This window comes from Lissotriton helveticus, chromosome 7, assembly GCF_964261635.1.
Source record: "Lissotriton helveticus chromosome 7, aLisHel1.1, whole genome shotgun sequence".
Lineage (NCBI taxonomy): Eukaryota > Metazoa > Chordata > Amphibia > Caudata > Salamandridae > Lissotriton > Lissotriton helveticus.
This window is the reverse complement of record NC_136068.1, coordinates 1,792,322,506-1,792,466,684: the sequence shown is the minus strand read 5'-3', so window position 1 is coordinate 1,792,466,684 and position 144,179 is coordinate 1,792,322,506. Positions and strand designations below refer to the sequence as shown.

The following is a 144,179-nucleotide window of genomic DNA, read 5'->3' as shown; positions in this document are numbered from 1 at the left end:
TGCGAGAACCGGAATACGGAGGATTGACTGGCATCCTGTAGCTGGTCTGATGCCTGGAGGCGCAGCTTCCCACTGAGGTTGGTGTGATAGTTGGTCGGAGACACTGTGGGGTCATAGAAATCGGCCCTCTGGTGCGGGAGCTGCGGCCTACTGGTGGGACAGAGGGAGGAGTCCATGGGACGCTGCGTGTCTCTTGACGATCAAGGACCCTTGTGAGTGTTGCGAAGACCTGTTGTGGGTCAAGTTAGCGGAGTGCCTCACCGGGGCTTGAGATCGGAGGCCGGCTTGGTGGAGACCGGGCAATAAACATCGGGAACCCCACTGCCCTTAGAGGGCCTAGGAAGACACGGGGGCACCTGCAATGCGTAAAGACAAGATGTTGCGTTCCTCGCAGCCAAACACTAAAACGCAATATACCACCCAGCGGCTACCCTCGCAGCGGATAACGTACCAGTCAGGCCAGGATGAGGGGGCGAAGTTTCCGGGGAGCCCTTCCGGGCGGAGCTGCTGAAGGCGATCCAGGGCTCACATTCTGCATTGGAACGGCAAATAGAAACAGTGCCTATCGATGTTAATTTGCTGCGGACAGATCTCCGTAAGGTGGCAGATAAAGTCTCCAATGCAGAGGGGAACCTAGTACAGTTGCAGGGGGAAGTGGCGTCCCTCAAAAAGACAGTCTCACAACTTACGGCCATGGCGGGAGCCCTGGAGAGGAGAGCAGAGGATGCAGAACGGAGAGCGCGCCGCAGTAACATCATGGTCCTTGGTGTCCCGGAGCGGGCGGAGGCGGGGAACGTGGAGCGCTTCCTGGAGAACTGGATTCGTACAGAACTATGCCCGAGGGGTCTATCGGAGGTCTTCGTGAATGAGCGGGCTCATAGGGCGCTGGTCCCGCCGCCTGGAGCCCCTCCGCATGCCCTCATTGCCAAAATCCTCAATTACCGGGACAGAGACTGTATCCTGAGGGCGGCGAGGGAGATGGCGAACCTCACCTTTGCGAATTACAGGGTCTCCATTTATTCGGACTACACCCAGCAGGTACAGGAGCAGCGGAAGTCCTTCTTGGGAGTCAAACAGAAACTCCGGGAGATGCACCTACAGTATATGCTGCTTTATCCGGCCAAACTCAAGGTATTGTCACAGGGGAAGGCGCATTTCTTTGATTCCCCGGAATAAGTCTGGGAGTGGTTGGAGATCAGGGGAGATGCCCTCCTGCCGGGAGAACGGGGGAGGGGGGCCCGCAGGACTTGGGTAACCAGCCCACCGAGGAGACGTGCCAGCAGACAGAGACGCCGCTCCGATACAACTGAGAGTGAGGAGAGACGCAGAGTTACAGTGGGGGACGATGGGGCCCTCCGCCTGGAACCTTCGGAGACTGGGGACTTGTCGATGACGGCGAAGCCTCCTGTGCCAGTTGAAATATTGTTCCCGGATACACTGCAGGCCACAGTGGAAGATGTAGCGCCTATCGCCTCTGCGGTCCCTGAGACAGCAGGGGACAAGAATTCTGGGTCGGCGGATCTATCTTGAAGAGTCTGAGCGGGTGCGTGTATTTGTCTGTATGATGTATGATATGCTTCCCGGCCTGGATGGGCCTCCCCTAGTGGGGAGTATGAGTGCTGCGAATACAGAGGGAAGACTTCTTCTCTCCGTGCAGAATGCGGGGGAGGGAGATGGAGGGAACGAGGTTGGGGGCTGGAGGGGATCTCGACTTGGGAAGAACGGTTTGAGCCCTGTATTAATGCTGTGATGGGGGCCTTGCTGGGAGTCGGGTGGGGGGGGGTGTTTTTCTTTTTCTTGTGCGTCTGTGAGGGTTGGCCATGGGCGAATGGGGTGGCTGTGCACGTCCTGGCACCAACGGGGAAAGGGCATATTGGCATGTTTTGTTGTTGCTGGTATATTGCTCGTGGGTGGGAGGAGGGGGGACTAATGGAAGGGGATGTTGAATGGGAATGTTTTAGGCATCATTTGTATTACATTTCGGGCACTGGAGGGACACTACACTGGGACTAGAGCGCTATGGCGAGGTAGATTGCAATAGAAATCATGTGATATAAGTTTATGAGTTGGAGCGTGAGGGGGCTAGGAACGTGCACTAAGAGGTATAGAGTCTCAATTGCATGTCTCCAGGAGACCCACCTTGTAGAGGAAGGAGCACAGAAGTTGGGAAAAAAGTGGTGAGGTCAGACATTCCATGCATCCTTCTCTACTTATGCCAGAGGTGTAAAAAGGGCAGGCAGATTAGATCGATAACCCTTCAAGGATTGCCCGGCGCTAGCCGCCTCTCACCCAACTCAAGATTACCAAACAAAGAGGCAGGCACTGGAGACTGGAAGGCAGGAAACAGGAGTTTATTCCGACGGAGCAGAACACGTCAAATCAGACAACAGGGTATCTTCTCGAGGTGCTCTAACCGCATCTCTGAGGCCTGGCCTCTTATACACAGGTTTATGGCTTTATTGCATACAGTACATCCGTGGTATTACTTTGAAGTACAGAAAGACATCCTCGGAATCCCCGGTTCAGGCCGTTCCCACACACATCTACAGTAGAAGTTCCCACCCGATCTCAGCATGTGATGGCTATCGCGCAGCTGGACATTCCGCTGGGAACAGGAATGCGGGCGATCGGTCGGATCCAGGGGTGTGAAGGCATTGAATAATACCCGCTCCTTTGATGTGGGGTGAGTTCCTACTGTAGGGGGCAATGAACTGCATCTGTAGGGCTAGGTGATGGTCTGGGAACGGATCGGACAAGGAGGAAGAGGTTATCAAAGGGAATGAGATGAAAGGAGTGTGGGGGTTCAGCACGGGATGTGACTCTAAGGCAGGGTCGCGCTGGAGGCGCGTTTTATGGCCCAGGCAGGAGAGATCGGGGGGTGTCAGAGCGCGGGGGATGCTTGCGAGGCCAGAGAGTGAGGGGGAGAGACGTGCTGGTTATCGGCAGTGGGCAGAGAGGTCATGGCATTCAAAATGGCTGCTGCTTACGCGCACGTACGGATCTGAAAAGAGACAAGATGGCGCCGATAATGTTTATGCCACAATCTAGATTTTAACTGTCCTCCCTTTTCAACATATCTAGCCAGCTTGTCAATTTACGTCTATCCCCATTATATTTCGTATTTTAATGTCATACAAAGCTTTCATGCGTTCAGCTTCAAAGTCCAGAGTCTTATGGCAGATACAGTTAGCAAAAAGCGAGCACAGGGGTGGCAGGCATTGAATACCCAGGCAGAATCCACATATTACGACAATCGGTATCAATATGATCATAAACAACTTCCACCCCCAGTTCTTTACAGCACTCCAAAACCAACTCCCAAGTGACCATTCTTCTTGTTCTTGATGAACCTCTGAGGAAAGTCTGTGGAGGTGTTCAATGGCTTTGTAGACTGAGGGCAAATTGTCTGGTATGTAGGTGCAGCAGCTGGACCCGATGATACAGCATGCTCCTCCACGGTCCGCTAGAACCACATCTAGAACAAGGCGGTTCTGAAGGGCCACCAGGCGGACCGCCTGAAGCTCAGCTGTGTTGTTTGTGAGGATCCCAGCGTAATGTTCATTGTAGTTTCAACTGCCTGGGTCAAATGTCGGATGGCATGGCTGTTCGCCATCGGACCCCAGAGCGGGACAAGTCCTTTCACTGCGTCCATGAATTGTGCTCCGGCAGAGTCGGCTTGTTCAATGTCTCTTGCTCGCTTTTGTCGGTGATGGTTTGCTGGAGCCACATAGGTCGGTGGAAGGATGAAGGCAATGTAGCAGGTACCTCCCCAGCCCTTTGGGAGCCAGGTGTATGCTTTCGTACCACAGATAAAGTACATGTTTGGAGAGGTGACAAAAGAGGGTGGATCAGTTGAGTCCAAAGTTCTGGTGATGCGGCAAGCACTGTGGCCCACCATTTGTGTCCCAAGGCCCTTGATGCATACAAGGCCCGAGACATTGACGACAGATAGGGCTACAGTCAGGGTGGCAGCTGTTCGTTTCCGAAGGTAGGAGAAGGTGGGTCTGGCTGGATTGTTGAACACCTGCATTTCAACTCGCTCTTTGGCAGGGATGTCCATGTGAACAGAGGTGTTGGATGTTAGAGGGCAAAAGGGAGCAGCATTTCTTCCTGTTTTTTTCAGCCAGACCCCATGATAAAAGCGTGACATAGTTTCGCTGGAAGTGGCGTTGTCCCTGTAACTCTCTTGCAAGAGGATCAGCCAAGCAAGGCAGGAACCATGAACAGAGAAAGGCGAAGGGATGAAGGGGATGGAATGTCCGGCGGCATGTGGTATCAACCCACAGATCCAGCAATTTGTGGCATTGGCAGCAAGGTTGTGTTGGTGCAGCAACTGTACGAAGGAGTTGTTCCAGAACTCCTTTCGTCTTTCTCAGAGTTGAGGTGAAAGAGAGACCAGGTAGTGTTCTTTCATGGTGGTAGGCTGTGCAGTTGTTAGAAATGTCTCATGAGCCGGTGCGCTCTCTTCCACGATCCAGAGGGTGGTCATGAGGAGGAGGAGGCAAAAGAGAAGGGCGATAAAGAGGGCAATAGTCTTCGAGCTGTGTACCCTGTCGGTCTTTGGGTTTCTGTAGTGGGTCTTCGGATGTCCGGTTGCTTCCATCATCTTTGTATCGGGCGCTTCCATCATTTTCAAGGGGCTCGGTAGCGGGCAGAACCACAAACTTCATTTGGCTTCTCTCCTGGCAGCCTTAGTAGTGTTAGGCCGCCGCTCTGAGAATTGTGACTTAGTCAGTGGTCTGCTTAGCTGAAGCTCCCTCCTTTCGTCGCAGGTTATACCCTTCTCTGGATGGCACAGTGGGATCGGGGAATTTTGCCAATTCAAGTGTCTCTGTTTCAGGGTAGCAGCTCAGGGATGGTCGGTCTTTGTTCAGGAGCTCTTCTTGGGTGGTCACGTCTTCGGTCGACGTCAGGGTTGGGGAGATCTTCTTACAATGGTGTGCGTGCAGCCAGTTCCGTTTCCCCTCCACTCGAAGAGCTGTTCGGGTGGTGATCAAGACTTGCCAGGGGCCGGTCCACCGGGGTTCCAGACTCTTCCCACGCTGGAAGTTCCGGACTAATACGTAGTCGCCGGGCTGGATGTCATGCCCGGGGCCCCTGGAAGCATCGGGGATGGCCTGCAGCACCTGTTGATGGATAATAGACAGTGTTTTGGTCAAATTGTACAAATAGTCAGACATAAGGACGTCCGGGACGTCGTGAATGGATGTCGGTTTTGGTGCAGACCAGATGCTCATGGGTCGGCCGAAAACGACCTCGTAAGGGGTCAAGTGGTGTTTGGTGGGGGTGGAACGCATTGACAGCAATGCCAGTGGAAGGGCGTCTGGCCATTTCAGCCCTGTGGTAGCCACTATCTTTGCTAGTTTGAGCTTTAGTGTGGCATTATGTCACTCAACCAGTCCAGCAGATTGGGGGTGGAAGACTGCATGGAATTTCTGTCGTACCCCCAACCCCTTCAGGATAAGTTGGATAACCTCGGCTACAAAGTGGGGGCCATTGTCGCTCCACAAAATTCGACAAAGGCCGTAGCGAGGGAAGAATTCTTTCAGTAGTACTTTGGCAGTGGCAATGGCAGTGTTGTCACGAGTCGGGTAGGCTTCCACCCACTTACTAAATGCGCACACAACAACAAGCACGTACTTCAATCCTTGGCATCTTTCTAACTGGATTTAGTCCATCTGTAGGACCTCAAATGGATGGTTGGGGACCCCAAACCCTCCCCGGGGTACGACAGTTCCTTTCCCAGGGTTGTGTTGCAGACAGACTAGGCATTGTTGGACTAGACGTTTGGCTGAGTCTGTGATTTTGTCGTTGTGCCAAACTCTGGAGACAAGTCCGGCCATAGGAGCCGATCCTATGTGTGCAGGGGAGTGAGCCATGGTCAGGATAGGGATCAAGTATGAGTTGGGTAACAACCATTTGTTCGTGTCTTTTCTCCGCCAGCAGCCTTCATCGTCTTTCAGCCCCACCCGTGCCCATTCAGTCAATTCGTGTGGTGCGCTGGCCATCTGGATGTCCCTAATGGTCTCCCTAGCGTCTTTCCATTTTTCTGTTTGTGACCTGGTCACGTATATGTGTGTCGTTGTCCTATTCCCAGGTGTCATCCGGGCGGTGATGTCAGCCAGTGCATTCCCCTGTCCAATGATATCCGTCACCTTTTTGTGTGCCTGACATTTGATTACAGCAAGTCGTTTGGGAAGGAGGACCGCTTCAGTCAGAGCGGAGACTAGATCTCCGTGTAGGATGGGTGGGCCGTGTGAGGTCAGGAATCCCCTCTCCTTCCACAGGAGCCCGAAATGATGAACCACCCCGAAGGCATACTGGCTGTCGGTGTAAATGTTTGCTGTCGTCCCTGCTGCTAGGATACATGCTCGTGTGAGGGCAATCAGTTCTGCTGCCTGTGCAGATCTTTGTGTGATGCGGGCGGTCTCAACTACAGTTCGGGCTGTGGTAACTGCATAAGCAGCTGAGGTGGTGCCATCGGTGAGTTTGATACAAGAGCCATCCACCCATAGCTCTCCGTCAGGATCTGGGAAAGCTGTGTCTCGAAGGTCAACCCTACTCCTAGTCTGCTCGTCCGTGAGGGTCACACAGTCATGCATAGGGGGTACATTGGGATCGTTCTCAGGCAGAGGCAACAAGGTGGCTGGGTTCAGCGTGGTGCATCTTTTCAGCGTGATGTGGGGTGCAAGCAGAGTTAGTTCGTACCCAGTCAGTCGTGCGCTAGTCAGATGTTGCGTCTTAGTCTGGTTCAGGAGGGTGTCAACAGCATGGGGCACTAACACCATGAGGGAATTCGAGAGTACGATCCCCTCTCTCTGTCGGATAGAGACAGCAGTAGCGGCTACGGCTCGAAGGCAGGCAGGCAAAGCTCTTGCTACAGAGTCAAGAGTGGCAGAGAAGTAGGCACATGGGCGTTGCTTGGGGCCAATGGTTTGAGTCAGGACAGACAAAGCGCATCCCTCCCTTTCGTGAGTGTAGAGAGAGAAGGGCTTTGTGTAATCGGGGGTTCCTAGGACTGGTGCAGAACAAAGGGCGTCTCGTAGTTCTTTGAAGGAAGATTGGCATTCAGGGGTCCAAGGGAGCGGGAAGGGGACATCTTTAGCCAGCAGGGAAAGTAGTGGTTTTATAATGAGGCTGAAATTTGGCAACCATTGCCGGCAGAAGGAGGTGAGGCCTATCAGGGAGCAGACTTGCTTCTGGGTTTTAGGGACAGGGGTTACTAGAATGGTCTGAATTCGATCGGGTGTAAGCTTTCTTCCGTCTTTGGACAGGAGATGGCCTAGGTAAGTGACCTGGGGTTGGCAGAATTGCAACTTCTTCTTGGAGACCTTGTGGCCATTTTCCGCGAGGAAGTGCAGGAGTTGGACGGTGGCTGTGACTGCAAGTGGAGTGGTGTCGGCCGCCAAAAGGATATCATCGACGTACTGTATCAACACCACTCCATCCGGTAACTGGACTGCGTCCAGCTGTCTCTTGAGGGCCTGGCTGTAGATGCTGGGGCTTTCAGTGAAGCCTTGGGGTGCTCTACAAAATCTATATGAGCGGGATTTTAAGGTGAAGCCGAAGAGATAGCTGCTGTCTGGGTGGATGGGGATGGAGAAGAATGCATTCTTGAGATCGATTACCGTGAAGGTGGTGGCAGTGGAAGGAATCAGAGTCAGAATGGTGGTGATGTCGGAGACTACGGGGTATTGAGGTACAACTACTTTGTTGACCTCTGGTAGGTCGATGATGAAGCGGTACGCTTTTTCATCTCCCTCACCCTGCTTCTTTATAATGGGTAGGATAGGGCTGTTGCAAACATTGCTAACTACTTCCTCTACCACCCCTGCATCTACCAGGGACTGGATGATTTTTACCAATGCCTTCTCGCCCCCGGGCGATATCCGATACTGTGGAAGCTTTGGGAGCACTGCGTCCTGTCGAACAGTTATATGCACAGGGTCTATCATCATGCGTCCTACGTCCGAGTCAGTTTTTGCCCACAGGTGCAGGGGCAGGGGGTCGAGTAGGGACAAGTCGGCATCAGTGATGGAAAACATGCGTCGTGTGGGGCAAGATCTGAGCAGTGTTGGATTGTCGTACAGAATGACTCGAACCCCGTCTTGTGAACACCTAATAGTAGCTCGGAAATGTTTCAATAAGTCAAGTCCCATAATGGCATCGGGGGTGTTGGAGGAGAGCAAAAACGTCGTGTCAGTGGTGTGATTATCCAAGTTAAAGGAGATCGGTGTGGACAAGGGATTAGTGGAGGGCGTTCCATCAAAACCTATTGATGTTATATGTGAGCCAGACAAGGGTGCCCTTGGAATCAGTCGTTTAGATAACGCACTACGTGTTGCACCAGTATCTACCAAAAATGGAGACTTCGTACCCAGGACCTTAGAGGTGACATAAGGACCTTGCTGGTCAACATAGAGCTCGACTGGATCCCTCCCTTGTCCTTGGCAGTCCTATGCGAAGTCATGGGCATTGTCGCAGTCAGTCTGTTGGCATTGGTTCTGTCGGGGACGGTCAAACGTGTTCGGTCTGCCTGGTCTGTCATTGTTGGTATAGTTTGTGTGCCCTCGTCCCTGTCCTCTATTTCTTGGCCCACCCGCTACGTCTCTCGTGTCTCTATTTTTGATTGCTTCTTGCAAAAATGGACATTGAGACTTCCAATGACCAAATCCTTTGCAAAACGCACTCTGGTTTTCATCAATGTCTGTTCGTGGAGCGTTGCGTGTGGATGTGCGGTCTCTAGGGGGTGGATTTCTAGGAGCATTCGACTGGTAGTTTCCTTTATACTGTTCCCTTCCTATAGTCACTTCTTGCAATTGAGCAATCATCACTCTTTCTTTCAAGTCCTTTTTCTTCTTCTCAGTCGCCCGGTCGTTCTCGTTCTTTTGACGTTCATAGTATTGAGCCATCTGAAGGATAGCCGCGGGCTTGGAGGCCGCCCAACTACTCTTGCTAGTCTGCAGCTTTTGTGAGACTTCTGGTGTCAGGCCTTTCACGTAGTTCTGGACAAACAGATGATGTCCTGTTGCAGTGGTCATGTCCTGGCCGCTGTAATCGGAGAACACCGTTTCAAACCGGGAGAAGTATTCTGATACATCTTCCTGGGGTTTCTGGCGGCAGGCCGTTACTATCGACCAGTCCACCTTCTTTTCTGGGACTAGGGTTTTCAGTTTCTGCACAATCTTATCTGGTAGGTCTAAAATGGCTTTCAAAGGTTTCTGTCCGGGCTCTCGCTGCTTGTCTATGTCACCGAGTTGTAACCAGGTATGTCCGAACAGCTCAAGGTGGTCGACTTTCCGGATTTGCTTCCACACATCAGCTGGCAGACATAGCCCGAAAAACAAATCGATGTCCGCTAGGGTCATAATCGTCGAACCCAAGGCCGTGCCTAATTCTGTATAGAAGGCAGTGGGGTTCTTTCGTAGATCAGGCAAGGACTTTCGGAAAGTCAGGATGTCTTGCCGATCCCATGGTTGGTAAACCCAGTTGTACACTACCCTCCCTCTCGCATCTTGGTGGTTAATATCGCCATGTGTTCCCTGTCCTCGTGGGGGAACCCAATAGGGAGCGGCCTCCTTTATGGGCATCATTGTGTCAGCTTTTTCTACTCGGGGTTCAGTCGCTACAGGAGTTGTAGTGTTAGTCTCTAGTTTCTGTTCAGTGAGGTGGCGGAAAACTTCAAGCGTACGTGTGAAGAGGTCCGTCACATCACACTCGCCTTCATCTCCAATGTCAACTTTCCTATACAGATTTGTTAGGTTTTCAGGGCCTTTGTCTTGGTATTGGTCTTCATAGGCATTAAGGGTATGGTAACAAAGGCGTACGACAAAGTGTCGTCTGTGGCTATTGGCATATGTATTGTACATATCCGTTACGTAATCCTCACTTTCCTTTCGTTCCACCAGTGTCTTTACAATCTTATCGATCCCTGCTCGTTCATTCTTGTTTAATCGATATAGTCTAGTGGAGTCTTCCTTCCTAGTTTCGGGGTCATCTGATGTCGCTGCTCGTGCTGCACTGAGTACAAGGGGCTCGGTCGGCGCAGAGGCCATGAGGACCAAGGCTCTGGCACTACTCTCGCCTGTCGTTGGGGGCTGCGAGTGCTGCGCTAAGGGTTGGGAAGGGGCATATGGAGGGGGCATGTAGATGATCGGGGGACCTAGTAGTAAATCATCGTTCGTTCGCTGTTTCGAAGGTAGCTCAGGGTAAAGCGTAGAGGGTGTCCTAACGGGACACTGGCCCGATGTTTCGGATTCTTGTTTCAGCTTGCCTTCCTCTCTTTCTTTTATTTCTTCCTTCAACTTGTTAGCGGCTAAGTGAGCTGCTTTCCGTAATTCCTTTTCTAACCTGACTTCATTTCTCTTTTTCCGCTACTCTGCTTCTTTGCGCCACATGCCGAGACTATCAAGCATAGTGGGTGTTGTCTTATTGTTACGAAGGGCTGTGTCCAGTACGTTTATTTTATCGTCATCGAAGGATCCTATCAGTGGCCACTGACTTTCCCGATCCTTTCTCGTGTATCTATGCCACAGCTTATTATAAGCCACGGCGACTAGTCCATATTTAGTAAACATGTCCTTATTAGGGGTGCCTTCCAGTGGAGCCGGATGGTTCATCTCTAATAAGCGGTCCGGGCTGAACCAACTACCAACAAATGGGGAGAAGATAGGCATGACGGGTTACAATGGGGACAAAAGTCTGCACTACCTATCCTTCACTATTTGCAAAGACTAGACAGAATATTTCTATTCTGTGCTTATTTGTAAATAGAGAATAACCCAAAGAGAACCGATTCCAAACAGTTAATGTTTGGATAAACAATCAATAAAAGAGAACCAATTCCAAGCAGTCAATGTTTGGATAAACAATCAATCAAAATCAAAATGAGGAATAAAATAGGCACGACGGGTTACAAAAGGGGGCAAAAGCCTGTGTTACCTATTCTTCACTATCTGCAAAGGGAGAATACTCCTATTCTTCCCCGTTTGTAGACAGAGAACCTCTCAGAAACAATCAAATGAGTAATACTAGTATTTTCAAACAATCAAACAATCAATTCGCACTTCGTCGTGATGCACGACCTTACCCGGACTGCATGGACAGTTTCTCGTCTTCCGCTTCCAGCGCCCGATCGTCCTCTATTTTCCGTAATTGCTGCGGCTCTCCTGATGGTTCGCAGTCAGGACCGTAGATCACTCGAGAGAGGTCTGTTCGGAACCGGTGAAGTTCGGATGATCGGCTGCCAGACGAGGGTCTATCGGGCAGGAGCTCTTCCCAATCGTTGCCGTCGTTCACACCGTCGTCAGGACCTCTCCCACTGGATCCACGTGTCGCTGATCGGCCCCACGTTTGGGACGTCAATTGTAAAAAGGGCAGGCAGATTAGATCGATAACCCTTCAAGGATTGCCCGGCGCTAGCCGCCTCTCACCCAACTCAAAATTACCAAACAAAGAGGTAGGCGCTGGAGACTGGAAGGCAGGAAACAGGAGTTTATTCCGACGGAGCAGAACACGTCAAATCAGACAACAGGGTATCTTCTCGAGGTGCTCTAACCGCATCTCTGAGGCCTGGCCTCTTAGACACAGGTTTATGGCTTTATTGCATACAGTACATCCGTGGTATTACTTTGAAGTACAAAAAGACATCCTCGGAATCTCCGGTTCAGGCCCGTTCCCACACACATCTACAGTAGAAGTTCCCACCCCGATCTCAGCATGTGATGGCTATCGCGCAGCTGGACATTCCGCTGGGAACAGGAATGCGGGCGATCGGTCGGATATAGGGGTATGAAGGCATTGATTAATCCCCGCTCCTTCGATGTGGGGTGAGTTCCTACTGTAGGGGGCAATGAACTGCATCTGTAGGGCTAGGTGATGGTCTGGGAACGGATCGGACAAGGAGGAAGAGGTTATCAAAGGGAATTAGATGAAAGGAGTGTGGGGGTTCAGCACGGGATGTGGCTCTGAGGCAGGGTCGCGCTGGAGGCGCGTTTTATGGCCCAGGCAGGAGAGATCGGGGGCTGTCAGAGCGCGTGGATGCTTGCAAGGCCAGAGAGTGAGGGGGAGAGACGCGCTGGTTATCGGCAGTGAGCAGAGAGGTCATGGCTTTCAAAATGGCTGCTGCTTACGCGCACGTACGGATATGAAAAGAGACAAGATGGCGCCGATAATGTTTATGCCACAATTTAGATTTTAACTAACCCTGGGCGTAGCACTACGCTACGCTCGCGGAGTTTGCAAAGTTTGCGCAACTTCGCACTACGCGAGCTGCACGTAGCACAGTGCGAGCATGCGTAGTGCAGCGTAGCGTAGTGCAGCGGTCATTTTTTGCTTGTTCGCGGTCCTGAACGTCATGTTCGCGACCGCGAGCAAGCAAAATTACATCCCGGCGAGATTCTCAACGCGGGGAGGTCAGGTTTCTCATTGTGAGTGGTTGCGCATGCTCGCGACCGCTCTCAATGAGAAACTACCTGTTCGCGTTGAGAAAGCTGCCGCTCGAGTAATAATCTACTCGAGCAGCAGAAAACTACAGCTCGCACTGTGCAAGATACCGTTTTCAATGCTTGCACAGTGCCGGATGCTTGTCCGCACTGTGCAATCGTTGAAAACGCATCTTGCACAGTGCGAACATGCTACTACGCAGCTCGCATAGTGCTACGTGAAGTTCGCGTAGTGCGAAGTGCACTTCGCGTATCTCCGCGTAGCACTACTTCGTGAACTACACCCAGGGTTAATTTTAACAGAGGGGTTCTGATTTGGGTGGCACCTGGGGTACCGTTCGCTATTCAGTACGTAGAGGCGGACATTCATGGTAGATACCTGCTTCTCAGGGCTAAGTTGGATGGTAGGGAAGTTGTCATATTGAACTCTTATGCACCCAATACTGATGACCAAACCTTCTTTCAGGCCTTGCAGGACGTCCTGATCCACGATTTGGGGGCTCCGGTCATTTGGTTTGGGGACTTTAATTGTGGTATCAACACAGTACTGGATAGGTCTCCCCCCCGTGAGGGCACAAAACCTCGTATGACAGTACAGCTCAGGGAGGTCATGCAAAACATAGGGGCAGTGGATATTTGGCACCTGAAGAATCCTGCACAGAAAGTGTATACCTGCTTCTCCCCCACCCACAACACGTACAGTCGTCTAGACAGAGTCTTAACATGTCCATGGATATTACCCACCAGGCTCATTTTTTATCAGACCATTCCCCAGTGGCCTGCCTGGTCCAGTGGGGGGCCCCGGTAATCCTTCCTCGGACCTGGAGGCTTCCGGTGGATATCCTCCGAGACTAGGTGGGGAAAGCACACGTGTAGACGGCCCTTGGGGACTATGTGGACCTCAATCTCTTCGGCCACCAAGTGGGAGGCCCTGAAGGCGGTAGTGAGGGGCGCTTGTATGGGACTCACCTACGGAGTCCGGAAACAGCTCCTCCAGGATCTCTGGACGGCAGAGTATACTCTCCTGCATGTTCAAAACTTGGCGGACCCTAGTGCTCCGCAGAGGGTAGAGGAACATGATATCCTTGATAGGCTCGACAAATACACCCCAGGCCAATATAGGCAACTCCTCCACAGGGAGGGCGATAAGTCGGGGTGGCGCCTGGCTTGGATCCTTCAAAGGTAGCAGACCCCTGAGCGTATCTTTGCCCTGCGGAACCTGAACGGGGACATGGTTTATTCGGAGCAGGCCATCCTTGTGGTTCTCCAATCCCACCTACAGCGAGTATACACTGTGGACCCAGATATTTCTGAGGTCTCTTGTCTCCTTTATTTACAGGGGTTGCCTCAACCGACCCTTTCGGATTCGGACCGGGAGGAATTGGATGTGGGCCTGACGTTGGCCGAGGTCCGTATGGCTCTGGCCCGCCTGTCGCGTGCCAAGTCGCCGGGGAGCGACGGGTTCCCACCGGAATTTTACCATGAATTCCGGGACACACTGGCGCCGCTCCTATTGCAAGTATTTCTCGAGACGTTCGAGAGCGGGGGTCTCCCACAGAGCATGGCTCGGGGGGAAATCTGTATGATCCTTAAACCGGGGGGTGACAAATATGACCCTTCGTCATATTGTCCGATTACCATGATAAATACGGACGTCAAAATATTGACTAAACTATTGGCCACCCGGCTAGCAGCCCACATGGAGCATTTGGTACACCAAGACCAGTGCGGATTCATTCCTGGGTAGAACACAGCCATGAACCTGGGACGCTTGATTCACATCCAGCACGAGGTACGGGGTGGGGCAGAACAGACGGTCTTGGTCTCAATAGATCTTGCCAAGACGTTTGACACGGTCGACTGGGGCTACTTGCAAGAGGTCTTCCGGGCGATGGGCTTGGGGCCCAATTTCTGCCGTTGGATTCATATCTTATATAGTTCCCCTTGCGCCAGGGTGCATTTGGGCGCCTCGAGATCGGAGGAGTGGCAGCTAGGACGAGGTACGAGACAGGGTGCCCCCTCTCGCCACTACTTTTTGCCCTAGCAATAGAGCCGTTTGCCGTAAGCATTCGGTCTGAGATGAGGCCATGGGGCATCCAGGTGGGAGACACATGCAATATTCTGTCGCTAAATGCGGATGACGCCTTGTTTTATTTGAAAGCCCCGAGGGAGGCGCTCCCACTGTTGCTACACCACCTGGACCGCTTTGGTGAGGCGTCGGGCTTGAGGCTTAATCGGAGTAAGTCCCTGATCTTCCCGCTATCAGGTCTTGACTCAGTGCCCCTTGAGGACTTGCCAGAGCTCGGGCTGCGCTGGGAATGGGACAGTTTTCGATATTTAGGCATTAATGTGGCTTCTACAGAGGCGCAATCACTGGCTCGCAATATAGACCGGGTGATCAAGTCTCTCCAGCATTCCGTGTCTTTTTGGAACACCCTATCACTATCTCTAATGGGGCGACTGGCCATCGCCAAGATGGTGATGTTGCCAAGGACACTGTATGTTCTTCAGAACACGTTGTGCCCTCTTCCGCCTAGGATTTTTCTGACCCTTAACACACTGCTTACATCCCTGCTGTGGGCGGGTCGGCGCAGCAGGGTGGCTCTCCACACGTTGTGCGATCCTTTGAGGAAGGGGGATTAGAAGCCTCGCGTTTCGACCTATATTACTATGCAGAACAGCTATTACCGGCTGCCAGGTGGTTTGCAGATGCGGATGTCTGGGAAACGCGATTATTGGCAGGGAGAGCGACGGTGCAGGAGCTTCGGATGGCGTTAATGCACGGGGGCTGCCGAAGCCGCATTACCCAACGTGGTGAGGCACACAGCGGACATATGGCAACGGTTCATAGAAAGAGTCCTACGTTCGGCGCCCTTTCATAGAGATTTACCGATCTGTATACTGGCACCTATGGTAGAAATAGAATGCCATATGTCCTTCCGTGAGTGGAGAGAAGAGGGCTGTGAGCTCCAGGCTGATCTGTACCCCTCGGAGAGCTTCCTGACGTACGAGCAGGCGGAGGAGACCTTTGGCCCTAGTGGGGGACAGTTATTACATTACCAGGGATTGCGTGCCATAATGCGCTCGGTCTGGCCTCAGTGTCCGGAGATACCTCCAATGACTCACACCTTACATATCCTCCTATCCTGCGGCAGGGGACGCAGGCTGATATCCTTGCTGTACGCAGCTATGAAGCGGGATTCCACCCCACTGGTGCCGCCGACATGGGCGGCCTGGGAGGCGGATCTGGGATCTCCAATGGACCAGGGGCAGCAGAAGCGCATTAGGACCTTGACACGGCGGGTGTCCTGTAATGTGCGCTTCAAGCTCATCCATTTTAACTTCCTCCACCGCACCTACCTCACTCTGAAGGTGTTAAACCGTTACTCGGAGGATAGAAGAGACAACTGCCCCAGATGTAGCGCGGAGGGGGCGGAATTCCTGCATCTGGCCTGGGAGTGCCCGTTAGTGGGAGGCTTCTGGGCAGGGGTTGTGGGTCATATAACTGCCACCACTGGCCTTCGGATCCAGCTAACACCCTTACATTGTCTGCTGGCATTAGTCCCTAAGCCGAGGAAACAGAGACTTTCATATAAAGTATTACAACTGATGTTAGTGCTGGCTAGGCGCAGGGTCGCTATCACATGGATGGGACAGAGGGCCCCAGAGATAGGCGCATGGCTTAAAGATGGGAGGGAATGGACCCTCGCGGAGGAAACACATATGCAGAACACCGGGAGGGATGAGAAATTGCAAGAGGACTTGCTGGCATGGCGAACCATGTGTATGACAGGGTCGGCTACGGATGGGAAAATATCACACAGCAACTCCGATGGGACCAGCGGTGAATTATTTTCAGCGCAAGAATCAGGGTTTGAGGGGGAGGGGTACCCCTGAGAGGTTGCTCATACAGTGCACGGAGCTGGACCTGGTCTGTCTCCTCCCGATGACACTTGTCATTTCCTTGTTATTTTACTGTCCCCCATGAACTTATGTATCTCAAGATGTAGACCTTGTCCGGGATGTGCCATAATGAGTCTGACGATCTGTGTACAAATGTTTTTATGATGCCTTTGGGGGGGGTCTTTCTTTTTGTACATTATAAAATTAAAAATAAAGTTAAAAAAAACTGAACATCACTTGGTTTCCTTTCCCCCTTCCAAACGGACTGTTATTGTTTTTCAAATCCCACACTTTTTTTACATAAAATCTTATTTTGAATCATACTTTCTCTATCTTGTTTTACTTCATTGTTAATGTCTTATGGACATGGATTTTGGGAGTCATCTGCTCTGCACATTATGGCTTGTTGCAATGATGGGGTTACACTTGTACATGTATCTCACACACACACATACTTCCTCACATATCTAGGCCACCACAATTGGTATATATGTGCCTATCAGGATATAATACGCAACAGAGACTTGACTTGTGAAGAGAATTACTTTTCATTTACACATAGTCACACTTGTCAAAAAGTTTTGTGGATGTGATCAATGGGAATCGTGCTTGCGACTTCGCAATTTAGGAGGTGAGGATCGCTGTGAGGGATCATGTCTGAGTAATCACCGAGGTGCAGGTGGGTGTTGTGCACATGCCTGTACAGGGTGAAGTTCATGTGTAGGATTGGATGGTGTATCTACAGTTGGTGTTTGTGCGTTGACAGGGGCTGTTTGTGCAGGTGTTGGTAGTGCCTGTTCAGGTGGTGGTGTTTGATGTACAGGTGGTGTGAGTGCCTGTTAAGGGAACGGTGGTGGGTGTGTACCCTTGCTGTGGTCCTGTGCAGTTTGTGGTACAGGTATGTGGGTGTAATGTGCTGCAGGTTGATGTGATGGCTCCCGTCCCTGCGTTGACCTTGAAGGGAGACTTTGGATCACTTTCATCATGCCCTCCATCATCTTCATGGCTCTCTTCCCTTTGGATAGATATCATGTCTCTGATATTCTTGGACATGTCTTGCCAAGATCTATCCATCCTATCCAAAACACAGGTGAGTCTGTCCCCCACCTGAGGGATTTGGCGCATGTCCTGCAGGGCCTGAGACATGTCTGATAGGGTAGCCCCTATGGAACGAATGTCCGGCCTCACATCTGCCTGCTGTTTGAAAAAGTCCTGCTCCCACTGGCCACCATGGCCATAGCAAGGCTCTCCCTGCGGGGGTAAGCCTTGGATGAGACCGCCAGGTTCAACAGCAGGGGGGAGAGTGGCAAATGGAAGCCTGTGGACAGGAGAATGGTGCCATGGGGATACCTACACCACAGTGGGGTTGGTACGTCCCTCAGATGGCGGAGAGAATGCCTGGGATACACTGTATGTGGGGGAGTGTGTAGGGGAACCACCACGTCTGTCCCGGATGTGATGGTATGATGTCTGTGTTGGGGTGTGTGTGAGCTGTAACTGATTAGCTCTATGCTGGGGACAGGCAATCTTTTATTTTGGAGGATGCTGAGGCACTTTGATGGGCGGAGGGTGTAAGGCCTTGCAAAATGTGGGTGATGGGGAACATTTCCGTCTATGGATTCGAAATCTTCATCCTCTGAGAGGATGAACAGATAGTCACCATCATCGTCCAATCCTTCATCTTCCTCAGGTACTTCCTCCTCCTCCTCTTGCGCAGTACTTGCAGCTGACATTACTTCCTGGAGGAGCAGTGGATTGTCCCCTTTGATTGCCCGTCACCCAACACTGGTGAAAGATCGATCATCACCTGGAACACAGAGGTTGCAACAGGATAAGTAATTGACCTAGTATAAGTTGTGGTGCAACACAAGGGTTGGTTCTACTGTACTTTGCATCAACAGGTGACGCACATGTGACCTGGTTTGGGTACCCCTACAAGTGACAGCGCACAACATTGCACTGAGGGGTGAAACAGAGATGTACATGCACAAGCAAACTCACCAGCTCCAGCTACAGCGTTGTTTCCCTTTGTGATCCCCCCTGATGTCAACTGCCGAACCATGCTCCTCATAGGTTTTGTTGACAAAGCTGTTCCCAATCCAGCAGCTGTAGAGGGAAGTGACACCATTCTCAATCATCTGCATTACTAATTAACAAACAGGCACATGTGACACTTATGATATTATGTAACTTTGTAAACACTAACTGCAGGTTCTATGCAGGAAGGGATTTTAATATTTGTCATGGTTTTTGTAGGAGAGTAGGGTCTGCTTTCCTATGGTTGTAGGAGAATAGGGTCTGCTCTCCCATGGTCACCCTATTTTTTGCTTTTTGCTTCACTGGTTTTCGACTTAATGTGGCTGTGGGCCTGCTAATGAGACCCACAGCCCTGCTGTTCGCTCTCTAAATTCAACACCATGTACTATAGGTACATTACCAGTTGGGATTGGGTCACCTTATGAGCCCCTGTACAGTGTACTATAGGTAGCCAGGGCATAGGTGTATCCAAGGCCTACCAGGGGCTGCAGCATCTCTTTTGCCACCCCTGGCTGGCCATCCAAACTGACACAACTGGCTGATCACTCAGCTGGGGCAAGGTTGTGTAATCGATATAGCATTCCTATGTCTAACCTTAATTCTGGACACATATACACCTATAAGCCACTCCTAAGGCAGGCCTTACCAATCCTGGAGGCAGAGTGCTTGGTTTTATGTGAGATGGTGCTCTGGCATGAGCTGAGCCTGTCTGCAGCTTTCAGAACTATGTCCTAATAGCTGTCCCAGGATATTGCCATACTATATACTCTTAAGTGCATTATGAACCTTGCGGTTAAATGCTATCTGTGGTTTGGCTTTATCAAAACATGTCGTGTAAGGTGTCATATGCTTTGGAATACTACCCCCTCTTCAGTTCTGGCGACGAGGGTAGCATTCCACCCTTCTAGAGGGAGAAGACATGTTACTTCCATTAATCCCAGTTAAAATTAACCAGAGCCTCAGCATCACAAAATGGATACTGGTGCCACAGACACAAGTCTGACCTCCTGCTGCTGGGAGTCCTTCCCACGAGGGAGGCTTGGACAATAGGTTTCCTGTCACAGGGAGGTCCTAGCACCACCCCAGACAGGAGATAGTGGATTAGGGCAGGGAGGGCTGAATGAAACGAGACACTGCCTGGGGCACACAAGGTGTCCCATGCATAGTCCAGTCCAAACCAGTGCTGGGGCACTCCAGCCGCAGCTCTGGCGAGAAACTGGACAAGAGGAAATGGGTGTAACCACCCCCTTCCTTGGTCCCACCCATAGGACGGACCTAGCAGGTAATCCAGCCCCTTGATTTGGAATAAAGGTAGGAGCTGTGTCCTTAGACTTTAGATTATCCTGACTGAAACTTTGAAACAGAACTCTGGACCCTTCGACATCCTACTCGACGTAGAAGACTGAAGAATCTCCCTTGTGGTCAAGGAGTGACCACCCTGTGCAAGCAGGCACCATCAAGCGCTCAACAGATTGCTTTGTCGTTGCTCCCGCCAGAGCTCGAACGACAGAGACAAGACCCAGACTTCCAGACATCCTACAGCCCGATCCACAGCCACAGCAAAGCTGAGACCCATGGAGGTGACGAGAGATGTGGGACCGGCCATCTTGGAAAGCCAGCAAAGTGCTTTCTGTGCAGCTCCTGAAGCACCCTCGAAGCTGTGCATTGGGGATTGAGAAGCCCCAGTCCCGAGCGTCCTTTGCACCGAAGGTCACCTCTCCACACTCACCGAGTGCAGCGTGGGGCCCTTTTGCATTTTCTTTCTCGATGCATCTGTCCAGTCACTTGCCCATTGGCTAGTGGCCTCTGTGACGACCAAATCTACAATCTACACTGCTGATCTTGTTGCTCCAGACTGGCCCTTGCTTCCCTACAAAGGAGAAGCCCCTCAGTCCTTGCTGGCCTGAGTAAGAAGCCATCCTCGATTCCAACATGGGTTGCATTTGCCAAGGCCTGTTGACTCCAATTTAAGATCCAACACCACCAACAGCGAGAGCCGTTGAAGGACAGTCTGTATCCAGCTCCTAGTTTGTCGTCAATACCTCCTGGTCCACGTGACTGCAGAGACAAGCTTCGCGACAACCACCTGATTGCGCCCGACATCGCCTGGTTCCTTCCTGGTTCCTTCCTGGTCACTGGCTAGTGACTTAGACTCTGTCCCCTCTGCTTTCAGGTACTCTTCATCCTTGATCCACCCTTGGATCCAACCGGACTCTTCTCTCCTCGTCGCCTGCAGCATCTTTTCTCCAAGGCTCCATAGAACTCCACAACGAAACCCAACGCATTTTGACACCTATGCACCCGCATCCTGTGGGTGAGGTAACGTGAGTACTGCGGTGCTCCTCTGTAGTGTTACTCTCCTAGTATCCTAGTTTCAAGTGGTTTAGTTCTAGTCCAGTAGGAAGACTCCTAACTCTTTAACTTTCTAACTTTACGCACCCATTGACTTCTATTGGTGCACGCGTGTGCATTTAGACACTGCACCCGCATCCTGTGGGCCTCCTGCCTCCTAACAGCTGTTAGTCCAGTGTAGGCCCAGCGATTCCCAAGGCCCTAGGCCTAACCATTGTTCGTGACGTGGTTATTATACCACTATTTTAGCATATGGTTTTAAGGGTCACCAGGGCCTATCCATATTGTGCAACTTATTGTATGTTATATTAAGTTACTTGTTATACGCGTGTGCTCCTGTGCTCATAAAGAGTTAAGGGGATCTATTTAGAAATAAATACATATATATTTTGAATATATAACCTGTGTGGTGTCCTTTCATTTGGTATTACAAGGTGTGCATATGGTAAAACAGCTGGCTTCACATGCCCTCTTGAGTTTAGCCTAAGACTGCTTTTGTCCATGCTACCACTAGTATAGCTGGTCTATGAGGTTGACTCTACAATCAATCACCATAAGGGTCGTTTGGACTGGTGCAAGGTGCTCACTAGAATAGTGAACATCATATACCTGGCCAACTTCTCACATTGGTGTGTAGCGGTTGGGATTTGAGCTTGCTGTTGTTTTACAAATTGTAATCTTTGAGATATCATTTGAAGATCACATTGGGTACCATAGGTACATACAACAAAGCTTAAAATACATAAGTTCTACTGAACTTAGTTGTTGTAGAAGACCAAAGGGCTTAGCACACCCTGACAACAACTCCTAGAGAGGTTCTAGTAGGTAAACACTCAGTGTAGGTAGGTGCACACACCACACCTTACTAGTCATGTCTGGCACAGGTGAACCAGCCAGTTCTCTACCTTTGGAAAGTGACCCTCCCAGGGCACCCTCCAGATATGAAATGCTCAGCTTTCGAGAAATGAGGACATTGTGTACCTCAAGGAAGTTGAAACAGGGTTCCAACCCTACCACCCAACACCTGATAGAAGTCCTAGAGGCAGTTGATCTTGAGAAGGCCTCCAAACCAGGCCCCTCAGACAACACAGGTGAAGGAGGTCCCACCACAGAAGATGACTCCTTAGCCCCAGAAGTAGATGAGGATGCAGATGAGGAAGATGATTCTGAGAAGGGAGTTGATAGCCAGTACCAGGTCAGAAGGCTTAGCCAGGCTAGCCTAAGTTTACTTGGGAATGGAGAAGGGTTGCACCTTCCCAGGCCTAATAGTAGAATTAATCCAGGCAATAGAAGGGAGAGATCTCTTTCCAGAGAGTCTCTCCTCTCTAATGCCTCAAGGGGTTCTCAGAGAGGAATGACTTCCCCTCAGAGGAGAGAACATGAGGCTAGGATGAAAGCTGTCCAACTTCAGAGAGAGAAAGAGGAAACAGCCCTGCCCAAGCTAAACTTGCTTTAGCAAGGGAGCAAAAGTTAAGTGGATTAGATTCCACTGGTGGCAGCAATATCCCCAAGGATAGAGACAGGTCCTATGATACTAGAAACCTGAGGAAGATTGTGCCCCCCTACAAAGCCAAAGATGGGGATGACATCCACAAGTGGATAACTGCTTTGGAGAGGGCCTGCATAGTACAGCAGGCCCCCCAGAGTAAGTGGGCTGCAATCTTATGGCTCTCCTTTTCAGAAAAAGGAAGAGACAAGCTCCTCACTGTTAGTCATGAGGATGCTAACAACTACCCTGTCCTGAAGAGTGCTCTGATTGATGGGTTTAGCTTAACCACTGAACAGTACAGGTTAATGTTCAGAGATACCCAAAAGGCTCAGACTCGGGACTGGACTGACTTTGTTGATTGTGCCACTAAGGCTCTGGAAGGTTGGTTACTGGGAAGTAAAGTTAAGGACTATACAGGATTGTATAATTTGATCATGAGAGAACAAATCCTTAATAATTGTCAGAACCAGTTGTTGCACCATGTAACGCCCTGATGTTCCCGGGATCGAGGACAGCCGCAACTATTTTAGGACAACAGACAACCAAAGAGCGATTTACCAATTTAATGTTCAAAGGTAAATAACACTGAATTACATATGTACACACAATACTGTAAGTATGTAGGAATGTTAATGATACCCAATCACAGCTCCTGGAAAGTTCCAACCGTCCTTCACATGAACACCAGTCCCAGTGTTCTCCCAGCGAAGGACACCGTGCTAAGGAACGGCCGACAATGCCGCTCGACTGCTGTGATGGGCTCGTTACGCCGGTCTCTGGTCCTGATATTTGGTGGGGCTCTTAAGGAATTACCCAACGAGGGAATGCCCAGCCGGGCACTCTACCTTCAGTTCGAGTAATAGCAGGGAACAGCCGCTCGACCTGCACCACTACAAGAGCCCTTCCTACTGCTTCTCAGGAACGACCAGCACGGACATGAATAGAGAGCAGCCGCTCCTCTCACTCTGTCATTAATCACTCCTGAGCGCTGAGACGCGGCAAGTACCTCCGTGGTGTGCGTCTCAGCGGTGGTTAACAATGTCTCCGGTCGGAGCTGAGAGTGCCCGTTCCTGCACTCAGTTTCTATGTGGGTTCAAGCACAGCCATGCTTCTCCGGCTACCGTATCACAGACGCGGCAACCACCTCCTCGGTGGGCGTCACTGATACTGGGTTCAAGCCGGTAACAATGTAAACCAGAGAGCGTCCGCTCTATCTGGTCTCGGCGTCCTTTGGTCTTTTTAGCTATGGACACAAGGGGGAATGGATTCCTACAACGCCGACAACAGTTCGAATATCCGACGCTGCGTCCTCTCTTCTGCCTACTTAAGTAGGCGTGTTCGTTCCGCGCTGCCTCCCGTCTAAGAATGCTGGTAGTTGTAGTTCGGCGCGGCGCCGCTCCGTGTCTCGGAACCCCCCCGTTCTCTGGCTGTCATCCGGCTGTCGCCCGAGGGTCTGGGCGATCATGACAGTACATCCTCCCTCCATCAGCCTCTCCCAGCCGGACCCGCACAGGTCGGGTGTTTCTTGTGGAACAGGGAGACCAAGCGGGGTGCGTGTATCCCCGCAGCCGGCTCCCAGGATTGCTCCTCCGGGCCATAGCCTTTCCAGGCTACCAGGTACCACAGTTTGCCCCGTCGCCATTTGGAGCCCTCGATGCCAGCTATCTCGTATTCCACCTCAGACCCAACTGAAACCGGTGCCGGGACTGTTCTTGCCCTGTTCATTGCCGGTTTGAGCAAGGAAACGTGAAAAACAGGATGTATACGCAAACTGGAAGGCAAACACACCTTCACGTTCACAGGGCTAACGCACTTGGTGACACGGTAAGGGCCAATGTACTTGGGATGAAACGAGCTGCGTTTGCGAAACCGCATGTTCCGAGTAGAAACCCAAACGTAGTCACCCATTTTGTACAGAGGCCCAGGCCTCCTCCTCTTATCAGCCACGGATTTGTACCTCTCCTTGGCAGCGTCCAAGAACTGCCTGGATAGCAACAGGGTTTTCTTGATATCAGCCACTCTCTTGGATGTTTCAGGCATTCTGTCCTCCTTGAGAGGGTGAACAAAAGGCAGGAACCTGGGGTGATGACCGTAGTTGCCGTAGAAAGGGGAAACCTTGGTAGAACTGTGCGTGGCGTTGTTATACGCTATTTCCGCGATCCATAGCAGATCCACCCACTCCTCCTTCCCTTGCTCGACGAAACAGCGCAGGTATTGCTTGAGCGACTGGTTCAGGCGTTCCGTCTGGCCATCCGTCTGTGGGTGGTAACTTGTAGACATGGCCGATTTGACGTGAAGCGCCGAACACCACGTTCTCCAGAACTGGGCGGTGAATTGTGACTCTCTGTCTGACACTATCACGTTGGGTAGGCCGTGCAACCTCACCATGTTTTTCAACAACAATGCTGCCAAAACCCCCGCAGATGGAACCTGCTTACAGGCGATGAAGTGCCCCATCTTGGTGAGGTAGTCGATCACCACCAGGATAGCCGTCATTCCTTGATCTACGGGCAGCCCTACTATGAAGTCAAGAGAAATGTTCTCCCAAGGTCTGCTTGGCGTGGGAAGAGGCTGAAGAAGCCCTTGAGGCTTTCTGTGATCGACCTTCATGGAGGCACAGGTGGAACAGTCGGCTCCCCATCCCCTCACATCCGCTCGCATGGTCGTCCACCAGAACTGTCTTCCCATGCTGGCCATCGTCTTCTCAAAACCGAGATGTCCTGCACAGGGTGATACATGGCACCAATTGAAGGCTTGTTTCCGGAGCCTGGATGTTGGTAGCAACAGACAACGCCCTCTCATCAGAATCCCATCCAGGACTTGCCATTCTCTGTGGCTACGGAGCCACCTCTCCCAAGCGAATGTACGGATCCCTCTCTGGAGTGCTTTAAGGAATGCATCCGGTTGGATAACCCCCAACATAACATCGGGGTGTATGATGGACCGTTCCACGGCTGGACTCGAGTCCTTGTCTGCTGTCTGCCGTGACAGCGCGTCCGCCTTCCGGTTTTCCGACCCAGGCCTATATGTGATGTGGAAGTTAAATCCGGAAAAGAAGAGCATCCACCTCAACTGTCTGGGCGAGAGATGTCTCGCCACCGTCATAAACTGTAGATTTCTGTGGTCCGTGTAGACCGTGACTACATGACGGTTCCCCATCAACAGGTGACGCCCTTCCGTAAAGGCGTCCTTGATCGCTAGAAGTTCTTTCTCCACGATATGATAGTTGCGCTCTGCATCATTTAACTTCCTGGACATAAAGGCCACGGGATTAAGCACTCCTGTCTCGTGATGACGTTGTGACAGTATGGCACCCAACGCAACCTCGGATGCATCCGCCTCCACCACGTAGGGTTGCTCTGGATCGGGGTGAGCCAACACCGGAGCTGTGCTGAACGCCATCTTCAGCGCCACGAATGCCCCCTGCGCCTCTTGATTCCAGACGAACTCTTGCAATTTCCGTAGCAGGTGTGTAATCGGGGCTACCAATCCTGAGAACCCATCAATGAAGCGCCTATAAAAATTGGCGAAACCGATAAAGCTCTGCACATCCTTAACCCCCTGCGGAACTGGCCATTCTTCCACTGCCCTGATCTTGCGTTCCGCCATTTCTTGCCCGTCTGGGCTCAGCATTACCCCCAGGAATTCGACAGACGTGATGTGAAAGTCACACTTGCTGAGCTTGTAGAACAACATGTTCTCTCGGAGCTTCCTGAGTACTGCCTGTACGTGTACAACGTGTTCTTCTTCCGTGTTAGAGTAGATGAGAATATCATCGATGTAAACCACCACGTATACATCAAGGACATCGCGGAATACCTCGTTGAGGAAGTACTGAAAGGCCGCAGGGGCATTGCAGAGGCCAAAAGGCATGACAAGGTATTCGAAGAGGCCAAACCGGGTCTTAAACGCCGTCTTCCACTCATCGCCATGCCTCATGCGCACCAGATGATACGCCCTTTTGAGGTCCAGCTTGGTGTAGACATGGGCTTTCTTTACCTGCTCAAGGAGAACGCTTATAAGAGGCAAAGGGTACCTGTTTTTGATGGTGATAGCGTTCAAGGCCCTAAAGTCTACACATGCCCTCAACTCCCCATTGGCCTTTGGTATGAAGAAGAGGGGTGATGCAGCAGGCGACTTGGAGGATCTGATAAACCCCAATCCCAGGAGTTTGTCGAGATACGCCCGGAGATGGACGTTTTCTCGTTCTGTTAAGGCGTATAGTCTGCCACTTGGGACGGACGCCCCTGGCACAAGGTCTATTTGGCAGTCATACAACCTGTGCGGAGGGAGCACCTCAGTCCGCACTTCATCAAAAACGTCCTCGTACTCGAGGTATGCGCCGGGGAGCGCCACCTCCTTCTCTGCCGCCGTGGCGACTGTGTGGCTTTCGCCCTGATGGCTGTGGAGTGACTCCTGTCGCCGTACGCACCGCCGAGAGCAAAGCGGTGAAGACATCCGAATGTCATGTGTTGACCAGTCGATGGAAGGGTTATGCTTTTTGAACCAGGGCAGACCAAGAATAATGCCGTACTGAGGAGCTCGGATGATGTTAAAGTCAATGCATTCTTCATGCCACTTCCCAAACCTCACGGGAATCTCTCCCGTGTGGTGTCCGATAGGCCTTGTAGCCAACCGTCTCCCGTCCACAGCATACACTTCTTCTGGTATGGCCTTCGGAATGAGCGGGATGCCTAATCTTCGGGCCTCGTTTTGGTCCATGACAATTCCTGTGGCCCCGAAATCTACCATGGCCACCACTGGAACCCACTGGTCTTGAACCCCAATGTATACTGTAATAAACAAATGTTGCTGCCCCGCTCGATCCGAACTAGACATAGAAGGGATGATTACATGACTCCAGGAGGCCCCCTCTCTTGTCCGGGAGTCCGTTAGTTTTCCGCCGGTACATCCATCACCCCCGTTACAGTTCTGTTAGACCTGTATCGACTGGTCTTGGGTTTGGCAGGGCACTCTCGGACGTAGTGCCCTTTCTTGCCGTAATACAAGCATAGTCCTTGCTTGCGTCTCGATTCTTTCTCCGTGGCTGTGAGGCTGGCCCTTATAGCTCCGATATCCATAGGTTCGGTCTTCGCAGGTGAGCTAGGTTCAGGTCCTCCAACCGTCCCGTAGGAGGTCACTGGTTTCCCTTTCCTCTTATGATCCCCTTTCCTTTCGCTCAGCCTATGGTCCAGACGCATTACCAAACTGATCAGAACCTCACAGGTTTCTGGTTGGGGGTCGATCTGTGCCACTACGTCCTTGAGCTCATCGCTCAGCCCTTGATGGAATAGCGCAGTTTGTTTGGCGAGAGGCCACTTGGTTTCGGCCACTAGTCGCCTTAACGAGTTCAGATACTGTAACAAGTCACCACTGCCTTGTTTTAACTCCAACATTTCTCTGTCCGCGGTATAGGAGTCTGCCCTCCGGTCAAAGACTTTTAGGAATTCCTCGCGGAAAGCACCCCAATCGCACAAGAGCGGGTCGTCCCTTCCCACCAGCGGGACTGCCCATTGCGCCGCGTTTCCTGCCAGGTAGGAGATTAGAAAGGCCACTCTGGCTTGGCTGGTAGGAAACGCCTTGGGCTTGCAGGACAAGTGTAGCGCTACCTGCGTGAGGAAGACATGAACGGTATCCGGATCACCGTTGTACCTCTCAGGTTTGGCAAGAGGGATAAAGACCGGCATTTCCACTACCACCACAGTTGATGCCTTCGCGGCGGTCTGTCCTGGAGCGAATGGGTCTGCCTGAAACGCCTCCATCCTGACCTTGACATCCGCTGTCTCCTGTCTAGAGGTGGCAAGTTCCACTTGTACAGCTGCGAGAACGGCCAAGACGTCGTCTATCGATGCCATTGCTGTACCCACCGACCAGGGGATAGTTATGGTTGTGTAAGGTCGGATATTTTGTAACGCCCTGATGTTCCCGGGATCGAGGACAGCCGCAACTATTTCAGGACAACAGACAACCAAAGAGTGATTTACCAATTTAACGTTCAAAGGTAAATAACACTGAGTTACATATGTACACACAATACTGTAAGTATGTAGGAATGTTAACGATACCCAATCACAGCTCCTGGAAAGGTCCAACCGTCCTTCACAAGAACACCAGTCCCAGTGTTCTCCCATCGAAGGACACCGTGCTAAGGAACGGCCGACAATGCCGCTCGACTGCTGTGATGGGCTCGTTACGCCGGTCTCTGGTCCTGATATTTGGTGGGGCTCTTAAGGAATTACCCAACGAGGGAATGCCCAGCCGGGCACTCTACCTTCTGTTCGAGTAATAGCAGGGAACAGCCGCTCGACCTGCACCACTACAAGAGCCCTTCCTACTGCTTCTCAGGAACGACCAGCACGGACATGGATAGAGACCAGCCGCTCCTCTCACTCTGTCATTAATTACTCCTGAGTGCTGAGACGCGGCAAGCACCTCCGTGGTGTGCGTCTCAGCGGTGGTTAACAATATCTCCGGTCGGAGCTGAGAGTGCCCGTTCCTGCACTCGGTTTCTATGTGGGTTCAAGCACAGCCGTGCTTCTCCGGCTACCGTATCACAGACGCGGCAACTGATGGAGCGAAATAGAGAATACTATTTTATTCCAACTCGTGAAGTCACACTTCCATAACATAAGATAATCTTATTAATGATTTGTAGTGTTTTTTTGTACTAATACAACCTAGATTAAACTCTTATACATGGGGATATTAATATATGTGCTCATAAATGTGCATTACATGTTGCATCTTTTTGTTCGTGCAAAATAATAAAATAATTTGTTGTTTTCTGTCATGTTATAACTAACTGCAGCTGAATTTAAAAGTGGCATGTGCTTATTTTGCTTTCCCTGTCTATGTGGTGTCACTCTATTCTCTATAGGTGCATAAAGAACCCTGCTGGATTAAATGAAGACTGGTAGATATAAAATGCTGCTTTATGTGTTCGCTTTTTTTGCTAGGTAACATTAGACTAATGGATGGGTTGGTTAATTATATATGTGAGATAACAATCCCAGGCATACAGTCTCAAAGAGTGGCACAATAGACAAATGGCAAACACACAACCAATTCAATATGAAAAAATATATACATGTTTAATATGATAAATCAATCAATGACACTTATAAAGCGCGCTACATACCCGTAGGGTCTCAAGGCGCTGGGGGGGGGGGAGTGCCGCTACTGCTCGAACAGCCAGGTCTTCAGCTTCTTCCTGAAGGAGAGGTGGTCTTGGGTCAGGCGCAGGTCGGTCGGGAGGGAGTTCCAGGTCTTGGCGGCCAGGTAGGAGAAGGACCTTCCTCCTGTAGTTGCTCTTCGGATGCGGGGGACGGCGGCGAGGGCGTGGTTGGCTGATCGGAGGTGGCGTTTGGGAGCGTAGAAGTTGACATATAATAAAAATCAATACATTGATCCTAATTGATAAAATAACATTGTACTAATACATATGTTGTCACAGTAAAAATGAATATATAAGGAATTGACGGTTTCCTGTCGACGCGTTTCGACATACACACTATGCCTTCATCAGGACTGTAACCATCATTATTCTGTGAGAAAAGAGGATTATAGAAATATTTTATTCCATAGTTCATTGAATCTATAGCAGAATAATTGAATTAGTAATCAGATTTGCCAAACAACATTCTATTGCCACTTATTTTGTTCATCTAGCTGATGTACTGCTTCTTAGTTTTATACATTGTCAAAAAGATACCTATGCCCAGATAATTATTCAAACGAGGAGAGACACGAATGGAGAATGCATATATATATCAATTAGATACATGTACTATCATATAAGCATTGGGTATGTATAAATCTCTTTCTTATTCGTACATATACCTAGCAATTATCCATTGATGCATGATTATTAAGAGATAAAAACTGCTTCATAAGTCAATGACCTAGGTAATTTAGTAATTACCAACCTACAAAGAAGGGCAATAAGAAAAAAAGTTTTTGCGTAGAGATTGAAGCACAAAGAATAAAGAATAAAGAAGAATAGAAGAAAAGATATTAGTCCTATGTTCAGTTATTGGACCGAGAATATTGTCCATAAAGGGTGCTCAAAACTAAGAAGGGCCCTAATATAGATAACAAATATTGTAACAAACCAAGCCCTACTCGCTATTCAATACCTTCAAACCAGATGTCCATACGTTTGGAAAAGCTTAAGATAGATTCTCTAGTTTAAAGATTACTTTTCTCAGCCCAGTACATAGATGTGTAGCACAGATAAGGGCCTCACTGCAGGGTGGATATATTGTCACAAATGATCTTACCTCATGTTAAAAAGGATTTTTCGTATGATGAACACGTAATTTGTATAGTATATATACAGAGTAGGAGAACAGAGTTCACACTATCAAAATTAGTCTCTTGGACATCTGCGGATAAAAAGGTAATAATTAAGGGCCATAACTATTGCATATTCAGATTTTGATCTTGCTTGCATTCCTTATTTTTTAAAACTAACCACGGTTCATGTCTATTACACGGGTCTAATATTTTATATACATACTAGTTGCCTTATAAATGTACAAGAAAACGATATTGTTCCCTATTAACCAATCACCTATATGTTTACACTGTTATTAAGCAAGTGTCTACCATCAGAGTTCAGGCAGCATTCTAATTTTATTAAAAAGTGGCCTCTCTTACCAATGTTTTCAAGTTGTTTTCTATTATTGTGGGGAAGCGGAAAAGCGATATCTTCAGGTTAAGGATATAATTACCCTCGACGATTTCTACAAATATAAAACGATAAGGGGTCACTATTGGGTTGGTTAATTAATTAGCAGACAAGGGGTGGAAACAGAATGAATAATATTTCTTTCATTAATTCTTTTCTTGTGTTTGTTTATATAATAGTCTTACAAATGAAGCTTAGAGATGGCTGCAGAAAAATAGTACACATTTAAAAGTGGCGCAAGAGAGGTGGCGCAAGCAAAGTGGCGCAGAAAAGTGACGCTTTCTGAAAAGAGGCCTATTGATGAAAATGGCTCAAGAGAAAATAATTCCGAGAAGGATGGAAAAAGCCTCTGAGCTTTTATTTTGAAAGGTTTTGGAATGAACTGCTAAAAAGATGATTCTGTGGAGAAATTTGCTAACGTGCCACGGGAGTTTGGGAGCGGACAAGCTCAAGGTTGAAAGGAAGAGACGTGACAGAAAATGCATTACTTGAATCATTTCGATACAAATTGTAGCAGCCTGAGGAAATGCTGCCAAGACTTCTACATGAACAATGAACTAGTGAATTTGCCCGGGCATGTGAGAAGGAGGTGTCACAGTTTACTGTGGCACGAGGTGGCTCAGCCAATGGAGAACTAGAATTTTCGTCTGCTGGAATGTGAAAAATAGTTAGCTCAGCCTAATTTAGGGTATAAGAATGGCTTCAGAGAACAGATAGTTGGCTTACGCTCGAGAAATTCTGGAGGACGTGTTATGCTGATGGACTACACACGTGAGGAAAGCAGTTTTTATTAATTACTTTATTTCTAGGTGATGAGGGTAGAGACAGAGAGATAGTTAGGATTTTGGAAATGCTTAATTTTACTTATTCCTGCTAATGAATAATAATTCTTGATTTATGCTCTTTTTATTAATTCTGAATAAACCTCTCTTTATGACATTTTCTAATGCTTGCTAAATAAAATTCCAAAACCTGAGTTTTCCTAGATGTGTTTAAATAAACTTTCTAAAATGACAAGCTGGTCTTGATTATTGTGGATAGTTTTAAACAACATATTTAGATCTTATCGCCTCATGATTCAGTCGCTCTATTGTTGATATGGGCCTAGTGTTGTAGTGTAAGTTTGGTGGTAATAGATAGTGTTATTTGTGCAAAATTTTGGTGAGAGCGCTGGATCAATTCATGGTAGCCATCGGACGGTTTATATGTTGTTTTTGACATACATGTTACATGCATGATACATATATGTTGGTAAATTCATAGGATTAAATTTTAACATATGTTGAGTTAGTCAGTTTGTTTAATGTAAGAGATTTTTTCAAGCAGTTTGGAAATTCTCAGATTAGCCATGGCTAGAGATGTGTAATGCTGTGATCAGGACGCTGATATGTAAGCAGGTTACACAAGTACATTTGTTCTACTTCTGAGGTGATATCGCCGTGTATCACCAGTGTTGTGGCCGTGCAACACATGTTAGGGCTAGGTGTGAATGTTGTATAGTGAGGATTATCTAAGAAATTTGAGCAGCATGAGTATAGGGACAATGAGCCTGCTGTAAAACTCACTGTGATAAGAGTATTAGTTATATTCAAGCTTGAGTGAGGGGTAAGATAATGCCGGTGCATGATTATCTATAAACAGGTGAGAGTCCTGTAGGGGTACATGTTTTATATCTATAAACAGGTGAGAGTCCTGTACGGATAACGTCTTTATTTTACTAACGGTGCATGATATCTATAAACAGGTGAGAGTCCTGTACGGATTTCATGTGTGTCTGAATAGGGAAACTTTCTGTGTGAAAGTGCGTGATTGTTTTGTAAGGTATGTTCAAGTTGAACTTTGAAATGTCACTTGGTTGTGCATTCTGAGGGAGATGAGTTCATATTTTACTTGTTAGAAGGGTAGAGTAAAAGGATTACTGTACTGGCAAATGCATATTCTATGGGAATAGCGTCGACTATTCCGAGAATGAGAATACTTGAATGCATGTAAAACTATCCTATTTAGAGAGAAGAGAGCAGATGAGTCCGTTTTATGTATTTACTAAATTGTACCAAAAGTAAGGTACTTAGGAAAGTTTAGGATAAAGTCTGTACCATTCTAAGACTTTTTAAGATGTTGTGCAGTGTTTAAATACACTAAAAAGCATTGCACGCTATTTAAATCAATTGAAAAGTGCCCCGATCGAAAATTGTAAAGGAGGGGCTATTTTTAAGAGTGAGAGCGTGTGAGGAGAGACTGAAACTGCAGCAGCTGCATACGTCAGAAACAGCCGCGCTCGGATTGGTTAGAGCGTCTGGTTTGTCATAGAAAAGCTGCCCCTTGATTGGCTGAAACGTCGTGAAAAGCAGCTCTGTGATTTGTTGTAGAGCGTTTTAGTGTTGCGCGTGATTGGCTGATGCGCGTCACTACTGCCTGCCGAGAAAGTATCCTCAAGTTTATTGAATATTAGAAAACAATGGAATAACTGTCTGCATGAATACCTTATTAGTACAAAATACACTCGAATATTGAAATCGATCTTCATTTTTGTTACAAATATAAATATCCTCGTTTAAAAAAAAAATATTTTTCCTTGATATAGTCGCGAAATTAATAAATAACGCGTGTAAAACATATAAATAAATTCTTCCCCATGGTTTCTTTCTTTTATACAATTGCGCTGTTGTAATTACAGTGTATTCTGAAGGGAGGGGCCGTTTGCTGAGTGAGGAGCGAAGGGGAGAGCTGCCAGCTGCAGCGGCTGCCTACGTCACAGCCGCCGCGCTCTCATTGGTTAGGGTACAACAGCATCAGATCAGGGAAGCGCCCTAATTGGTTAAAAATGCCGTCGCGTCATAATTGAGTAATGCTGTGATTAGCTGAAGTAGGATAACTCTATATTGATTCCTTTCATCACCGCGCTACTGTTATTAAAGTGAAAAGAATGTTATAGCTGATGAGCGTTAATATTATTTTGCTAAGTGACATTCAATAAATAAAAAGTTACCATTTTAAATTCTCTTCCTCGCCGCGCTATTGTATTTGGATCACAACTAATGTGTGACAAGTGCGCGAGAAAGAGAGAGATTGTCAGCTTGCCGCGCTATTGTTTAGAAGGGAAAAGATTGAAAAAAAAACGGAGTTGGGAACGAAGGAGCCGCCTTTCTATTGGCTCAGGTCCCGATTCGTCATAGAAGAGCCGCGCACCCATTGGCTGGTGACGCGCAGTGTCATAAGGGAGCCGCAACTGGATTGGTTGAGGCTCGAATGAGCTTTATAATTGGCTGATTAGAGTGAATGCTGCCTGCCGAGGAAGTGTCTTATATTTGAATATAGAAATAAGACACCGCTTTAGCCCTCTTTTCCTAGACGCTTTAAAGTTTTAATGGGAGAAGTGTATAATATCTGATGTGGTTGAGCAAGTGCACACAAAAATTTAAATTGCATAAATAAAATAAATTAAAAACAACTACGCACTGTGTTCAAATCAGATTTCCTAAAAGAGAGAAAGAACGCAGGGAACTCAGAATAGCAATAACAGTGTTTGTTAGGACGACCGCGCTCTGATTTGTTGGAGCACCGGAGTGTCAAGGTAAAGCCGTGCTCCGATTGATTGTGGCGTCTGGAGCATCGGGGCGGGCGAGCGCTCTGATTGGCTGGAAGGTCCAGCGAATGACAGTGAAGTCGCCCTGTAATTAATTGAAATATCGTCAACAGCGCTGTAATTGGCTGAGGCGAGTTACCATTTAAATTAATTATAAGAATCTTCTACATTTGTCACAGTTAATAAATTATTGTGGAAACTGTCAGCGAGCGTTATATATGTTAATAGATAAAACGCGAGAGCGAGAGAGAAGCGTGTATTTTCACTAATGCAAGCGAGCAAGTGCACGCTATGTAAAATTGAAATAATAAAATAAAATAAATAAAACAAATTGCGCGATATATTAAATTTATACTTCATAAGGAGGGGTACAGCAATTGTGAGCATCGAAGCAGCCGCATTCTAATTGGTTAAAGCTGCCGAGAGTCTTAATAAAGTAGCTCACTAATTGGCTGGAGCTGCTGAGTTATTTACTATTGTCCCTGTTTTGATTTTATTGTAAATTTGCGCTATTAATTTAAAGACAAAGATTGTCACATGTAAAGTGAATAACAAACGTTATAAATTGTATTAAAAGAAAGAAAAGCTGACTTGTATGCAGCCACTGACGAGTGTTGTGCAATAATAGAAGGGGCTGAGCGCGAGAGGAGAGAGACTGCAAAAATAGCAGTAATGTTGAAGCTGCAGCCGTAGTGAGATTGGCTAAGCTCGCGAAAGCAGCGTTCTAATTGGCTGGAGCGCCGTGCTGAAATTGGTCGAGGCATTTGCAGTTGTGCTGTGATTGGGTGAATGCGCGTTGCTGTCTACTGAATTGTTTACATTTGACCCTGTTTAAATTTCATTCCCTGCTATTGCTATATTTATCATAGTGGATGTCTTTAGTGATATGCTAATTGTGCGCTGTGTTGTGGGCTTGTTTACAGAGGAGGGGCTGATTGGAGTGTGAGAGCTCGAGGGAAAACTGCAGCAGAAGTGACTGTGATTGGCTGGGCGTTGCAAGGAAAGTGTTGTGATAGGCTAAGTGTTGTAGCAGCCGCACTGATTGGCTCAGGCATTTGTTGTGTTGATAATTATTATTTATTTCTGCCGAGTGTTTGGTTTCTTGCGCTAGTAGTGCTCAGAGCTTCGTTTTGAAGTGAATTGTGTTGTGGGAGGGGTGCTTGATGAGTGCTTGGGGATTAAGGAAGTGATCTGTGTTGTTCCTTACAGGTTCCTCTTTGATCCTGTCTGGCCGCTGGTTGTGGCTCATCTTGTACTGCAGTTTATTCAAAGATAAATTAAAATTCAAGGGGGAATGTTTTTAGAGTGAATTGATAGTAGGACAAAAGGATTTTATAGAGTAATTAAATTAAATAAATAAATAAATATTTCCAAGCATTTTGTTAGTTACTGTATTAATTACTGGTGTAATTATAGTGTCCATTAAGCTGCATATAAATCATTAGCAGCAGTGTAGCAGCAATTCTGTTCAAAGGTGGTCGCGCGTGCAGAAATATAATATTAAAAAGTATACGCAGTCCTTGTTCTGTTTTAGGTGGTTCTGTCCGTTGTTTGATTTATTGATTAGATTATTACCAATAGTGTTTTAAATTAGTTTACATTTTATTGCCCAAACTTAAAGGCAATCAGATCAGGTTTTCTTTTCCCACAGGTGTTGATGCAGAAAGGTGTGTAAGTGAAAATAAATACATTTTAAAATTAGTTAATGACATTTAGGTGTTTTGTTGTTGCAAATTAAATATTTTATATTGTGTTTTTGCAAATTCATGTTTTTCTTTCCAGGTTTATAAAAATTTAGTGATGCAGGTGAAATATTAAATTGACCAGATTACAAAAACTTTCTACACCTGATAGTGTTAAATTAATTAATTAATTGATCAGCAAACGCTACAAGGCAAATTTATAGAGTACTTTTACCGAATTATATAAAGAGAAATAAAATGTCTTCCTTGTATAAGAAAATGAAAAAGGTTGTTGCGAAATGCGAGAGTAAATTAATGATTCCAAAATTAGCGAAATTAAATAATAAATATGACAGAATAGAAAATATTAATGAGTCTAAAATTGATGTTGTAAATATTGATCAGAACAGGAATTCAAACAAAATGTCAGAGCAGATTAATGTAACGTCAAAAGTTCCAGATCAGATTGATAAAGTGCCAGCTCAGACTTCTACTAAAATTGATGCGACAGAAAAACATAATGAAATGCCTAGTACTTCTGGAATTAATATTCCTGATTATGTAAATTCATCAAATGATTTAAAAGAGTCCATGAGATATATGGAAGAAGTGACAGTCCCTGTGCTTGGAAAAGATGAAACTGGTTCCACAGCTTTAATGGTCCCATTTAATTCTGAAATTAAAAATTTTACTGAAAAGGTTTATTCTATTGTACTTGAAATTGAACTAGTAGGAATTACAACTCAGCAAGAAACAGAGATGACTTCAGTTCTAGTTAGTGAGAAGTGTGATACTGATCTGATTAAATTGACACAGCCTGATGAGTCAAAATTATGGTTAAATGAAAAGGAGATTGAGATAAATGAGCTGAATGAACAGCTACAATTACAGCGACAGGTAATGATTCAGCAGATTGAGATGGCTTCACTGCCATTGCAAAATTTTGTTAATGAACAGACAGACAATACAGATACAGGATTAAATAAAGAACAAGAAAACAGTCTAAAAAGAATAGATGCACTTCCAGAATATTGGTATGAAAATGATGTTCTTTTGAGTGAAGACATCAAAGTAAAGGACACAATTGATCAACAGATTGAAACATTGACTTTTGCAGGTTCACCTATCAGAAGTGCAAATTTAATTAAAGAATTGATTGATAACATTCAGTTGGCAGAAGGGATTGCTGTCGTGATATGTGCAGCATACAAAAAGAATGATGAACATGCTTTGAGTTCACTAATACTAACATCTATAGTTGAAACTTGGCAGGGAGTCAAAGATTTTCAAGATGATGCAACTCATGAGGAGAAAAACACATGGTTGAGAGCAGATTATAGTCAGCGAGATGAGGATGAGATTAGGACACACAAAGATGGCAGAGTAGTTTTACTAAATAGCATAATTGCTGACATGGTCAGAATATATAATAGTCTGGATCATATTGAAAAGGATTTAATGGTCAAGCTGATTTGCCAGCAAGTGAACACAATTAAGAAAACAATTGTGAGATTGGGAATAGAAAGACAGGAGAGTGATTCATTCACCAGATTACAAATGAATTTCGTTGGGATGGCACTGCATGACAAACTGTGCTACATTTTTGTGATTTTCTGTTTGATTTCAAAATGGGTTGAAACATTTCAGATGCGACATGATGATGAAATTACTGTTGCAAAGTTATCAGATAACAGAAGACATATTGAAAACAGAATGCTCCATTGTACAGGTAGACTAGAAATTTCAGATGTTGAGGAGCAAGAGAATGGTACTATAAAGAACAGAGATGCTAACATGTGCCTAGCTACAGGTACAAAGTGGACAGATATCCTTCCACTTGTTTTGATGTTTTTGAGAAGTACTACTGATAAAAAGACTGATTTAAGTCCACGTGAAATTATGATGGACAAGGTCATGAGACAAGCATTCATACCAGAGAAAAGAATGATGACTATCAATGATAGCATCAATTTGGAGAACTGCAGGAATTTATCAGATGTAGTAACTTCTGTGTCTAATCAAGATGGAACTGAAGTGCAAACAAGAGAAAAAGAGCAAGCACTTGATCTGTTACCAGGTGAAAGAGTCAGGAAAAAGGTTTGTCTAAAAAGAAATTGTCTAGTGCCAAGGTGGCAGAAAGGGAGGCCAGTTAGTCTTGTCACAACAAATGCAGTGAAGTGCAAAAGACTGAAGAGGTGGATTGACACTGGCCATACCTTTCGTGTAACTACACCTGAAAATCCTGATAAGGATAGTGTCATCACTGATGATTCAGATTCTGAAGAAGAGCCTGAAAAGAATCCAGATCTTGAAGATCGACAAGGTGGTCGACATCTGGAGAGTTTGATTGAAAAACAAGCCTTGAATGAAGAAGACTTGAAAATTGTGATTGAAGGCTCAGAAAATGATGGAGATCTGCCAGTAAAAGAAACAGAAGAAGAATTTGATCAGATTGTGATTCAAGACCAGGAGAGTATTGAAAAGCAGAAAAGAAGCTCTGAAAGCAGGAACAGGAATTCTGAAACTGGGAAGTTGAAGGTAATGGAAGAAGAAAATTAATTACCAAGTACCAGCTATAAAGATGATGTTCCTAACGGAGTGAAGCTGCCGAGTAAAGAAGTACATGAGTCCAGAATTAAAATTTCTGACACTCAATCAATCAATCAATCAATCAGTGACACTTATAAAGCGCGCTACATACCCGTAGGGTCTCAAGGCGCTGGGGGGGGGAGCCGCTACTGCTCGAACAGCCAGGTCTTCAGCTTCTTCCTGAAGGAGAGGTGGTCTTGGGTCAGGCGCAGGTCGGGCGGGAGGGAGTTCCAGGTCTTGGCGGCCAGGTAGGAGAAGGACCTTCCTCCTGTAGTCGCTCTTCGGATGCGGGGGACGGCGGCGAGGGCGTGGTTGGCTGATCGGAGGTGGCGTTTGGGAGTGTAGAAGTTGACTCGGCTGTTGAGGTAGCTCGGGCCTTGGTCGTGTAGGGCTTTGTGTGCGTGGGTGAGGAGGCGGAAGGTGATTCTTTTGTTGACGGGGAGCCAGTGAAGGTCTCTCAGATGTCCGGAGATGTGGCTGGTTCGTGGGATGTCGAGGATGAGTCTGGCTGAGGCGTTCTGGATCCGCTGGAGTCTCTTCTGGAGCTTGGCGGTGGTGCCGGCGTAGAGGGCGTTGCCGTAGTCCAGTCGGCTGGTGACGAGGGCCTGGGTGACGGTCTTCCTGGTCTCGGTGGGGATCCACCAGAAGATCTTCCGTAGCATGCGTAGGATGTTGAAGCATGCCGAGGAGACGTTGTTGACTTGCCTGGTCATGGAGAGGGAGGAGTCCAGGATGAAGCCCAGGTTGCGTGCATGGTCTGTCGGTTTGGGTGCGGTGCCCAGGGCGGGAGGCCACCAGGAGTCGTCCCAGGCGGAGGGAGAGGAGCCCAGGATGAGGACCTCCGTCTTGTCCGAGTTCAGTTTCAGGCGGCTGGTCGTCATCCACTCGGCTACCTCTTTCATCCCTTCGTGCAGGTTGGCTCTGGCGGCGGCGGGGTCGTTGGTCAGGGAGAGGATCAGCTGGGTGTCGTCGGCGTAGGAGATTATGCTGAGGTTGTGTTTGCGTACGATGGCCGCGAGGGGGCTCATGTAGACGTTGAAGAGGGTGGGGCTCAGAGATGATCCCTGGGGGACGCCGCAGATGACTTCGGTGGCCTCTGACTTGTACGGTGGTAGGCGGACTCTCTGTGTTCTCCCGTCGAGGAAGGAGATGATCCATTCCAGCGCCTTGTCCTGGATTCCGACGTTGCTGAGGCGCCGTACTAGGGTGCGGTGGCAGACCGTGTCGAATGCCGCGGAGAGGTCTAGGAGGATGAGGGCCGCTGTTTCTCCGTTGTCCATCAGGGCTCGGATGTCATCGGTGGCGGCGATGAGGGCGGTCTCGGTGCTGTGGTTGGCTCGGAAGCCGGACTGTGAGGGGTCGAGGGATCCGTTCGTCTCGAGGAAGGCGGCCATCTGCTTGTTGACGGTCTTCTCGATGACTTTGGCTGGAAACGGGAGGAGCGAGATGGGGCGGTAATTCTTGAGGTCGGTGGGGTCCGCTGTTGGTTTCTTGAGTAGAGCGCTGAGTTCGGCGTGTTTCCAGCTCTCGGGGAAGATGGTGGTGTCGAAGGATGTGTTGATGATGTCTCGCAGGTGGGGTGCGATGACAGCGTCGGCCTTGTTGAAGACGTGGTGAGGGCAGGGGTCGGTCGGTGATCCGGAGTGGATGGAGTTCATCGTGCGGATGGTGTCTTCGGTGCTGATCGGGGTCCAGGCGTGGAGGGTGGTGGTGGGGGGTGGTTGTTCGGTCATGGTGTGCGTTGGTTGGTTGTTGAAGCTGATGTGTATGTCCGCGATCTTGTTGTGGAAGTATGAAGCCAGGGAGTTGCAGAGGTCTTGTGATGGGGTGATGTCGTTGTTTCCTGCGCTGGGGTTGGAGAGCTCTTTGACGATGTTGAAGAGTTCCTTGCAGTTGTGTGCGTTGTTGTCCAACCGGTCCTTGAATGCTGTTTTCTTGGCGGCGCGGATCAGCTGGTGGTGTTTCCGGGTGGCAAGTTTGAAGGAGGTCCTGTTGTCCGGTGTCGGTTCCCATCTCCAGACTTTCTCGAGGGCTCGGCAGTTCTTCTTGGAGCTCTTGAGTTCGTCGGTGAACCATGGGGCTTTCTTGCTGCCGGGTCTGCTGGGCGGGGTCCTCAGTGGACACTGAAACTGATGAGAGTGATGAAGAGTCTCAAATAAGAAAATTGAGAAAAAAAGCTTGGAAAACAGAATGTAATGTGACCGAGCAAAAGAAGAAATCATCAAGAGAAGATGATATTTGGCCAGGAGAAAGTGAAGGCCTAAAATTCAAATTAGTACACAGATCAAAGGAACAGATTGATGAGATATCAAGTCAAAAAGGTTCTGAAAAGAAAAGCGAGGCAGGAAAGAAATTAGAGGTGATACCTGTAATGGAGGTAAATAGTAGCAGGCAGAAAGAGATTGAAGACAATAGTGATAATGATTGAAGTATTTACCTGTTAAAAAATTTAGTTTTTTTGTTTTTTTGGCATAAGGCTGAAGAAAATGTGTTAGGTGACACAAGGTCGAAGAAATTATGTTAGCTGGAAATATATAACTTGTGACATTAGGTCGAAGAAAATACTGTTAGAAGGTTAATGGATATATATATATATATATGTATATAAAAAAAAAAATAGAAAAAGGGGGGGGCGTTAGAAATTTTTTGAAAATTTTAGACATTTTTAAAAAATATTTTTTATTTTTCCTTGTAAGCTTAATGAAATTACTTTAATGTTTTTATAAATAACAGCTCAAGATGCTTAATGTGAGCTAGAGGAGTTTCTTAAAACTCAATATGAGGATTGTAGATAAACTGATGAGATAAGTCTTTAAAAATACTAACAGGTGAAATCGAATTATGTTCATCTTAGATAAAAAAAAATTACAAAATTTTTTGGGTATAGTGTGGTGATTTGTTAATCACCAGATGAGGGAGTTGATGGAGCGAAATAGAGAATAATATTTTATTCCAACTCGTGAAGTCACACTTCCATAACATAAGATAATCTTATTAATGATTTGTAGTGTTTTTTTGTACTAATACAACCTCGATTAAACTCTTATACATGGGGATATTAATATATGTGCTCATAAATGTGCATTACATGTTGCATCTTTTTGTTGGTGCAAAATAATAAAATAATTTGTTGTTTTCTGTCATGTTATAACTAACTGCAGCTGAATTTAAAAGTGGCATGTGCTTATTTTGCTTTCCCTGTCTATGTGGTGTCACTCTATTCTCTATAGGTGCATAAAGAACCCTGCTGGATTAAATGAAGACTGGTAGATATAAAATGCTGCTTTATGTGTTCGCTTTTTTTGCTAGGTAACATTAGACTAATGGATGGGTTGGTTAATTAATTAGCAGACAAGGGGTGGAAACAGAATGAATAATATTTCTTTCATTAATTCTTTTCTTGTGTTTGTTTATATAATAGTCTTACAAATGAAGCTTAGAGATGGCTGCAGAAAAATAGTACACATTTAAAAGTGGCGCAAGAGAGGAGGCGCAAGAAAAGTGGCGCAGAAAAGTGACGCTTTCTGAAAAGAGGCCTATTGATGAAAATGGCTCAAGAGAAAATAATTCCGAGAAGGATGGAAAAAGCCTCTGAGCTTTTATTTTGAAAGGTTTTGGAATGAACTGCTAAAAAGATGATTCTGTGGAGAAATTTGCTAACGTGCCACGGGAGTTTGGGAGCGGACAAGCTCAAGGTTGAAAGGAAGAGACGTGACAGAAAATGCATTACTTGAATCCTTTCGATACAAATTGTAGCAGCCTGAGGAAATGCTGCCAAGACTTCTACATGAACAATGAACTAGTGAATTTGCCCGGGCATGTGAGAAGGAGGTGTCACAGTTTACTGTGGCACGAGGTGGCTCAGCCAATGGAGAACTAGAATTTTCGTCTGTTGGAATGTGAAAAATAGTTAGCTCAGCTTAATTTAGGGTATAAGAATGGCTTCAGAGAACAGATAGTTGGCTTACGCTCGAGAAATTCTGGAGGACGTGTTATGCTGATGGACTACACACGTGAGGAAAGCAGTTTTTATTAATTACTTTATTTCTAGGTGATGAGGGTAGAGACAGAGAGATAGTTAGGATTTTGGAAATGCCTAATTTTACTTATTCCTGCTAATGAATAATAATTCTTGATTTATGCTCTTTTTATTAATTCTGAATAAACCTCTCTTTATGACATTTTCTAATGCTTGCTAAATAAAATTCAAAAACCTGTGTTTTCCTAGATGTGTTTAAATAAACTTTCTAAAATGACAAGCTGGTCTTGATTATTGTGGATAGTTTTAAACAACATATTTAGATCTTATCGCCTCATGATTCAGTCGCTCTATTGTTGATATGGGCCTAGTGTTGTAGTGTAAGTTTGGTGGTAATAGATAGTGTTATTTGTGCAAAATTTTGGTGAGAGCGCTGGATCACAACCACTTCCTCGGTGGGCGTCACTGATACTGGGTTCAAGCCGGTAACAATGTAAACCAGAGAGTGTCCGCTCTATCTGGTCTCGGCGTCCTTTGGTCTTTTTAGCTATGGACACAAGGGGAATGGATTCCTACGACGCCGACAACTGTTCGAATATCCGACGCTGCGTCCTCTCTTCTGCCTGCTTAAGTAGGCGTGTTCGTTCCGCGCTGCCTCCCGTCTAAGCATGCTGGTAGTTGTAGTTCGGCGCGGCGCCGCTCCGTGTCTCGGAACCCCCCCGTTCTCTGGCTGTCATCCGGCTGTCGCCCGAGGGTCAGGGCGATCATGACACACCAACACCTGATTGACTCAGATCTGACCTCTCCCCAAGAATTGGGAATTAAGTCAGACAAATGGGTCAGAACCAGTGTTAAGCAGAGACCCCAGAACCAAGGTGGTGACCAGAAAAAGACAGACCAGAAGGGTGGCGATCAGAAACAAAAAGACCAAAATACTTCTAAGGAGGGGGGGTCCCAAAATGCAAATAAAAAGAAGAATGATGGCCCAAGAACACCTTGCTGTAATTACTGTAAATCTGCCTCTCACTGGTTTAGTGAGTGCACCAAGAAAGGTACAGCCCGTACCACTGCAGCCCCTAAGGCAACTGCACCCCTTAGTACAGTCAGCAGTGATAGTTCCCAACCCAAGGCTATAGTGGGGTTAACCATGGGTACTGAGGTGGATCCAGGCCTAGTCAGGATTCCTACTCAGGCTGTTCTGATCTGTGATGTGGATATGGCTATGTCCACTACTGTGAGTCCCAATACTTTGGGCAAGAACAGACAGACACCTTTGATAAATGATAAAGTGGCTCAAGCTTATAGGGACACATGTGCCAGTGTCACTATGGTGACACCTAACTTTGTGAACCCTGGTCAGATTGTACTGGGTGATAATTACCTAGTGACCAATGCTAGCAATGTCACTGCTACACATAGTGTGGCAATTGTTAATTTCTCCTGGGGAGGGGTAACTGGCCTCAAAAGAGGTGTGGTAAGTGCAGACCTCCCAGTTGAATGTCTTTTCGGCAATGATCTAGAAAACTCAGTATGGTCAGAAGTGGAGTATAGGAGTCATGCAGAGATGCTAGGTATTTCAGCACATGTCCTTGCTGTGACCAGGTCACAGGCCAAAAAGTGCTTACCTGAACCTGTGCTGGATCTTGACACTATAGACCAGGCACAACCTAAGAGAAAGAGCAAGAGAGTTAAGGCTGTGCCTTCCCCCTTGCCCCAGGTTGAGGATCAGCCCTCCCAGGAGGATGATACTGTGATCCAAGAGGGTACTATCCTAGAAGAGCTTGAACCTGATCAGGTTGAGTTTCTTGGGACAAGGGCAGACCTGGGGCAGGCTAAGTTAACTTGTCCTTCTCTTGAACCCCTCAGACAGCAGGCTGCTGCTGAGGCTGCTGGGAATGCTCAAGGTACCCATAAAGTGTATTGGGATGATGGGCTCCTTTATTCAGAGGCTAGAGACCCCAAGCCTGGTGCTTCCAGGAGGTTGGTTATGGTAAACAGACAAATTATCGACTAAAAAATATCGAATGGATATAATATCGAGTCCAAAATATAGGATGGACAAAATATTGAATGGACAAAATATAGACATCAAAAATATCGTTTTGAAGGTAAGTAATGTAATACCTCCAATGACTCACACCTTACAAATCCTCCTATCCTGCGGCAGGGGACGCAGGCTGATATCCTTGCTGTACGCAGCTATGAAGCGGGATTCCACCCCACCGGTGCCGCCGACATGGGCGGCCTGGGAGGCGGATCTGGGATCTCCGATGGACCAGGGGCAGCAGAAGCGCATTAGGACCTTGACACGGCGGGTGTCCTGTAATGTGCGCTTCAAGCTCATCCATTTTAACTTCCTCCACCGCACCGACCTCACTCTGAAGGTGTTAAACCGTTACTCGGAGGATAGAAGAGACAACTGCCCCAGATGTAGCGCGGAGGGGGCGGGATTCCTGCATCTAGCCTGGGAGTGCCCGTTAGTGGAAGGTTTCTAGGCAGGGGTTGTGGGTCATATAACTGCCACCACTGGCATTCGGATCCAGCTAACACCCTTACATTGTATGTATGTATGTATAGGCGTTCTTATAAAGCGCTATCACTGTCACCCACCGGGCATCCTGGCGCTACGACTGTTTCTGACACAGAGCGAGATATTACCAACTTCTACTCTTACTACATTGTCCTAGGAAACAGGTGAGTTTTTAACTCCTTTTTAAAGATGGAAAGGGCTTCCAGGCTCCTAAGGCTCAATGGTAAGGAGTTCCATAGTCGCGCCGCAGCCGTCCTGAAGGAACGACCTCCCATCCTGGTCCTCCGAAACCTGGGTACCACCACCAGAAAGGCCGAGGCCGACCGAAGAGATCTTACAGGGGTATACCAAGAGAATACATCTTGTAAAGGGGCCGGGCCTTGATGATGCAGAGCCTTAAAAACAATACACAGAGCCTTGAAATTCACTCGCTGGAAAATTGGGAGCCAGTGAAGGTCCCTGAGTGCCTTAGTAGAGGAGTCCGAGCGGCGCCGTGAGAGCGCTAACTTAGCGGCACAGTTCTGAATCCGCTGAAGTTTCCCGAGCACGGTAGTTGGAGCCCCCAGAAGCAGTGCGTTGCAATAGTCCAAACGACTGAGGATAATGCTCCGCACTACCTCTGGTCTAACCGGTGCTGGAAGTAAAGGTAAGATCTTTCTCAGGGATCCAAGTAGACCCATGCACGTAGCCACAGTCTTGTTTACTGCGGTGCCCAGTTGTAAATCGGAGCTGAACATCACCCCCAGATTCCGAACTGAATCAGCCGGCAGATTTGCGCCCCGGAAGTTGTCTGCTGGCATTAGTCCCTAAGCCGAGGAAACAGAGACTTTCATATAAATTATTACAACTGATGTTAGTGCTGGCTAGGCGCAGGGTCGCTATCACATGGATGGGACAGAGGGCCCCAGAGATAGGCGCATGGCTTAAAGATGTGAGGGAATGGACCCTTGCGGAGGAAACACATATGCAGAACACCAGGAGGGATGAGAAATTGCAAGAGGACTTGCTGGCATGGCGAACCATGTGTATGACAGGGTCGGCTACGGATGGGAAAATATCACACAGCAACTCCGATGGGACCAGCGGTGAATTATTTTCAGCGCAAGAATCAGGGTTTGAGGGGGAGGGGTACCCCTGAGAGGTTGCTCATACAGTGGACGGAGCTGGACCTGGTCTGTCTCCTCCCGATGACACTTGTCATTTCCTTGTTATTTTACTGTCCCTCATGAACTTATGTATCTCAAGATGTAGACCTTGTCCGGGATGTGCCATAATGAGTCTGACGATCTGTGTACAAATGTTTTTATGATGCCTTTGGGGGGGGTCTTTCTTTTTGTACATTATAAAATTAAAAATAAAGTTAAAAAAAAAGAACATCACTTGGTTTCCTTTCCCCCTTCCAAACGGACTGTTATTGTTTTTCAAATCCCACAATTTTTTTAAAATAAAATCTTATTTTGAATCATATTTTCTCTATCTTGTTTAACTTCATTGTGAATCTCTTATGGACATGGATTTTGGGAGTCATCTGCTCTGCACATTATGGCTTGTTGCAATGATGGGGTTACACTTGTACATGTGTGTCACACTCACACATACTTCCTCACATATCTAGGCCACCACAATTGGTATATATGTGCCTATCAGGATATGATACGCAACAGAGACTTGACTTGTGACGAGAATACATTTTCCTTTACACATAGTCACACTTGTCAAAAAGTTTTGTGGATCAATGGGAATCGTGCTTGCGACTTCGCAATTTAGGAGGTGAGGATCGCTGTGAGGGATCATGTCGGGGTAATCACCGAGGTGCAGGTGGGTGTTGTGCATATGCCTGTACAGGGTGAAGTTCATGTGTAGGATTGGATGGTGTATCTACAGTTGGTGTTTGTTCGTTGACAGGGGCTGTTTGTGCAGGTGTTAGTAGTGCCTGTTCAGGTGGTGGTGGTTGATGTACAGGTGGTGTGAGTGCCTGTTAAGGGAACGGTGGTGGGTGTGTACCCTTGCTGTGGTCCTGTGCAGTTTGTGGTACAGGTATGTGGGTGTAATGTGCTGCAGGTTGATGTGATGGCTCCCGTCCCTGCGTTGACCTTGAAGGGAGACTTTGGATCAATTTCATCATGCCCTCCATCATCTTCATGGCCAAGGCATGGTGTCTTAAACTCTCTTCCCTTTGGATAGATATCATGTCTCTGATATTCTTGGACATGTCTTGCCAAGATCTATCCATCCTATCCAAAACACAGGTGAGTCTGTCCCTCACCTGAGGGATTTGGCGCATGTCCTGCAGGGCCTGAGACATGTCTGATAGGGTAGCCCCTATGGTACGAATGTCCGGCCTCACATCTGCCTGCTGTTTGAAGAAGTCCTGCTCCCACTGGCCACCATGGCCATAGCAAGGCTCTCCCTGCGGGGGTAGGCCTTGGATGAGACCGCCAGGTCCAACAGCAGGGGGGAGAGTGGCATATGGAAGCCTGTGGACAGGAGAATGGTGCCATGGGGATACCTACACCACAGTGGGGTTGGTACTTCTCTCAGATGGCAGAGAGAATACCTGGGATACACTGTATATGGGGGAGTGTGTAGGGGAACCACCACGTCTGTCCCAGATGTGATGGTATGATGTCTGTGTTGGGGTGTGTGTGAGCTGTAACTGATTAGCTCTGTGCTGGGGACAGGCAATCTTTTATTTTGGAGGATGCTGAGGCACTTTGATGGGCGGAGGGTGTAAGGCCTTGCAAAATGTGGGTGATGGGGAACATTTCCGTCCATGGAATCGAAATCTTCATCCTTTGAGAGGATGAACAGATAGTCACCATCATCGTCCAATCCTTCATCTTCCTCAGGTCCTTCCTCCTCCTCCTCTTGCGCAGTACTTGCAGCTGACATTACTTCCTGGATGAGCAGTGGATTGTCCCCTTTGATTGCCCGTCACCCAACACTGGTGAAAGGTCGATCATCACCTGGAACACAGAGGTTGCAAAAGGATAAGTAAATGACCTAGTATAAGTTGTGGTGCAACACAAGGGTTGGTTCTACTGTACTTTGCATCAACAGGTGACGCACATGTGACCTGGTTTGGGTACCCCTACAAGTGACAGCGTGCACTGAGGGGTGAAACAGAGATGTACATGCACAAGCAAACTCACCAGCTCCAGCTACAGCGTTGTGTCCCTTTGTGATCCCCCCTGATGTCAACTGCAGAACCATGCTCCTCATAGGTTTTGTTGACGAAGCAGTTCCTAATCCAGCAGCTGTAGAGGGAAGTGACACCATTCTCAATCATCTGCATTACTAATTAACAAACAGGCACATGTGACACTTATGATATTATGTAACTTTGTAAACACTAACTGCAGGTTCTATGCAGGAGGGGATTTTAATATGTGTCATGGTTTTTGTAGGAGAGTAGGGTCTGCTTTCCTATGGTTGTAGGAGAGTAGGGTCTGCTCTCCCATGGTCACCCCATTTTTTGCTTTTTGCTTCACTGGTTTTCGACTTAATGTGGCTGTGGGCCTGCTAATGAGACCCACAGCCCTGCTGTTCGCTCTCTAAATTCAACACCATGTACTATAGGTACATTACCAGTTGGGATTGGGTCACCTTATGAGCCCCTGTACAGTGTACTATAGGTAGCCAGGGCATAGGTGCATCCAAGGCCTACCAGGGGCTGCAGCATCTCTTTTGCCACCCCTAGCTGGCCATCCAAACTGACACAACTGGCTGATCACTCATCTGGGGCAAGGTTGTGTAATCGATATAGTATTCCTATGTCTAACCTTAAATCTGGACACATATACACCTATAAGCCACTCCTAAGGCAGGCCTTACCAATCTTGGAGGCAGAGTGCTTAGTTTTATGTGAGATGGTACTCTGGCATGAGCTGAGCCTGTCTGCAGCTTTCGGAACTATGTCCTAATAGCTGTTCCAGGATATTGTCATACCATATACTCTTAAGTGCATTATCAACCTTGCGGTTAAATGCTATCTTTGGTTTGGCTTTATCAAAACATGTCGTGTAAGGTGTCATACGCTTTGGAATACTACCCCCTCGCCAGTTCTGGCGACGGGGGTAGCATTCCACCCTTCTAGAGGGAGAAGACATGTTACTTCCATTAATCCCAGTTAAAATTAACCAGAGCCTCAGCATCACAAAATGGATACTGGTGCCACAGACACAAGTCTGACCTCCTGCTGCTGGGAGTCCTTCCCACGAGGGAGGCTTGGACAATAGGTTTCCTGTAACAGGGAGGTGCTAGCACCACCCCAGACAGGAGATAGTGGATTGGGGCAGGGAGTGCTGAATGAAACGAGACACTGCCTGGGGCACACAAGGTGTCCCATGCATAGTCCAGTTCAAACCAGTGCTGGGGCACTCCAGCCCTAGCTCTGGCGAGAAACTGGACAAGAGGAAATGGGTGTAACCACCCCCTTCCTGGGTCCCACCCATAGGAGGGACCTAGCAGGTAATCCAGCCCCTTGATTTGGAATAAAGGTAGGAGCTGTGTCCTTAGACTTTAGATTATCCTGACTGAAACTTTGAAACAGAACTCTGGACCCTTCGACAGCCTACTCGATGTAGAAGACTGAAGAATCTCCCTTGTGGTCAAGGAGTGACCATCCTGTGCAAGCAGGCACCATCAAGCGCTCAACAGTTTGCTTTGTCGTTGCTCCCGCCAGAGCTCGAACAACAGAGACAGACAAGACCCAGACTTCCAGACATCCAACACCCCGATCCACAGCCACAGCAAAGCTGAGACCCGTGGAGGCGACGAGAGATGTGGGACCGGCCATCTTGGAAAGCCAGCAAAGTGCTTTCTGTGCAGCTCCTGAGGCACCCTCGAAGCTGTGCATTGGGGATTGAGAAGCCCAATTCCCGAGCATCCTTTGCACCGAAGGTCACCTCTCCACATTCACCGAGTGCTGCGTGGCGCCCTTTTGCATTTTCTTGCTCGATGCATCTGTCCAGTCACTTGCCTGTTGGCTAGTGGCCTCTGTGATGGCGAAATCTACAATCTACACTGCTGGTCTTGTTGCTCCAGACTGGCCCTTGCTTCCCTGCGAAGGAGAAGCCCCTCAGTCCTTGCTGGCCTGAGTAAGAAGCCATCATCGATTCCTATGTGGGTTGCATTTGCCAAGGCCTGTTGACTCCAATTTAAGATCCGACACCGCCGACAGCGAGAGCCGTTGGGGGACAGTCCGTACCCAGCTCCTAGTTGTCGTCAATACCTCCTGGTCCACGTGGCTGCAGAGACAAGCTTCACGACAACCACCTGATTGCGCCCGACATCGCCTGGTTCCTTCCTGGTTCCTTCCTGGTCACTGGCTAGTGACTTAGACTCTGTCCCCTCTGCTTTCAGGTACTCTTCATCCTTGATCCACCCTTGGATCCAACCGGACTCTTCTCTCCTCGTCGCCTGTAGCATCTTTTCTCCAAGGCTCCATAGAACTCCACGACGAAACCCGACGCATTTTGACACCCATGCACCCGCATCCTGTGGGTGAGGTAACGCGAGTACTGCGGTGCTCCTCTGTAGTGTTACTCTCCTAGTATCCTAGTTTCAAGTGGTTTAGTTCTCTTCCAGTAGGAAGACTCCTAACTCTTTAACTTTCTAACTTTACGCACCCATTGACTTCTATTGGTGCACGGGTGTGCATTTAGACACTGCACCCGCATCCTGTGGGCCTCCTGCCTCCTAACAGCTGTTAGTCCAGTGTAGGCCCAGCGATTCCCAAGGCCCTAGGCCTTACCATTGTTCGTGACGTGGTTCTTATATCACTATTTTCGTATATGGTTTTAAGGGTCACCAGGGCCTATCCATATTGTGCAACTTATTGTATGTTATATTAAGTTACTTGTTATACGCTTGTGCTCCTGTGCTCATAAAGAGTTAAGGGGATCTATTTAGAAATAAATACATATATATTTTGAATATATAACCTGTGTGGTGTCCTTTCATTTGGTATTAAAAGGTGTGCATATGGTAAAGCAGCTGGCTTCACATGCCCTCTTGAGTTTAGCCTAAGACTGCTTTTGTCCATGCTACCACTAGGATAGCTGGTCTATGAGGTTGACTTTACAACCAATTACCATAAGGGTCGTTTGGACTGGTGCAAGGTGCTCACTAGAATAGTGAACATCATATACCAGGCCAACTTCTCACATTGGTGTGTAGCGGTTGGGATTTGAGCTTGCTGTTGTTTTACCAATTGTAATCTTTGAGATATCATTTGAAAGATCACATTAGGTACCATAGGTACATACAACAAAGCTTCAAATACATAAGTTCTACTGAACTTAGCTGTTGTAGACCAAAGGGCTTAGCACACCCTGACTACAACTCCTAGAGAGGTTCTAGTAGGTAAACACTCAGTGTAGGTAGGTGCACACACCACACCTTACTAGTCATGTCTGGCACAGGTGAACCAGCCAGTTCTCTACCTGTGGAAAGTGACCCTCCCACGGCACCCTCCAGATATGAAATGCTCAGCTTCCGAGAAATGAGGTCATTGTGTACCTCAAGGAAGTTGAAACAGGGTTCCAACCCTACCACCCAACACCTGATAGAAGTCCTAGAGCAGCTGATCTTGAGAAGGCCTCCAAACCAGGCCCCTCAGACAACACAGGTGAAGGAGGTCCCACCATAGAAGATGACTCCTTCGCCCCAGAAGTAGATGAGGATGCAGATGAGGAAGATGATTCTGAGGAGGGAGATGATAGCCAGTACCAGGTCAGAAGGCTTAGCCAGGCTAGCCTAAGTTTACTTGGGAATGGAGAAGGGTTGCACCTTCCCAGGCCTGATAGTAGACTTAGTCCAGGCAATAGAAGGGAGAGATCTCTTTCCAGAGAGTCTCTCCTCTCTAATGCCTCAAGGGGTTCTCAGAGAGGAATGACTTCCCCTCAGAGGAGAGAACATGAGGCTAGGATGAAAGCTGTCCAACTTCAGAGAGAGAAAGACGAAACAGCCCTGCCCAAGCTAAACTTGCTTTAGCAAGGGAGCAAAAGTTAAGTGGATTAGATTCCACTGGTAGGAGCAATATCCCCAAGGATAGAGACAGGTCCTATGATACTAGAAACCTGAGGAAGATTGTGCCCCCCTACAAAGACGGGGATGACATCCACAAGTGGATACCTGCTTTGGAGAGGGCCTGCATGGTACAGCAGATCCCCCAGAGTAAGTGGGCTGCAATCTTATGGCTCTCCGTTTCAGAAAAAGGAAGAGACAAGCTCCTCACTGTTAGTCATGAGGATGCTAACAACTACCCTGTCCTGAAGAGTGCTCTGATTGATGGGTTTAGCTTAACCACTGAACAGTACAGGTTAATGTTTAGAGATACCCAAAAGGCTCAGACTTGGGACTGGACTGACTTTGTTGATTGTGCCACTAAGGGTCTGGAAGGTTGGTTACTGTGAAGTAAAATTAAGGACTATACAGGATTGTATAATTTGATCATCAGAGAACAAATCCTTAATAATTGTTAGAACCAGTTGTTGCACCAACACCTGATTGACTCAGATCTGACCTCTCCCCAAGAATTGGGAATGAAGTCAGACAAATGGGTTTGACCCAGGGTTAAGCAGAGACCCCAGAACCAAGGTGGTGACCAGAAAAAGACAGACCAGAAGGGTGGCGATCAGAAACAAAAATACCAAAATACTTCTAAGGAGGGGGGTCCCAAAATGCAAAGAAAAAGAAGAATGATGGCCCAAGAAAACCTTGGTGTAATTACTGTAAATCTGCCTCTCACTGGTTTAGTGAGTGCACCAAGAAAGGTACAGCCCGTACCACTGCAGCCCCTAAGGCAACTGCACCCCCTAGTACAGTCAGCAGTGGTAGTTCCCAACCCAAGGCTATAGTGGGGTTAACCATGGGTACTGAGGTGGATCCAGGCCTAGTCATGATTCCTACTCAGGCAGTTCTGATCTGTGATGTGGACATGGCTATGTCCACTACTGTGAGTCCCAATACTTTGGGCAAGAACAGACAGACACCTTTGATAAATGATAAAGTGGCTCAAGCTTACAGGGACACATGTTCCAGTGTCACTATGGTGACACCTAACTTTGTGAACCCTGGTCAGATTGTACTGGGTGATAATTACCTAGTGACCAATCCTAGCAATGTCACTGCTACACATAGTGTGGCAATTGTTAATTTCTCCTGGGATGGGGTAACTGGCCTCAAAAGAGGTGTGGTAAGTGCAGACCTCCCAGTTGAATGTCTTTTGGGCAATGATCTAGAAAACTCAGTATGGTCAGAAGTGGAGCATAGGAGTCATGCAGAGATGCTAGGTATTTCAGCACATGTCCTTGCTGTGACCAGGTCACAGGCCAAAAAGTGCTTACCTGAACCTGTGCTGGATCTTGAAACTATAGACCAGGCACAACGTAAGAGAAAGGGCAAGAGAGTTAAGGCAGTGCCTTCCCCCTTGCCCCAGGTTGAGGATCAGCCCTCCCAGGAGGATGATTCTGTGATCCAAGAGGGAACTATCCTAGAAGAGCTTGAACCTGATCAGGTTAAGTTTCTTGGGACAAGGGCAGACCTGGGGCAGGCTCAGTTAACTTGTCCTTCTCTTGAACCTCTCAGACAGCAGGCTGCTGCTGAGGCTGCTGGGAATGCTCAAGGTACCCATAAAGTGTATTGGGATGATGGGCTCCTTTATTCAGAGGCTAGAGACCCCAAGCCTGGTGCTTCCAGGAGGTTGGTTATGGTAAACAGACAAAATATCGACTAAAAAATATCGAATGGACATAATATCGAGTCCAAAATATAGGCTGGACAAAATATCGAATGGACAGAATATAGACATCAAAAATATCGTTTTGAAGGTAAGTAATGTAATACCTCCAATGACTCACACCTTACATATCCTCCTATCCTGCGGCAGGGGGCGCAGGCTGATATCCTTGCTGTACGCAGCTATGAAGCGGGATTCCACCCCACCGGTGCCGCCGACATGGGGGGCCTGGGAGGCGGATCTGGGATCACCAATGGACCAGGGGCAGCAGAAGCGCATTAGGACCTTGACACGGCGGGTGTCCTGTAATGTGCGCTTCAAGCTCATCCATTTTAACTTCCTCCACCGCACCTACCTCACTCTGAAGGTGTTAAACCGTTACTCAGAGGATAGAAGAGACAACTGCCCCAGATGTAGCGTGGAGGGGGCGGCATTCCTGCATCTGGCCTGGGAGTGCCCGTTAGTGGGAGGCTTCTGGGCAGGGGTTGTGGGTCATATAACTGCCACCACTGGCCTTCGGATCCAGCTAACACCCTTACATTGTCTGCTGGCATTAGTCCCTAAGCCGAGGAAACAGAGACTTTCATATAAATTATTACAACTGATGTTAGTGCTGGCTAGGCGCAGGGTCGCTATCACATGGATGGGACAGAGGGCCCCAGAGATAGGCGCATGGCTTAAAGATGTGAGGGAACGGACCCTCGCGAAGGAAACACATATGCAGAACACCAGGAGGGATGAGAAATTGCAAGAGGACTTGCTGGCATGGCGAACCATGTGTATGACAGGGTCGGCTACGGATGGGAAAATATCACACAGCAACTCCGATGGGACCAGCGGTGAATTATATTCAGCGCAAGAATCAGGGTTTGAGGGGGAGGGGTACCCCTGAGAGGTTGCTCATACAGTGCACGGAGCTGGACCTGGTCTGTCTCCTCCCGATGACACTTGTCATTTCCTTGTTATTTTACTGTCCCTCATGAACTTATGTATCTCAAGATGTAGACCTTGTCCGGGATGTGCCATAATGAGTCTGACGATCTGTGTTCAAATGTTTTTATGATGCCTTTGGGGGGGGTCTTTCTTTTTGTACATTATAAAATTAAAAATAAAGTTAAAAAAAAGAACATCACTTGGTTTCCTTTCCCCCTTCCAAACGGACTGTTATTGTTTTTCAAATCCCACACTTTTTTTTTACATAAAATCTTATTTTGTATCATACTTTCTCTATCTTGTTTAACTTCATTGTGAATGTCTTTTGGACATGGATTTTGGGAGTCATCTGCTCTGCACATTATGGCTTGTTGCAATGATGGGGTTACACTTGTACATGTGTCACACACACACACATACTTCCTCACATATCTAGGCCACCACAATTGGTATATATGTGCCTAACAGGATATGATACGCAACAGAGACTTGACTTGTGAAGAGAATTACATTTCATTTACACATAGTCACACTTGTCAAAAAGTTTTGTGGATGTGATCAATGGGAATCGTGCTTGCGACTTCGCAATTTAGGAGGTGAGGATCGCTGTGAGGGATCATGTCTGGGTAATCACCGAGGTGCAGGTGGGTGTTGTGCATATGCCTGTACAGGGTGAAGTTCATGTGTAGGAATGGATGGTGTATCTACAGTTGGTGTTTGTGCGTCGACAGGGGCTGTTTGTGCAGGTGTTGGTAGTGCCTGTTCAGGTGGTGGTGGTTGATGTACAGGTGGTGTGAGTGCCTGTTAAGTGAACGGTGGTGGGTGTGTACCCTTGCTGTGGTCCTGTGCAGTTTGTGGTACAGGTATGTGGGTGTAATGTGCTGCAGGTTGATGTGATGGCTCCCGTCCCTGCGTTGACCTTGAAGGGAGACTTTGGATCACTTTCATCATGCCCTCCATCATCTTCATGGCCAAGGCATGGTGTCTTAAACTCTCTTCCCTTTGGATAGATATCATGTCTCTGATATTCTTGGACATGTCTTGCCAAGATCTATCCATCCTATTCAAAACACAGGTGAGTCTGTCCCCCACCTGAGGAATTTGGCGCATGTCCTGCAGGGCCTGAGACATGTCTGATAGGGTAGCCCCTATGGCACGAATGTCCGGTCTCACATCTGCCTGCTGTTTGAAGAAGTCCTGCTCCCACTGGCACCATGGCCATAGCAAGGCTCTCCCTGCGGGGGTAGACCTTGGATGAGACCGCCAGGTCCAACAGCAGGGGGGAGAGTGGCATATGGAAGCCTGTGGACAGGAGAATGTTGCCATGGGGATACCTACACCACAGTGGGGTTGGTACTTCCCTCAGATGGCGGAGAGAATGCCTGGGATACACTGTATATGGGGGAGTGTGTAGGGGAACCACCACGTCTGTCCCGGATGTGATGGTATGATGTCTGTGTTGGGTTGTGTGTGAGCTGTAACTGATTAGCTCTATGCAGGGGACAGGCAATCTTTTATTTTGAAGGATGCTGAGGCACTTTGATGGGGGGAGGGTGTAAGGCCTTGCAAAATGTGGGTGATGGGGAACATTTCCGTCCATGGAATCGAAATCTTCATCCTCTGAGAGGATGAACAGATAGTCACCATCATCGTCCAATCCTTCATCTTCCTCAGGTCCTTCCTCCTCCTCTTGCGCAGTACTTGCAGCTGACATTACTTCCTGGAGGAGCAGTGGATTGTCCCCTTTGATTGCCCGTCACCCAACACTGGTGAAAGGTCGATCATCACCTGGAACACAGAGGTTGCAACAGGATATGTAATTGACCTAGTATAAGTTGTGGTGCAACACAAGGGTTGGTTCTACTGTACTTTGCATCAACAGTTGATGCACATGTGACCTGGTTTGGGTACCCCTACAAGTGACAGCGCACAACATTGCACTGAGGGGTGAAAGAGAGATGTACATGCACAAGCAAACTCACCAGCTCCAGCTACAGCGTTGTGTCCCTTTGTGATCCCCCCTGATGTCAACTGCAGAACCATGCTCCTCATAGGTTTTGTTGACAAAGCAGTTCCCAATCCAGCAGCTGTAGAGGGAAGTGACACCATTCTCAATCATCTGCATTACTAATTAACAAACAGGCACATGTGACACTTATGATATTATGTAACTTTGTAAACACTAACTGCAGGTTCTATGCAGGAGGGGATTTTAATATTTGTCATGGTTTTTGTAGGAGAGTAGGGTCTGCTTTCTTATGGTTGTAGGAGAGTAGGGTCTGCTCTCCCATGGTCACCCCATTTTTTGCTTTTTGCTTCACTGGTTTTCGACTTAATGTGGCTGTGGGCCTGCTAATGAGACCCACAGCCCTGCTGTTCGTTCTCTAAATTCAACACCATGTACTATAGGTACATTACCAGTTGGGATTGGGTCACCTTATGAGCCCCTGTACAGTGTACTATAGTGCGGAGAAGTGTGGCTCAATGGTTAGAGCAGGCAGACCTTAATGCAGAGCTCTGGCCAGGGACCAGGGTTCGATTCCCGCCTCGGTGGTTCTCCGGCTCATTCATTCCCCTGACTGGATATTCTCGCCTCAGTGCCTGTTCTGATCATGGGTCCCACGCTGCAACTCTGGGCAATAGCTTGCTTAGTCTCCACAACGGCCCCAAAAGCGCTGGGATGCCTGGCTGCACCTGGGGGGTGCCCAGGAGTGGACATTTCCCAGGAAATACGGACAGCGCCGGGACACCTCCGGTGGAGGTAGTTGTGCGCTTTACAAATTCCGACATTTACATTTTACATTTATTTTTACTATAGGTAGCCAGGGCATAGGTGCATCCAAGGCCTACCAGGGGCTGCAGCATCTCTTTTGCCACCCCTGGCTGGCCATCCAAACTGACACAACTGGCTGATCACTCAGCTGGGGCAAGGTTGTGTAATCGATATGGTATTCCTATGTCTAACCTTAAATCTGGACACATATACACCTATAGGCCACTCCGAAGGCAGGCCTTACCAATCCTGGAGGCAGAGTGCTTGGTTTTATGTGAGATGGTGCTCTGGCATGAGCAGAGCCTGTCTGCAGCTTTCGGAACTATGTCCTAATAGCTGTTCCAGGATATTGCCATATCATATACACTTAAGTGCATTATGAACCATGCGGTTAAATGCTATCTTTGGTTTGGCTTCATCAAAACATGTCGTGTAAGGTATCATACGTTTTGGAATACTACCCCCTCACCAGTTCTGATGACGGGGGTAGCATTCCACCCTTCTAGAGGGAGAATACATGTTACTTCCATTAATCCCGGTTAAAATTAACCAGAGCCTCACCATCACAAAATGGATACTGCTGCCACAGACACAAGTCTGACCTCCTGCTGCTGGGAGTCCTTCCCAAGAGGGAGGCTTGGACAATAGGTTTCCTGTCACAGGGAGGTGCTAGCACCACCCCAGACAGGAGATAGTGGATTGGGGCAGGGAGGGCTGAATGAAACGAGACACTGCCTGGGGCACGCAAGGTGTCCCATGCATAGTCCAGTTCAAACCGGTGCTGGGGCACTCCAGCCCCAGCTCTGGCGAGAAACTGGACAAGAGGAAATGGGTGTAACCACCCCCTTCCTGGGTCCCACCCATTGGAGGGACCTAGCAGGTAATCCAGCCCCTTGATTTGGAATAAAGGTAGGAGCTGTGTCCTTAGACTTTAGATTATCCTGACTGAAACTTTGAAACAGAACTCTGGACACTTCGACATCCTACTCGACGTAGAAGACTGAAGAATCTCCCTTGTGGTCAAGGAGTGACCACCCTGTGCAAGCAGGCACCATCAAGTGCTCAACAGTTTGCTTTGTCGTTGCTCCCGCCAGAGCTCAAACGACAGAGACAGACAAGACCCAGACTTCCAGACATCCAACAGCCCGATCCACAGCAAAGCTGAGACCCGTGGAGGCGACTAGAGATGTGGGACCGGCCATCTTGGAAAACCAGCAAAGTGCTTTCTGTGCAGCTCCTGAGGCACCCTCGAAGCTGTGCATTGGGGATTGAGAAGCCCCAGTCCCGAGCATCCTTTGCATCGAAGGTCACCTCTCCACACTCACCGAGTGCTGCGTGGGGCCATTTTGCATTTTCTTGCTCGATGCATCTGTTCAGTCACTTGCCCGTTGGCTAGTGGCCTCTGTGACAACGAAATCTACAATCTACACTGCTGGTCTTGTTGCTCCAGACTGGCCCTTGCTTCCCTGCGAAGGAGAAGCCCCTCAGTCCTTGCTGGCCTGAGTAAGAAGCCATCCTCGATTCCTACGTGGGTTGCATTTGCCAAGGCCTGTTGACTCCAAATTAAGATCCGACACCGCCGATAGCGAGAGCCGTTGAGGGACAGTCCGTATCCAGCTCCTAGTTGTCGTCAATACCTCCTGGTCCACGTGACTGCAGAGACAAACTTCGCGACGACCACCTGATTGCGCCCGACATCGCCTGGTTCCTTCCTGGTTCCTTCCTGGTCACCGGCTAGTGACTTAGACTCTGTCCCCTCTGCTTTCAGGTACTCTTCATCCTTGATCCACCCTTGGATCCAACCGGACTCTTCTCTCCTCGTCGCCTGCAGCATCTTTTCTCCAAGGCTCCATAGAACTCCATGACGAAACCCGACGCATTTTGACACCTATGCACCCGTATCCTGTGGGTGAGGTAACGCGAGTACTGCGGTGCTCCTCTGTAGTGTTACTCTCCTAGTATCCTAGTTTCAAGTGGTTTAGTTCTAGTCCAGTAGGAAGACTCCTAACTCTTTAACTTTCTAACTTTACGCACCCATTGACTTCTATTGGTGCACGCGTGTGCATTTAGACACTGCACCCGCATCCTGTGGGCCTCCTGCCTCCTAACAGCTGTTAGTCCAGTGTAGGCCCAGTGATTCCCAAGGCCCTAGGCCTTACCATTGTTCGTGACGTGGTTCTTGTACCACTATTTTAGTATATGGTTTTAACGGTCACCAAGGCCTATCCATATTTTGCAACTTATTGTATGTTATATTAAGTTCCTTGTTATACGCTTGTGCTCCTGTGCTCATAAAGAGTTAAGGGGATCTATTTAGAAATAAATACATATATATTTTGAATATATAACCTGTGTGGTGTCCTTTCATTTGGTATTAAAAGGTGTGCATATGGTAAAACAGCTGTCTTCACATGCCCTCTTGAGTTTAGCCTAAGACTGCTTTTGTCCATGCTACCACTAGGATAGCTGGTCTATGAGGTTGACTTTACAACCAATCACCATAAGGGTCGTTTGGACTGGTGCAAGGTGCTCACTAGAATAGTGAACATCATATACCAGGCCAACTTCTCACATTGGTGTGTAGCGGTTGGGATTTGAGCTTGCTGTTGTTATACCAATTGTAATCTTTGAGATATCATTTGAAAGATCACATTAGGTACCATAGGTACATACAACAAAGCTTAAAATACATAAGTTCTACTGAACTTAGTTGTTGTAAAACAAAGGGCTTAGCACACCCTCACTACAACTCCTAGAGAGGTTCTAGTAGGTAAACACTCAGTGTAGGTAGGTGCACACACCACACCTTACTAGTCATGTCTGGCACAGGTGAACCAGCCAGTTCTCTACCTGTGGAAAGTGACCCTCCCAGGGCACCCTTCCAGATATGAAATGCTCAGCTTCCGAGAAATGAGGTCATTGTGTACCTCAAGAAAGTTGAAACAGGGTTCCAACCCTACCACCCAACACCTGATAGAAGTCCTAGAGGCAGCTGATCTTGAGAAGGCCTCCAAACCAGGCCCCTCATTCAACACAGGTGAAGGAGGTCCCACCACAGAAGATGACTCCTTAGCCCCAAAAGTAGATGAGGATGCAGATGAGGAAGATGATTCTGAGGAGGGAGATGATAGCCAGTACCAGGTCAGAAGGCTTAGCTAGGCTAGCCTAAGTTTACTTGGGAATGGAGAAGGGTTGCACCTTTCCAGGCCTAAAAGTAGACTTAATCCTGGCAATAGAAGGGAGAGATCTCTTTCTAGAGAGTCTCTCCTCTCTAATGCCTCAAGGGGTTCTCAGAGAGGAATGACTTCCCCTCAGAGGAGAGAACATGAGGCTAGGATGAAAGCTGTCCAACTTCAGAGAAAGAGGAAACAGCCCTGCCCAAGCTAAACTTGCTTTAGCAAGGGTGCAAAGGTTAAGTGGATTAGATTCCACTGGTGGCAGCAATATCCCCAAGGATAGAGACAGGTCCTATGATACTAGAAACCTGAGGAAGATTGTGCCCCCCTACAAAGATGAGGATGACATCCACAAGTGGATAACTGCTTTGGAGAGGGCCTGCATGGTACAGCAGGTCTCCCAGAGTAAGTGGGCTGCAATCTTATGGCTCTCCTTTTCAGAAAAAGGAAGAGACAAGCTCCTCACTGTTAGTCGTGAGGATGCTAACAACTACCCTGTCCTGAAGAGTGCTCTGATTGATGGGTTTAGCTTAACCACTGAACAGTACAGGTTAATGTTCAGAGATACCCAAAAGGCTCAGACTCGGGACTGGACTGACTTTGTTGATTGTGCCACTAAGGCTCTGGAACCAGGGTTAAGCAGAGACCCCAGAACCAAGGTGGTGACCAGAAAAAGACAGACCAGAATGGTGGCGATCAGAAACAAAAATACCAAAATACTTCTAAGGAGGGGGGTCCCAAAATGCAAAGAAAAAGAAGAATGATGGCCCAAGAAAACCTTGGTGTAATTACTGTAAATCTACCTCTCACTGGTTTAGTGAGTGCACCAAGAAAGGTACAGCCCGTACCACTGCAGCCCCTAAGGCAACTGCACCCCCTAGTACAGTCAGAAGTGGTAGTTCCCAAACCAAGGCTATAGTGGGGTTAACCATGGGTACTGAGGTGGATTCAGGCCTAGTCAGGATTCCTACTCAGGCTGTTCTGATCTGTGATGTGGACATGGCTATGTCCACTACTGTGAGTCCCAATACTTTGGGCAAGAACAGACAGACACCTTTGATAAATGATAAAGTGGCACAAGCTTACAGGGACACATGTGCCAGTGTCACTATGGTGACACCTAACTTTGTGAACCCTGGTCAGATTGTACTGGGTGATAATTACCTAGTGACCAATGCTAGCAATGTCACTGCTACACATAGTGTGGCAATTTTTAATTTCTCCTGGGGAGGGGTAACTGGCCTCAAAAGAGGTGTGATAAGTGCAGACCTCCCAGTTGAATGTCTTTTGGGCAATGATCTAGAAAACTCAGTATGGTCAGAAGTGGAGTATAGGAGTCATGCAGAGATGCTAGGTATTTCAGCACATGTCCCTGCTGTGACCAGGTCACAGGCCAAAAAGTGCTTACCTGAACCTGTGCTGGATCTTGAAACTATAGACTAGGCACAACCTAAGAGAAAGAGCAAGAGAGTTAAGGCAGTGCCTTCCCCCTTGCCCCAGGTTGAGGATCAGCCCTTCCAGGAGGATGATTCTGTGATCCAAAAGGGAACTATCCTAGAAGAGCTTGAACCTGATCAGGTTGAGTTTCTTGGGACAAGGGCAGACCTGGGGCAGGCTCCGTTAACTTGTCCTTCTCTTGAACCCCTCAGACAGCAGGCTGCTGCTGAGGCTGCTGGGAATGCTCAAGGTACCCATAAAGTGTATTGGGATGATGGGCTCCTTTATTCAGAGGCTAGAGACCCCAAGCCTGGTGCTTCCAGGAGGTTGGTTATGGCAAACAGCCAAAATATCGAATGGACATAATATCGAGTCCAAAATATAGGCTGGACAAAATATCGAATGGACAGAATATAGACATCAAAAATATCGTTTTGAAGGTAAGTAATGTAATATCGAATTTTAAAATATACAGTCAAAATATCGTAGTACATAATATAGGTTAATAAAAATATCGAAAATGTAATAATATCAAATTTTTTATAGTGTATTCTATGTTAAAAGTGTTTATTTATGTTATAATGTAATTTAATTAACGAATTTAATGTTATTTACATTTTGCGTAATTTAATTCTGTAGCGGGTTCTGGGTTTATAGGGGAATAGGGTGGGAAGTAATTTAATTATAATTAATTAAATATGTAAATGTATTTATTGATATTTGTTTATAATTAATTGTTAATTAATTTTTATTTTGTAATTAATTAAATGTTAATTGCCAATTAGTTTTATTTAATTGATTAATTGATAATTATGTTAATTTAACTAATTTATTTTCTGTAGCGGGTTGAGGGTTTATAGGGGTAAAGGGTGGGCAGTAATTTAATTATAATTAATTAAATATGTTAATGTATGCATTGATATTTATTTATAATTAATTGTTAAATAATTGTTATTTGGCAATTAATTACATTTTAATTGACAATTAATTTTATTAAATTCATTAATTGATAATTACGTTAATTTTACTAATTTATTTTCTGTAGTGAGTTGTGGGTTTATGGGTGAATAGGGTGAGAAGTAATTTAATTATAACTAATTACATATGTTAATTTTATTTGGTGTTTATTAGAATTTAATTGTTAAGTAACTTTTTAATTACTAATTAATTAATTGTTAATTTATAATTATTTTGTATTAATAGATAACTAATTGTAATGATTAATTTAAATTAGTATTAGTAATTAATTAATTATTATATTATATTACATTGGTAATTACTTTTAATTAATTTCTTTATAGATATTAATATATATACATTTTTTAAATAATATATGAAGTATCTACTTTCCCTACTGTTGCACTCACTGAAGTCGGAGTAGTAATTTTTACCCCTACACTATCCAACGCTTTCCCTACTGTTGCACTCTCTGGAGTGGGAATAGTAATTTTTACCCCTACGCTATCCAACGCTTTCCCTACTGTTGCACTCTCTGGAATGGGAATAGTAATTTTAACTCAACGGTATCTAACGCCTTACCTACTGTTGCACTTTCTGGAGTGGGAATAGTAATTTTTAGCGCTACGCTATCCAACGTTTTCCCTACTGTTGCACTCTTTGGAGTGGGAATAGTAATTTTTACCCCTACGCTATCCAACGCTTTCCCTACTGTTGCACTCTCTGGAGTGGGAATATTAATTTTTACCCCTACGCTAAACAACCCCTTTCTCTACTGTTGCACTCTCTGGAGTGGGAATAGTAATTTTTACCCCTACGCTATCCAACGCTTTCCCTACTGTTGCACTCTCTGGAGTGGGAATAGTAATTTTTACCTCTACGCTATCCAACGCCTTACCTACTGTTGCACTCTCTGGAGTGGGAATAGTAATTTTTACACTTCTGCTATCCTACGGTAATAATATTGGATATTTTTTTATTATATTATGTTACTATATATATATATGTTTTAACAAATATGATTGTAAACATTTTTATTTAACTTTAATTAATTATTTCATTATTATAAGGAAATGTAAGTATTTTTAAGTATATTTTAGTAATATTTTTTTATATTAATTTAATTTAAGATTGTTTTTAATAAAGTTGATATTTTTATAAACTATATTTTTGTAAACGATATTTTTTACTCGATATTTTTGTACTTACCTGTTTGTAGATACAAAGTCGATATTCTGTCTGTCGATATTTTTTCGCCGATATTTTTGCTAGTCGATATTATGTCCCTCGATATTATGTCAGTGATCCCACCTTCCAATCTGTTGTGCGGCTGCCTCATTCACTCCGGGACTTCCCCAATTCTTCCGTCCATCCGAGAGCTGGGCCGCCAAACACCAGACCTCAGAGCAAGGAGAGGCTTCTTCGCTCGTTGTCGCCCCACCGTGGCCCAGGTTCCCCACTATTCTGACGCGCAGGGGGCTAGGGCGCGAGGGGGGGGTTTCTGGGTAGGGTCCCCGCAATGTCCACACAGTCTGAGTACCTCCACAGATGCTCGTCCAGACCGCTCCGATTCGCGTCCGATCCATGATATCCAGCCTGTACTCGGCCACCCGCTGGGTTCGGGAGGGTCCCCGTAGCCTCCGATGTCAAGCCCCCGTATCAGGGCGCCGGCACTACAGTGTGCTTCGCCGTCCGATATTGCCGACTCCTACCCACGTGGACGACCGCCCTCTGGAATGGCGACTCCTGGGCCTCTCCGCGCACCTCGCCTTCTTAGGACGCTGCCAGTGGTCTGCGGTATCCCGGGCACTTCTCTGGTAGGCGCCGGCTGTGCAGCTCAGTCCGCTCCTGCCGACGAGTCCACTCTTTGCGCGTTCATCACCCGCTGCCTATATCGGCGCCGAGCTCCACTGTCGCCAGGGTGCTGCTCCCCCCGACGGCCTCCCATTCACACGAGGCCGTGGATGTTAGGCCTTCCACAGGCCGCGATCAAGATGGCCGGTCCCCTCTTGGTGGAGCGACAGCAATTATCGAGCGAGCAGCCGCCGGGGCACCCTTTTCAAGCTCAATGAGTGTGCGGGCGCCTCTCAGCCCTGGGGGGGCCCCTCCGGAGCCGCAAACATGCTCTTTTGATTTAAAGCACTCAACATTACCACCGTACTGTAATATGCTTAATGTGAGGTATTAAAAGAGACATGGAGGATGCATGCCATCACCTCCTTTGGCAGACTCACCGTTTTAGAATTGTTGGCATGTCACCACGGGGAAAGTTGCACACAGAGTCACAGTTCATCATTCTGCCATTGTATGTAACTATATGGTATTGGTACAATGTTGTAACATGTTGCTATTATACATCTTATAGCCCTGAAGAAGTTGTGGGTTACACCCTGACGAAACACGTGTTGGCTGGGCACCTGATATACAAATAAACCAGACGGAAAGAAAACGTCAACTCGACTATTGTTATTGATATGCAATACGCTCAGTATTATTACTGTTAATGAAAATTACGTGTGCACAGGTCATTTGTACAATTGATTGCAATATATGGCTGATACGTTATACTGTTCATACTTCGGAACAAAAGGTGTCACACACTACTGTATGTGCTATAGGAAATTAGACAGTAGTTATTTGGTTGCCATACATGATATGATTTAGGAATATTGTTCTATGTTCTCTTGAGCAAATGTATTGAATGTGACAATAGATTCATTCTAATATAAAAACAACTATTTATTGATGAAAACTTTTTGAGTTCTGTGAAATTGTGTTCACTTGTGTGACAACTCTAAAAAATTAATCAAAGTTGAATGATTCCTCAAGGATCACTTATGTGTTGTTATTGATTATACCCAGTACCTAGGGGAATAGTGGGTTTCCCTATTGATGTACTAGACAATGCTGAAGTAAGGCAATATTTCAGGCATGCGCAATTGGTAGATTCTACAAATGTTGCGGACAAAGACACTTTGTACACGTTTTATCATGCATATAAAGTTAAAATCCTACCAGTATTGAGTTACTCTTGAGAACTAGTGAACGACCAGCAGTGGGTTTATTTTGAGAAGGTTGAGGGACGTGTTTGGCACCAGATCTGTAATTTGAATAGAGCAGCTCCCATAGAGGCCATCAGGCTTGAATTCGGGCTCCTCTTGACCTATGTGTTCGCAATGGATGCATGTTTGAAATGGAGTAATGCCTTATTGAACAGCGCTAAAAACACTTTACGGGCAGCGATAAGACAGGAAATATTTGCAAGCCTGAAGGGGAAAAGCGTTGTTTTTTAGGAATCATGTGAAAGCTGTACTTTTACTTGCCATTGGGCATAGTAGCGTAGGCTCTTTACCAAAACAAGCTTTAATAATGGTTATTAAAAAGACAATTTATGAAGTCAGTCGTAAAAGAGATACTGTCCTGTGCTTGGGTCATTCTGGAAATGATATAATAGCTGGGAGTAGTATTTATAAACAACCTCAACCGTATGTTCTGTGAAAATTCTTTCAGAGTGTGCGCAGAACTATACTGTTGTTAAGGATGAGTCAGCTGGCCTCCGACCTACCAATAGGGGTACTCCCCAACTCAAAAAGGGACATCCGAAGCTCTGAAATGGCAGAGTGGCATACCGCAGGACTCATGACCTGGGGGATCTATTCATCGACTCCACTCTCTGTGAATTTTAGACACTTGTAAATGATTATGGAATATCCCCTTTATCGTTTCTATTATCACTAACACAACGGTTATCCCAGACGTGGGGTACTAGACAAGCTAAGCCGAAAACATACTTCAAATGCTCCTAACGCATAGCAAGAGTAGGAGAGCAAATACTATGCTATATAACTCATTCAAATTGGACACCGCAACTCTTATGGCCCCCTTCAGGGACTATTGGGATACCGCACTCGAGACCACATTAATCGATAAACAATGGGCGCAGGGCTTATCATACCCAAAATGAATAACAATCAGCGCTCAAAGCAAATTCACACAATTTAACTACTTACACCATACCTACTTAACCACACACAGACTAGCACGGATGTACAAGGGCCCCCGCAACATCTGTCTCCACTGCCTGGGCACCAGAGCCACGTTCCTGCACATGATGTGGGACTGCCTAAATATAAAAGCATATTGGAACGAGGTGAAAACCACACTCTCAGAATTCACCGAGACATCAGTGATACACAAGGGATGCACTTCCTGTTGGAAATCACCAAGTGTACCTCCGGGAGAAAAAATATGAATAAATGTATGGACTTGGCACTCAGACTGGCCATGACGTGGACATCGAGCCAACCACAATGTACACACACATATGGCTTGCAGAACTTAAGACAGTACTACGCAGAACATTTACAACTACAGGACACTGCACATACACAAAATATAGGCGTAACCCCACAGAGTGGCAGCAATACTTCATGTATGTAGAATCGAAAATCAGCTACTACGGACACAATGGCATTGATTCACAGAACTGACTCCCCTTGCAATCTCCCTCCATAGTCTTCCCTTTCAAACAATCCCACTCAGGACCATCACTGTTAGTCACTTTGGCACCTCCTGTGTGCGCTTTCCCTCTCATGTTCAAGAGCAAACACAACAGATCGAAGGACTCACGCTCCTCCTTGGGCACAGATACATACACAAGTTCCCTATCTCAATTGTGCAGTCAACGCCGTCTCAGGACACACCACACAAAACCTAGCAGACACCATTAGTATATAATCCCGGAATCTGAAGTCACATCAAACCTGATAACAACTTCAGCAGCATCTGCAACTTCAACAACTTAATACCACATTCACACGACTCTCACAACATCTCCGCCAGACATCCCATAATCAAAATTGAACTGCAAGCTAAGCATAATACTCATACACACATCCCTACTGATACTCACTCCTCCATCGTCAATATTTCAACGCACAACATTGTAACTCCATCTATTCTCCACATCTCGATCTTAGATACTGCACTAGGGCCACTGGAGTTGGGAACTATACTATTCTAGGTTAGATTCTATTTCCCTTCATTTCAAGAGCTAACATCTGACAATACTACCAGCAGAGGTAGCTCGGGCCCACTCAAACATTTATCTCCAGATTGGTGACCTTTATTGCTGCATGAGCGGCAATGGACAAAATATCACTTGTTAACATCTAATTACAGTGCAACCAATGTGGTTACACAATAACCCACTCAGCAACCTAATATGAGTTTAATACGGTTTCATTATATATTTTGAAGCAATTCAATATACACCAATTTCAGCATAATCATATAGAATTACAGAAAGACCAAGGTAAGTCCAAATCTCCAGAACCGATTTACCCTGCTTAATACGAAGCAGACACCTAAACCTATGATGATGATACAGATGACCAGGAAAATAATTTAGTATTAAATTGCACCAGATGATTTTCCGAAGTAAGCATGAGCAAGCTATCTCTCCTTACATTAACTTAAAAAGGACAACCCTAAGCTAAGAAACATTTGGTAAATGTGAAATCAGACAGGTGTCTGCTGTCGGGGTCTACAGTAGAAGGCACTCTAGCAATGGGTCAGGTAGCATAAAGTCACAAAAACAGAAGCATATATCTCCTCTCCGTGAAATCCTAAGATGACTCCTCTGTCCCTCTCTACGTTCAGCATAAGATATCAATTGCACTCAGGGTAGATAGTCTCACATGATCCTTGCTAGTGAATTTCCATTGTGCTGGCACAACTGGATACTTGCAGATCTTTCCCACATTAATAAGTTGAAACTTTGTTCATTCTTGGTCATTCCTCTCCTCTCCCATGAGAACCCACCTCCTTGTTTGTTACTGAGCATCTCCTTGCCAACTTCACCTTCTCATACCTTGTTATCTAATGAAAACAAAACCCTTCTATGCTAACTAAAGAGACTTTGTCCATACCTGCACTGGAGGCAAAATACAAGCAAATTAAGTCAACATTGGGGGTTAAATATGAATTACTTGTTAAATTTAAATGTGAGCATGCCTGAACTGGTATCTCAAGGCTCCCTCTAGTCAACTCTAACAGTACATGTGGTTACACAATGTGAGCACATTTTTACTCACTCAATAAATGCAGCTTCTTAAGACATGTATACATTGTAAAGAACTGTGAAGATGTCATTCTGTATGCACTTGCATGTAAATAATTCTTGTTACACACATAAATGTATAAATATTAGTTGACACATACCCATTCTAATTTATTAACCTTACTAAAGGACACATTTTATGTTAACTTCTACTGTCACATTAATGTATAAAAGTTACACGGACCTTTATTAATCACATTCTATACAAAAATTCTCAATGTCTGAACTGGGGTGGTGGAGTGAGCTAAAGAATGATGATGGATTAAACCCAGATCAGTTGATTGGGGGTGAGTGTGTGATTTGTTCAAACGCTCCGTCCATCATCCCCTTTGGTATCGCTTTGTTCGCCCTAAGTTGGCTGGGTATGCCCAGACGTGGGTCCCTTGCTCACTTTGCCACTGGATTCAAGATAACCTGACTGATGAGGGTTATGAACCCAAAACCCGTCCCTGGATGCTTGTTTCTGGTCCAGGGAAGACATGGCTTGGCAGTTCAGGAGGACTGTTCCCATGAGGCACTGGGTCAGACTGATTTGCATATGGCCATGTCTGAACTGGGGGTGGTGGAGTGAGCTAAAAAATGATGATGGATTAAACCCAGATCAGTTGACTGGGGGTGAGTGTTTGAGTTGCTCAAACGCTTCGTCCGTCATCCCCTTGGGTATCGCTTTGACAGTGCTGTAAGCGGCTGAGGTGAGGATGTGGGAACGGAGCAGTGCTTACCCTGGTGACATGAGGCTGGCAGAGTGGCTTCGGGAGAGTGCCGATTCTGGAAGCGGCTGTGTCCAAGATCTTTGCTGCCTGCAAGTGGTGTCCCCCGTGCGGAGATGCCACGGGACGGAAGCGGCGGGACCGAGTGACGAATCGGTGAATTGCCCTGGTCGTGTCATCAGCCCTCTGGACTGAAGAGGCCTGCCCATTGGGCCCAGGCCTGACCTTAGAATCCTGAGGAGGAATATCGTCTAGAGTGGAGCAGCCGGTGATCAATTTGGGAGAGATAAGGTGTGTGGCAGAGTGGGGTGGGCGGAGAACTGGCACCCCTAAGCAGGAGGCGTGGCAGTATGCTGTGGAGGGTCCCAGTGAGAAGGGACCCCAGGTGGGAGACGCAGATCAGTCCGGTGCTGAAGGTGGGACTGGTGGCATGGAACTGGGAAGTGCTGCCAGTGCTCATACAGAGCACCCATAGTGCCTGACGATTGCTGGACCACTAGATAGCCAGAGGAAAACTGGTAACTGGGGATCCCATACCTGGTGAGTGCTGCAGGAGAAGTGCTGTGAACCTTGGGAGAGCCCCAAGAAGACCCTTACAAATTGCAGGTGGGCCATGGTCATCCTCCCGTCTGGACTGAGGGAAGGTGCGCCAATGACTGTCTTCGGTGCTGTGCAGGTTGTGGGGGCAGAACCCGACAGGCCGGTCAGGCCATCGTTCCTGAAGTAGGCGGTGGAAGGTAGCCTGCAAGCCCAGGTGCCCGGGCACACACTGGTGGTGCTATGGCGAGTGGGAAAGCTGGCCACACTGCGACACAGATGAAGAATGATAAATATACCCTTCGGAAAGGCGAGGGCGCAAAAGACAAAGGGTCCGCGTGTGCGCCCGCTACTGGACAGCCAGTCGAGGAGCAGCCAGAGCGGACCTTAATGGACATTATGCTGGCTATCACTATGGTCCAAACGTCGCTAGAGGCTAGGATGGACAGTGTATCATCCGAAGTGTCCCTGATCAGAGACGACATGCATAATATGAACGCGAGAAATAAGGAGGTGGAGGCCACGTTGATTGAACTGACCAATGATTCTGCTATACTCAAAACTTCAGTCCTAGAGCTAGTAAGATGGAAGCGCAACTGGATGATTATGAGGGGAGGCCAAGACACAATATTGTTAGAATTCTTGGGGTTCCTGAGCGAGCGGAAGGGCAGGCAATGGACTTTTTTTGAAAATCTCACAACAAAGACCTTACAGCCTAAAGGCCTATCTCAATTCTTCCCTGTCGAGCATGCACATAGGGTTCCGGGTAGTAAGCCGAGATCTGGAGCGCCACCTAGACCCATAGTTGTGTGAATATTTAATTTCCGGGACAGGGATGTTATCTTGCAAACAGCATGCTGCGCACCCTCGGTTCACCTGGACAACAATGTAATCTTTCCGGACTTCACACTGAAGGTGCAAAAGCAACGGCGCAGTTTCCTTGAAGTTAAACGTGCACTGTGTGAAAAAGAACTCAAATATGCAATGATGTTCCCTGCCAAGCTAAGGGTCGTATCCGATGGTAAGGTATGGTACTTCAGCAGCCCAGAGGAAGCATGGCACTGGTTGTTTGGCTGGTGAGTGGTGGGGAACCATTCGCAGCAGGAGCAACGGGGTCCGCTAAATAAACCTAAGTCGAGAAATGGAAGTGCGAGCAGACCAGGTAATGGCATCGACAGGAGCGCTCAAGGAGATGATCCTTGTGAGTAATGAACTGTAATTACTTGAGGATTGGTAAGGATCAGGAGAGGTCTCTCTGCGATGGACATGACACAGGAAGCGGCTGCTATTGGTAAACTATTCAAGTGGGCGCAAGACACTGCTGAACAGGCTGGAAAAGCTGAGGACTCCCAGATATGTATTCTGTGGGGACTTGCATATAAGTAACTTTACCAGGTTTAAGCAAGACGGGTGGTCGGGTGTGTGGGCGGTTGGAGCAGGTGCCCCAAGATAGTTTCCATGAGGCACTTTGGGCGACAGGCGCTCTGCAAATTGGGGTGGTTGGGTAGTTCTGCAGGGATTGGGGTGGACGGTGCAATTCTGCAGGGAGGGGGTGTTTATAGTTTTTTTGTTATTGTTCTCATTTGTTATTGTTCTCATGAGAATTGTGCAATGTTTGGTAAGTCTTGTGTTCCAGCTGAAGATCCACGATCATGGGTATGCAACGAGGAATTCCCTTGGGATGTGGTGGGGCTGGGGTGGGAGGTGCCCACATTTAAACAGCAATTTGATTACAGATGGTTATTATGGCTAATCACTCAGAGACGACATTGAAAATGCTGTTGTGGAATGTTAACAGGTTGGGGGACAGGATCAAACGGACTGCGGTCCTTCAGTACCTACGTAGGCATGCCCCAGACCTTGTTCTCTTTCAGGAGAAGCACCTGTGTGGCCATCATTCTCTTGCGTTAAATTGGTATGGGTACACCCTCGGGCACATGCAGGGTTTACATCGGGCTCCAGGGTCGTGTAGATCCTGATCAAAAATGCAGTCCCATTCATCCCGGGTCGGGTCTGGCAGGACTCCCGTTGGAGATTTGTAGCCCTCACAGAGACTTGGGAGGGATGTCGTCTTAATTTGTGCTCTACCCACACCCCCCTAGGTTATACACGGATACGTTTCCAGAATTGAGTAATGTACTTTTTGACATGCCAGTGGGGGTATTAGTATTGTGTGGGTATATGAACAATGTGATGTCACAGGAATGGGACAGGTCTGCAACAGAAAGCAGAGCAGACGTTGCAGGGCAGCTGCGGTTATTCGCCTCCACGCTAGGCCTGTCAGACTTGTGGAGACTGAACAATCCTTCCTACAGGCAATACACACACATCTCCGTGGCACATGGCAGTGGGTCACGATTAGATTAGATTTTAACACACTCTACCCAGGCAGGGCACTTTTGAGGGGCCCATCACATGGCAAGAGGCATATCGGGTCACTCTCCGATAGAGATCCTTCTACATGGTCCCGCTAGATATGTTATGCTTCCTCCTCGAATTGCGTCCTGGAGCCTCCGGGATAGGGATTTTCAAGATAACCTTAGGAAGTGCACACAACAATATTTTGATGAAAACACGAGGTCTGTTGGCACTCACTGTACACTCTGGGAAGCATATAAAGTTGTGATTAGGGGGAACATTCAGTCAGAGGTGGGCATTAAAAGGAAACAGAACCGCACTAAATGTGATGAATTGGAGTGGGAGATACAGACACTGGAGCGGGAACAGACAAGGGAGAGGACAAACACTCCGGAGTCGCTCCTGCGGCTTAGTCTCAAGCAAAATTAACTGAGGGATTTATAGGAGGAGAGGGGTCTGTTTGCACTGGTGCAGATATTTTGGAGGAGTTTGTGAATTATTATGAGCAGCTTTATCAATCGGTATCCTCCAGGCCCATTCACGAGTCTGAGGAACTGTTGGTGGAGCTGTCCTTGCCATTGGTCGCTCTAGAGGACAGGGACGACATAGACTGAGAATTAACAGTGGAGGAGATTGAAAGGTTCATAAGGGACCTTCAATCCGGGAAGGTGGCCGGCCCTAATGGGCTGCCTGCCGAACTCTTTAGGTGGAAGGTATCCGTACTGGCAAAACCCATGTTGGAGATGTTTGTGGCTGCTCAACAGGAGGGGCGTATACCCAATGATCTGCACAACGCAACGGTAGTTGTCATCCCGAATCAGAACAAACAGAAGTAGCTCTGTGGCTCTTATCAACCCACCTCTCTGGTTGGCCAACACCTTTGCTAATACTTATCAGTCTAACCACAATAGTCCATACACATGTATAATAATCACAATATATTTATATACAATTTAAAATCGTTTTTAAACCAAAATTTAATTCTTAAATACAGATTCACTATACCAAAAGAGTTTGGAAAAGGGATAAAAGAAACAAAAGAGAAAAGAAAAGGGGGGGAGAGGAATAAAAATTGCATTATAGACTGATAAGAGATGTACGCATCTCTTATATGTTGTTTCCAATTAATAATACAAGTACCTATGTGTCCAAAGAAACTTCCATCCTATGCTGTGTATATTAGATGCTGTAGATATTTTAATGTAAAATTGATTGTTAAATTCTTTGTGATCCTTTATATATATGTAATCTGTTTTTCCTTATGATCGTTTTTCAGCCCTGACGAAGTTACGTATTGTAACGAAACGCGTTGGCTGTTTTATCTGGTATAATCACCAAAATATAGAAGATAACTTTTTGAATAATAACATTGCATCCTTGATCCTTTTGAGTGCGCCTCCTACCTTACCTTTTTTCGAACTATTGATTGGGAACTACGGACTCTGCTCTGGGGCACCGGGTGGCCATGAATAGCACTCCGCAAGCTTCAGAGGAGAGTATATGAGGGCAGGCTTGCCATACCAGACTTAAGAAACTATTACCTAGCATCCCAACTTATAAATATCAAGGGCTGGGTTTTCGCGCCACCGACTGAGCCTGCGTATAGATTGGATAGACGTGCATTGGGACCAAAAAGACTCATCGGCATTATACTGGAGTAGAGCACAACCAGACGAAGGTGTGGGCATGGCAGGGCATGACACCACTAAGGGGCTTGGGTGGAAGGGCAGGTTAACCCAACAATCCCCATTGTGGCACAGTGACAGGCTGAGTGAGGTAGGGAAGCTTAAGGGTTTCCGCAAGTGGAGCCGCATAGGTATAGATACCCTGGAGGCGGGATCAGATGCTCGTATTCAGTGAATTACAAAAAGATTATAATCTGGTAGAAACGGAACAATATTGATACGTCCAATTGAAGCACACGCTCGGATTCCATATCAAAGAGGGGAAAAATGTACCAGAGTATGCCCCACTTGAAGACGGACTGTTATTACATCCAATCCCTGACTAAGCAATCTCCCTCATACACAAGAAAATAATGAGTAATATACCTGATCCCCTCAAGACACTCCGGGCGTAGTGGGAATCTGATATTGGCCTGTTGGAGGACGATGATTGGCTGGAGGCACAGCAGGGCAGGGGAATAGAAATACGGGCTGAGTTCTGATTAATTCAGTTATGAATTCTACACCGAACATACTATTCCCACACACGTTTGCACAGGATCGGGTGTGTAGATTCAGATTAATGTGTGAGGGGATGCGGGTCACTCTGCACGTTTTTCTACATTTTATGGGAGTGTCCCGTGATACAGCGATATTGGTCTAGGGTGGCCGGTGTGATGACGGGGGTGCTGGTCATACCCGTTGAACCGGAGGTTCGGCGGCTCTTGTTAGGCGTCACGGGGGAGGATAGATTGCCAGCTCACACGAAAACATAGCTAATGCTAGCTGCTGCAGTGGCTAAATGAAGCATTGCACGGCTCTGGGGTTCTTGTACGCCTCCCAAATTATTCGACTGGATGGCGGATATGGATTGGTGCCGCCTTGCGGAATGGGGGGTGTATGGGAGCAGAGGTTACCCTAAGAAGTGGGACAAAATATAGAGCCCCTGGGAGAAATATTAATTTGAAGCCTAAAAGGGACCAAATGGAGAATGGGAAGGCTGTACAAAATGACTCTGGGGGGTGGGATGTTGACTCACATGGGATGTATAAACCTTACTGGGCTGAGATCTGCAGTGCCCTCCGTATGCTAACCCCTATTTTATATGGTGACATGATATACGATGTGTATTTGACTGGAACTGTTTCTTTTCTGTTCAATAAAAATACTTTAATAAAAAAAAATTATGATGCACTCCTACAATATCTCAGATGGGATCAAGATTACACTTCTCCAGGTGATTTATAACATGATCAACAATTTAAGTCCCTCACAGACTTTCTGGGGAGTCTGTAACATACCCCATCGAAGTCCTTTTGTATTACAGATCAAGGGGGTTGAAACGCGTGGTCGTCCTGGATTTCCTGTGGGAGCCCCCACCTAGTCACACCTTGGAAAAACTCATATCGGCCCCAAGCATGACCCATTTAATTTCCATATTATATACAACAGCATTGCAATAAACTCCCCTGGATCGCCTTCCGGTGAAACGTGGGTCCGAGGAAGAATTGGGCCTTGATATAGCTGATAGGATATGGTGTATCTGCTGTGGGTAAGTGTGCATTGTATCAGCCAGCAGTCGGATATGCATTATACATTATTACCTGCAAGTGTGGACGGCATCAGGAGTCCAGGGGTGAACAATGGGGCCAAGAGAGTGCAGGTTTTCTGCATCGCTCATGGTGGTGAGGCAGCATCAAAGAGTACTGGTGGGAGGTTCTTGCACCCCTCTCCGAGATGATAGGACATGATGTGCCATATAACACATGATTTGCCATATAACCCCTGGGTGTTGCTACTGGAGTGTGTGTGGGATGTGCCCTCTTCCTTTCCATGCTACACGGCTCTGGTTCTTTTGCAGGCAAAGTGTTCGGTGGCCTGCTGCTGGGGTAGGGATAGGTTACCTAAATAGAAGCAGTGGCTCACTTGCTTGATCTACCGTATCAAATTGCTCTCTATGCAAAGTTTTCTCCTGCCTACCGCTCAGCCCAATGACATTTGGAGCCCACTTCAGGACTACCTGTAGGCGCTTGATGCTGGTGGCAATGTCGAAGGAGGGGAATTACTCAATAGGAACAAACACAGGTGACTGAGTGATAGTTGCGCTGGGAAGAAACAAAGTTAAAGATCAATATCTTGGTCAACTCGAAGGATAAGGTCCTGGTCACCCACCATGAACCAAACAATGTGATTTGAAGGCAAATCGCAATTGTCAGACAGAGAAAAAGGGGTTATATGCCGTTTCTTTTCCTGTCTTGTGAACGCCGTAAACTTCGTACTCGAAGGACGCTGTTTACACATAGCACTTTAATTGGATGAAAACATACTTTTCGGCAAACTTTGGCACCTATGGAATTATTATTATTCGAGCTTTTTTAAGGACTAAGGATTCTTCACATAAATAATTGTCGTGGTGGCGTTTGAGATTTTTAAAAAAAGGCCTACCTCTTTGCCCCCTTTTTTCCATCATACACCGAACCTAGCTATAGCCCTGAAGAAGTCGTTTGGTTACCAGACCAAGACGAAACACGTGTTGGCGGCTAGTGTGTTTTTCCTTTGATGAAGATTGAAAATAAATCAAGACTAACCAACATATGGAGTTTTATTTGATGGACTTGAATATTTGTTTTTAGCTCAGGGTATAACCCCTTTTTCTCTGAGGGGAATTACTGAGCCGGTTGCATTTGTCTGAACTGGAAGGGGTCTGCTCTGCAAAGCCCAGCACCGACTGTAGAATAACTGAGAGGGATATATGGGCCCAATCCCATGCTACCCGCTGGAGTCTTATGAGTGGTGTACTTTTTGCTAACCTTGCGGTCTCCCTCAGTGGTGGGAAAGCCCCCTTTTCATTTTGTCTGTATGATGCACCTCCGTGCTGTTTTGTTTGTAACATGAATATGACATAATAAAATAAAAATGAAAAACGAGACGTACATTTCTTTAGATATGTCATGCCCTTCCAAACATTTATGCTAGTCACAGTCCAATTTCTTTTCTAATATGTAGACGACAAATATTTCTGATTGGGCCTTGTGCTATTTTTTTTTTTTTTTTTTTTTCAAAAACCTTTATTTGAGCAAGCATAGAAAAATACAAGAATGGGCCTACAACCTCACGGGCTGGCCGCTAATAATAAGGCACAAGGAATAAATTAGAAATGTACTCCCGTGGTCAGGCACAAATCAAGTACCAAGCATTACTCCCAACATATCACAGAGCATATTGAATTTTGTTTTATACAAAAAGAAAAACAAACACTAAAAAGGCGAATGCACAGTAATCAAGGTCAGCCCAAAGAACGGAGGGGATGGTCAACACTCAGGAGAACATACCAAGAGCCCTGAGGCTCTAACAAGGTCGGGGGGGGGGGAGCAGCGGGGAGCATCGGAAATTCACAAAACAGTATGAAAAGGTTCCGGGAACGCTCGCCTAGGGAGATAGGACAACATCAGTAGTGCCTACAAGGGGAGGGGTACAGATATCCCCACGATATTCATTCCACCGGCCCCAAATCTTCGTCCACGCCCTGGGTCTGCCCCTGGCCACATATACAGTCTTCTCACGAAACATGGACCAATCCATGTTGTCCTCCCATTTCGAGACTTCAGGGGGCCTGGATGCGCCCCAGAGTTGCGCAATATCCCGTTTCGCAATCATGTAACCCAAGGTAGCCCATCTGGTCTGGGCTACAGAGTAGTCAGTGGGCTCCCACACATTCAACAGACACCGTCGTGGCTCCGGCCGCAGGGCAACACCAGTCACAGCAGTCATCACCTCAAGCACAGCAGTCCAGTAGGCCGTCACAACTGGGCACTCCCAAAGAATGTGTAAAAAAGTAGCACTCGACCCACAACCACGCTTACATAACCCATCCAGGGAAAAGCCCATTGTCACCAGACGCGGACCAGTAACATACACTCGATGAAGGATTTTAAGTTGAACCAAACGGAGACGGGCAGGAATGGCTACCTCCTTGGGAGAAGAGAGTGCCGATTGCCAATCCTCGTCGTCCAGTTCCAACCCATCGCCGACCCAAACCTCCCGAAGTCGGACCAATAAGTCCGCCCGATTATTGATCAGCTTCTTATAGATCAGGGAAATAGTGCTATCAGGCAGGTGCCCATCAAGGACACGATCTTCGAGGGGGGAAGACTTGGGCAGGGCCTCATCAGGAGTCAAGACTGAGGCGAGGGCGTGTCGGACCTGCAGATAACGAAAAAATTCCCTACCATTCAACCCGTATTCCGCCTGGAGGGCCTGGAACGACTTCACACTACCTTTCGAACAGACATCACCCACCTTACATATCCCAATCATATCCCAGCGGTCGAAGCCCTTAGTAGACCAGAGACACCCCAAACGTTCCGAGGCATAAAGCGGTGTCGCCAGTGTCATTCGATCCTCCCATCCCAAACTCACATTCGCGGCTCGCCACACAGTTACTGCAATCCTAGACGGGCCCACAAGATGGCGCCCGGCTGATCGAGAATAAAGCGCTCTATTAAAGTCCCCACCCGGCAGCTGGAGTCTATCCATCTCGAATGCAGGATTTCGACCCGGTGAAAACATCGCGTGATTAATAGCAGACAACTGGGAAGCCCAATAATATCGCTTGATATCGGGGAGCGCCATGCCCCCGTCGTACCAAGGGATGGTGAGTTTCGCGAGGGCAATACGTGGACGCCCGTCCCAAATCAATTGCCTTTGAAGACTCTCGATCTCTCGGAAATAGGTCTTCGGGATGTCGTCATAGGAATTCTGGAGCGCATAGAGGAACCGCGGCAAGGACATCATTTTAAACAGAGCCGCCCTGCCCAGAGGAGACAAAGGAAGCTTACGCCAACGGGCCACGTCTAGTCGCAATCTAAGCAACGGGGGGAGGAGATTACGCTCAAATCGGAGCGAGGGGTCCAGCGTAATGAAAATCCCTAAATATTTGAAGCCAGACTGGACCACCTGGATAGGAAGTCTGCTCGGCAATGGGGGTAAAACACCCGAAAGAACATACACGCAGGACTTGGCCCAGTTAATAACGAGGCCTGAGTTGGCACCAAATGAAGTGAGAACATCAAATAAAACAGTCAGAGATTTACGCGGGGAGGTGAGATATAAAAGAATGTCGTCCGCGTAAAGCGAGACGCGGTCCTCAAAGTCCGGTGACCAGCGAATCCCCTTGAGCGAAGGCTCCCACCGAAGCCATGCAGCTAATGGTTCCAAGGCGAGTGCAAAAAGCAACGGAGACAAGGGGCAGCCCTGACGGGTACCCCTGCCAAGGGTGAAAGGGGTCGAAACTCTACCATTTACCACTACTTGCGCCAAAGGTTCAGCATATAATAACTTAATCCAACCAATAAACTCAGGCCCGCAACCAAATTTCTCAAGAGCAGCCCAAAGATAAGGCCATTCCACAGTGTCAAAAGCCATTGAGGCATCCAACGATGCCAAAATGGCCGGCTCCGTCAGAAGCCCCGCCCTCGCAATCGCACCGTGGAGACGACGTAGGTTAAGAGCCGTGTTGCGATGCGGGATAAATCCGGATTGATCTGGATGGACCAAGCCACTAATGACCGTCAGGAGGCGGGATGCCAGGAGTTTCGCCAATACCTTGGGCTCAACATTCAGCAGGGATATGGGCCTATAGGATGAACAAAGGTCCCGCGGTTTACCATCCTTGGGGATGACAACTATCGTGGCCAGTCGCTGATCATATGGGAGAATACCCCGTTCCCGGGACTCCAGAAACATGGCGCGAAGATACGGCGCCACTCTGTCGGGACGCAACTTGTACAGTTCAATTGGCAACCCGTTCGGGCCCAATGCTTTGCCCGAATGGAGTGAACGGATGGCAGTAGCTATCTCATCAACAGTAAAGGGGGAATCCAACGCCACACGATCCAAATCGGAGACACTGGGCAGAGCTATATCACGCAATAGAAGGCGAGAGTCAGCCACATCTCTCACAGACACAGGGGTATATACCACACGGAAATACTCAGCAAAACAATCAACTATGCCAATCGGGTCCGTCACACTCTCACCACTCGAAGACTGAATCACGGGCACCACACGATTAGCTCTCTCCTTCTTATCCAGCCATGCCAGCAATTTACCCGTTTTGTCCCCCACATCATACAAACGACCCTGTTGCTCCCGAAACATCACTTTAGCAGCATCCGTGACCATAGATTTATAGGCAAATTGTTTCAGACCCAGGGCGTGGAGTTTCGCAGACGTGACACCCGATTCCAAAGCATCCTCCAATGCAGAAATCTCTCCCTCAAGGTTCACCACCTCCCTATTCCTCGCCCTCTTAGCTTCAACAATAAGGGAGAGGGCCTGCCCACGAATCACCGTCTTAAAGGCCTCCCACAGGGACACCGCTGAGGAAACCGACCCCTCGTTATCCAGAAAATATGCGTCCAAAGACTGAAGCAAAAGGCTGCGGGTCTCGGGGGAGGTAAGGTACCACGGATTGATGGGCGCCACCCGGCCCACTGCCTCCACTCCAACCTCAAAACGGAGCCAGAGCGGAGAGTGGTCAGAAATACCCCTGGGTAGGTGTACAATCTCACGCACCGCTGGCGACTGAGCCGCAGGCATCAGGAAATAATCCAGTCTAGACAGACTCCCATGGGCCCCAGAGTGAAAGGTGTATTGAAGCTGAGTAGGATGCAAAAGCCTCCAGCAATCCACCAAGCCAAAGGTATCCAAAAACCCACCCAACCACTGTTGGGCCGCAGGAGTATCTCTAGGGGGGTGGCGATCGTGGAGACCGGAGAACACCGAATTAAAATCACCAGCCAGAAAGAGAGTACTATCAGGGAGGTCCAACAACACACGGCCCAAATCGGAAAAGGTAGAGGTCTGCAAGCCGGGGGGCACGTAAACAGTAAATAGGGAGAGGGCACGACCCTCATAGCGACCCACAAGGACAGCATATCGCCCCCGATCATCCTGAATCACATCATCAATAGCTAGAGGGAGGGAAGCCCGAACAAGGATACCCACATCCCTAGAACCCGAGGTAAACCCCGAATGTGCTACGAGGCGATAGCCCCACCTATTCATCGCATGACAAACATTGCCTACCAAATGAGTCTCCTGCAGGAAAACAATATCAGGAGATAAACGTCGTATACATTTCAACACCACACTCCGTTTGATGCGATCCCCCAGACCGTTAACGTTCCACGAAACAAATCTCAACCCGCTACCCCCCATCCCACCCAGCAAAGCCAAAACCCCCCACCAATGCGCATGACACAAGAAACATCTTCAAATACAGGATAAAGTCGCCTTGAGAACAGAACACACAAACAACGAACTTCCCACCCACCCACCCCCCAAATAACAAGAAAACACCCCCCACCCTGCACCCCTGCAAAAAGCTAAAAAGCCACCCCAACCTGCAGTGGGCCTGTCGCCCAAGAACCCCTATTCTACACAAAGACCCCGGAGGAGGAAAGGCTCCGTCCCACCCGCCACCCCGATCAAGACCAATAACGAGAAAAGAACATACATCAAATCACATAAGCAGTAGAGGAACGTAGGCATACACTCCTGGAAAGAGTTATTCAAAACAAGGCACCAGGCAAAGACGAAATGTTCAGCTCTCTACACCACCTTCAGCACCGCCCGGGTGGACATCGGACTCAGTCTCAGGAGGTCGGCCAGGCAAGGAGTCCAGCCAGTCATTCACAGCATCCGGCCGATCAAAGAAGAAAGTTCGGTCATTATACTCAACCCGCAGCCTGGTCGGAAAAAGCATAGCGTAGCGCAGCCCCATGTCCCTAAGACGCTTCTTGGCACCACGAAATCCCATCCGCTGCTTCTGGACCTGTTGGGAAAAGTCCGGATAAAAGTTCACCGTGGCATTCTCAAAGGCCACCGGGCCCTTCACCCGTGATGCCTGCAGGATAGCGTCCCGATCCCTATAGTGGAAAAGTTTTGCAACAATAGGTCTCGGCGGGGCACCTGGCTTACCCTGGCCCCCCGGAACACGATGTGCACGCTCCACTGTAAAAAATTTACTAAGGCCAGATGGAGAAAGGTGGTTTTGGATCAGGTCTTCAACCAGGAGATCAACCGAGTGGGATTCTGGATTCTCCGGAACACCAACCACGCGAACATTACAGCGACGTGCCCTGTTCTCAAAATCTTCCAAGCGCCAGGTCATGAAATCGTTCACCCTACGGAGATTGCCAATCTCCGTCTGTATCTCAGAGACGTCCGCCGTGAGGCTGGATGATTTGATGTCCAATGACTTCACCTTTTCGTTCGTTTTCGAGAGATCGGCTCGAATTAAGTTCACATCGATGGCCACGGTGTCAATTTTGTGGGCCAAGGTTTCATATTGTTGGCCTATCGACTCCCTCATGCCAGAAATGGCGCCCATGATGTCCTGCAAGGAAGGCTCCGTCGACGCATCCACGACGTGGTCAGACGCACTGGGACCGGGCAGGGCAGCTCCGGGGGACCCCTTAGAGTGGGTATAACGGTCCATGACGTTAGATTGGACCGGACCCCCGCGCAGAGGTGCCTTCGTCTTCCGCATCTCCCGGTCCCCTCTGCCCGCCATTTTGGAGATGCGTCACCAGGAGATTCACCAGGGTCAACGGACCGGGCACCAGAAAGGGAGGCCTCGGGACCAAAGGACCGCAACAAGGGTACCACTAGGAAAGGGACAGCCAAATAGGAGAATAGTCCAGCCAAAGGCCCGACAGCCGACTCGTGCCCTGGACCCAGCTCTGGCCCGACCCTCTCGCCGATGTCCCAGTCAGAGGCAGAATCGAAACCGAAACTTAAGAAGGGGACCCACAAGTCCAATCCCCCTGCCATTGTTGTTCAACTCCAAGACGGCCACTGAACCTCACCCAGTCCCGGGCGCACCTCAAGGGCGGAGCCCAAAAGTTCGAATCACCGTAACTCAGGCACCCGGTGTCAAAATAAATTTCTGAAAGGTCCAGGTAGATCAGCCCAACGTCCTCTATACAAATCCTCGTGAAAAATCAGGATTTATGCAGGATATTATGCCGGGAGCGGCGGGGGTCCGGGGAGCGCTGTGCTCACGCGGCCATCTCGGATGCCCGCCAAGCTCCTCCGGGCCTTGTGCTATTAATCATTTCCTATTTCGCCCACATCTTGACAGGAAACACACAAGTTACACACTTCTTCCTGTCATAATTTCTCCTTGTTCAGTATTGTTAAGATATGGTTACACAACATGGTTATCATTTTATTTTTTAAAATAAGAGACATTTCAGGTAACTGATTTTAATAGGGGCCATCTGAAATCATAGTTCCTTTTATTTAAGTGACTTGCAAGAGCTTTTTGTTGCTGAGGTTGCACCACAATAACCCGGGTTCCTAAAGCAATATTTGTATCATTTGGCATATGTTCCAGAATCTGCACTTACCTTTATTTTAGACTTGACAAAGTTATTCTGCTTTGAAATACTGTTATTTTCCTTATTTGGAATAGTTAGATGAGGGAGTCTGGTTTTTTGTGCATGTCGAAAAAACATCCAGTTTAGATGGAGATTAACCAGTGAACCCATATGGCATTCCACAATAGTCTTGAAGCAAGCTTTTAGTTTAAAGATTGATCAGATGTTATCTGCAATGTTTGCTTGTTGTCTTTTTTTATGGTTCCATTAAATCGTTCTAGTGTGATTTTTCCTATGATTTATTTCCAAATTTTGCATAAGTCATGGGTCTCCAAAGAGTAGCTCTGGAGCACCTGGTAGCTCGCAAAGCCCCAATCGCTGCTATCTATTAGTGCAAGAGAGGGTGACAATTACAAGTTGAGCCCGAATGCGATGGAGCGTGGGCACGATACAGGGCCTAGGTTAGTCCTAATGAAAGAGTTACCTTCTAAAGTCTAGCATGAAGTGCTGACTTCACTGTGGAGAAGACCAAAAAGAGTAGGTGAGAGCGCTGCGGATGGTCATCGCTGTATCGGGAAGAGCGGGCCAGGCATCTCCAATGGTCATCTCTGTTGCTCTGAGATCAACAATTAAGACTCAAAAGAACTGAGGGGCATATTACCAACGATTAGCGATATTTACGCTAACGAGGCTTAGCAACGAATTTTCTAACGCTAATCTTCTCCGGAAATTATCGCAGAGATAACTTGCTATTAGCAAGGTTTATCTCAGAAGTGATAAAAATCCTCGCGCTAACTGGCAAATGAGAGATTATCGCTGGAAAACAAACGATAATCGCTCGAAGTTTGGCGTTAGCTTGATAATAGGGGCTCACAAACTTAGCCATGATATCCACCTTCCATAGGATATCATGGCTAAGTCAGGAAAATACCAGGTGTAAAAAAAGCAGCGCTATCTGCGGTTAGCGCTGCTTTTTTTGATCACTAACAGGGTTTTCGAAATCCTTGATAATAGGAGAAATGTCGCTTAACAACATTTCTCCTATTATTTTTCTCTGGATCTCCCCCTCTGCATCTCATTAGAGATGCAAGGGGAAGCGTAGAGAAAAAGGGTGCTAACATGCGAATTTGCATGTTAGCACCCTGTTGCTGATAGGGAGATAATTGTATCTCCACTTTCTTGTCTTTTAAAGCCAAATAAGCAGAGATACATCCCTTGATAATATGCCCCTGAGTTCGCAGAGCGGGAAGATAGGATGGTTGTTAAGGAATCTGCTGCTAGATCCTGTCTCTACCAGATAATGTGTAACCGAAGGTAAGTAACATGTTTATCTGATGGAGACAACTAGCCACAGATTCCTTACTTCAGAATCAAATGCCAAAGCCACACAATACACAGATGAGGGTCTGCGAACTGTTAACCATTAAAAGTCTGTTACTAAGAGTAACCCAGTACAGAACAAGAAAATAGACTGTAAGTTTATAATAATGAAGTTGAGCATAAACATACCTAACCATTTGAGTCCCGGGGGCCATATGTAAATAAAGTTGTAAGACATTTAAACCATGGGACTAATCTACTCATGTCAGTTAGATCAATCAGCCTTAGAAGCCCTCACCTCAGAATAACTGTGAACATATCTACAGTAACATGATTTATAAGACACCCATGACAATAAGACTTCATCCACAACTATCTGATTAAGTGAAGAAAATCTTTATTGTTGATTAATAAAAATTGTTACAATCAAAGAGTATAAAAAATGCATTTATTTGTACATAGGATTATATAAACATTTTCGAGCAATTGTGTTTTCTTCCAATGACAAAAGCACGACAATACATTGCTAATTTTATAACGGTTTTGTAGATAGCATTATATTTCAATTAATTTGTTACTCCTTATCATAGCAAGGCTTATTTGTATATTAATACAATCTTTCATTAAACTATCAATACTATGATTCTTTTTAAAATCTTGAATTAAAGTCCAGTAGGTAAAGTGCCATTATACCTTTTTTCCAAAAGTGCCAATCTTACTTAATTTGACGTTCTATATCAATATTTGGAAATTTGAGTGTTTCAACATAAGATAGCGTTTCTTTGTATATAATAATAAAATCTTCCATAAAACAACCAACACTACATTCCTTTTTTTAAATTCATGAATTAAAGTGCCATAGTTAAAATGCCATAATACAATTCCTTCTGAAAGTGCCTTTCTTGCTTAAAACAACATTCTATATTATTGTTTAAAAATATTTCTCACGGATCAACCTGCACCAACAAAATCAAGAAGTGGATAATTAGAATTATTACTAATTACTATAGTCAAATTGAACCCTATAAAATTTCCGCTCCTGAGCCATACGTGCATCTTCAAGATCAAGTAATATAATTACATTTGACTATCAGCTTAAGCGCAGCATTGTTTAACGGTTGGAATATCAACAAAACAGGTTATTTGTTGTTACAGACTACCCCTAATATCGGGGAAGCACTCAGAGGTTATCTTTTTTTCTACAATAAGAATAAACTTTACAAACAGTGTAATCAGGCGAGCAGATTTCCCTGAAAGGCAAGGTAAAATTGCTTTGCGACATTTTCTCACCCTATTTTCTTTAAGGATGGGCTTTAATAGGTGTTAGAAATGGGATTTCCAGTTGACTGAGGCTTGCGCCAAAGCCAGGCAGAAACCACCACTCTAGTCAGGGCAAGGGAGTTACACGCCAAAGATAACCCCTGCTCAACCTCTAGGCAACGTGGCGCGAGCAGTAAGGATTATCCCGGAGGCAATGTAGGTTAAGTATTTGCGCACGCACCCCCAGCAACAACATCCAAGGCACCCCACAAAAGGAACTCCACACAAGGATACACATATAAAAATAGCCTTTGTATTATACCAAACACATTAGATAATGAACACACACTTTACAATGTGCCATAGGCACGGGCAGAATTTACAGGGGATATATGTACAGGACAGGGCCACATGGACCACTGTCAGGAAGAAGCACTTTTAGAACTAGGATACTTGTTAATGTTAGCAACATATAATAACTGTAGCATAAAATAGAAAATAGAGCACACAACCAGTAACCACTGGTAAGAGGTAAGTACCACCTACGCAACCCTAACCACCATAGGAAAATATGACGCTGGGAATCGTGAACTCACTAGCATCACTATACTAGGCAGAACAACCTCCTAAGCATCACAATACATTCAGAGGTATAGGCACAAAGACATTACACATGATGCAGCAATGACATTAGGCAGGTATCATTTCATTTTTCAATCTTTATTTCGACCATTCGGTCATAAAAGATACACAGTACAAATAAAATCACGAGTAACTCTGCCATAAACAGATAAAACATTAAATGCTTATGTTAAAAATAATCTATACAGAAACTTCTTAAAAAGGAAAAGCATTTCTAGATACTACCCAGCATTTTTTTAAAAGCGATTACGCGTATACCAAACATTAGTAAAAAATTTGGAAAGTGCAAAAACAGTTGGGCCGGAAACATCGGATTTTAAAATCCTATACATTGGTGCGTATTCCCTGCCACCCAAATTCTTTATCAAGGGGAGGAGCCAGTATTTCCTAGCTGCCTTGTAAGCTGGGCAGAAGAACACCACATGCAAGTCGTTTTCCTCTTTGTCAACACAGACAGGACAGTACTTTGTGGGGGGGACCAATGACCAAGAACTTGTGAAGGCCCGAAAGGGCAATGTGCCATACCTCCATTGGAGGAACAGCTTCCTAGCAAGTGTAGGATATATAGGGTCCAGTGCCTTCTCAAATCTATAGAGATCCTTGCTTTGCAGGAATACAGTTGTTAAGGACCCCTCTGGCTGGGTAGTTTGGGCCCTTGCCCTTTTGTGTTCGTGATACAAATTCGCCAGGGACCTCTTGGAGATGTTTGGTGCAGCATCCGCCGGCTTAGTCCACAAATCGGGGAGCCCCAATTCCACACAGGTAGCTTGAATGTTTTTGACCCAGGAAATGGTAAGCGCCTTAGGGTGATTCAGTAGTTCGACCAGTTCCGCCCTGTAGTCGGCGAGATTATTGCTGCTCCAAAGCCTACGCCAGAAGGCAATGGGTCTCAAGCTTATCTCATCGGCAAGTGGTCGTAGCCCTAGATCAAGCCTCAAGGGGAGGAGCGGAGTGCTGGGGGGGAAGTGCGGCTATCTGTCTTATAAACTTATTTTCTGTTAGGGACAGATTCCGACATGGCATATGGCCCCACAATTCAGCCCCGTACATAATCGCCCCCCTAGCCTGTGCCCTATATATCTCGATTAAAGCCCCCAAAGGGCGGTAGGACGAGCCGGTCATCATCCGGCAGATACCCCCACCCTAACCACCATAGGAAAATATGACGCTGGGAATCGTGAACTCACTAGCATCACTATACTAGGCAGAACAACCTCCTAAGCATCACAATACATTCAGAGGTATAGGCACAAAGACATTACACATGATGCAGCAATGACATTAGGCAGGTATCACATTTGCGCAAAATATCACATAGGGCATGAACACGTACCCCACGCAAGGGTATAACAACAGAACTGTCCGCAGGCCAACTGGCCTCTCAGGGGCTGAAACGCCATGTGTCCAGCAATGTCAGGGCAGGCTGCGCAGGCAGCCAAAGAGAACGTTGCGCAAAAGGTTCCCAAACGGAGCAGCTGCCCACTAAGTGCTGGACAGCTGAAGGGACGGAGCCTGGCACCAGGGTGCCTCCTGGCTCTCTCCCTGGGGCTCTGGATAACAATTTTGCAAAAACAATGTGGGAGCCTCGTGGGCTCTGAAACAATAACTGGGCCCTCAGGAGCCTCGTGGGCTCTCTGCAAAATGCCACCACACTGGGGTGTGGCCCGCTGCCAACCGGGCCGCTCTACCCTTTAACAATGCCCCAGATCACGTTTGAGTCCCGCTCGGGGGACTCAGGAAAACAATGGCCCCGTTGAGCCTCGGGGCGCTGAATAAACAAATGCCCCCAATTACGTTGGAGTCCCGCTCGGGGGACTCAGAAACACTATGGCCCCTGGGCCCTCATGGGGTTTATAGAAAATGTGCCACGTCGTTGGAGTCCCTCGTGGACTCTGATTACAATGTTCCCTTGAATGTGGGAGTCCCGCTCGGGGGACTCAAGATACAACTCTTAGGCACTCTCAATCTGCCCAGAGCTCCCCACAGCCCGTGACACTCACCGGGCTGCTCTCTCTGGGTACTCCGCTTCTCTCCCGGCTCCTCAGGTTTGCGCTGGCGCTGCTCCGGGGGCGGGGACGTCCTGGGAGGCGGGGTGGGCTCCCGTCCTCCCTCGGTACCAGCAGGAAGTCCGGGGCTCTCCCTTGCACTCGGGAGCCCTGGGCGGGACACGGCAGGTTGCTTCCAGGTACAGGAGCGCGAGGTGGGCTCCCGTCCGCTTCCTGTTTACTTCTGCTCCCTCCACCAATGACGCAGCGGGAGGCTAGGGCCAATCCCAGCGCTGCCTTAGGGGGACGCCGGCGGCTGCCTTTTTCGGGAGGAACTCGGCCTCTGGGCTGCAGCGGTGATTTTTCTGGAAGCACAAATACGGGGCAAAGCGAGGGGTGGCACCCTCGGAAATTTAAATCTTCAAAAGCGGCAAACCTGCAGGGTGGGCACCTGCTTAGATTATAATAGAAATGCGGGCCAAATGCAGGGTGGGCATATGCTTTAAAAATAAGCTTAAGGAGGGGGAATCCCCCCACACGCTGGAGGATCCCTGAGGGCAAGGATCACTGCTCCAGCGGCGCAAATGTGCTATTTTCAGCAGGGGGAGGCCAGCGCTTCCCAGGGGCTGGCAGGCAGGAATCCAGAAGTCCAGGCAAAGTCCTGTAGGAAGGTGGGCAGGGGGGCAAAGGCTGGGCCCAAGATCCAGCTCACAGGGTGCTCCAGGTAGGGAGGCAGTCCCTAGTGGCGGTATCCAGCTGGTGCCCAGCAGCAGCTGGCCCCCCCTCTTCAGGTCAGGATCAAGAGAACCTCTTACAAGAGGTCACAGACTCTTTTTATACACTCAATCCCTTTGTCTACATGGGTGCAGGCAAGGGGCGAACCAGATACAACTGGTTCCTGAGCACTTTGTTTTGCTCAGCCCCTCTTCCTATTCACAGGATGGGTAGGGTCATCAGTCGCACCACAGGGGGCGGAGCCACCATTGTGTGGGGGAAGCCCAGCCCTATTCAGGTCCCAGGTGCACTCCTCCCCGGCCATCAACATGCAGATCTCCCATTCACCACTGGGGCAGACCCATCCCGACTCCTGGAGCCTGGCACACCAGCCAGCTCCAGCCAATCACAAGCCAGCCTGTCATTTCACCTTTTACACACAGACATGCCAACTTCTAGAAGTGGCACTTCCACACTAGACACAATTATGCTGCACACATCATCGCGCAGCATTTAATCACACGAGTCCGCACATACCAAACTCGAGCTTGCATACCCCACGCATCAGGAACTACCAGGGTCACATACATTTCCTATGCATTCCTATGGGAGGGCAGTAAACAACAGGGAGGGACATTGGGAGGACAATATTTATAGGGGTCCAGTGTGCGTGTCCCATCAGTCTATATATCAAAAAGATGCACACAGTTCCCCAGGGAAATAGTATTAGTGCAGTGAAGTAATCTTTCTTCCTCTCTCTGTGAGATATACGTGTGTAGGTATATCAAGGTGAAACAGGGAAGGGTATCCCTTGTCGGAACTAGGGATGTCTCACACAACAGGCTGGCTTAACGGCTGTTGTCATATCGCCAGCTAGTCGTCTCGTGTCATCATCGGCTTCCTGCTCCAACGTCAAGCCGGCGCTGCAATGCCTGACGGGTAGCACACAGTGCTACACTTTTGTGGAGATCTTTTGTTCCTAGCCGTTGATCGCGTGGGTGTGAGGGCCCCTGGGTGAGAAGTAGTGAGCGTGCGGGAATGTGTGAATAAAAAAGGTTGGTATAGTCTACTCAATTCAATTTATTCATGTAGTTAACCACCTTATTAAAACAAGAGGGGTACTGGGACAAAAACAAGCTATGGGGATTGGTCCCGTTCAACCCTCATCTGTGAACAGGTCAACATGTTTCATGCCCTATCGGCAATTCTTCAGGACCTAGGGTGTGCTCATAAACTTAGTGATAAGCCCAGAATGGGCTGAGGAGTGTGGAGAATACAACCTGTGTGGTTGCCGACTCCAGCAGGAAGAGTTCCTGCATCGTAGGTCTACCCCTCAATGGTGGGTATTAGTGCCCCAAGGCTGTTCTCGTGGGACCTGCGTTGTGTGACATTTGTCTCATTAGCGCAGCGGAGTGGCCTCTCCACCTAGTCCCACGCCCCGACGTGGTTTAGCACGTAGAGCAGCATTTAATCACACGAGTCCGCACATACCAAACTCGAGCTTGCATACCCCACGCATCAGGAACTACCAGGGTCACATACATTTCCTATGCATTCCTATGGGAGGGCAGGCCAACCTCACTACACGCATGCACTTTACCCTGGGACACAGTGGTAAAGTGCGCAGAAGCCAAAAATCACTAGCACCACGTTACATATCAACAGCAAAAAGTTTAGGTGTGAACCTGCCAGAAGGGCCAAGTCCAACGGTAGGGCTTTCCTCTCTTGTAACAATCGAGGACAAGGAGATACAATATACAATAATGATTCATTATAAAAACTGCATAATCTACAACTGTTTGATGGACAAATCAAAGGCGACATTAGTCCCTGTTTACAGAGAAGCAGTCCTTCCACAGAAAAGGAACTAGAGATGTACAAGGACATCTAGAATATCCCATATACTCAAAAGTGTATATATATTTATATATATATATATATATATATATATATATATATATATATATATATATATATATATATATATTTTTTCAGTCAAATTCAGGAAGCACCAAGCCAGGAAGCCACCGGATGCCTCTTGAGAAGGTGCAATCTTTTTATTTGTTTAGTAATCTTGCCAGCAGTCACCCCATAAGAACCGGCATCTTATTTCAGCCAGACGCGTTTCAGGACAGAATGTCCTTTCATCAGTCGCAGCAAAAAGAAGTAAAAAATTCACGCTGCACACGCACAATTTAAGTTCCAAACACCTCCCTCAGTGGACGTGGCACTACTGCAGCCTTCTGGTGTTTGTAGTCCGTGTACTCTGTAATACCAAATAGGTGCGCTTTTACATTCTTTTAGTTCGTGCAGATATTCTTCCCCATGTGGGTTGGTGCCTGCTTCTCATGTTGTGGCTGCCCTGCTTTGTAGATAACCAACTGCACCCGTGCTGACTCCAGCCCTGAAATGGAGCAAGCACACCTTCTTCCCGATGTTCCCAGCTTATTGCTAAGCCGGGACGGGCCCGCTATTCAACAGTGGACCTCTCCTCAACGGCCTTGCCAGCCGCAACATTCTATTCCCAATAACTTAAGAGTCAATTGACAAATCTTCGTGAAAATCTCAAAACTCATAGGGCGCTCCGGTCCGCTCTTATCTTTAAAGTTTCGGGGTGATTCGGCAAGCAGGGGCCAAGAAAAAAGGGGGGGTCCCAAAACATATTTTCTTCATGTTATTTTCAATAAGAAACTTTAGACACGGCTACAGCCCGAACTGCTGAATGGAATTATACCAAATTTGGCAAAAAGGTAGCCCTTGGTTCAGAAAGAACTCTTTTCATTAAATGGGTTAAATTCGTTCAGTAGTTGCTAAGAAAATGAAAATTAAAAAAATATCGATATATGGAAGCGCGCAGGATCCACGCACCCTGACGATCATGAGTTTCATGCTAATTGGCTGTCAACACTTCAAACCAGGAGGTGTTGGCAACCATCTTGTGCCTGATCAGGGGGTCCCACAAGGATTTTCTTCTCGGTACCCTAACTAACATTATAAGGCACATGCTTGTCTTAGGCTCTCTTTCATTTCTTTTCTATATTAGTGTGGACCACCAGATTTTTATGTAGTTTGAGTACTAAATTACATGCATACAATCGCATTCTTCAACATTTAAGGGCGATATTGAATTCCGATGAAAACTACACGGTAGCTCGTCACTTTAAGCTGGAACATAATAAGAACTTAAATGACTTGAGCTATTTCATCATTGACTCTGTTCCGAAAAACATAAGGGGAGGCAATAGGGCGAAGCACCTAAGGCAATTAGTGTCTAAATATATTTTATTGCTGGACACTAGAATCCCCAATGGATTAAACACGGGGGAGGACCTGCATAATATCCTTTAGACTCAATTCAATAAGCTTTATTCGATTTTCACCATTTAGAAAAATCATAAAAGCAAATACATAGAAAACTAGATCCATACAATTAAACAACAATAAATAACATTTTAGTTTAAAAATGTATTAAATCATTACAGTGAGCAGTGAGACTATCGAATAAATTGAAAGTCATATTAAATTCCGTAATTTTAAAACGCTTTTTAGAAACATGGTCATAGTCATTATACATAAAGGATTCCCCAGTTGCTGCAGATTCAAATACGCAGGTCTGCATTGCCGCCAGGCACCATCTCTCAAGTATTGTTTGATCCTTCTTCTCGGTACCCTAACTAACATTATAAGGCACATGCTTGTCTTAGGCTCTCTTTCATTTCTTTTCTATATTAGTGTGGACCACCAGATTTGTATGTAGTTTGAGTACTAAATTACATGCATACAATCGCATTCTTCAACATTTAAGGGCGATATTGAATTCCGATGAAAACTACACGGTAGCTCGTCACTTTAAGCTGGAACATAATAAGAACTTAAATGACTTGAGCTATTTCATCATTGACTCTGTTCTGAAAAACATAAGGGGAGGCAATAGGGCGAAGCACCTAAGGCAATTAGAGTCTAAATATATGTTATTGCTGGACACTAGAATCCCCAATGGGGGAGGACCTGCATAATATCCTTTAGACTCAAATTGCATCACTATTCCGTAGCTGTTATCTGTGTACTAAGGTTGGATTAGTTTAAAATTTAAAAATAAGGGATAAGCTGAGCTACTGTGTAATGAATGATGATATTTTTAACTTTTTTTTACTTGAGTTGTGTAGTGAATAACCAAAGTATCAGCATCTGTATAATCTATGGAGGTTCTGATTGTGATTTATGAAATGTTTACAGTGGAAGCCTAGATCTTTGATTTAGTGAGTATTGTTGTAATGTCTTTGTATAGATGTTTGCTCTTTGGAGATATCCAAACTAATATCTGCACTTGCACTTTAAATAATGGGTATGCTCTAGAACAAGCTATTCGTGACTATGTTTCTCGTACGTGCTATCTTTTTTTATTACTTATATTTTTTATCCTGGAATTCTTTGATATGAATTTTAATATCAAGTTTTTCTAAGATAGATATGCACTTTATTTGCACATTAGGAAAGTTGTCTTTTTGCACTAGCACTTTCAAGGAGTTAATTGCGGTTACAGAGAGAGGTCAGGTACTGATGCAGTGAACTAGGGTTTACAAATGTAACAAGCTCCAACACCAATGGCCACTTGGCCTCTATTACTAATTCAATCCTATTAACTCTGTATTTTTAAACAGTTTTATAAGTGATTGGTTTTTTAATGTGGACTTTTATCCAATTTAGATACATGGTTTTCATACATATTTATGTTTTTAAACATATATTTAGGATTTATGAATCCCATTCAGACCCAATACGACGTTTGTTGCACTGTAGTATTTCCTCTGTCTCTATGAGTAACGTGATTTAGCCTATCCAGGAAGTAACACTATATATGTTGAGTACCATGTCCAGGGTGTCATATGATCAAGGCTGCTGCAACGCAGCCGAAACGTGTCATGCTGGCGTTGGGAAAAGAATAAAAGCACTGAATCTTCAAATCGGAAAGCGCACTACTGTGGTCTGTACCTGAAAAGTATTGGAGATTACGGGAGTTCAGGACCTATGGTGATATATATATATATATATATATATATATATATATATATATATAAAATAGCAAATAGAGACAATATTCCACAGGCAACAGTCGCATGTGATCATACTCATGGAAAAGCAGCGGCATCCAACTGATCAGGGTAATGCAAGTTGCTTAATTGACCACTATTAAACAATGGTAGTATAAATTCGAAAGAGATATCAAGAATTAAAAGAAATCTTAATAACATAACCAAAACAAAAAGTCTACATGAGACCTTGCTTTATGGATAGAGATCATCTACCAACAGTCTGGTAAATAACCAAAGTTTAAAACTTGAAAAAGGGATTCCAAAATAAAATAATCTGATCACTGAGAAAGTTGAACATTAATCTACCTGACCCTCTAGGAACAACACTTTACAATGTGTGAATCCAACTTACAGTCTCTAGCGGTGGGAAATAAGGAAAAGAGTTGCCTATTAGCAACTACCGAGAGCAAAAAAAAAAAAAGAATTGACCCTTAATAGAGCAAAAATACTTAATGTCAGGAATAAAACACTTCTACAAAGGAGAAAACCTTTAAGGCCCATGCCTCTCTCCCTCAAGGATCAACCTATATTGACTCTTTGTAGAGACACCATTAAAGGAAAATGTTCTTCAGAAACAAAGAAAAATCCTCAGTAATATCGCACACCGTAATGACAATCCAGAAAATGGCAGGATACTAAATAACCCTTTCCAATAGAAGGAATAGAATCACTCACGATACTATATCTGCCTGAAGGTCTAATATAACATGATATAATACTAGATAAGTAGGCAATCACTAATGGTGAGAATATCACCGACTATAAGACAGAACTTGAATTAAAAACATAATATCATAAAACTTCACAAGACAAGCATTTGTCAAGTAATGTTCTGCATCCAGCAGACATAAAGAACTTCATCTATCACATTAACAATAAAGCAAGTAGTAGGGCAAAAACCCAAAGCCACATCAATAATAATGTAGGCTTCCAAGTGCCTTCTGTGAAAATGTCGGAAGAAATTTTGGGATAGACACCCTAGTGCCATACCGTACAAAAACATAATAGACACTTAACATGCCTATTAAGAGGGTCTTTCCACTGAAGCCTCTGCTTAAACCGCAAATCATATACCTCAAGGCTCCAATATATATAGAGCATGCAGTGAACAGGGGAAATACGAGAAAGTTGAAAAGGAAATGACACAGAGGTTTACCCAGAGAGGTTATCTGCCTGAGGTTTTAAAAGGTGCATCAACCAAGGCTAGAAATCTTGAAAGAGATAAGAAATTGTTAGAACAATCTAGAACAAAGAAACGTCAACAAAAGAAAAGTGATCTGAATTATCAGGACTCTTCTAGATTTATAACCACTTTTAATGTGAAACACAAAGAGATCAGTTCTATTTTGAATCGGCACTGGCACTTGGTAAAAAGTGATCCAGTGTTAGGCTCTAAGGTCAAGAAGAATCCTGAGATCACCTGCAAGAGATCAAAATCCTTGAAGGATTTAATTGTGGAGAGTGAATTTCAGGAAAAGAGGAAGGGGGGACCCCCGATGTGGTTACAGCAGAAACCTGGTTTTAAAAAGTGCTCTAAATGCAAAGCATGTAAACATCGTATGAATCGCCCTGAGTTTAAAACCTTTTTTAATAAGACTGTGACCATCAGGAGTGTCTTAACCTGCAGATCCAGCTTTGTTGTCTATTTATTACAGTGCTCCTGTCCTAAAATCTATATAGGGAGTACAACTCTCCCTGTATTTCAAAGAATACTCCAACATAGGTGAGTGATTGTGAATTTAGACAGGACATATCCCATTGCAAGACATTTTGAGATCCATCACCAGAGTAACCCTGTGAGCCTGCAGTACACTTGTATAGCAGAGGTCCCGAAGAAAAAGAGAGAAGGGGACAGGGAGAGGGAACTCCGAAAGTTAGAAACATATTTTATTTTGGAGTTCAACTGCAAAGAACCATATGGACTCAATGTGGATGAGGATTTATATACATGTCTGTCTTGAAGAATGAAATAAAGAGTTACAATGTAAAAACCTGCACAAGTATAAAACCATGACATTTATGTTTTTAATGTAAACCTTGAAGACAGTAAAGAATTGCTATGATTGGTTTTAATTAATTGTTTCGGGTACAAATTTTTCTTTTTTCATATGCATTTGCACTTCAGAGTGGATTCTGGTGTAGTATATATATGTATATTGGAGGTAGTGATATGCTTATAGGTAAAAGGATACAAAAAGGTTCCTTCCGTTGTAGAAAAGGCATCACTTTCCTAGTTTACATGAGCATTTGCACCTTAAAACTGAGATTCCTCTTTTAATTTTTATATGTAATTTTGTAATGAATACATGAAATGATGGGTTTTAAAATAATTCTTAACATAGATTATTATATGTAAATCATGATATATTGTATTTATTTAGCATTTGCACTTAATAGTGAAGTAACTATTGAAAGACTGTGATTACGAAAGAGGGGAGGAGATGTATATTTTTGCATTAAAGCACTTGCACTTTATCTTTCTGGTATTCAAACCCGATTCAAATAGGCACTAGCCAGAATAATATTTTGTTGCCAAAATCTGAAACATGGTTATGCATTTGGAGAAGCGTGGCTCAATGGTTAGAGCGGCAGACCCTGATGCAGAGGTCTGGCCGGGACCAGGGTTCAATTCCCGCCTCGGCGGATCTTGGACTCAATTTCCCCGGATCTGATAATTCTCTCCTCGGTGCCCAGTCTAATCATGGGTCCCACTCTGTGACTCTGGGCAATAGCTTGCTTAATCTCCACAACGGCCCCAGCAGCGCTTGGATGCCTGGCTTCACCTTGGGGGAGCCCAGGAGTGGACATTTCACAGGAAAGTCAGGACGGGTTCCACAGCGGTATGAATACAGCGCTACGAGACCTCTGGGTAGAAGTGCGCTATATAAATACAAACACATTTACATTTGTACTTTAAATTTCTGACAAGCACTGACTAAAAATGAATTTTGTGGTATTTTAGATGTAATATGATGTTTTAAAATGTGAGGAATTAATTTCCCCGCTATAAATAATGCACTTTAACATCTATGGAACCACTTTGTATTTAAATGAAATGTTTTGCTACGTCTTTGAAATGCAGAAAGGAGACATATTTAAATATGGCGGAGACAAACTTAAAGGCTTAGTCCTGTTTCCACAGCATGTAATGTCCTTTCTCAATGTTGCCTGTTTGGTATTTTAATGTGAAAAAATGGTGCCTCAAACATCGTGAACAAGGCAGCAGTGGCTGCTGAAACGCGTAGATGTTTTCCTCGTTATAATAAAAGCCCAAGAGTGTCTATGAATCTTACCTGGAGTGCCGAATGATTATTTCCAAATTGTGGATAGTCCTATATTCGATATACATATATATATATATATATATATATATATATATATGTACGTATTACCTACTGGCGGTCGCCAGTAGGTATATATAGTTAGGATTTTTTCTCTATGGGTTTTTTGAAAATTCTATGTCTAATAACTTTGGCGTTTGTGGACGGAATCGGCTGAAATTTTCAGGAAAATGGCACATTTTGTTTCTGAGCAGCCCTTGAAAATTTGGGGGGGGTTCGTCCAGTGGGGGCCGAGAAAAAAGGGGGGTCCCAAAACGTGTTTTTAACATTGAGTTTTCCATAGGGCGGTTGGCCTCACTTTTAGCCCGAACGGCTGAATGGATTTGCACGAAACTTGGCAAAATTGTAGGGACTGGTAGCCCGATGTGCCTTTTGTAGGTCTCAATATATGTGCTCCAGTGGATTTTGAGAAATTAACGTTTAAAAAATAGATATATATCTGTAACAGCGGACCGGTTAGCGCTCTGGTTCGCGGACTTTTCGCGCAACGGAGCTTTGTGAAGCGAAGCTGATTGGTTCTCCGGCGTCTGTCAACATTCCAAACAGTCCGTAGCGGCCGCCATCTTGTCTCTCGGTAGGATCGAGAGACAAGAGGAGGTCAAAACAAAGGGGGAAATAACTATAAGGGGGCATAGTAGATCCTCGCTGACCCCCTAGGTTTGATGTGGAGGTTTTAAAAGGGCCCCGCGGGGCAAAAAAAAATAATAATAATAATAATCGAACGGCTGAATGGATTTGCACGAAACTTGGCAAAATTGTAGGGACTGGTAGCCCGATGTGCCTTTGCTAGGTCTCAATATATGTGCTTCAGTGGATTTTGAGAAATTAACGTTCAAAAAAAGATATATATCTGTAACAGCGCACCGCTTCGCGTACTTTTCGCGTTACGGAGCTTTGCGAAGCGAAGCTGATTGGCTCTCCGGTGTCTGTAAACATTCCAAACAGTACGTAGCGGCCGCCATCTTGTCTCTCGGTAGGATCGAGAGACAAGAGGAGGCCAAAGCGAAGGGGCAAATGACCATAAGGGGGCATAGTAGATCCTCGCTGACCCCCTAGGTTTGATGTGGAGGTTTTAAAAGGGCCCCGCGGGGCAAAAAAAAAAAATAATAATAATAAAACGGCTGATGACCATAAGGGGGCATAGTAGATCCTCGCTGACCCCCTAGGTTTGATGTGGAGGTTTTAAAAGGGCCCCGCGGGGCAAAAAAAAAAAAAAATAATAATAATCGAACGGCTGAATGGATTTGCACGAAACTTGGTAAAATATTAGGGACTGGTAGCCCGATGTGCCTTTGCTATGTCTCAATATATGTGCTTCAGTGCATTTTGAGAAATTAACGTTCAAAAACAAGATATATATCTGTAACAGCGCTCCGCTTCGCGGAGATAAAATTATATCTGTATTACCTAGCTGTTGCTAACACCAGTTAGCGACGGCTAGTAGGAGATAGCGACCATCTTGGGTCCCACTTTGCATGTGAGTGATATTTATCACTAATGACATGCAAAGTGGGCATGCCAAGATGTTAGCGACTGGAAACAGTCGCTAACATCGCTATCTCCTATTATCAACTTTTGGAAATATTCGAGATAACCGCGAATATCTCCAAAAAGTAACAGCTGCCCTGAGCAGTTCTTAGCCATGTTATCCAATGGGAGGTGGATAACATGGCTAAGAGCATTAGCTCGGTAATGCATGAATATCGCGGAGTTTTCAGCGATATTAATGCATTGCGCTCGTTTTTTATCGTATTTGCGATAAACCTTGATAATAGCAAGGTTTATCTGCGATAATTTCTGACGGTAAAAAAATCTTTGCAATGCATCGTTAGGGATAAATATCGCTTAACTTTGGTAACATGCCCCAACGTCTGTTAACGTTCGATTCGAAGGAAATCAGGAATTGTTGAAAAACATTGTGTGCGCCATCTTGTCTTTTTTCAAATGCCACACTTTTGTCGTGCACGGCAGCCATTTTAGATGCCTTGACCAGATCCACTCTGTGCACGCTGTCGATCCTTAGCATGGCTCCCCACCCTCGCAAGCATCTCCCCCAGGCAGTGGTCACCCCCGCTCTCTGTTTTATGCATGGGTAATAAACCTCCCCCCATCTGCGCTGTTCTTCCCTGAGAATCACACCCTGTGCCCGCCCGACACCTCCCTTTCGCCCTATTCACTACCGCACCCTCTGACACTCCTTTTCCTCTGTGTCCGATTGTCCAGGCCGGTCCTAGGCTATCAGCTAGCCCTGCAGATGTAGTTTATGGCCACAGCTGTAAAGAATCACCCGTCTTCAAAGGAGTTATAGTAGATCAAGGCCCACACTCGATGAGATCCGTCACAGCAGAAGCGTTGCTATTATCTGAAAACCATCCTGTATTGTGATTGGGGAGGGGACCGAGCGTGAAGCGGAAGATTCCAGGGATGACTCTTTGTACATCAAAGTTTTTACAATTATGTGTCACATTAAAAATATATAGCACTCCGACAAAGTAGTAAGATTATAAAACTTTAATAATTTATAAATATATACAAGAAAACAAAAATAGTAATAACATATAAACATTTTTAGAGAAAAACAACGAAGTAGCGGTCGGCTGTGCGAATAGTCCCAACGCAGCACAACGTCCAGATTTCCGGCGTGGGGCGTCGCGGGGGGTGGGTCATCAGTAGCAAACTGTTGTGCGAATAGTTCCAAGGCAGCAGAACGCGCCGAAATCTAGATGACACGAAAGTGATGTCTAGTAAGTTGCCACCCAGCAAATAACGGCGTGGGGCGTCGCGGGGGGTGGGTCATCAGTAGCAAACTGTTGTGCGAATAGTTCCAAGGCAGCAGAACGATGGCACCAAGGTGATGTCCAGTAAGTTGCCGCACTGGTTTTGGTATCCTACAATGCTGCTCCGAATAACGGCGTGGAGCGCCCCGGGGGAGGCGGCGTGAACGGGCCTCTCCAGGTGGAGTCTCATCTGTTTTAGTGGGGCGCCCCTTTACCGTTTCAGTTGCCATTCCGTCTGCTTTTGGTCCATTGTGTCAAAATCCGCCATTCAGCTGAGTTGCGCCCACTCTTGCGGTGCAGCGATAGGCGGCTGTCACAGGACTCTCAAAATGGCGGCAGGCTGTTTCCTTTTTGGGCCTGGTCCACTGAAATGGCCCTGGGACACCTTGGAAATCGGACGCTTGTCTGCTAGGTCTTGGACCCCATTCTCGAAAGCGTCCCCTCCGCCTTGAGAATTCATCAAAAGTTTTGGGGGCCCCGAGTCCTGCAGGCTTCTGGTGGGGAGCGGCTGCCATGATTGCTCGCGGAATGACCACGACGGAGCTACGAGATGGTGGTGCTCTCATGGTGACGCCAGTTTAGTCTGAAACATCCAGAAACAAGGTGGGGCTTTCATCGTTTGGGGGAAAAAAAAAGTTTTCATCCAATGAAAAGTGTTGTTTTTAGGTCATATGATCAAGCCTTCCATCATTAGGAAACCAAAAGTAAAATGAACCAATGAAAAGTTTTATAAACAAGTCACATGACCTGTTATGCGGCATAGGGTATAAAATGCGGAGAAAATACGTTGGCACGTGAGGCGGCGTCAGTAGCGGACCGATGTGCGAATAGGCCGAAGGCAATACAACGCGCCAAGATCCGGATGGCACCGAGGTGGTGTCATAGTTGAGAGTTCTGAGCAGCGGTTGTAACACTGTCTGAAGCTTATTTGCAGCTGCTGCAGCTTCACTACGCGCCAAGATCCGGATGGCACCGAGGTGGTGTGTAGGAAGTTGCCGCACTGGTGTGGCCATCCTACAATGCTGAAAGTCGGCGTGGGGCGCCCCGTTGGCCTGTGAGTTTGCGTCAGTAGCGGACCGATGTGCGAATAGGCCGAAGGCAGCACAACGCGCCAAGATCCGGATGGCACCGAGGTGGTGTCTAGTAAGTTGTCGCACTTCTGTGGCCATCCTACAATGTTGAAAGTCGGCGTGGAGCGCCCCGTTGGCCTGTGAGATGGTGTCAGTAGCGGACTGATGTGTGAATGGGGCCAAAGGCAGCGCAACAATATTTTCTACTATATTTCCGGAGTAGAAGACACCACAAGGCGCTGAGATGCCAAGATCCGGATGGCACCGAGGTGGTGTGTAGCAAGTTGCCGCACTGGTGTGGCCATCCTACAATGCTGAAAGTCGGCGTGGGGCGCCCCGTTGGCCTGTGAGATGGCGTCAGTAGCGGACCGATGTGCGAATAGGCCGAAGGCAGCACAACAATATTTTCTGACTGACACCACAAGGCGCTGAGATGCCAAGATCCGGATGGCACCGAGGTGATGTCTAAGTTGCGGACTGATGTGCGAATGGGGCCAAAGGCAGCGTAACAATATTTTTTGTATGGAAGATACCACTAGGCGTTGAGATGCCAAGATTCGGATGGCACTGAGGTGATGTCTAGCAAGTTGGTGTGGTCATCCTACAATGCTGAAACTCGGCGTGGGTCGCCCCATTAGCCTGTGAGATGGCGTCAGTAGCGGACCGATGTGCGAATAGGCCGAAGGCAGCACAACGCGCCAAGATCCGGATGTCACCGTGGTGGTTTCATAGTTGAGAGGCACTTCATCTGCAGTGGGGCGCCGAGATCCGGATGGCACCGAGGTGATGTCTAGCAAGTTGCTGTACTGGTGTGGTCATCCTACAATGCTGAAACTCGGCGTGGGTCGCCCCATTAGCCTGTGAGATGGCGTCAGTAGCGGACCGATGTGCGAATAGGCCGAAGGCAGCACAACGCGCCAAGATCCGGATGTCACCGTGGTGGTTTCATAGTTGAGAGGCACTTCATCTGCAGTGGGGCGCCGAGATCCGGATGGCACCGAGGTGATGTCTAGCAAGTTGCTGTACTTGTGTGGTCATCCTACAATGCTGAAACTCGGCGTGGGTCGCCCCATTAGCCTGTGAGATAGCTGTTCTTTGGATTTGGGCCTGGTCCACCAAAATGGCCCTGGGACACCTTAGAACTCGGACGCTCGATTTTTTTTTCCTTTCCTGTACATGCAAAAAAAGGTAAATGCCCGGTACGTTACACGCTTCATCTGCCACGATGAACTCTCCAGAGGAACCGAAAAAAAATATAGTTGTGGTAACTATACCATGCATCGTCATATGGAGAGGTGGCACCAATTAATTATAGTGCTGCATAAAAGAGAGATTTGGAGGAGAACCCCTGACCTGCTAGTACATTCATCAAAGAAGTGGCACTGAGAGCTTCAGAGGCAAGGGAAACGGTCCCAAATATTTAGAAGAACTTTGGAAAGATTAAAATGACATGTTTAGATTGTGGCAAATTAATTTCATGTGGACAGATGAGTGTTACTCTAATAAATACAGCATATGAACATCATCATAGTCGATGGTTGGTAGAGACATTTTGACTATATCCTGGACCTGCCCGTCCTCGCCCAAAATGGCGCCAGAATAAATGGGACTCGTAACTCCTTGTTGTGTACTGGTTGCAGAACCTTGAAATCACGAGATACGTATGCAGTTTTGAAGCACATGGCGGGCGGGGACGAGAATTGATTGAATATTTCGACATCCCTATTGATATTAAGTTCTGATGTGTTATTGATTACTGTACTGTTGAAAGTTCGAATTAACGTCACCCATGGTACTTGCCCGCAAATGTATATCTAGATAATTTTATTGTAACTGGCCCTGTCGTATTTTAATTATAAAATGTACGTCCACCGATTCCGTAACTGTTAGACACCTTAGTTCTTGCAACCTAATGGCCCGCCCGTTACGTTCCTCTACAGTGTAAATGTCTATTCATCATATACGATTACAGTTTGCTCCGTGGCCGGCCCACGTGGTTATAGGCTCGTATTTGTATAATGAAATTTTCACAATAAAGGTTTTTAAAAGAAAACATGGTAGTAGTATATACATTGGTAAAGTTTTTAATAATAGTCACTGTTTTAGAATCATTAAAAGGCAAGTGAAATAAAGCAGACCAATTACATGAAGGGTAAAAGGTATAATACGAAGGAACGCAGTAAAGATAAATGGTCAAGGGCTGTTGTGTTTTCTATTCCTGCAACATAAAGTGATCGATAAGAATCTCATATTCAGGCGTATCGGCGACTAAGACAGCAGGTCGACCCTCTTTTGCTCAACGGCTCCGTCATGGGACGAAGAAACGCTCTTTTTCTCGAAAAAAGAATATATTTTACTTGCAGGACAGTTGTAAAATTTCCGGGAAAGTACATTAGCCTGGAACATTATAACATATATTTAAGAAAAAATAATGTTCGGAAGTAATGAAAAGCGTAATTTTTAGGTCATATGACCAAGCCTTTCATCATTACAATAAGAAAAGTAAAATGAACCAATGAAAAGTTTTATTAACAAGTCACATGACTTGTTATGCTTACGTTACGCGCTGCGCGCCCCGGATGACTTCCGGATGCGCTAACGCGGCGCGTCATATGACGCATTACGCGACAACGCAGGTACAGAATATAGTCAAAATGTCTCCACCAACCAGCGGTCGGAACACAACCCCTTTCAGCAGGCTAAATAGTTCTGTTAAATGACAACAGAAGGGACAGGCAACAAGAACCATCAGTCAAAGAGGGGAGGGCTAGTTCTTCTCTACCGGGTTACATTGGGGCGCTACCGGAACTGATCGAATTGGTAGTCTACAGTGTTTCTGGATGTTTCAGACTGAAGCTGGGGTTAGCATGAGAGCAGCACCATTTCGTAGCTCCGTCGTGGTCATTCCGCAACCAATCATGGCAGCCGTTCTTTATCGTTATTTTGGGCGGGGTGGGTGGCGGAGCCGAGCTGTTTTGCAGCCATCATTGTGTGGAGTTCAGTTCATCTCACTAGTTTTGTATTTGTCATGAGGGGTTGTTCCTAATGTTTCTATTTTAGCGAGGTCAAAAAGAGATCCCATTAGTGGCCTACTGATTTTGCTCGATTCCTTTTCTTTTTTTTTACACGATTTTATCGTTATCTGCAAAGACTAAACAGAGTATTGCGACTCTGTGTTTGTTTGTAAATAGAGAATGAACCAAAGAGAACTAATTCTAAAACAGTAAATACTTGGATAACAATGAATCAAATGGAGAGAGAAGCAGGCACGACGGATTACAATGGGGGCAAAGACCTGCGTTAACTACCTTTCGCTATCTGCAAAGAGAGAGTACTCCTAATAGAAATGAGGGGGGGGGGCACCATTCAAAGCAGATCAGTGTGCATAAACACGAAAATGTTTTCACTTACCACGTACTTGACATTCGACAGCTTATGATATTTGCTATTAAAAAACCATTGAAATTCACTGAAAAAACCATAGGTTATAGACCATATATAGTTAGGAATTAGCATTTACAAAACCTTGAAAATTCACTGAAAAAACCATAGGTTATAGACCATATATAGTTAGGAATTAGCATTTAAAAAACCTTATTTTACTCACACAAAACCATTGAAATTCCATATATAGTTAGTTGCACTAACTATATATCGCGCACCTGCAATCCACTGCTGATGATGTCACATATTACATCATTCATGACATGGTCAGTGACATCACTGATGACATCACTGATGACATCTCAAATGACATCACTGATGACATCACTAATGACATCTCATTTGACATCATTCTTGTGCTAATACGATAAACCTCTTCAGACTCTAATATAATCTTAGATACACTCAGTGTATACAGACACTCACACACTTCCACTCATCCATGGAGTTACTCACACACCCAGTCAGTCATGCAAAGAAACAATCTCATCTCCATTTCTTCAACTATACAGTTAAACACACCTTACTTATTGAAACATATACTAACACATATTTACTCTCTTATACAATCCCTGATACAAGTTCACAATGATCGATACAACCACTCACTCATTCGGTGGCTCTCATGCACAGTTATTTATATATGCCAACTCTTACATGTACTGTGTTTTACATATGTACTTACTATGACATGTAGCATTGAGATATCCATTTACTCATCAATACACTCATGCACACAGTCAACTGCCCATGTAGCTGTTTCCACATGCACTCTTGAACTCATACACCTAGTGAATAAACTGTTCACACATCTATGCATAGAGTCACACACCTTTCAGCCACCCCCACACAAACTCAATCTCCCATAGAAATACTTGGGCAAGCAATTAATAACACATATAGCCTCTCGTATAGCTAATGATCAACACATGCAGCAGTTTACAGAACAACAGACATAATGATGCACAAATTAAGACAGTTTAGTCACTAACCCATGCATTCAGTGAGACACATTTAATCACTCACTCATACAGTCAGTCACGCACCTACTAAATCCTTCATCCAGACACTTATACATCCACTCATTCTTCAATATGTAAGATATATTTTAACTTTACAGAAACATACAGTCACTGGATGTTGTCATCAGTGATGTCATCAGTGATGTCATTTGAGATGTCATCAGTGATGTCATCAGTGATGTCACTGACCATGTCATGAATGATGTAATATGTGACATCATCAGCAGTGGATTGCAGGTGCGCGATATATAGTTAGTGCAACTAACTATATATGGAATTTCAATGGTTTTGTGTGAGTAAAATAAGGTTTTTTAAATGCTAATTCCTAACTATATATGGTCTATAACCTATGGTTTTTTCAGTGAATATATATATATATATATATACATGAACTTACCTGCACTTTTGTTTTCCTGAGCTGCTTCCATTAAAACGTGCTGAATTACGCTGAAGTGATCTCTCTCACAAGGGTGCTTTTTTTTGTGAATATTTGGAGCGGCTGTGCTCGGTCGCGGGAGGGGTCCACCGCCAGAGCGTGCCTGAGATGCAGCCAGCGCAGCGACATCTATTCATCAGGTACAGCGAGCAAGGCGGCAGCCTGTAAACGAGTCAGCAGAAGCAAGCTGGTAATTCTTCAACCCACTGGGGTAACACAGTATCGTAATGGCATTGCACCAGCATTGTGCTCACTGGAGTAAATATTTCACTTGCACTACGGGGACCAGAATGCCGAAAGATTGGCTCCGCCCATGAGGGCAGTCCCAGGAACTTATCAGGTGCAAGTGCAGCAAGAAGGTGTTGATGCGACTTGGCTGCCATTGAAGAAGGGAACAAAGGTTCCAGAAACGCGTCTGGCCATGCCAATTGACTTGAATGAACTTACCTGCACTTTTGTTTTCCTGAGCTGCAGCCATTAAAACGTGCTGAATTACGCTGAAGTGGCCTCTCTCACAAGGGTGCTTTTTTGTGTGAATATTTGGAGCGGCTGTGCTCGGTCGCGGGAGGGGTCCACCGCCAGAGCGGGCCTGAGATGCAGCCAGCGCGGCGGCATCTATTCATCAGGTACAGCGAGCAAGGCGGCAGGCTGTAAACGAGTCAGCAGAAGCAAGCTGGTAATTCTTCAACCCACTGGGGTAACACAGTATCGTAATGGCATTGCACCAGCATTGTGCTCACTGGAGTAAATATTTCACTTGCACTACGGGGACCAGAATGCCGGAAGATTGGCTCCACCCATGAGGGCAGTCCCAGGAACTTATCAGGTGCAAGGGCAGCAAGAAGGTGTTGATGCGACTTGGCTGCCATTGAAGAAGGGAACAAAGGTTCCAGAAACGCGTCTGGCCATGCCAAGTGACTTGAATGAACTTACCTGCACTTTTGTTTTCCTGAGCTGCTGCCATTAAAACGTGCTGAATTATGCTGAAGTGGCCTCTCTCACAAGGGTGATTTTTTGTGTGAATATATATATATATATATATATATATATATATATATATATATATATATATATATATATTACCTACTGGCGGTCGCCAGTAGGTATATATAGTTAGGATTTTTTCTCTATGGGTTTTTTGAAAATTCTATGTCTAATAACTTTGGCGTTTGTGGACGGAATCGGCTGAAATTTTCAGGAAAATGGCACATTTTGTTTCTGAGCAGCCCTTGAAAATTTGGGGGGGGTTCGTCCAGTGGGGGCCGAGAAAAAAGGGGGGTCCCAAAACGTGTTTTTAACATTGAGTTTTCCATAGGGCGGTTGGCCTCACTTTTAGCCCGAACGGCTGAATGGATTTGCACGAAACTTGGCAAAATTGTAGGGACTGGTAGCCCGATGTGCCTTTTGTAGGTCTCAATATATGTGCTCCAGTGGATTTTGAGAAATTAACGTTTAAAAAAAGATATATATCTGTAACAGCGGACCGGTTAGCGCTCTGGTTCGCGGACTTTTCGCGCAACGGAGCTTTGTGAAGCGAAGCTGATTGGTTCTCCGGCGTCTGTCAACATTCCAAACAGTCCGTAGCGGCCGCCATCTTGTCTCTCGGTAGGATCGAGAGACAAGAGGAGGTCAAAACAAAGGGGGAAATAACTATAAGGGGGCATAGTAGATCCTCGCTGCCCCCTAGGTTTGATGTGGAGGTTTTAAAAGGGCCCCGCGGGGCAAAAAAAAAACAAAATAATAATAATCGAACGGCTGAATGGATTTGCACGAAACTTGGCAAAATATTAGGGACTGGTAGCCCGATGTGCCTTTGCTAGGTCTCAATATATGTGCTCCAGTGGATTTTGAGAAATTAACGTTGAAAAAAAGATATATATCTGTAACAGCGCTCCGCTTCGCGTACTTTTCGCGTTACGGAGCTTTGCGAAGCTGATTGGTTCTCCGGCGTCTGTCAACATTCCAAACAGTCCGTAGCGGCCGCCATCTTGTCCCTCGGTAGGATTGAGAGACAAGAGGAGGCCAAAGCGAAGGGGGAAATGACCATAAGGGGGCATAGTAGATCCTTCCTGACCTCTTAGGTTTGATGTACCATTTTGCCAAGTTTGGTGTAATTCCGTTCAGCCATTCAGGCTGTAGACGTATGTAAATGTCCTATGGAAAATTGCATGGGGAAAACACATTTGAAAGTGTTGAAATTTAGAACCAATTAAAATGTTACTTTGGTTTTGTATTTGTGTGTGATGAAAGTTAATTGGTTATGTATATATGTCAAATGAGAGGAAACCACAGCCATTTTGTGATACTACTGTCTGAGGTACATTTGTGAGGAATTTTTGGTGGTGAATTTCTGGTGTTTGATTTACACAGTACTAACACTTCTGCTACTTTTAAAAAGGTGAGTTGTTAATTTGTATGGGGAACTATGTTGTACACTTGAAGATAATTTGAAAAATGTTTTCTGTTATTTATTTGCAGTCCTTCTGTTATACTAAATACTTGATAAAGTTAGTTTTATATTATGTATTACTAAAGACGATAAATGAAAGTGATTATTTTTTTCTGCAATTTACAGCAAGCAATTTCAAAATAAAATGGCTCACAATGAAGAGACCGTGGCAATTTCTTTTGAATTGTCCAACACATTGATTGAAATTGAGAGCACCAATAATGAAATATTGTCACAAGGAGGACATGACTTGTATGATTCCATTAGATTGATTGAAATGGACAGCACCAAGAATGAAATATTGTCACAAGGAGATGACTTGAATGATTCCACTACATTGATTGAAATTGAGAGCACCAATAATGAAATATTGTCACAAGGAGGAGATGGCTTGTATGATTCCATTAGATTGATTGAAATGGACAGCACCAATAATGAAATATTGTCACAAGGAGGAGATGACTTGAATGATTCCACTACATTGATTGAAATTGAGAGCACCAATAATGAAATATTGTCACGAGGAGATGACTTGAATGATTCCACTACATTGATTGAAATTGACAGCACCAATAATGAAATATTGTCAGAAGGAGGAGATGACTTGAATGATTTTTTTGATCAATCTCTTGATGGCGAATTTATCGAGTGTTTGGAGACCATAGAGTTACAAGAATCATCATTGGAGACTTTTAATGAGGACATTGCTGATGAGGACATGTTACTAGTTCTTTCAAATTTAGAAAATTCTGAAGAATAAATTTATATTTAGAAATCAAAAATTGTTTGAGACATTATTCATTTTTATTTTTAATTTATGAGGTTGTAGCGAAGTGATTGTAGTATAAAATGAGACTTATAGTATAGAGTGCAACATTTTTATGTTACATGGTAAGTTTACTCATATTTACTTCCCTTCTGCCACTATATTATCTCCAATGTGTATTTGACATGTCTTCTTCATCTCCGGCCTCCTTTCTCTCACTGTGTGTCTCCGATGCATCTTATCGCTGCTATTTTGTGTAATTACAGAAGAGAGTAAAATAAAATAGTTCGGAACGTGAAAAGGGGGCAAAGTAGAGTACTCCTCACCCCCTAGGCCTTTTTAGGCGGTCCCAAAAGGATCAGTTTCTGCTTTCCTGAGAGATTATGGTATGAGTTCCATATACCACAATAACTTGCATTACAACATGCAAGATATCTATCTCCTATTACCAACTTTTGGAGATATTCGCGCTAAGCGCGAATATCTCCAAAAAGTAACACCTGCCCTGAGCAGTTCTTAGCCATGTTATCCAATGGGAGGTGGATAACATGGCTAAGAGTATTAGCTCGGTAATGCATGAATATCGCTGAGTTTTTAGCGATATTCATGCATTGCGGCCGTTTATTATCGCATTTGCGATAAACCTTGATAATAGTAAGGTTTATCTTCGATAATTTCTGACGATGCTTAGTGGTAAAAAATTGGTTGGTAAGCATCGTTAGCGATAAATATCGCTTAACTTTGGTAATATGCCCCAACGTCTGTTAACGTTCGATTCGAAGGAAATGAGGAAGTGTTGAAAAACATTGTCTGCGCCATCTTGCCTTTTTTGAAATGCCACACTTTTGTCGTGCACGGCAGCCATTTTAGATGTCTTGACCAGACCCACTCTCTGCACGCTGTCGATTCGTAGCATGGCTCCTCACCCTCGTAAGCATCTCCCCCAGGCACTGGTCACCACCGCTCTCTGTCTTATGCATGGGCAATAAACCTTCCCCCATCTGCGCTGCTCTTCCCTGAGAATCACACTCTGTGCCCGCCCGACACCTCCCTTTCGCCCTATTCACTACCGCACCCTCTGACACTCCTCTTCCTCTGTGTCCGATTGTCCAGGCTATCAGCTAGCCCTGCAGATGTAGTTTATGGCTCCAGCTGTAAAGATTCACCCCTCTTCAAAGGAGTTATAGTAGATCAAGGCCCACACCCGATGAGATCCGTCACACCACACGTGTTCCTACTATCTGAAAACCATCCTGTATTGTGATTGGTGAGGGGACCGAGCCTGAAGCGGAAGATTCTAGGAATGACTCTTTGTACATCAAAGTTTTTACAATTATGTGTCACATTAAAAATATATAGCACTCCAACAAAGTAGTAGGAATATAAAACTTTAATAACATATAAATATATACAACAAAACAAAAACAGTAAAAACATTTAAACAACGAAGAGACCGTGGCAATTTCTTTTGAATTCCTGATGAGGACATGTTACTAGTTCTTTCAAATTATGAAAATTCAGAAGATGTTGCCTGGGGGTGGGTCGTCAGTAGCAGTCTGTTGTGCGAATAGTTCCAAGGCAGCAGAACGCGCTGAAATCTAGATGGCACGAAAGTGATGTCTAGTAAGTTGCCGCCCAGCAAATAACGGCGTGGGGCGCCGCGGGGGTGAGTGAGTCCAGTAGGCACCACAGCTATTCTTACCGGCATTGCAGAATTACTGCTGGGGACAATGCCTGTGCTGTAGCAGGGTCACAGCAGAAACAAAAAGGATTCTGTTGAAGATGTTGTTGGTTTTCAATTTGAAAACAGTTCTGGTGTCAACTGCTATGCTAATGTAGTGGTTAATGTTTTGTTTTCTCTAGAAAATGTAAAAGAGGGGGAGGCAGTCCAAAGTTCCGTTAAAAGGGCAAAGGAAAGGATCGGTGGTTTGAACTATCAGTCAAAAAGGGGAGGGGGTGCAATAATTTTTCCTACCGGGTCACACTGTGCTTTCACCGGAAGTGAGGTCTGCAGGATTGTAGTAATTCAAAGTGAGGCTGGCGCCAGCATGGGAGCGCCGACGTCCCGCGGATACAGTTTCGTCACTCCACGGGCGATCATGGCAGTCATTCCCCATCGGGGGTCGGAGACTCCCGCGGCTCCTCTAGAATCTTCAAGGTCGTGGAGGACTACGGTGGTGGAGTCAACCAGTGACCGGGCCATTTCTTTATGTTGGGCCCGCTCTTGCCAGGTCGACCGCCATTTTGAGAGTTCGGCAGCTACCGGCGATCGCGGGGTCACATGAGCGGACGGGCTCCACCCTGCCGGGCGAGACGTTGCAGCATGGCCACAGTGGAAGAACCGTTATCTAGGTCGTTCCGAAACTGTGCAGCACTGTAGTTGTTAGGATGCCACCGCCTGGAGCGCTGAGGGTGCAGCTGGGAAGCCTCCACCTGGGGAGGCGGGAGAGGCCTGTTCGCACCGTCTCTCCCTCCCAGTGCACCCCACGGCGTCTCGCTTGAGATTTGTTATGGCCGGACCAGGCGATGAGGACGAGGGGGGGGTCGGAGGCATGTGCAAGACATCCCCCTCCAGTGTTGTCGCAGCCATTATAAAAGAAAGAAGTGTCCCGTCCGTCTTCGGGCCGGGCTTCCGGTGGATGTCGGCCGGACGCCCCTGGCTCTGGCCCCATGAACGGGTTTCTTGGTTTATCGGCTGCAGCCGGATCCCGTCGGCCTCGGCCCCCCGACCGTTGGTGGTCGGACCGGAAGAGCATGTGGCGGGACTACCTGCAACTCTCAAGGGCCACCGCGGCCGGACTGGGAGAGAGAGGGGAGGGTCGAGGAGACATTCCCCCCCCCCTGCAACTGTTCAGCGTTGTAAAGGCAATCCCCTGGCCGGGTCCCGCTGGTCTCGGCCTCTCCTCCGGCTACACCCTACGTTAGGATCTCCTGGCCGAGGCGTGGCAGCAGGACCTGCCTTATATGGGCTGCTCCCGGCTGGGCGTAGCCGGAACCCTGCCCCACCTTGGAAGTTTCCAGAGTGGGGGTGGATGTTCTACTGACTTGCATTTTCCCTAGTCTATCGATTTTTTTGGCGTGGCAGGCGTTGGGACAGCGAGGGGTGATTTGGTTTCTCTTACTGTTTTTCTGGTCTCTCACCACTGGCATATTTTAACGTTTTCTTGTTTCTAGGACATTAATAGGTTTTATCATTACGTTATGTTATCGTTTCTTTGTTCGTTGTTTAATAAAAGTTCATGTTCATCAGTGGCCTACTGATTTTCGTTTTCCTATTTTTTTCTTTCCAGGTTGTTTCATGGTAAAGTTTCTGTTAACAGGATACAGTGATCACTTCGTTATTATTGCATATGTCCTTTTCACTAGGGGTGCTCTCTGGTCGGGCCAGATGACGTATCTCTAGTAAATGGTCCGGGTGAAAAAGGTGCATCAATCAGTGGGGAGTAGATAGGCATGACAGATTACAACGGGGGAGAAAGGTCCGCATTACATACCCTTTCACTACTTGCAAAGATTTTCCTACGTTTATTTGCAAACAGGGAATACCTCCAAAAAGAACTAATTCCCAAACAGTCAATGTTCGGACAATCAATCAATCAATGAGGAATGAAATAGGTACGACGTGTTAAAGGCTTGCGTTACCTACCCTTCACTATCTGCAAAGGGAGATAGAATATTCCTATTCTTCCTCGTTTGCAGGTAGAGAAGATCGTTAAGAGAATTAACTTCGAACAATTCAATGCTCGATTGAAACAATCAACAAGGGGTACTGTGAACACAAATGAACGCCGCTTATATACATACGCATTGCTATTTTCAACAGGTTGTTCCTAATGTTTCTATTTTAGCGAGGTCAAAAGAGATCCCATTAGTGGCCTACTGATTTTGCTCGATTCCTTTTGTTTTTTTACACGATTTTTCGCTATCTGCAAAGAGTAAACAGAGTATTGCGACTCTGTGCTTGTTTGTAAATAGAGAATGAACCAAAGAGAACAATCAATCAAATGGAGAGAGAAGCAGGCACGACGGATTACAAAGGGGGAAAGGGCTGCGTTAACTACCCTTCACTATCTGCAAAGAGAGAGTACTCCTAATAGAAATGAGGGGTGGGGGGCAGCAATCAAAGCAGATCAGTGTGCATAAACACGAAAAAAAAAATTCTTACCACGTACTTGACATTCGACAGCTTATGATATTTGCTATTAAAAAACCATTGAAATTCACTGAAAAAACCATAGGTTATAGACCATATATAGTTAGGAATTAGCATTTACAAAACCTTGAAAATTCACTGAAAAAACCATAGGTTATAGACCATATATAGTTAGGAATTAGCATTTAAAAAACCTTATTTTACTCACACAAAACCATTGAAATTCCATATATAGTTAGTTGCACTAACTATATATTGCGCACCCGCAATCCACTGCTGATGATGTCACATATTACATCATTCATGACATGGTCAGTGACATCACTGATGACATCACTGATGACATCTCAAATGACATCACTGATGACATCACTGATGACATCTCATTTGACATCAATGACCACATCACTGATGATATCATTCATGTGACAATACAATGCATCTCCTCACATTTTAATATAACCTCTGTTTCACCCAGTGTTAAAAACAGAGTATAATTTTTGAAACCATTGACACACCAATACTAGTTACTACATACGTACTCACTGATTCCTACGTCTACACACACATTCACTCATTCACCCATACAATCATTCATACATACAATCACTCATGTTTACAACACAATCATATGCACTCATACACCTATACAGACACTCACACTCTGCCACTCATCCATGGAGTTACTCACACACCTAGTCAGTCCTGTAAAGAATCAATCACACTTCCATTTTCTACTCTATACAGTTAAACATAGAGCACCTTACGTTTTCAACCATATACTAACACATACTTACTCTCTTATACAATCATTGATACAAGTACACATTGATCTGTACAGAGTCACACACCTCCCAGCCAGCCACACACACACTCAGTCTCCCATGCAAATACTTGGGCAATCAATCAATAACCCATATAGTTACTCATATAGCTACTAATCAACACATGCAGCAGTTTACAGAACAACAGACATAATGATGCACAAATTAAGACAGTTTAGTCACTAACCCATGCACTCAGTGAGACACATTTAATCACTCACTCATACATTCAGTCATGCACCTACTAAATCCTTCGTCCAGACACTTATACATCCACTCATTCTTCAATATGTAAGACATATTTTAACTTTACAGAAACATAGTCACTGGATGTTGTCATCAGTGATGTCATCAGTGATGTCATTTGAGATGTCATCAGGGATGTCATCAGTGATGTCACTGACCATGTCATGAATGATGTAATATGTGACATCATCAGCAGTGGATTGCGGGTGCGCAATATATAGTTAGTGCAACTAACTATATATGGAATTTCAATGGTTTTGTGTGAGTAAAATAAGGTTTTTTAAATGCTAATTCCTAACTATATATGGTCTATAACCTATGGTTTTTTCAGTGAATTTTCAAGGTTTTGTAAATGCTAATTCCTAACTATATATGGTCTATAACCTATGGTTTTTTCAGTGAATATATATATATATATATATATATTATACATACATACAACAGCATATATACATATCCACAACAATATACCAACAATACTCCATTTGGAGCATAGTATATACCATAAGGGTATCACTATGGAGCCGAAACTCGTCTCCGGAGTAAATCAAACTGTATGACCCGTATAACAGAGCTCAAACAAACAACATAGCACAAATGAAATACTGAAAAACTGTCACTGACAAAGTCTATCACTTCTGCAGCTACCAGAATATCCAGGAAAATAATTTATCATGTTACACAACTTCTGTAATCCCTACTGCCCGGGATTAAAAACACCAGGTATCAATACCATTTTACATTAAGCAAAACACAATCCCAGACTTACCAAATGAGACATATCATAATTTAGCTGTGTACACACATCTCTACACAAAACCAGACACCAAACTGAAGCTTACAAATAACTCAAGTGGATTGACCGGATCTACAAGTTCTGAATCTTCTTAAGGCCGAATCAGTCTGTTCACCAAATAGATGGATCCCATTAAATAGCATATCTTTGAGGTTCTCTTGCACATGCCTTGAAAACCCAGACTGACACATCCATGCATGCCTACGGAGGGCAACATACTGAGCCATAGCTTAATCCAAGGAATCAGTTGTGTCCATTCTAGATCTGATGCTAAATCTTGCTGCCTCCTGGCCATCTTGCACCACCTGCAATAACTAATTTCTGGCTTCCTCTGACAGGCAAGGTAGCTTTTGCACCACAGAGTCCCATAAAGTATGAGAAAACCTGCCCATAACACATGTAGTATTTAGAGACCTCAAAAACTAGCTTACAGAAGAAAATATATCCCTTCCACAACTTTCTAACCATCTGGATTCTCTGCCTGATGGAACCAAAGAAAGGGCATTAGGGTCAGAAGATACTATAGCAGCTTGAACCAGCAGCCCTTTTGTAGTGAAATGTCGTAGAAGACAATGAGGGTCCCAGGGGCGGGTCGATGCATATGGCCCACCGCTATGTCACTGGTAAAGTTACTTTGAAGTGATGTGCTGTCGGATTCACAAGATTTTGCAACATGGGCTGCTAACAAGTTCCTGCGCCATACTTTGTCAGTAGTACTTGTTGATACACTAATCCAGTTCAGTGAAGTGATTAGCTCTCTACTTTTGTACTAGTCATAGATTGCGTGGGCAGTCAACATGTGTGGCAGACTTTTTTTTTTGCTGTGATGTAATTCGTAAAACATGATTTGGATAAGACAGTACATTTGCACAGCATAAGCCTGTCAGTTCATGGCATTATTAACCACTTCTTCAAACCCATCATCAATGTTGTCAGCTTCTCATCCAAACTCAAGAACTTTAGTTTGTAACAGTTTTCCATTATTGATTTTAAAAAATGATGTACAAAATGTTAAAACAACATGAGGCATGCCTGTTGACGCCTATGATTTGCAGAGCTCTGGACATCACAAAATGTATCATTAAGTCCAAAATCTAAATCTTTCAGGATGTTTCTTAAAATGGTTCCTGCTGATTTTACTGCATCCCGTGATCTTGCTTTGGCAGCAAGAACTTCAGGAGTCAAATCAACTGAGAACACATAAGTGGCTTATTCTTTTTGTTAGACTGACAAAAAAAGAATTCTATCATTGTACATTCTCACCAGAAAAATCTTAATTTCTAATTATGAACCAACACAGTTTCATCAATGTAGACCATTATTTCTCTGAACTCACTGAGTGTGAACTTGTAGCCAGCACTCAAGAGTGGCTTTAAAACTTAATTTGCTTTTTTGTAAAAAGAGCAAACTGAACTGGAGGCCGATGGCTGCGTTGCTGCTTGGAGCTCATTGTACATTCATATTTTCGACTATATGCATGCATGAAGTTCGGATGGGAATATAAATCCACTGCAAATACATTTACATCGCTGTTTAGATCATCTATTAGGCGGAAAATGTTTGCCCTTTGAGACTCACATACCATGCACTTTGTTCTTTCGTCAATACCTTTGTCCCTTGTTCTGGCTAAACCACAGATAATACATTGAAAGTCCTCTGCTTCATGATCAGTTGTTGGAGGAGGACAAGGGGTAGCCATCCATCTTCTAAGTGGCTGGGTATTGGGTTTGGTTGTTGTCTCTTTCTCAGAAGATTCAGATTCTTGTTGTGATTCACTTGTTTGTGGTATTGTTTTTTTTCTATTCAGGCCTCTCTTCATCAGTTTCAATCTTTTGTGAACTTTGTCTTGCTGTACTTCTGCAGAATCTCAAACTCTCTTCCGTCCAACCGCAGTTAATGTTAGCTTTTCTTTTGGATTAGTTTAGCTTATGACACATTTTTCTTTTTTGAAAGTGTCCTCAGATTTTGTAGGTTGCCTTGCTCTGTCAGGGGGTAAAAACCCTCTGCTACCACCTACTTCACTGTTGTTTACAAATTTGAAACAACTGGAAACCCTAAACAAAAACAATATTAAAATTAATTACCCATATGATGGCTAAAACACATCATTATTAAGCTGCCATAATTTTTAAAAATGGCGGAAGGGTTGCTCTGAGGAGGTATTTTCTGCCTCTATACAACAACCTGACCCCCAAAACCTATGTTTTGACACCAAAGTGAAGTATATAGGTCTCATGGTTCCTGAAATAATACATCATCACTGCAACACATCTGCCATTTTTCGGTCAAGCCTGAGCCAGGACGCATGGGCTCCCTTGGAGTTCTGCTGTAGTAGAGTATGGAAGAGAAGTGCGCCCACTATCCGCCCATATTTTTAATTGGCTTGTGTCTTTGTCCTTCATAAATGCTGGCCTCTGATTCCTTAATAGGCTTGTTAGCCAACCCTGTGAGTAGATCTTGGAGACCGCATTTATTAATGTGATAGGCCAGTATGATCTCAGATTTTCTGGGGGCTTAATCTTTTTTTTTTAACACTACTGCTTTACCCTTTGCTAGACTATTCAGGGTCAACTGTATTTCAGGCCCACAAGGTGAGCTGTCAAGGGTTGACTGGTCCTCACTATCAAATTTTGTAAATACTAGGGGATCTAGATACTCTTCAATATCCCCCTGAATACTTGTGTCATTGGCCGTATATAAAGAGCGATATCCCAATCTGCTCATTTATCTCTTATATCTTTTCTTTCTGTGAAAGAGCCTTACTCACAGCTTTATCCGTAAATATGTTAGTGATAGCTGCTTCGGCAATTGCAATCTGGTGTTGTACTGTCTCCACATTCTGGCCTTCTCTGACTACCGGCACCAGCTCCTCTTCTGCCATCCCCAGATTATCCTGCAGCACTTGCACTGAATGCCTGACCTGTGCATTACGATTCTAGGAAAACCGGAGTGTTTCCCCTCTAATAACCGCCTTCATTGCATCCCAGACTATTTCAATTGAAGTACCCCCCATATTCTCAGCTAAAAACATTGGGATCCATTGTCCCATGTTTGCACAATAACCAGGGTCGTAGAGCAAAGCTCTTTCAAATGTTCAATCCCCCACATTAGGATTGACTAACCCCGTTTCTAATTCCAACACCAATGGATTATGATCTGAGAGCACCCGTGATAATTTGACTATTTGACACTTTGAATTTAATGAATTAGAAATTAACATATAGTCCAACCTGGCATAGAGCATATGTGGAATAGAAAAGTATGTATATCCAGGATAATCCAGTCTTTTAAAAAAAAAAAATCTTTTTATTAATTCAAAACAAAAAATCAACGGCAGGTGCCTTACATTACGGAACAAAAAAACAAATATACAGACATATCACGCAGAATAGACGGATGACCCCCAATGCGAGAGCTGAGCCAAGAATTGTAACTAGCATGCGGCCGTGTAGTATACAAGAAATATTCAAGGTCCAGTCCAACCAGTACTGACCACGAACCCCACCACCCAAAGAAACAGGATTTGTCATGAAGCAAGGCAATTTCGAGTGGCAGGAGAGCGTAGCACAGCAGAGAAGTGGGCCAAAACAACGACCGCAACCCGCGAACAGCAATAAGATACACAACACATTGTCAAGGTCAGTGCAAACAATACCGCCCCCAGGACCCGTCTACCCACAAAACAGGATTGCCCGTCAGGAGGGCCCCCAATTTCAGGATACGAATAGGATATCAAACAAAAAACAAAAACATATACAATACAAAAACCCCTTCCCCCCACCCTGCACCCCTGCATATGGCTTTCGCCTAACCCCAACTAGCAGTGTGCCTGTCGCCACATCCAACTAAATACTAAAAGTAGAAAATGGAGGAGGGCACCTTCGTATGGGCCACCGGTCCCCCCGCCAGAACCAAGCAACCCCTGTAATGGAACCACAAATCTATAAGGAAGCCCTTTTAGAACGAAACAGGGGAAGCTGTAAACACCGCCCAACCTCCCGTAAGCACAATGGTAGCAAATCCCATGTCCATTGGGGCCACGATATCAAACCCAGTTAATCAGTCTCATCCTTGGCCCTTCCGATCAATCATGCGAACCCCTTCCGGTCGAACCGCCACCTCCACAGGAGAGTCGAAGTGCGAAAAGAGTTCAGCAAAGTTCAGCCTGAGACGAATCAAAAATATTAAGTCTGTGAGAACCCCATTTGCACTGAAGATCCCTCACACTGTCATTAAATCCCAACGTTGTTTCCATCGCAATCATAGTGAAACTGCCAGGGAGGGGAAAGACGTTGTTTCAATCCGAGAACAGTTCCCAACAGGAGTCTCCGGAAAGGGCGCACCGATCAGTCCTCCCACAGTCAGCAGCGATGTTAGGCTTAACGAGCCGTTCGAAGCACCGAGCTCGCGGTTATCAACCAGTACACTGACCGGAGGCTTCGACACCTCTTGTTGCACGGGCCCTCATCTTCCGTTAAAATGGTCATCGTGGGCATCTTAGCTCACTTTAGTTCTTGCACTGGAGCAGAGTCCGGTCTCATACGCCCTGTCTCAAGCATAACCGCAGTCATTTTGTGAACAAGGGCTTCCACATGAGAATGAAGTGTCCCAATGGCTGCCAGTACAGTCCTCAGCGACGGTTCACACTTCGTCCGACCCATCTCTCCTCGCTCAGTATTGACCATGTTCACTTCCCTCAGAGAGGGAACAGGCAAGAGCGGAACGGACGGCAGCGGAGGGCGACTTATCGTTCACCACGGCAGCAATCTGCACTCCGCTACCGCAAGCGAAGACTCCGACGATTCGAACACCGGCGGGGGGGAAATCGGTTCACCGGGTCAGGGACCTCCGCCCACAGCCTCAGTTGTGCCTCATCACCACTCCTTCGATGTTGACCAGCTCAAATGACCGCCATCAAAATCGGGCAAACATAACCTCTAATAGCAATAGACCGGACCCTACCCAGCTCCCACGGCCGATGTTGTTCAACTGTAACCCAGCTGGGCTAATACTCGAGGCCCCGGCTCACAAGCTGGGATAGGCCGCGAACTGAAACACGACGTAACTCCGTCAACCAAGGCGGTAAAATTCCCGGGATTGCACCATCAGACTGTGCGCCGGTTCATCCACACGGGGGTCTGGCGTGAACACAGGATTAATGACAGGATCGTCTGGTGGGAGACGGAGGTCGGTGGAACCGGGAGCCTAAGCAGCCATCTTGTTCGCTAGCGTAGCTCCTCCTCCGGATCATCCAGTCTTAACAGCTGCCAACAATCGACTAGGCCAGGCATGGGACACATATTCCTCAAATCTTTAAAAACTTAGGGCTTTACTCCCACATATCTCCAGGTTTCCTCTAATGACCAATAATTGGGTAAATTAATATTAAAATCCCCACATACCACCAGTGTAAGTGGCCAATCAGCAAGTTCATTCGAAATAGTATTCAAGAACTTCCGGCCCATCTCCCTGCTCCCCTTCCCCGCAAAAGTGACAGAGAAGATTGTCAACAAACAGCTGACCCGCTACCTCGAAGACAACAACATCCTGGACCTTCCCAATCCGGTTTTCGCAGCAACCACAGCACCGAGACCGCCCTCATCGCTGCCACTGATGACATCAGGATCCTGATGGACAAAGGAGAAACAGCCGCCCTCATCCCACAGTCTGCCACCGAACCCTATCAGCACGCCTCCACGACACCGGAATTCAAGAGAAGGCCCTGGCCTGGACCACTTCCTTCCTCTACGGCAGAACCCAGAGCGTCCGCCTCCCACCCTTCCGCTCAAAAACCACTGAGATCATCTACGGCGTCCCACAGGGATCCTCCCTCAGCCCAACGCTGTTCAATATCTACATGGCACCGCTCGCCCACGTCGCACGACAACATAACCTCAACATCACCTCCTACGCAGACGACACCGAGCTGATCATATCCCTCACCGAAGACCCCCACACTGCCAAAGCCAACCTCCACAGAGGAATGAAGGCTGTGGCCGACTGGATGAAGGACAGCAGACTGAAGCTGAACTCGAACAAGACAGAGGTCCTCATTCTCGGACCCACCCCACCAGCCTGGGACCACTCTTGGTGGCCCACATCGCTAGGCGCAGCCCAGGAACCAACGGACCACGCACGCAACCTGGGGGTCATCCTCAACTCCACCCTCTCCATGACCAGGCAAGTCAACATCATCTCCGCGTCCTGCTTCAACACCCTCTGAATGCTATGCAGGATCTTCAAATGGATCCCCCCGACACGAGAAAAACCGTCACCCACGCCCTGGTCACCAGCAGACTCGACTATGGGAACGCCCTCTACTCAGGAACAACAACCAAGCTCCTGAGACAACTACAACAAATTCAGAACGCCTCGGCACGACTGATCCTCGACGTACCCCGACGCAGCCACATCACACCCCACCTGAGAGGCCTGCACTGGCTCCCCGTCAACAAGAGGATCACCTTTAAGCTCCTCATCCATGCACACAAGGCACTACAGAACACCGGACCTACGTACCTCAACAACCGACTCAGCTTCCACACCCCCACCTGAAGTCACCACTCAGCCGCCCTTCACCACAGTTCCTCGCATCCAGAAAGCCACCGCCGGTGGCAGATCCTTCTCCTACCTCGCTGCCAAGACCTGGAACACTCTTCCCACCAGCCTACGACAGACCCAGGATCTGCTGGCCTTCAGAAGACTTCTCAAGACCTGGCTCTTTGACCAGTAGAAGCTCTCCCCCTCCCCCACCCCCCCCCAGCACCTTGAGGCCCTCATGGGTATGTAGCGTGCTTTAGAAATGCAGAGATAGATAGATAGTACAGTGGGGTCATTGCTATTGCATCCATATAGTGTGCACAACGTTAATTTCTTATTTTACAGCATATTGACACTCAGTGACCACCCATCGGCCGAATTTATCTGCGCATGATCGAATAAACTAAAGTCCACCTATTTTGGCCAAAATTGCCACCTCTCGTACTCTGGCCATCTGTGTAGTCGCAGTTATCACACTAAATCCCAATGTTTTTAGAATATGCAGTTGTAGGCCATCATGATGTGTCTCTTAGAGACATATGATATTTTCACCCAATGCTTGTAGTCCCACCGCAACTTTTTGTCTTTTCTTCACATCGTTTAAGCCACAAATATTAATGGACGCCAATTTTAGTAAACCCATCCAAATTGGTAACAAAGGTACCATATTTCCATAGAACACCGCTAATCCTCTATGAATCTCACTCATTTGCATGATACATACTGCAGGTTCGACCCCATCAACAATAGTGCACACGCTACTATCACCAACGTGCGGTGCACTTGTTTTTTCGGCTCTCGCCCCCTGTCTGAGAACACCCCCTCCCTCTACCGCCTCTCCACCCACCACCAAAAACTAGGCTCAATCATGAGCTTCTGTGAAGACATCTGTACCACACCTCATCTCCCTCCACCTCCCCCCCTTACTCAAAATCACCTTATCTAACCCTACATCCCGGACCAAAAAAAAAAAAGGGTAGCCACATATAGAATTTGCCCAAGCCTTAGATTTGCTGCGAATGTTTTTGGTTTTTTTCCCCTCTTCCTTCACCTGTTTCCTTCTCTTTTCTTTCCCTCTTCTTTTTTTTTCCTTTGTCAAGAAACATTTGTATGATTTTTCGAGGCCTGAGGGTGTCTTCAACTTTAAAAAAAAATGTTTTTACTTGGGTGGGCAAAGTGATTTAGGGGTATGGTTTAATGGAAGGGGGGTGCAGCTTTCCTCCTGAAACCTTCTATAGTCCCCATTCCCTAGAGGAGGGGGGCAGGCACCACTGTGCCCGAACTCCACTGAAAGCCTCAGGACCTCATCCTCTAGGGCTGATTTTTTATAATTGGGGGACATGTGGTCTCAGAGCTTCTATGAGGCCCCATCCTCTTGAGCTTTTTTATAATTCGAGGAAAGGGGCACTCAGACCCCTCCCCAAGCCTCAATGAAGCCCCGGGGAGCCTATTCCCTGGGGCTTCTGGTATATTCTGGGAAGGTGGGCTGCATGCCTGATCCAAGCAGTGTCCCCAAATACTCCATCCCCCAGGAAAATGTTATTTTATGCCCAGGAGAGTGCAGGCACACCCTGCCCGCACTCTCCCAGGCAGAAAACACAACTTTGCTCCCTACCAGAAGAGGGCAGAGAATAGAGCTGTTCCCGCCAGGGTGGAAGCAAAGACATGGAGCTGGCTTGCACCAGTACTTCAGTGGGTGCTGGCTGAGGAGCCGGTCAAGGCAGCGGGGACCTTGGGCCTTCCCTCACAGCGCCCACTGTACTGATAGATGTCGGTGCCCTGAGAGGGCAACAGAACACCCACTGATTTATTTATTTTAAAATTTGCTCCCACCACAGGAGTGGCTGGTGAGCTAACTGGAGCCTTGCGGCTCACCCTGCAGGGTCCCCCAACTATTTACATTTTGTGGATGCAAAGTTATGTTTCTTGCTGGTAAGAGTGCAGACAGGGAATGCCTACACTCTTCCGGGCACCAAACAGCAATGACCCTGGAGAATGGGGTTCCCCCGGGACACTGCTGCAATTAGGCCCTGTGGGATGAGCCCCCCACACTATAGGATGGCTCTGGGAGTGGGACCTCACAGCCCCTCCCATTTACAAAAAAGGCTTTAGGCCCTGGGAGATATGTCAGCAGGGGTAATAATGGCCCAGGGAGAGGGCTGCATGGTTCTCTCCCCATCAGAAATGAAGCGGCCCTGAGGGATGGGGTCTCACAGGATCTAAAATTATCCTTGAGAGGGGGGATATGCGCCCTCTCCTCATTAAAAAGAAAGTAGTCCCAGGAAATTGGAACCCTGGGACTTAAAAATGGTCCAAAGAGAAACTGTGCACCAATCTTCACATTAAAAATCAAGCACTCAATGGATGGGGTACCTGGGGCCTAAAAATGGCTCGAGGATGAAGGGGCCACAAGCCCTCTTTCTTTAAATATTAACTAATCTGCTCCAGGGATGGGGTCTCCTGGGCCTCGAGAAGGTTTGGTTAGAGAGGCTGCATGCACTCTCTCCAAAACACTGTGGGCTGACCCTCTAGGAGCATGCACACCCGCCAAATCACAAAATACCCATCTCAACTTACATCACTGATGACATCATCCACAGAACCACTCACACACCCACTTACACCCCATACAACCTCTTAAGGTGTATGGGTGACTGGTTGTATGAATGGCTGTAAGGGTGAGTGAATGGTTGTGAATGGCTGTATGAGTGAGTGGCTCTATGGAATATTGAGTGGGTATGTGAGTACTGGCATGGGTCCGTAAATGGGTATGTGAGTGGTTGTGTGGGTGTGTGAGTAGGCATACACGAGATTGTATGGGGTGTGAATGGTAATGAGTGTTTTTATGGATGATGTCATCAGTGATGTCATTTGAGAAGTCGTCAGTGATGTCACTGATCATGTAATGAGTGATGTAATATTTGAGGTCATAAGCAGTGCGTTGTATCCGTCCTCATTATACGTTCTGCTTCTCTTAGTAGTAATTCTTTATTTAGATATAAAAAACATATCTTTAAAAGATTGCACAAATCACATTGTGTACAGTTTTATAAATAAAAGATGATAAAAGAATAAAATATGACCGTAAGTATGTTAGTTAAAAACCTTTAGATTTGTAAATTAACTCTCCCCGTTATTGCTAGGTCTATTAAAGTGCAGGTTCCGTCTTAGCAATCAGCTATATGGCCTCAGCAATGTCCATTTTATCTAGATTGCGATAAGCGTGATGAATACATTTGGACAGGTTTATATTTCAAACAATGTTATCTGGAGACAGAGCAGCGATAATGGCGTGCCTGCAGGTCCGAATACCAAGCCTGTTCCATTCTGGCTTGAGCAGGCATCGGCGCTGGAGATTGAATGAGGGACAGATGCAGAGCACGTGCAAGATTGTTTCTGTTGCTGACCCGCATCCTCTGCATGTTGTGTCTTCCTTCTTGCGACGCCAGGTGGGAAGATTTTGGAGAAAGCCCCAATCTCCCAATCTTAGGGCAATCAGACAGCGCTTTAGATAAAGTGCAAATTTCGTGGAGAGGTAGGCCGCAGGGGTCAATCGTTTGTAGGAATTAACTACCGCCCAGGAGTGACTGCGTTTCGTGACAAGAGCTTTGTCTGAAGCCAGAGATTTCAGTCTTACGCATTTTTTGATTGTGGTTTTAAAAACAGTCTGACTGGGGTTGAGGGCCCAAAGATCGGCAGCTGACATTTGATGAATGTAATCATTCAAAAGGCACCCGAATGTTCCCCCTGGATTAGTCTAATTTATTTCTTTCCATATTAGGGATTCTAGCGTGCCTGGTTCGGCCTGTCTTAATTTGTGACATAGCTTAAGGTAAGTACCAACGTTAGAGGCTTCATAGTTGGTTAATCCCAGCTCTAGTCTGATCTGAGCAGGGGAGGCAACGCTTGGTAAATGAAGTACCTTCCTGTAGATTTTAGTTGTATATTTGTTAAGGGCAGTATTCATTTTGCCTTTAAAGATCTCTATGCCATAAGAAAGTGTTGGCCCAATTTTTGCTCTAAGAACTTCTAATAAAGGGGCAAAGGTTGGGCCTGAGAGTTTCTTCGATAACTTGGCTAAGGATACCACTAAAGCCGTAGTTTTAGCTGCGATCACACTGCTTTGCTTTGAGAAGCTGCCCCTTGCGTCCAGATGGACGCCTAAATATTTATATGACTGGCCAATCGAAAGGCTTGTATTGTTAATTGACCAGCCACCGCCGCTATGGTGTTTCTTGCCAAATGGGACTATCAGGGTTTTCTCCATGTTGATTTCTAGCTGGTTGTCAGACGTGTATTGTGATAGTTCAGCAAGGAGCCTTTGTAACCCTACTCTAATTAGGCTAAACAAGGCCAAATCGTCGGCGTATAAAAGGTTACATAATGCCGCACCTCCTATTTTGGGTGGATGGCTATTTACCTTGTCTAGAGTGCTTGACAGGTCGGCTATAAATAGGTTAAAGAGGAGAGGGGCCAGCACGCAACCCTGCTTGACACCGCGTGAGGTCATGATGAGTTCATGATTTTTCGCGAGAGACGCGAGCCGGACCCTAGCTTCACTCGGACCCATGTGTCAGAGTAGAGTTGAATAATTGGGTTCAATATTTCATTTGGAATGCCCCACTGAGTCAGTTTTTTCCAAAGGGCCGCCCTGGGCACTCTATCGAACGCTGCTTTAAAATCGACAAAGCTGCAGAAGACCATCCTGTTTGTTGATAAAGCTTTGTCGATTATGGTGGAAACTGCCAGTAAATTTATCATAGTTCCTGAGTTGGCAACGAACCCTGTCTGGTTTAGAGGAATCAGATCGTGGTCCTTTGCCCATTGCCTTAGATCCTCCAGAATAAGTCCTGCAAAATGTTTTGCCTCTATGTCCAGTAGGGCAATTAGTCTATAGTTGTTGGGCATAGCTCGTGAGCCAGATTTGTAGATGGATGAATTATTGCGCCCCGCCATGAGTCCGGGATTGTCAATGTTCGCAGGGTGTAGTTAAAAAGATTCAATAACACCATGGACCAAAAAGGAATGTCCGATTTAAATAGCCTTTGTGGCAGGCCATTGGGGCCTGGTGCTACATCTTGTCTCCCTTGTGTCACTACTTTGGTGACTCGTTCCTCTGTTAATGCGTATACAGGGGTAAGTCCCTGGTTTGTATCCAAAGAGGTGTTCAGTGAGTCGTCATCTGCAGTCCCGCGTCCCATGGGTGGTCTGGAGCTATCATGGTTATCTTGTGCCTGGAAGTGATCTGTTAGATATGTTACCCATTCTGCTTCCTGGATATTTGCAGAGCCAAAGTTTGTCAGGTTTAGGTGGGTGCGGTTAACAAGGGACCAACATTTCCTGAGCCTGTTTCTCTTGGGAGACTGCCCTCCTGAATGCTTTTTGGGCATGATGATATGTGGCAAGGAAGGCGCTGTTCCGAGGAAATTTTAAAATCAACCTCAGTGCGGTGTTCCTTGCTCTCTTTAGTGGTTTAATGGCGGCTGAGGTCTCGGCCCCTACTGGAGGCAAACGATTTGAGCTCTGAGCAGTCGCAGGATATGAGTTGATCAGGTGGAGGCACAACTGCGACCATTTCCATATCGGGTTGGCTTCTTTGTCAAGACTGCCTGTTATGTAGTCCTTGCTTGCTTTTAGAACACTCTGACTGTTGGTTTCATTCCATTTAAGGCGCTTGAGGTTTTCCGTATGAATTCCCTTGTAAGTTGAGGGAGCCGCTTTATGGAGTTCCAGGTTTGCGCTAAAAGTGATGACCTGGGGCCTATGGTCGCTTTCGGACCGTGGGTGGATGCAAAAACAGTTCAATTTGAACAGTAGTTGAGAATTGCAGATAGTGAAATATAAGTACGATTTTTTTCTTCCGTTCGACCAGGTCCAGTTTGGGGGTGAATCGCTTGTTGTCCTTCCGTTCACTACTAGGTAGCCTGCATTATAGAATCTCGTCACAGAGAGCTCACCTAATATGTTTGGGGCTTGCTTCAGGGGTTTGGATTGAGTCAAAGCCTCAATAATATTAGTCATGTCCGGCCCTTCCGTGTCTGCTGCGATCCCCTGGAATAGATTTGTGTTGAAATCTCCCGTAAAGATGCGGTCCGAGTTGGGATATTCAGTAGCAATGTAGTGGTCTTTTTTTTGTACGGGTGCAGGGGTTAATATACCTATTGACAAGGAGAATTGGACGCTGCCTCCCAGAGGGATTGATTTTAACCCCAAGTAACCAGTCTTCTTTGAGGGGGATTTGGCTGAGAGCGCCTTTTAGATTATTTGTGATGTATGTGGACAGGCCGCCTTTAGGGTGGCCAAATCGGTTATCCCTGAGAGCTGGTTTCCAGAACTCGATGTATCCTTCTATGGGACAGCCCTCTGTCGCCCAAGTTTCCTGTAGGGCGATTGCTGTATGTTTGCACAGAAAAGCCATAGTGTCTTCGTTTGAAGTTTTTTGTTGAAGTCCACTGATATTCCATGAGCACAGTGAGAATGGAGACTGTCCCTGTTTGGTATATCTTTTGTGCCATGTATCTGCCGCTGAAAGGGGTTTTCTGGCGGAATTGTGTATTTCTGCAAGTATTTCCCCCGCTGGCGGTCAGTTTGAATGTTTTGATGACAGGATTGCTGGCAGCCACCCCCAGCTGTAATTGGATTCTTCGTTGACCCCAACTTTTTCGGGCCCTTTTGGTTTGACGTCGGCCCCTGAAGCGTTTTTTAAGACCGAGTAGGGTCTTGTGCCTCCTGTTGTTTTAGATGTTGACAGGTAGCTGGGTGAGGTCGGCCTTGTTAACAGGGAGGTGGGATACCCGGGGATGGATTAAGGATACACTCTAATTCCCCAGTTCCGCAGTGTCGGCTTCTGTTCAAGAAAAGCTCCTACCCAGCTGGGCGATGAGAAAGTCACCACAGTGGCCTCAGAGGGTTGATTTCCTCGGGGGGCGATGAATTCGATGGATTCAATATTGTTCGTGGGCAGTCCAGCTAGACCCGTGATTCCTTCTGCTAGTTTTAGCAGATTAGATCTGTTAAGAATGTCGTGCCGACCTTTTGATTTATATTCAGGGGCCAGTAGAATCTGATGGCAAGGTGGATCAGTGTTGTTTGACTCCGGGACACCTGTAGGCTTAATCTTGGAATTTTCGACTGTCCTGTCTAGATTGGTTTCATATAACTGTTGTGACAGTCGTTGTGGAGCCCTCGTCAAGTGTGAATTTTGACTGGTCGCAGCTTTAGGGTCGTTGCAAATAGTTTTGGGGTAATTGATTCTTGGCTTTGCGTTTTCTTTTCCCAGGGAAGTGAGAGCCATCGATGGACTGGGGTTTCCTGATGTCGTCTCTGTTGTCATCCTAGGCCCTGTTGCACTTGCCATATCTGTGCTCACCCTTAAGAATTCTGTGTGAACCCTGCCCACGGCTGTTTCTGGAGCCATTATTTGATTGCTTCGGACCTTTGGGCTGTTTGCAGATTCTTGGGTGGGTTTTTCCGGAGTGACCCCCTTGAGGGTGGTTGTTTGCACTGCGACACTGTTTATGACGGGGGGTCTTTTGTTTTCAACTTTTTTAAAGCTAGGGAAGAGTTCCTGGTGGACAATGTTGGTGTTTATCCTTAGTTTATTTATGGCTTTGCGCTGGCGTTTGCGCTCTCTTTTGCTGCATGGTAAAACTGGCCCCGGATGGGCCACCGCTGTTAGGTCACTTTGAGTAATGGGGCTGTATGTTTGCACAGGCTCGAGATGATCTTGCATGGTAATGGGACCGGTTGGTGGCGATGACGGGCTGTTTTCTGCCGTTGGGTTTGATTTTGAGTGGGCGCCCTGAGTGTGACCGTTCAGCTTCAATTGGCCAGTGGTTGTTCCTTTGTTTGGAGCCTCGCCTTCTTTTAGGTTTATGTTCTGCTTAGCAGGAGGTTCTATAGGTTTAAAGTGATCTTGCCGTGAGGGGGATGACGGTTTGGTAGAAACGTTTCCTCCTCTCAACAACTTCACTTCCCTTATGACTGTGGTTAGGCATTCTGGAAGAAGAGAAAGAGAATCTATAATTGGGGAACAACAACAGGTTGATTCGACGAGGTTTGTGGAGGCTTGCGCCCGTAAAATTAGGGCATTGAGTTTATCCAATTTACTCTCGATCCCAGACGTGAATAGGGCCAGAGTATTTAATAGGTCGACCTGCACCTCAAGTTTTATTGAATGGTAATTGAGTGCGTTAACTGTTTGCTGCAGGGTTTGTAAAAGTTGTGGCCTCTCGGTAATGCCTGATACTCAGGTTATTACACAGAGGCTTAATCCATTTTTGCCTTGAAACGGCATACAGGGGACAGAAAAATAATATGTGAGACTCATCTTCTACAGCCTTGGTCTCGTCTATACAGAACGTGCACTTATCATAATCTTTTTCAGCTCTATTATTTTCCCATTTGGATTTATTTAAGTTTGTCTGCAATACCCCATATCTGTACTTTAAGTATAGAGATTTCATGATTTGTGGGCTCACCTCATCTAGCAGTGGTTCGAAGCGGGCTATATCCTTTAACATGAGGAAGGAAGCTGTTAACGAACCTTGGTTAGGGTCATTTTATCATTTACATAAGTCCAGAAAGCTGTCTTGACTGTTTTGCTACATGCCGTAGTTAATTCCATAGGCTCCTCCCAGTAATGTAATAGCCCTATTCTCTCAAACCAAGATGCCAAGTGTTGAAACCAAGATATGGTTTTAAAGCAGGCGAGAGTCATTATCTCTTGTAGGCCCCTTTTATAGTGTAAGAGCTCTGGTGTAGACCAGATTCTTACCCAGAGCAAGAGGGGACGTAGTGCAGCATAATTATACAAACGCCTCAGATTTAGATTGAGTATTACTGGGGTCAACGGGGTCCTAGTTGGGAGGGATAGTGGTTTTCTGACAACATTGTTCTCCCCCATTTCAAAATTTCTTTTGCTTTGAGGTCCCCATATCTCTGCTCCGTACAGAGCTGCCGTTTGTGCCTTAAACTTAAAAACCTCAATAGCAGGTGCTCTCCCTGTGCTGTTTAATAATAGGGGAACTATTTTGAAGCAGGATTACTTTATTCTTGTTAAGTTGGTGCTTCCAGGACAGATTAGTGTCCAGTATGAAGCCCAGATAGTTCAAATTATCTACATACTCTAGCTTTTGAAGGTTTAGCTCTAATTTTTTTTAAATGACCTGATCTGGAGGCCTTTGCCTTTACAGTATAGCTGGAAGGAGTTCATCAAATTTTGCAGTCCACTTGGGGTTTGCGAGATCAAGATAGTGTCATCTGCAAAAAGTAATGCAGGTATCACTTCGCCACACAGCTTGGGGGAATCATTTTTACAGGCTTCCAGATGTTTAGGGATATCATTTACGTAAAGGCTAAAAAGGGTGGGAGCTAGTACGCAACCTTGGCGTACTCCCCGCCTCACAGGTATTTCCTTGGGGAGCTCGCCTCCCTGTCCCCATCTAACCTTCACGTAATTTCCCTCATGGAGCCTGATCATTTGTACAAGCAGTTCGATTGGCACCCCCTGTTCCGCCAAACATCCCCATAGTAAATTCCTGGGTACCAAATTGAACGCAGCTTTTAAATCTACGAAAGCTATGTATAGACAGCCTTTCCTAAAGTTTATGTATTTCCAGGCTATACACATAAACCTGAAAACTTGGTCTATAGTGCTACACTTCCTCCTAAATCCTGCTTGATACTTTGACAATAAATCGGCCTCCTCGATCCATGCTGTTAACCTAAATAAAATGTGTCTTGCAAATATCTTCTGTGGTATGTTGAGTTTACCGGATTGTGAAGGTCATCCTTTTTAAAAATTGTCACTATTTCTGCACCCTTCCATGTGTGGGGTATTGGCTCAAAGTCCGCTATCGCATTACAGAGACAGTTGATATACGGTCCCCATACATCCACGTTGTGTTTTAAAAGGTCGCCCGGAATTTTATCCGGCCCGGGCCTTGCTAGATTTGATTGACTCCAGAACTAATAATGTTTCCTTAATGCTGAAACATAGTTTAGCCGCCTTGGCACTATTGATCATCTCTTCTGATATCATAAAAGCGGCTCCCTCAGTTTCAGCATAGAGGTCAGAAAAGTGTTGAACCCAAGTATCCTCATCGAGGAATAGGTCTCTTTGTGTTCTTCCCGACCTATTCCCTTTGGCTATCAGGTTCCAAAACCCAGCCTGGTCCTTAGCTTTGGCCGCGCTAATTAAGCTCGACCACAGCTCTTCGTCCCATAGTCTCTTTGCGTCTGTCTGGGACTGCTTGTAATTTTTCCTCTTTGACATTATGGTGGAGATATCTCCACTTTTAATTGCCTGCACTAATTCGGTTTTTGCATCTCTGCAGCTCTTGTTAAACCAGGAATTATTATTAGTATGCCCCTCTGGTTTTCCAGCTTTCCTTGATTTTGGGATTTTACTTAGCACTGGGCCGAGCGCGTTTACCCACCTAGCATGTAGGTCATTAATCCTAATAGGGTTGGCAGTTTGTTCTACTAGGGGTTCCAAAATATCTACAAAAGTAGAATAAAAACTAGTAATAGCTTTTTCATTCCCAAGTATATATGGCCATTTTACAGCTCAATTGTTATTCTTTAGGATGATGCCATCCTCTAGCAAACCGATTTCCTTGGGATCAATATAAGCGGGAAAGAAAACATCCAAGCATAGCATAAGCCTCAAAGGTCGGTGATCGCTCTCTGTCCTAGGGTCGATTACTAGATCAACCAAATGACTCCAAAGGTTGAGTGTCACCAGTATATAATCTATGTTTGTCCTGGATTTGCCCCTCCCAAAAGTTAAACTCTTAGGTCTATCAGACGGCAAGCGTCCGTTACATGCTCTCAGACTACGGCCCATTGTAATTCTTAATAGTTGGTTCACGGCAGCTGTGTACTTTGCCACCTTCTCGCTTTCCAGCACAGGGATGTTGTAGGCCATGTCTTCCTCCTCGGTCAGGTTACCAAATCCTGGCACGGGCTCAAAATTGCAATTGAAGTCACCTCCAATTACAATCTTTGGACTATGGCCCAGTGTCTCTATAGAGGACTCCAGCTGCATTATTATTTCTGATTCGCGGTGTGCGGGGCCTGGCCTGTTATAAATATTAAATAGAAATATGACCTCCCGTTTTTTTGCAGTTTTAATCCCAAAATGTCCTTGGATGATATTTTTAATTGGACGATCTTGATTTCCAAGGTAAACCGTATCCATACCACCAACCCCCCCGAGGGTCTACCTCTCACTGATGGACTTGCTTCCACACTATATGTTTTGAAGCTTACTCTATGGGGTGTTTCTATTACCCAGGTCTCCTGTAGAAGCATAATATTGCTAGCCTCTATATATTCATTCCACGTTAGGTCAGGTGAATTCCTCTTTAGGCCTGCAATATTCCATGATGTGAGGCAGAGGTTGTGGTTCACGGTCACATCCCTATGCTGGGTTGGTAGACCTCCTGAGGAACCCATAGGAGAACTTATGTTATTATAACCTGCATCAGTGTTTCTACTCCCCCCTCGATCTGCCACCTCCACTTCTATAGGTGCTGTTTCAATAATTTGCCTTCTTGGTGGCTCAGCCTGATAATGTTCCCCTGGCATAGTCCCCACAGAAATATTTTCCCTGACTGTGGGAACCTTTTTACTGGCCTGTATAAGAGCATCCAACCCTTGGTGTGGTAACTTTAGATGTCAATCCTGGTCATCTAAAGAGGACAGTACCTCAAAGCCATTAAACAATCGAAGTGTTGGATCTACCACAATAGCCTTTCCTCTTACAGATGGGCGTTAGAAATACCCTAGTGGCAAAACACTAACATCGGTGTCCCCAACATCAGTTACTTCTTTATTTGCCAAGATCGCCCTGGCCATCAGTGGTCATCTAAAATTTACCACTACGCAGTCGCCCCCAATATCTTTCCTCGTTCCTCCCACCCAACCCGCCCTCCGCACCATTATTATGTCGTCTATTCTGGCAGGATTAAATTGCCTGTGTTTTACTAGCCAATCTACCGTCTTATTCCTTAAATTCGCCCAATCCTCTTTTTGGTCCCTCCTGAGTACTGGTACCCCTGTTAGGACTAATACGTATGGACAAGCGTCTGATGGAAGGTCCAGCGTATCAGTTCTTGGGATCAGATCGGTACCCTTTGGGCTGTACAGTATTGGCCTATCAGAGCGATTACCTGGTCTGGGGTTTGGTGGGTCTCAATGAAGGGAAACCTCCTTATTTCGTTGGGGTGTGCCACTCTCTCCTGTAGTATCCCCAGTTGTAATCGTTATATTATCCCTTGATAGATTGGGATTTTGTAAGGGTACACTGAACCTTGAACTATGTGCTGTCACCGCCATTGTTCTCCTGTGATCTTCCTTGGCTGTGGGCAGAAGTAGAACACCCTGAGCTCTACATTCCCCTACCTTTTGTAGACTTCCGCTAAGTTGCTTACTGCCATTTCCCCTTGATTCCATTAGGTTTTGCAGTTGGTACAGTTTTTCTACCACAGGTTTTAGGGATACACTAAACAAGAACTCAACCTCCAGTAGTAGGCTTAGCGGAGTCCAGGGATTTTTTAACTATGGACTCGAAGTCCCCATAGTGAATACCCAGATCAGAATGTACACAATTTTCTATAGGTTCTGTCTGGGTACATACGCTCTTAGCAAATACCTTTAGGGGGACAATCGTAGGTATGGGCTTAGCTACTTGTAAAGATCCCCCCGCCCTTTAGCCCTTGTTTTCCTTGTCACAGGGATAGCCCTTTTTTCATGCATTTATCATTCCCCATTTTCCCAGAACTAGTATTTTGCACCCTAGGTGCTGGCTCAGGTCTTGGGCTAGGTGGAGGAGGTGTATTGTTTGTTCCTGACGATGTTGAAGAGGCGACAGAGGATTTTGCCGGATCCCCCTCTCCCCAACCCACCAATGAAAAAAGATGTGGTGTGCATGAAAGCCTGGGTGAGCTCAGGTGGGTATTGATTGTTTCGAGCGACAACCGCCTTTCTGCAATTTGTATCTTGTGATTGAGTAAAGATTCTGCCCTTATAATGAAAGCATCTAGGGTTGCGGCAGGGCCCTTCCGTTTACTCATGCTTAAGAGAATACCTTTTCAGAGCGCACGATAAAAAGCAATTTTAGGCACACTTTTAGGTTCAGACCCTATGATAGTCAAGCTTACCCCTCGGCAGCAGGAGTTCAGAAGACAGAGGTGTGGCCCAGTCCAGTCTATGACGGGCAAGGACGGGCCCGCCCTAGACCCGGGCTTCGCCCGGGTGAGCCCGCGCGTGTCCCGCGCTGCGCGGGGCCTCCCGGTAATTTATGCGTCTCCTGGCGCTTGTCGTTGATGCAGAGTTCCAGCGCCGCCCAGGGGATGGTGGGAAATGTAGTCCCTGGGTCGGCGAAAACCGGGAGCAACAACGACCGCTTTTTGCAAGGTTTGACCCCCTCCTGCAAGGACCACGAACCAACACCGCAGGGCAGCAGCAGATGGGTAGAGAGTCAATGTTCCAAGATGTCCCGCGCTGCAAGGGGCCTCCCGGTAATTTATGCGCCTCCTGGCGCTCGTCGATGATGCAGATTTCCAGCACCGGCCAGGGGATGGTGGGAAATGTAGTCCCTGGGTCAGCGAAAACCGGGAGCAACAACAACCACTTTTTGCAAGGTTTGACCCCCTCCATCAAGGACCACGGACCAACAACGCAGGGCAGCAGCAGATTGGTAGAGATTCAATGTTCCAAGGCGCCCACTTTAATGTTATGTTTAGCCCCAGGGAGGTGGCGGTCCATGGGGCTGAGGGGGGCCACACAGCCTCCTGCACAAATGTTAGATTTAGCCCAAGAGGTGGCAGTCCCTGGGGCGGGCCCAGCGAGCCTGCCCACATTAATGTTACCTTTAGCCCCGGGAAGGTGGCTATCCATGGGGCAGAGGGGGGCCATGCATGCAGCCTCTTGCATTAATGTTAGATTTAGCCTTAGGAGGTGGCAGTACTCGGGGTGCGGGCGGGCCCAGCGAGCCTGCCCGCATACGTATCTTTTATTGCTCCGGGGAGGTGGTGATTCCTAGGGATGCGGGGACCACTTGGCCCCCTAATAACTGCAGATTTGCCCTGGGGAGGTGGCGGTCCCTAGGTCCCCCCTCCTACATATATTGTGCAGTCCCCTGGGACATGGACCACCAGGGGGATCAAGATTACAGAAGTGCGACAGTCTGCAGTTTTGTTTACTAACTATATTGTGCTAACAACCCAAAATAGATACGGTGATAAAAAATACTAAATACCTGGTGATTTTGGAAATTCTCCTTATAAAGAAGGCTCAATTTATGAACCGGGGAATTGTATGTATTAACTCACATCAATAAGGCCACACCAGTAGTTACTTAGGATATCTTCTTCTAAAGATGTCTTACTCGTGAGCCAGGCTCACATTAGCGATCATCCCAATCCCCACCTTTTCTTACCCAGATGTGTGCCTTGTTCACCCCTAGTCTACCACCCACTCCAACACACACCACCCTTTAATTCCCTTCTGGCAGTCTAATTTCGCATTAGATAACTCTTCACACCAGCAGACCTGCCAAGTCCCATGCATCAGTGCTTACACTCATGGATGTTAGAGCTGGTGTTCACATCAGTCCACTAAAATGCTTTAGTCATCCATTATAGCGCCCGTGGGACCAACTCACAACAAGGTGCAGCAAGCACAAGGCAGCACCAGCCAGCATGCTAAAATTGCCTTGCTCTGCTGAGTGACAAAAGTGTCACAGTAATCAGTGTAATCTACATTATTAAGAGCTGTGCTCGCAGTTTTGTGTTCTTTACAGTGAATGGAACTAAAAGGCAGACCTGTGATCAATTTAGAAGCTGAGCTCTGCTAGGACATCTCTCTGAATCAACACTGGACATATCTCCGGATGTATGACGTTACAACGCATACTTTTACATCGCGTGCCTTTACAACGCGGTATTTACAACGAATACCATTACAACGCATAATGCTTTTAGGCGCTGGATAGTGAATTGTTTAATTTACTATCCCAACTCCAGTCCCCGTGGATAGCAGGGAAGGTGTTGGATAGTACATTAAACCCATTCCCTATCCTAGAGCGCCCCCCAGCGCAATGCGTTGTATTGGTTTGTGTTGTAAAAGTTGCGTTGTAAAGGCACTGCGTGGTAAAAGTTGCATTGTAAAGGTTGTTTACCCATATCTCCTGTCCATGTGGTCTGATTCAGTGACGACGGTCAAATGTTCACTCTACTAAGAAACAGAACCACCAGTCCGGATCAGTTTCTGATGAAGATAGCAGAAAGTGTATGATTATCCCAGCCTGTGCCTTGCCTGTTGTTTTTCAGCAAAGGTACTGATATACTGGGGACCGGGTTGCACCACAAGAATTACTTACTTCTGCTCTTTAAAAGCTGATCGCAGATTGCATTGAAGTTAACTACCACCTCTTGCTTTGCCCGAGGAGCCACCCACCTGCCACTACACCGCGAGAGCTGTTCACACCAACTGCAGTGCCCACATCTACCATCTGTGCTGATAAAGAGTGAGTTAATATCCAGAGCACGCTGTCAGTTTCTGGTGCAGGCATCCAGCTCTTCTTGGCAGCGTCAGCCCTATCTCCATCTTTCAGGTTACAAAGGAGGTCATGTGATGAAAAAGCACCGACCACAGTTTAAACTGCTGTTGACAATCCTGTGGACAATGGTAGTTTATTTAATGTCCCTCTAATCCTGAAAATGCTTACCCAGAAAATACAAACAAAAGATCAATCAAAATGTACAAAGCACGATAATCATCCCATATAGAGATCGACTATAACTGAATCTGCAGTGCCTTAAAAAAATAGTGTTCAGATTATTGGGAAAAAAGTTGGATTTATTGTATATGTGAAAATATACAGCATGATTCCACATATCGTTTTTTAGGCGTGGAAGCAGTGGCGGCTTGAAACATTATTAATGGTGCGGCACTCACCATAAATACTGCTGGCGGCCGGGAACTCCAAACTGATGCTCCTCTCCCTGCATGGATCCTGGGGGGTGACAAGGAGAAGGTAGGAAATGTAAGGGATTCCCTCCTGGTGCACCCAAATCCAACCAATCCTGGAGCTGCAGAGCAGTTACAGGATTGGTTGGAGCAGGTTAATCCAGCGCTCATTTTGAGGCTGGGGGTCTGCGCCTGCAACCTCTCAGCTGTTTTACAGCGTTGGGATTGCTGCCTTTGAAGTATGCATGTCAACCTGACATGCGCACTTGAGCACCTACAACGTCATCCTGCACTCTACATGAATCTGCCTCGCCACCACCATCCACTGGCTATGGCTGGCAGCACATAGAATAATAAAGTGGTAATGAGCATTTTATTATTCTGTGCTTACTGCTGAGTTTGCAGCAAGTGGGGCGACACTGTTCTGCCCACTAACAGAAACTGCCCCTGAGTAGAATTGCTAATGTAAATTTGTCATCAATATTAGAGGCCTCACTGTATCTGTTTACATGTGAAGTGCCTGAGTGGTAGGCAAGTAATATTTTTTTCCATACTTGGCCGATGTCAATTGTCTGTTTCAAGGAGATTTTTAGTAATGCTAAGAAATCCGGTCATATTTAAGAAGATATTATCTCTGAAGGATTTGATTACATAATATTAATTCATGGAACGATAGCTCAGTATTTTGAGGCTAAGCTTCATAGCTGCCAAGGTTTCAGATGGCTCTGTGTGACATTTTCATAATTTCAGTGTAATTATGAGTGACATTTCCACAAATCTGAGTGACACTTTCACGCAAGCAAATCAAGCAATGAAGACAAGGGGCACATATAAATATCAGAAATTACACACATTAAAGCACAGCTGTTAATGTTTCAGATTGCTTATGTTTGACATTTTCATAGATTCAGTGGATTTATGAGAGACATTCAGTGACTAAATGTGACACTTAAAGTGACACTTTCTTGCAACCAAAATCAGGCAACGAAGTCCATGGAAACAGACAAATATCAGAAAACACACTCATTAGTACAACATGAAAGTCATACGCTGCAGCAGGTGCTTTTTAAGCTATTTTTTAATTTCTAAAACATCAGCACCCTCCACCCCAACCTCCGCTCCAGCTGAACCACAAGTAACAAAGGGAACTATGTGACAAAAGCTGCAACCCACTGAGCTATCCACATACAATACAGTTCTGCAAATTATGCTGGCAGACTTTCTTTATAGCAAGCATGTTAACCCTCTGCACTACTCTATGGTGAGTGAAAACTGCAAGTAGAGAACAGTATGACCTCTATCCAGCGGGAACTTTAAAAACCCTACTTATCTGTGACTTTCACTTAGCAAGTCTCTTAGTGTTGTGAAAATAAAACAGGCTGCTTTGTACTGTCAAGCAAGGATATTAAACCCTTTGACCTAATAATCCATCAAAACATCTGCTAGTTTAATTAGACAAATCTCTTGATAGGATGATCCACCAAGAGGTGCTGCTGCGGGACCCTGGAGATTGCCTGCGTGTGTGTCTTCTTCAATCAGAGCAAGCCGTGCTGCACTGCCTCAGCCTGTGACACCTGCTCCGCCTCCCACTATGAGACTCATCCTGTTAGTGGGGAGTCCGGGGCACAAGTTAGGCTCTGCCTGGACAGGGTACAGCAACAGCACGTGACGAGGTCAACTTAGAGCACGAGTGCTTGCTGGCAGTGCTCCTGTAGTCTGTAAGTGGCTGCACCTTTCCGTCTCTGCTTTGACACCTAGCCCGCGTTTTATTCCAGCAAGTGGAAGTAGAGCCTCGCCGATGGCCTTTGTTGTCCCTATCAGCATTATGATGTTAGACATCATGTTTCATTTAGGCCAGCGCAGCAGCTGTTTGCTTAAGGATTCATTCCGGAAGGCTTGCCCGGGTGACAGAAATTACTTTCTATGGGGTAAAAAATTAAAAACACCCCAGTGGTTTCTAAAATGACGCTGACCCTGTCTATGGCGGCTAGCACACAATGCTGCACTACTCGTAAGGTTTAACTCACGCCGTGTGGACGTATCAGATAATGATTGATTGTAGAGCCCGAGGCCATTGAAGATTTTTCACACATCTTCCTCGGACTAGTCCCAGCCGGGATCGAACTGTTAGTGGTGGCACACGGGGCACCGGAAAGTGAAACAGGGCTTGAGCAGAGCTGTGACAGGCTCTCGGGGCACGTATGCTCATGACGCTTTCAAATAGGCCATGATGCAGACTGCGTCTGAGTCTCGTGCGCCGCTCTCTAATCCCCCGCCGCTTCTGCACTTCCTGCCTCCTCTGGACGTGAGGGCCCTAATCCGAGGCCGGCACATCTGGATTAATCCTGGCCCCTGTCGTGCGCCAGTGTGATTGACAGCTCTGAGGCTGTATCGACTGAGCGCGCAGCCCGTCCCGGCCACCCTGCAGACTCACCATTTTGCATTCTTGTTTCCAGGGCAACAGACTTGCCGGACTGGCAGAGCAGAGAGATACATTGTAGCTCGGCGCCGCTCGCGAGCTCAGAGAGCTCAGCTGCAGTCTTAACTGTTTAGGCACTAGTCGGGCTGAGAGCAGCACTCTCATAACAGTAGAGAGAGCTTGGGCACAGGTGGCAAAAATGCGTGACAAATGCATTAATTGCGGTGATGCGGATCACCTCACTGAAATGCGTGAGTGTCACACCTGTTGCGTGACGGTTGGCAGGACTGAAGCTTTATTGTGAAGAACTGTCTATAATGAAGAACTGTCTGTAACATCAAGGTTATAACTATCAACAATAGCATGGCCAGCCTTTTATCTGTTAAAGGGTAAGCAAAAAGTTTATGCATTGACAGATGTCACTGAAAATAGTGCTAAGAGGGCTTTTTCTAACATTCTTCTCGTTACATATACATAACAGCTATATGTTCTGCGCACAATGAGGAATCATTGAAGTGTCTGTCACACACATGGCATTACAATGTCACACATAAACACACCAAAAACATGAAAATGTCACACGTGGTCAAACTAAAAAACAGGCAGGCATGAGTATCACATCGACACCTCGTGCGGTGTCTCTATGCTGCCTGCACACTCTTGACACGATTCCCGCGCTCCCTCGATTCCTGCTCGAACATTCAACCCGAATCGCCTTCCTGCTTTTCTTCTACGGCCCCATCTCGCCGTGCACGGCCTCAGAATTACCGCTCCGCAACTGTGGTGCTTGGAATTCCCGCGCATGCTTAGAAGAACCTCCGGTTCAGTTACTGACGTAGACGACGGACAAGCCGTTCGCGAGCCGGATGTTGCTTCTGGCTACCTGTTGGAGAGGAGGTGAGGGTTCACGCCGTCAAACGAGTAACAGATACTTATATATTTTTATTTTTCGAATGTAGCGTCGACGTCAAGAGTATGTATCTGCCCCAGGGAAGATCTTTCAGAACGCGCTGCTTTTACTGAACATGAACTCCCCATACTTTATTTGTGTTTATGCTTGAGGAATTTGCTCACGTTCACTTCGCCTGCTCTGTGATTGTTGGATTTCGCCTGCGTAGGCTTGCACTGTGTCTGTGAAATCCATTGTTTTTAATATAAACTTAAAAGGGGCTTACATCCTTCCCCCTCTCTTTCCTGGCTTTTCATTGGTTCGTGTACATCCTACTTTCTCTTCCTCTATTTATATTGGCTATTACTTGTTTTCCTACATTTGCCAATCCTTAATCTACTTCCCTTATCAGTTTTTCATAGCTGAAATACTGTTAACATCCGTTTTGATGGAACTACATTTTCAGATAGTTTTACCTCTTCTTGTTTTTTCGTCTTGTAGCAGATTCATAGCTGCAGTTTATCACCCGGAGAGGTTAATCGCCACTCCTGTTTTACTTGTTTAAAGTGGTTGAGTTTTTATCTGAATTCCATATAGATTAATAAAATCCTTTCATATGAGGGAAGGAGATCCCACAAAGGTACTCTGAGGAGAAAGAGCCATGAGGAGTGCTGTTGCACAAAGAAATGCTCAAAACAATTATTGGCAATAATATGACAACAGTGAGATATTGCATATGGACTATCTTGAATTTTGAAGCATCATAGCACACAAGTATTCCTAAATTAAGCAAATTACTCTTTATTGTCAAAATGCTTTTGTCTGTGGGTTTCAACGGCTGTTAAAGCAAACACAAGGAGATGATGGACGGAGCACTGAAACTTTTCACTCACCCCCAGTCACAGATCTGGGTTGAATCCATCATCGTTCTTTAGCTAACTTCACCTCAGTTCAGAAACAGCTATATGCAAATCAGTCTTGACTCTGTACCTCATGGGAACAGTCCTGCCCGAATTGCTCGAAAACAAGCATCCTGGGACCAGTTTCGGACAAACAACCCTCATCAGCCAGACTAGCTTGAATCCAGTGGCAAAGTGAGTTATCGACCCACGTCTGGGCATGCCCTGCCAACTTAGGGCGAACAAAGCAAATGAAAAGGGGGGGCCCTCGGCCCCCCTGCCCGCATGGTGGCGCGGCGACCCCCTCTTCCCTTGACTCCCGGTGGTGGGGGCGTGACTTCCCGACGTCCAGTGATGACGCGGGGGTTGCGCGCCGCACCACCGGCTGGCTGACGCCCGACCTCTGACCCGGAAGGCGTTGCGCAGACTTCCGGGTCGGGGGGGGGGGGGGGCGGGCGGCTGGGGGGCGTGGGGAGGGGGCGTGCCGCCCCCTCCCCGCGACCCTAGGATAAAGGAGAGGGGAGCGCTCAGGTGTCCCCTTGTCGCCTGGACGCTCCCCCACACTGGTCGTGCCCCGCGCTCGGGGCCTCCTAATTTAAGCAAACACAAGGAGATGATGGACAGAGTGCTGAAACATTTCAGAAACTCATTCCCAGTCACAGATCTGGGTTGAATCCATCATCGTTCTTTAGTTCAATTCACCACCCCAGTTCAGACACAGCTATATGTAAATCAGTCTTGACCCTGTACCTCATGGAAACAGTCCAGCCCGAACTGCCAAGCCATGTCTTCCCTGGACCGAAATAAGCATCCTGGGAAACACAAGGAGATGATGGACAGAGTGCTGAAACTTTTCAGACACTCATCCCCAGTCACTGATATGGGTTAAATCCATCATTGTTCTTTGGCTCACTTCGCCATCCCAGTTCAGACACTGCTATATGCAAATCAGTCCTGCCCCTGTACCTGTTGGGAACAGTCCAACCTGAACTGCCAAGCCATGTCTTCCCTGGACCGAAAACAAGCATCCAGGGGCCGGTTT

General features: G+C 46.3%; 1 long non-coding RNA gene across 2 annotated transcripts; it reads right to left on the bottom strand.

Annotated features, from left to right (window-relative positions):
• Positions 1–28,380: 28,380 nt before the first annotated feature.
• LOC144767719 (uncharacterized) lies at positions 28,381–136,393 on the bottom strand. Of its 2 annotated transcripts, none has more exons than XR_013598322.1 (6): positions 136,119–136,393; positions 56,938–57,042; positions 56,600–56,743; positions 48,432–48,536; positions 48,099–48,245; positions 28,381–28,790 (listed from the first exon to the last, which is right to left on the bottom strand). It is a non-coding gene; the product is annotated as an uncharacterized LOC144767719 (long non-coding RNA). The 2 variants fall into 2 exon arrangements; XR_013598323.1 differs by lacking the exon at positions 136,119–136,393 and adding an exon at positions 66,314–66,419.
• Positions 136,394–144,179: the final 7,786 nt, after the last annotated feature.